Raw genomic sequence first — 144,179 nt, forward strand, 5'->3', positions numbered from 1 at the left:
CCATGGAAAGAGAAGAAGGGAAGTCATTGATATTTTAAGGTTGTTTAAATGAATATCCTAAATTGTAAAACAGAAAATTTAATTTAAAAATTATATATATATGAATTAAGACCCACTGAATCCAACCTGTGTAGGTGTTTACTCTCACGATCCAAAACAGATGAGGACCTGAGCAATGAAGAGGGACCCTGTATGGGTTCCAGCGGAGACTGGGGTCCTGGGAAGTCAACAGCCCCTAAAAGACGGCCTGAGTTTGCTCCCGGACTCATGAAACCCCATATGCAGAGGAGGAAATATCCAGCATCTCAGTGCTGCCGGCTCTCAGAACTTCAGCATCAGAGGGGCCATCAGCAAGTCTGGTTTGAAAACGTTGTTATACCCTTCCACTTAACATGGCTTGAACTGTTCTGACTGAGAGGACAAGTTCGCCTGCAAAGACTGAGCACTGACATAGCTCAGTCAGTCGAGCACAAGACTCTTAATTTCAGGGCCGTGGGTTTGAGCCCCATGTTGGGTAGAAGACTCCAGCATTTCAGGGAATTGGACTAAATTACGCTTGTGGTCCCTTCCACTTCTACAAGCTTATGAAATGGAAGAAGGCAGCCTGTTCTTTTGTTTAAATCCCTGATGATGGGAAGATGCAAAAGACTCTGGAATGCCATGGAATATCACCAGGCCAATGAGCTTGTCCTTCTCCAAAACTTGCAGGCGCTTCTCCTGGAATTTTGGCATCCCAGACAATTGCCTAGATCCCCTCTTGATCAAGCCAGCTTTATCAGGAACTATCGTGGGAGCTAAGCCAAACTGACAACGAGAGCTGGAAAGGTAAGACCTGGCTTGTTTGCGTATGAAGTTTTTCTGGCTGCCTTTCTATACTTTTACTTTGGATGCATGAATTTTTAAAGACCGCTTGCTTGAATGGAGATTATACGATGAGGATCACGGCATTAGACTTGGTTGTTTGTTCTGTAACAGTTGCACCATTAACAGCCACAGTTATGGATCCTGCTTGACAGTAACGTTGTCACAGTTCCAAAAAACTACTCAAGAGCTCAGACTTCCCCATGTGGTTTTAGGATTCCTTCCTTTAAGGAGAAGACTCCTATGCAATATTGCAAATTTTCTGAAACTACTCTCATTTGTTGGGTTGTTGTTTTTTGAACTGCAAATTGAATATGAACTGAGCTAGCTTGTTATGTAAAGTAGAGTTGCCATATTTCAAAATGTAAAAACCAGGACACCCCGGAATAGTAGAGCTTTTTTTAAAGGATAATTTTTCGGTTTACTTGCCGAAGATCAAGGACAAACCGCCACCTTCCAGAAATCCCCCCTGGATGTCACTTCTGGAAATATCTGAGATATGGTGACCATGAAATAGAACTAGCTCCTTCTTAAAACAAACTTTCCAAACTCTTGTCATCTGCTGCACCTCCCTTCATGATGAGCAGGACTTCTATGCTTTGACAGGAAGACAGAGAATAGAGTGTAGTTTTTGTGGGGATGATTAGGGAGGCAGGAGAGGATATTTTATTTAATGATATCCTTCCTAACTTGCGCTATCAAGTTCCATATCCCAGCAGAGGTCCAAGCATCCCCCTTTTTGAATTACACAGCGGTAAGCTTGTTGCTGGGACGCAGGTGGCGCTGTGGGTTAAAGCCTCAGCGCCTAGGACTTGCCGATCGAAAGGTCGGCGGTTCGAATCCCTGTGGCGGGGTGCGCTCCCGCTGTTCGGTCCCAGCGCCTGCCAACCTAGCAGTTCGAAAGCACCCCCGGGTGCAAGTAGATAAATAGGGACCGCTTACCAGCGGGAAGGTAAACGGCGTTTCCGTGTGCGGTTCTGGCTCGCCAGAGCAGCGATGTCACGCTGGCCACGTGACCGGAAGTGTCTCCGGACAGCGCTGGCCCCCGGCCTCTTAAGTGAGATGGGCGCACAACCCCAGAGTCTGTCAAGACTGGCCCGTACGGGCAGGGGTACCTTTACCTTTACCTTTAAGCTTGTTGCTGGCTTGTCTGAGCCTCACTACTTAAGATTCCTGGTAAAATCCTTTCTAATCCCTCTTAAAAAGAATAGACAGGAGAAACTTAATATAAAAGTAGTTTACTCACAGATTCATTCAGGTTCACAGATAGATCCCTGAAGGCAGGCTTAGGTTACATAACTATATATCTACATGAACTGTCCCATAAGCGAATTAGTCCCAAGTGACTGCAACTGAGCAGTCACTTCTCCTAACACACAGGAACACAAAATGGAGAAGAAGAAGAACAGAACAACATGGAGGAACGTCTGCTCCTCTGCACAGAATAGGCCACACCCTCTTCAAGTCACATGCAGTGGAAGTCTGTCCCAGCTCAGGAGGAAACAGGAAGTTTTCTGCTGAGTAGTACAAAACATCCCCTAACATGTCCACTGTAGAAATGTTGTAAAGGTAAAGGGACCCCTGACCATTAGGTCCAGTCGTGGTCGACTCTGGGGTTGCGGTGCTCATCTGGCTTTACTGGCTGAGGGAGCCGGTGTACAGCTTCTGGGTCATGTGGCCAGCATGACTAAGCCGCTTCTGGCAAACCAGAGCAGCGCACAGAAACGCTGTTTACCTCCCCGCTGGAGTAGTACCTATTTATCTACTTGCACTTTGATGTGCTTTCAAACTTCTAGGTGGGCAGGAGCTGGGACCGAACAACGGGAGCTCACCCCGTTGCAGGGATTTGAACCGCTGACCTTCTGATCAGCAAGTCCATGGCTCTGTGGTTTAACCCACAGTGCCACCTGCGTCCCACAGAAATATTGTACTTCACTGCTATAAATTTCACACCCCACAGTTCTCCCCCGAAGGATGCAAGAAACAGCTGTCCTAAGCTCCGAGAGACCAGGGACCATGAGACTGTGACAATACACAGACACACGTCTCGTATGCCAAGAAAGATCATAAGAGATGATGATGAGAACTTGAGGAATGCCTTCTCCCATATATTCCTGGGTCTTTATTGAAAGCCCTTCTTCAAGCTGTCCTTCCTAATGTGGCAAATGCAGAGAAATGTCAGGCTGTAGTCATCAGCTATGACGCCTCACACTAATGAACACTTGAAGGATGTTCACGTTACATTCAACAAGTGTACAATCTGTGTACCTGTGCGCACACTAGTTGACCTATGTGAATCGGCAAGCATACACTCCTCCAGTGTAATGTATGAATAAGCCTTTGATGAAGGATGTAGGCAGTCTGAATGGGACCTATGTGAATGATGTGTAGATTTCAAATCAGACATAGATCCTTCTAAGATTTGTTGATAAACTGAGATGTCGTAGGACATCCTTATTATAAAAACGTCTTGATGCTATTTTTTTTTAAAAAAACACCTTGATCATGTTCATGAATTTACTTATTAATATTTCTATTTATGTCTCTCTCTTTTTGAAGCTGCTCTGGGAACTTAGGAAACCTCTGGCACAGCTACAGCACCATGGACAGGTCACTGGGAATGACCCACGAGCTCTGGGGTCTACTAGTGAGGAATATCCAGTGCGGGGGGGGGGAGAATTTCAAAGTGAAATAAAACTGTGCCCCAAATTCTTATGATTCTACTCTACCAATGTCAATGTCAATGGCAGGCATCAGAGGATGCAACCCCCACGGAAGGTTGCCAGGAATGGATCTTACCAAGTTCTTACCAAGGCTTTTTATTCAATATCCACAGAGAGAGGCTTAGAAAGGCAGCCTCTTGGAGTAATGGTGTTGCTGCGAGTGAAACTCCACCCCTTCCGTCTCTCCCACTTCCTCATGAGTCAGCACTATAGGTGCTGGAAAGGGGCTTTTGCCTTTTGCTCTACTACTTTCAATACCCGCTGGGTTCTGGGAGAGAGGTATCTGGAATGCTTTCTAAAGACCCTGAGTCCGTAGCTGTCTCTTCCCTGGTGCTTCTTCCTCCTCCTCCTCCTCCTCCTCCTCTCCCATAATTTCCCAGCTTCCCCCCTCATTTTCCTCTGAGCTGTGACCTCCTTCAAACCCCTGTTGTAATTCTGAACTGTCTCCTTCTGCTCTGGAAGGGTCAGGCCTGGGGAGGTGGTCTCCACGATTCCTCCTCTGCCCAGTCCCTGACAGTCATATAGTAATGTCAATTGGAGTAATGCCAGATATACTCGGCACATTCCAAATAGCCAGAGTGGGTCCATGGTTAGAATGCTTGTCTATGACCTGGGAGACCAGGTTAGGAGCCCCCACTCAGCCATGAATCCATGAAAGTCGTGACCTTGGGCCAACCATGGCCTCACAGACTAACCTACCCCACAGGGTTGTTGTGAGGATAAAATGGGGAGGAGGAAAAGTACATAGGCCACCTGGAGCTCCTTGGAGGAAATGCAAGATAACAATACAGTGGTACCTCAGGTTACAAACGCTTCAGGTTACAGGCGCTTTAGGTTGCAGACTCCGCTGACCCAGAAATGGTACCTCAGGTGAAGAACTTTGCTTCAGGATGAAAACAGAAATCACGCGCCAGTGGCGTGGTGGCAGCAGGAGGCCCCATTAGCTAAAGTGGTGCTTCAGGTTAAAAACAGTTTCAGGTTAAGAATGGACCTCCAGAACGAATTAAGTTTTCAACCCAAGGTACCACTGTGGGACACAGGTAGCGTTGTGGGTTAAACCACAGAGCCTAGGACTTGCCGATCAGAAGGTCGGCAGTTTGAATCCCCACGATGGGGTAAGCTCCTGTTGCTCGGTCCCTGCTCCTGCCAACCTAGCAGTCCGAAAGCACGTCAAAGTAGATAAATAGGTACCGCTCTGGTGGGAAGGTAAACGGCGTTTTCATGTGCTGCTCTGGTTCGCCAGAAGCGGCTTAATCATGCTGGCCATATGACCTGGAAGCTGTACGCCGGCTCCCTTGGCCAATAAAGTGAGATGAGCATCACAACCCCAGAGTCGGCCACGACTGGACCTAATGGTCAGCGGTCCCTTTACCTTTACTTACCACTGTATAACAAACAAGCAAATAAATATTGGATATGCATTTGACATCCAACACTGTTTGATTTCCTTATTTGATGTTTGGCAGTTAATAATGAGCACCGGCCGCCATTGGTAGAAAGGATTACACAGTTAAAAGTCCTCTAATGCCTTTTCTTCTGGACGGCCGGATGACTCTACTCTCCAAAGCTCTCCAAGATTATCCTTAGTCTTCAAAACCTGCCACCTCTTTGATGGAATAGCCATGATGATATAAGTACTATCTGGATGCTAAACGAATGCATTGCTTCAAGTGCCAAGGCAGTGTCGATCCAAAAAAAGAAAAAGGGGGAGGGAGCCCCACTCTATAAAAACATAGCAGTCTGAGCCAAGATCAATGACTTTTATGGCTTTTGGCTGTGGGAAATCGCACAAAGCACCCATTTTGCAGGAGATAATGAGGTTAAGACTGGGAGAAGAGGAAATAAGTGGAATATGTGCAATTAAATATAAGAGGTTGAGAAGAAGAAACAGGGGTGATCATAAGCCTTTGAAATGGACAGCATTATCCTAAGGATATTTTTTCACCAGTCCCATTGAATTAATTGTGACCTGTTTCTCAGGATGTTAGTTGTGATTATAGTCTTAGTCGGGTGTTTGCAGGATTGTCAGAAAGAGGGGGTGGGTTGGAAGAGAACAGAGCCCTTTCAAAAATTATCAAGGGTTGGGCTGGCACTGGATTCTACGCCCTCCTCAAAAATAAAAAATAAAAAAGATTTGGAGGAAAAACTAAATCACCTTTAGTACTGTAAAGGTAAAGGGACCCCTGACCATTAGGTCCAGTTGTGGCTGACTCTGGGGTTGCGGCGCTCATCTAGCTTTATTGGCCGAGGGAGCCAGTGTACAGCTTCCGGGTCATGTGGCCAGCAGGACTAAGCCGCTTCTGGCGAACCAGAGCAGTGCATGGAAATGCTGTTTACCTTCCCTCCGGAGTGGTACCTATTTATCTACTTGCACTTTGACGTGCTTTCGAACTGCTAGGTTGGCAGGAGCAGGGACCGAGCAATGGGAGCTCACCCTGTTGTGAGGATTTGAACCGCTGACCTTCTGATTGGCAAGTCCTAGGCTCTGTGGTTTAGCCCACAGCATCACCCGCATCCCTTTAGTGCTGTAGTCAAGGTTAATTTTAAAAACAAGGAAGAGAGAGGTGAATCCCATTTTCTTTTTTATTCAGACACTGACTTACTTTTTGTGCCTTAGGTAAAGACTGATGAATCTGTCAATTTCAGTTTCTCTGTTTCTCTCTCTTTCTCTTTCGTTCTTAAGTTCAGTTCATACCTCCACATCAGTGTGTTTTAAAAAAGACCTGGAAATTCATCAACAATTTCGTGCAAATTTCACCCAATATATACATTTTTGCAAATAAATTGCTCCCTAATACAATAGATTTCTGCATGTTATTTTCAGTAATACATGCATCTTTCTGCACTATTCCCACTACTAAATGCATTTTTTTGTACACATTACTTGGTTAGAGAACTGCATTGCAAACCAAAGTGTGAATTTCAAAGGATGGCTAATTGTCAATTCACGTCTTGTTTTGAAAAGTGTGAATTCGCTAAGTTCACCTTTAAATATGTCCTGAAACCTTTAAATGTGTACTGGAAGAGAGCTTTGCTAGGGAAAGAGGAACTGAGCTGAGAGCAGAGGTGTGTAGAGAACTTATTCTTTCTCTTCATCTGTTCCCCACTCAGAAAAACAAGTGCGGTCTATTGTTCTTCTCTCTCACACACACACCAACACATACGCACACACACCTAAATTACATCATCCTTAGCTAGGGGTTGAGGGATGGGTGAGAAGGAATAGTGCCTTTCCAGATATTCAACCAGGAATCTCCCTAACAAATAGAAGGTACTTGTCAAAATTTCCAAGGCTATTAATTGAGTGTCCAGGGATACCACTGACTGTGTTAACCATCTCCTGTCCTGTCCAAGCTCCCACTCTTATAATACAGTAGTACATTGGGTTACAGATGCTTCAGGTTACATACGCTTCAGGTTACAGACTCCGCTAACCCAAAAATAGTACCTCGGGTTAAGAACTTTGCTACAGGATGAGAACAGAAATTGTGCTCCGGCAGTGCAGCAGCAGCAGGAGGCCCCATTAGCTAAAGTGGTGCTTCAGGTTAAGAACAGTTTCAGGTTAAGAACGGACCTCTGGAACGAATTAAGTTCTTAACCCGAGTTACCACTGTACTATGTTTTCCATTACTGCATCACCACAACCCATTTTTGTACCTTTGGGGATGGTACTACAGGCATAGGTAAAGGTAAAGGGACCCCTGACCATTAGGTCCAGTCATGGCCGACTCTGGGGTTGCGGTGCTCATCTCGCTTTATTGGCTGAGGTACAGCTTCCGGGTCATGTGGCCAGCATGACTAAGCCGCTTCTGGCGAACCAGAGCAGCACACGGAAACGCCGTTTACCTTCCCGCCAGAGCGGTACCTATTTATCTACTTGCACTTTGACGTGCTTTTGAACTACTAGGTTGGCAGGAGCAGGGACTGAGCAATGGGAGCTCACCCCGTCACAAGGATTCAAATCGTCGACCTTCTGATCAGCAAGTCCTAGGCTCTGCAGTTTAACCCACAGCGCCACCCACATCCCTGCTACAGGCATAGCAGCGCTCTAACAGGAATGGAGGCTGATCCCTTAGGGCTGATTCCTTTTCAGAAGGGGCCAGTCCACTGTCCCTCAGACCTTGTGGGGGGCTGGACGATATTTTGAAGGAGAGGAAATGAACGAATTCCTATGCCCCACAAATAATCCAGAGATGCATTTTAAATAAAAGCACACATTCTACTCATGTAAAAACACCCTGATTCCTGGATTGTGCCCAGGCCAGATTGAGAAGGCGATGGGACGCATCCGGCCCCTGGGCCTTAGTTTGCCTTCCCATGGCTTAGGGAGAATGGGGAAAGGTTGCAACATTTGGGACTTTTTAGTTTAGAGAAAAGCCAAGCAAGAGGTGACATGATAGATGTTTATAAAATCATGCTCTACTAAAGAGCTATGGCCCTTCCTCAAAAGCTCCTGCACATTTTTCACAACATGAAACGCCATAGGCAAAGCTTTTCCTGATGGGGAAATATCAAGGAAGGGCCACTCTCACCATGCAGCTGTATGTTCCTGTGAGTTCAGAGGAGGCAGGTGAATGGGAAAATCCAAAAAGAGGTTGGGGCTCTTGCACTTTTAATAGTTGTGATTTCAGGAGGTGTGACCCCTTTCTACCCATTTATTAAGGGGGCAGGAGCCCCACCCTTTTCTGCACCTGACCTTTATCCTGGGAGTAATAACAACATATTTTGGGTCCATTTTCCTCTGCTTGTCATTTGAGAACACCTATCCAAACGGCACTGGATGCCTTCAAAAGCATATCCGAAATGAAGTCCTCATATAGACATTAAATGTTAATTTCTATATCAATTACCTAGCGTTTAGACTATAGCTTGGGCCGAAACCTTCATTTCTTCTGTTAAGGTTCTTGCTTGTGTTTGCACCATCTGGCGTACTTCCAATTCCGGAAGATCATAAAAACGATTTTTGTTAATCTCATTCCAAGAATAAAAGGAACACATTTTTTCCCCTTGCCATTCAGTGAACCCTGCTTCTGACATTTCTAGCAATAGGAGACTTTATGCAGATTGTGATCTTTCCCACAATGCATTTCTATGCAAAAGCTAACCATGCTTCAGAAAATCCAATACATTTAAATTGAAACATTCCAGATTTTCTGTGGATGAAAGCTGATTTGATTTCTGCAGCCATCAAACACCTGGGAAAGGGGATGCATCAATTAAAATAGCAATGCTGTGCATCTAGTGTGTGTGCGACTATACACAGAGAAAATGTCCCAAATTTTAAAGTTAAGCTGTATGACTTTGATACCAGCAGGGCAAATGGAAGAGTTCAGCCCACCAGACTGAGGGGGAGGTTCAAGCCTTTGGAGTCTCTTACCTTTTGAATCTTAGGAACTTGGCAAACTACCTTCTACTGATTCCTGACCAAAGGGAGCTAACTTGGCTGCTCTGTTTGGGAAGGGACATAGCTCAGAGGCAAAGGTTAAATCCCTGTGATTCCCCAGGTGAGAATGTGAGACATTAACTGCCTAAAACCCTGGAAAGCCATTGCCAGCCAGTGTAGACAATACTGTAGATTCCCAGAATAGTTTTACAATCAAATTTTTCTTTGAGCTTTGGGAATAGGGGGTCTCTTAACAACTCTCAGCACCCTTCGCAACCCACAGCTTCCAGGATTCTTGGCTGCTTAAAGTAGTGTCAAAGTATTCTTTATATGCTGTGAATGTGGCCTCCGTCTGAATATATTATTTGTGAATCTGGACTGAGATTATAAAAGCAAACCAACCTGAAGCAAAATTTCAAAAGCCATCAGCACAGCAAGTGTTTTTTCAGAGAACGATTGTTCCTTCTGAAGTGTGTTCTGTGGGCAAAACTTCACTTTCCTGCGGTTTGATGTGCTCTGCTGAGAACAAAAAAATAAAAATCGATATTTTTATCAGAAAGGATTATTGTAGAAGTTAGGCCATCACAACTTGTCATTGCTTTTGAGATATCTGTCACTCACCATCGTATTTTCTAACCTCATGTGGCGCTCCACCAACTTTTGTCAACACCTTGAATGTTGGTTGTCATGGCCCCAACTCCAAGCAAGAGATCCAAACCAGAGTAGATCCAGTTTAGATCCAGATGCATGTGCCACATGTGCCAAGCCCCTTTGAGAGCGGGAGCTTCATTTCTTAGATTTCATGACATCCCAAGTACTGTCAGTTCAGTGTTCATTCCAGATGCAGGGAGAAGAGGGGAGAGAGAGACAATCTTCCCTTCCTCCAACAGAGCATCAGCCATAACCACCTTCTTCTTTGGCAATCACTCGTAGCCAAGTAAGATTGTCTTCCATAAACACAGTTTTAACAGTGGGTCCGTAAGTGACTGTGGAGGCCAATTCTGGATCCACACATCCTTCCACATTGGGGACATAGGTTTCTGGCTGGGAGTTGATCATGGTGAGAGTTTTCCAAGTGCGCCTTCCTCTTAGCACCTTTCTCCCTTTCGTCCAGAGTTTGAGCATCTTCAAAACCCATGACACCTTTGGTAAAAGCTGTTCTCCAGCTGGAGCACTCGCAGGCCAGTGTTTCCCAATTGTCGGTGTTTAGACTACATCTTTTTAGATTTACCTTTAGAGAGTCTTTAAACCTCTTTTGTTGACCACCGGCATCACGCTTTCCATTTTTAAGTTCGGAATAGAGTAGTTGCTTTGGAAGACGATAATCAGGCATCCGCACAACATGACCATTCCAACGAAGTTGATGTTGAAGAATTATCGCTTTGACACTGGCGATCTTTGCTTCTTCCAGTACACTGGCATTTGTTTGCCTGTCTTCCCATCAGCCATAACCACCACCATGAAACCACTAGCTAGGAGATGCCTTTATTTATCACCCAAGCAGTAAAACAGCACAACAGTAAACACACCAAATAAGCAAAAGACCCGTTGCTGATTATAATAACAGTTTGCAAACAGGGCAGAAAGCAATTGTTTAACTCAGCTAATGTTGTGGATTAACTTGAACAAATTCCACTACCGTCACCCAGCCTCCCAGAGGAGAAAGCGGCAAGCAGCAGGAAGGAACAGGCGAACCTCCTTTGCATTTGGAAGGTCCCAGTTTCAGTCCTCAGCATCTCCAGGTATTTATGGGAAAGACCCCAAAGAACTGCTACTAGTCATTGTAGACAACAATGTGTAAGATGGACCACTGGTGTAACTTGGTCAGTGGTGCAGCATGGATTGTCAGCTCCCAGGGCCACATGGAGGGGTGGTTGGGTGGGAGAGAAATAGACAGAGTACACATGCACATTCAACTGCCTCCATGTCACCCAGAAGATCACAGCTGCATAGATAAGAAGAATTGTCCCTGGATCAAATATATGTTGGAAATGCAAGGGGAAAGAAGGCACCTTTTATCATATCTGGTGGACATATAAGGCAGTAAAAGGATTTTGGGAAATGATATATTATGAACTGAAAAAAATGTTTAAGATAACTTTTTCTAAAAGACCAGAAGCCTTTCTTTTAAGAATTTTAGGTGCCAAAATCCCAATGGAGCAGAAAAGACTATTTATGTATGTGACCACAGCTGCACAGATGCTATTGGCCCAAAGATGGAAAGAAGACAAAGTCCCTACTGGAGAAGAATGGCAGATGAAGTTAATGGATTATGCTGAAATGGCAAAAATGACCGGAAAAATCAGAAATCAGGAAGACCAAAATTTAAATAAAGAATGGGGGAGAAATATAATTTATTTTAAAAACCATTGTAAACAGTTAAAATCGTTAGTAGGATTGGAATAATACTTGTAGTTTAGTGGTGAACTTTGGAAATAATGGAGATGTAAAAGATTTGGATTATTATAAAAGGTGCAGGAGGGAATGATTAATAACAGGACCCACAAAGGGCAGGAGGGTCTTTGGAATCTTGTTTTTATGTCAGATATATGACTGTAAAACTTTATTCTGAAAAATCAAATGAATAAACTTAAAATAAAATAAGAGTTGTTCCATTGTCTGGAAAGGTCAATTCCTGGTTCTCATGGAGATGATGGAAGCATGCAGCTGTATTGAGGCAGCACTGGGTGTTAAAATTTTCCACCTCTAACAATTTTGCGCCTGGGGCAACCACACCTGTGGGCCTCACCCCCCGCTATGCCACTGCTTAGCATGCAGTTTCCTGTGTGTGCTGTCTCAGATTCAAGACCTAAACACAATTAACACACTAGTCCTCAGTAAGAAGATTTCAGTGGATTTGGAGATCAGGAGGTTTAACATGCTCTGTGTTAGAAATGCAACCAATCTGTGCTTGCTATATAACACCATGTCAAGGATTATTATGGTTACATAGATCAATGGGACTAAAGCATCTGTTGTGACTACAGTAGAGAATCATTTGGGTGTAACCAAAATGAGTAATATTTTTATTTAAAAAGAAATAATTTCTTCTTCTTTGCCATAGTCACCTTCCTCCTGGTCTTTGAACAAAACAGGATGGCACAATGCCAGGAAACAAACTGTTTAATGCCACTGTTTGCAACCATGAACTTATTTTACTTTAAAGAAATCCCACTGGTCAAAATGGCACTTCTCCAAAATGACTATGTAAAAGCTATGCTGGCTCCGATACCGCATTTGAAGTCTGGTTTTTCTGAATTTCCAAACTCTGTGATGTTCTGGACACATTCAGATAAGCTTGTGTTTAGATACTGAGCCAAACAACAAAAAAGATTGAAAGCTGGGCGGGGGGGGGGATTTGTGTATGTAGAAACTGTTACTGTTTGTAACAGAAATTAGTTCATAAATTTGATGATGTACATTGTTGTTTTGTTATTGTTGTTGTTTATGGAATTTATATACCTCCCTATACCTGGGGTCTCAGGGCAGTTCACAGAATCAAGACATAAAACCACAAAACACCCAACAAAAATAAAACAACAACCCAATAGCCCCCCATCCCCCAAAAAAACTCATTTTAAAAGGGCATAGGATGTAAATCGGATCAACCAAAGGCATGGTTGAAAAGGAATGTTTTTGCTTGGCACCTAAAGGTGTATAATTAAGGCACCAGGTGAACTTCCCTGGGGAGAGCATTCCACAGATGGGGGTGGGTCATGGCTGAGGAGGCCCATTCTCAAATGCCACCCTCTGGACCTCTCAAGAAGGAGGCACACGAAGAAGGGCCTCAGAAGATGATCTCAAGGTCTGGGTAGGTTCATATGGGAAGAGGCAGTCCTTGAGGTATAGGAAGACATAGATAAGGTAAAGGTAAAGGTACCCCTGCCCGTACGGGCCAGTCTTGCCAGACTCTGGGGTTGTGCGCCCATCTCACTCAAGAGGCCAGGGGCCAGCGCTGTCCGAAGACACTTCCGGGTCACGTGGCCAGCGTGACATCGCTGCTCTGGCGAGCCAGAGCTGCACACGGAAACGCCGTTTACCTTCCTGCTAGAAAGCGGTCCCTATTTATCTACTTGCACCCGAGGATGCTTTCGAACTGCTAGGTTGGCAGGCGCTGGGACCGAACAACGGGAGCGCACCCCGCCGCGGGGATTCGAACCGCCGACCTTTCGATCGGCAAGTCCTAGGCGCTGAGGCTTTAACCCACAGCGCCACCCGCGTCCCCAAGACATAGATACCCAGTGCCTATTTTGTGCTTGGATCAATATTCTACTGGTTTGTGTTAGGATGTGAATTTGCACTGATCTATCTCTCTGATAAGGGGCATGGGTGCCGCTGTGGGTTAAACCACAGAGCCTAGTGCTTGCTGATCAGAAGGTCGGCGGTTCGAATCCCCGCGACGGGGTGAGCTCCTGTTGCTCAGTCCCTGCTTCTGCCAACCTAGCAGTTTGAAAGCACATCAAAGTGCAAGTAGATAAATAGGTACTGCTGTGGCGGGAAGGTAAATGGTGGTTCCGTGCACTGTTCTGGCCACATGACCCAAAAGCTGTACACCGGCTCCCTTGGCCAGTAAAGCGAGATGAGCACCGCAACCCCAGAGTCGTCTGTGACTGGATCTAACGGCCAGGGGTCGCTTTACCTTTTTATCTCTCCGATACTGTAGAGCAGAGAATTTCAGCCTGTGTGCCACCTCACCTTTGGGTGCCGTAATGACTTGTCAGGGGTGCCATTGGCCCACCTTCTCTCTCTCCCCCTCTTCGGGTCAGCTGTCCTTCCAGGATATCTCCAAATCTGCACCCTCCCTCTCCATGACTCGGCCAGGGCCCTACTGCACATCCTCCTGCTGTTTGCTCCTGGGAAGGAGTTAATTCTGCAGAGCTGGTGAGAGGCGCCATTCCAAACCCAGCTTGTTGTGGTGAGTTTATTTGAAGCGGGAACTTACTGCCCTCATGCCTACTCCATGTGCCTCGTCCTCGTTCCTCCCTCCCTCCTGCTCAATTCTGGGAAGGAGCAGGGTGAATCACTCTAGGGGCATCCACAAAACACCCTCCCTATCCTGAGTAGGCACATACAGGACTGCACAAGGATATCCCCTGGTGAGCTCTCTAAAATGACTATCGATCAATTGATCGATTGATCGATCGATCTACAGTGGAACCTAGGTTTTCGAGCGTCTCAGAAGCTGGACATTTCGGAACCTGAACTCTGAAAACCTGGAAGTAATTGCTTCTGTTTTTGAACACACCTTGGAAGTTGAATGGCTTCCGCTGCATGTTTTTCCATTTTCTCAATGGAAATTGCCAACAGCCCTTTGAGCCTCGGTTGTTGAACGTTTCGGAAGTCGAACAGTCTTCTGTCTCTATCTATTTTAAAAAAGAAATGACTCACTCAGGAGATCCATTTCCAGACTGCTCTGGTTAACCTCAGAGAAGGGAGATAGTGAGATGCTAGAAGCAAGGATGGCTTTGAGACGGGGAAATATGTTTTCTATTATTGGCTATAGTGCTGGATGCTTTTCAAAAAGCCACTTAGGTCATAATCCAATAAATGTTTTCCTTTTTTCTTTTCTTAAATAGCAATGCAGCCTAAATGCTATTACACACAGATAATGCTCCCAACCTTCTGAAGCCTAAATCATATCAAATGCTGGAGGGATACAGTTCAAATCCACTTACGCTATCATTTATCAGAGTCATGGGCACCACAGGAATGGTGGTTGCTTGGTCCCCAAGTGCTCATCATTCAGAGTCCATCGCTGCCAGAAAAGCAGAAGATAAACAGGCTCACCTTTTCCAACATGGAAACGCAGTGCAAGGAAAAGGCATGGATCTTGAGTTTATTCCCAGAGGGGCAGGTGCGTCAGTCTCTTTCAGCAAAAACAGCAGACAGTCCTTAGTCAAAGAATTTATACACGTTCATGGTGTGTGTGTGTGTGTGTAGAATTGTAAACAGCGAGGTGAGAAGGAAATGAAATGCAGAAAAGTACAGATGGTGATAATTACATTATTAACAGTATGCATCCACACACAGAGAGAACTATGTTGATAACACCGACATCCTGACACTGGGAAGCCAATTACAGTCATACCTCGGGATGAATACGCTTCGGGTTAGGCAAATTCGTGTTGCGCTCCACGGCGACCCGGAAGTAACAGAGTGCATTACTTCCGGGTTTTGCCGTGCGCGCATGCGCAGACAGCCAAAATGATGTCACGCGCATGTGCAGAAGCGCCGAAACGTGACCCGCACACGGGCAGACGCACCGTCGCGTCTTGCGTTCCATTCAGGATGTGAACGGGGCTCTGGAATGGATCCTGTTCGCATCCCAAGGTACCACTGTAATGTATGATAAAACCCATTGTATCGATCCATTCCACAAGTGACAGCACTGGACCTCTTGAATTGCAATTCAGTGGTTTCATGCTGTGGTCTCTCTTTGAAGGCAAAGGTAAGGTAAAACGGGATGCGGTTGGTGCTGTGGTCTAAACCACCAAGCCTCTTGGGCTTGCCAATCGTAAGGTTGACAGTTCGAATCTGCGCGATGGGGTGGGCTCTTGTTGTTTTGTCCCAGCTCCTGCCAACCTAGCACTTCAAAACCACAACAGTTCAAGTAGATGAATAAGTACTGCTGTAGCAGGAAGGTAAATGGCGTTTCCATGTGCTCTGGCTTCTGTCATGGTGTTCTTTTGCGCCAGAAGCAGTTTAGTCACGCTGGCCACATGACCTGGAAAGCTGTCTGTGGACAAACGCAGGCTACCTCATCCAAGATATTAATGCAGCTGGGATTCCGCCAACAGGATCTTCACCCCTTGCAAAGCAGCCCTGCCAGCACTGAACATGCTCAGTGATCATGGATGATTGGGGATAACCCCCCCCCCCAAAAAAAAGTGGAAAGAGGATAGGATATTGGGGTCTGGCTGGAATAAAAGACCAGATCAGACTAAACACTCAATCTAGTTCAGTATCCTGGTCTCACAGTGGCCATCTGAATGCCCGTGAGAAGTCCTCAAGCAGGACATAAGCACAACACTCTCCCCACTTGTGGATGCAGGTGGCGCTGTGGTCTAAACCACTGAGCCTCTTGGGCTTGCCGATCAGAAGGTCAGGTGTTCGAATCCCCGTGACGGAGTGAGCTCCCGTTGCTCTGTCCAAGCTCCTGCCAACCTAGCAGTTCGAAATTATGCCAGTGCAAGTAGAGAAATAGATACTGCTGCGGCAGGAAGGTAAATGGTGTTTCTGTGCACTCTGGCTTCCATCACGGTGTCCCGTTGTGCCAGAAGCGGTTTAGTCATGTTGGCCACATGACCCGGAAAGCTGTCTGTGGACAAATGCCAGTTCCCTCGGCCTGAAAGCAGAGATGAGTGCCACACCCCATAGTCGAATTCAACTGGACTTGACTGTCCACGGTTCCTTTACCTTACCACTCTTTGATGTCCCAGCATGGACACCTCAAAGTCAGTTTAAGTTTCCCTCCCCACACTAACATATGCACATCAGACCTAATTTCCATTTGCATCCACACAAAAAATACATTGCCTGCTACTTTTTTGACATCACTCGTCTTGTTCTGCTCTCACACTTCACACACATCCCCCAAAGCCCCCCACACCATCCACCCACCTTCTCCAGCATTTCCCTTTCAGACACCAAACTGCTATCCCCAATCACTACTTCCAGTCTACCTAAAATATCCTGCAATAAATAACAGGACTGGAACTTTTCGACCCAGACTTGGACCCAGACAGTCCTTCATTCGATGGACTGTTTCTATATAAAGTAAGTGGGACCAATGACCGCCCTATCACTCTATCACAAATAAGCTTGTCAGAAAGCTTTGGATTTGGTGAACGTTTGAAAAGGATTGTGGATATACTGTTGACTATTCATATGCAAAGAATGAAATGCACAAATTAGGTCAATGAATCTGAAAAGCCTCGTTCATTACAGCTCAAAAAGAGGCCGTCAAATTAGCCTGGGCTCCCTACTTAGCCATCTGTCTGCCTCTCCACTAAACAGTCCTCTCTCCATATCTGCTCAGAAACTTAATTATACTTGCAAAGTTCTCTACTCCGAGTGATTTACCTCAAGTTTGTGCAACTTCTCATTCAACATCTGGGGAATCACCTGAGCTCTACACATAAAGACTCAGGAGTGTGGATGGTCAATGACTTTATCAATAGCAGTCTTAAGCCATGTGATAGTTTAGAAGCAAAAAGCATTCCACCCAGCAACAAAGAGAAATGTGGTGGTTTTTATATTAGCAAAGCCAGTAAACACACACACACACACACACACAAACAGTTGAAGTTAAATTAAGGAGTTTCATCCAGTGGTTAGAGGGAATGTACTCTCAGAAAACAAAGTCCCATATTCATGGCAGCACAGGAATGCAGGTTAAAGGTAAAGGGACCCCTGACCGTTAAGTCCAGTCTCGGATGACTCTGGGGTTGCAGCACTCATCTTGCTTTACTGGCCGAGGGAGCCGGCGTACAGCTTCCGGGTCATGTGGCCAGCATGACTAAGCCACTTCTGGTGAACCAGTGCAGTGCATGGAAACACCGTTTACCTTCCCGCCAGAGCGGTACCTGTTTATCTACTTGCACTTTGACGTGCTTTTGAACTGCTAGGTAGGCAGGAACAGGGACTGAACAATGGGAGCTCACCCCGTCACAGGGATTCAAACCACTGACCTTCTGATCGGCAAGCCATAGGCTCTGTGGTTTAGACCACAGCACCACCCGTGTCCCTAGGAATGCAGGAAGCAGCCTTAAATCAGACTATCAGCCATCTGGCTCAGAAGTGTTTCCACTGACTATCAGAAGCTCTCCAGGATTTCGGATAGGGGTCTTTCCCAGTCTACCTTGAACCCAGGACTTCATACATGGGAAACAGGTGCTCTGTCAGTGAGCCATAGACTATGCAGCTCAGCTCTGAATGTGTTTTCTTCTTTTTGTTTTGTTATGGTTTATAACTAAAGAAATAAATAGCTCTGGACCTTCCTCCTGGAGATAGATTCTATTGCTCTTCATGCAGTCCACATAATCCTCTTCTTCCAGTTCAGAATCTGTCTCTCGAGAAGCCGGAATTTGTGCTCTTCAAGTCACACAGCGTTTTTAATTTAAAATGCACCGATTCAAGATGGCGTACAAATAATAAAGGCCGAGCTATAAATCAAATCGTATCACTAAAGCTTTGTGTGAACCTTTGACTGGTGTCGCTGGGAAAGAGGTGAGGGAGGGAAATCAGTGGGATACGTTTGAAGAAACCCACTGCAGCCCCCACTTTTCATATCACCCACAAGGCCAGTAATTAAAGCAGAGCAGCCCATATGCACACACAGGCCTCTGCTATTCGTCAAACGAAAGCTGTGAGCCAACCAAGGCTTCGCAGACCTGGCGTGATAGATGAGCACGTTGTAATTGAATTAGTCGAGAGGCATTGACCTTTCTGATGTATCATGCCCCGAAAAATGAACAACAAACCCCAAGTAATGCTTTTATGAATGTGTTGGCTAAGGCAGTCATCAGTTGGCTGATGATAAATAAGGGGGCACACATTTTCGCAAAAAACAAAGTGTAGTACACAGGCAGCAATACGCTGAACTGAAAGTTTCGGGGCTTTCTCTGAATCTGAAATTCATCCACAGGAACTTTTGACAGGCGAAGGTTATCTAGGGCTGTGGCAATCAATTAAAGGATTTTTTTAGTTGATGAGGATGGCAATCATATCCTCTGTGGGAATGGTCAGGGATGCAGGAGAGGATATATTGTCTGATTATATCCTTATCCAACTTGTGTTAACAAGTTACACAATTTCAGCAGAGTAACATTCCCCTTATTTTAAACTTTGCAGCTTCTGTGTTTGCTCAGGCTCGCTAAAGCCTCTATAATAACTGTTCTGGTATTTTTCCCTTTTTCCCTCATAAAAGATAAGATATGACACAGTCTTCTACAAAAGTATAAAAAGAGTTTACTCACATTCTGTTCACAATCAGATCCCAGAAGGCAGACTTAGCTTAATGAAGTAACATACACTTGGAATCTATCTCATAAGAAGACAGTCCCTTTGTCCTCTCTTGGCTGGAAGCATCTTTGGCTTAGTAGATGTTGTTTCTTCGATGCATATGGTGAAAGAGAGAGACATGGCTGCCCTGCCCTGTGCTTTTGTCATTACCTGCACAGGTAACCACACCCACCTCTAGTCACATGCAGAGGAAGTCTGTCCCAGCCCAGAAGGAAACAGGAAGTTTACCTGCTGGCTGGACAAACATTCCTCCCCATGTGCAAACATGTTCACTCTAGGAATGTTGTACTTGACTGCTCTTGTGTTTCACATCCTACATCCTCATCCCCCAGGAGGGCGTCCTAGGGACCCTGTTCCATTGGGTCTCCCTCTCTGAGGTGGGAGAAAGAACTCTGATCTTGGAGAGAAAGATCTGATGTGGAGTTCCTCCTTCTTCACTGCTGTGGCAAGGTCTGTACTTCTGGCTTTGCTGGTGTGAGAGCTTAGTTGGGCATGTTAGGAGTGGGTTGGGAGTGTGTTTGTGGTGGAAGGGCCATGGTTCAGTGGTAGAGCACAAGTTTGGTGTGCAAAATGCCTGGGTTTAATCTCTAGCATCTCCATGTAGGGCTGGGAGAGAACCCTGCAGAATCAGCGGTCATCCATTAAAAACATGTTCCATACCCTCCAAAATCTGGGGTGTCATCTTCCTGGATGCCATCTTCCCTTTTTTAATCATGAGAGTACGGCAGCCATTTTGGTTGCCATGATCTCGCGCTATTTCATGCATGCTTTGGGCATGGCGCTCAAAAACATGTGTCTGGGGGCACTGCGCAAGATCGCAACACTTTTTCAGGGGGGAATCGTGCCGTGAAATCGCTTGAGATCACAGCAACCAAAATGGCTGCTGTACTTTTGTGATAAAAAACAGTATGTCCTAGTTTTTGCAGCACACTTGTGGGGTATGCATGTTCTCAGGGTGGTGTACTGCACCAGGCAGTGGGGCAGGGAATAAATTATAAAATATAAAAAATATGACAGACACATTTCATGCATTCATTCTTAAATCTATAGCCTGCCCTTCCTCTCAAAAAACCCAGGGCAGAAAACAACAGAAATACATCTTTTAAAACAACTATTCCAACACACAGACAGACTGGGAAAGAATTCTGCTTTAATAGGCTTGCTGGAAGAAGGTCTTAAGTAGGCACCAAAATGACAACAGAGATGGCACCTGACTAATATTCAAAGAGAGGGAATTCAAAAAGGTAGTTACCACAACACCAGACCTTCTAAGTGTCCCTATTTTCCAGGGACAGTCCTGGATTTACAGAAGCCGTCCTGATTTCTGATTTGATTCTGGAATGTCCCACTTTTCCTTAGGACGTCCCTATTTCCATCGAAGAAATGTTGAAGGCTATGGAGTTACGTGACCTCCGAGCCATGGAAATAAGTAATTATTCAACCTTCAGAATACATCTGTAGAGGGAAGTTTTTAATGTTTAATGTTTTAGTGTGTTTTATTATATGTTAGAAGCTGCCCAGAGTGGCTGGAGCAACCCAGTCAGTTGGGTGGGGTATAAATGTTGTTGTTCTTATTGTTGTTGTTATGGAATGGGACATCCCTATTTTCATTGGAGAAATGTCAGAGGGCATGCAACACTAAAGGCCTGATTCCTACGTTATGGGTTTATAAGGGCTGAGATGATCTTTCAGGTATCCTGCTCCCAAGCTGCATACAGTAGTACCTTGGAACTCAAATGGAATCCATTCCGAAAGTCTGCTTGACTTCCAAAATGTTTGGAAACCCAAGCATGGCTTCCGATTGGCTGCAGGAAGCTCCTGCAGCCAATCGGAAGCTGCGGAAGCCCCGTCGGACATTCAGCTTCCAAAAATAGTTCGCAAACCGAGACAGTCACTTCTGGGTTTGCGGCATTTGGGAGCCAAAACGTTCCAAAACTAAGCTGTTCAAAAACCAATAATAATAATAATAATAATAATAATAATAATAATAATAATAATAATAATAATAATTTTTTATTTATACCCCGCCCATCTGGCTGAGTTTCCCCAGCCACTCTGTGTGGCTCCCAATCGAGTGTTAAAAACAATACAGCATTAAATATGAAAAACTTCCCTAAACAGGGCTGCCTTCAGATGTCTTTTAAAGATAGGATAGCTGCTTATTTCCTTCACATCTGAAGGGAGGGTGTTCCACAAGGTGGGAGCCACTACCGAGAAGGCCCTCTGTCTGGTTCCCTGTAACCTCACTTCTTGCAATGAGGGAACCGCCAGAAGGCCCTTGGCGCTGGATCTCAGTGTCTGGGCTGAATGATGGGAGACGCTCCTTCAGGTACGACTATACACAAAAAAGCAGGACCTTGAACATAAAATTGAAACTCATCGGGATAAAACCAGGAGGGTGGAAAACAGGAATACAGAGTATACCTCTGGGCTTATGAGTTTGGACTCAGATATCAATCCACCTTGCGAAAGAACTTCACACTTCCCAGCTAATGATAAGGAACACGGTCAGAAATCTAGGTTCATAATTTCTCCCCGGCTGAGTTGCCATATTAGCTGACAGTGTCTCGGTGGGGCTTCCGATGCTCTGCGAGCATCACTACATGTCAGAATGGATGTTAGATCAATAGGTGTTGCCTTCCCAAGCAACATACGGAACAGAATTAGATGGAAGATGTAATTAAAGGAGATGATAGCGCGCAGGCCACTGTTGATCCTCCATCACTGTCTCCTCTTTGATCTATTTGGGATGCAGCCACAGAGTAGCAGAGGGACAGTGGAGGAATTTGATTTGGTTTGACTTTTAGTGGGGAAATCACCTCACTCTCACTTTTTGAGCCAATTGGCAAACAAAAACACAATTATGCCCGAAAATTCATGCATCTCTGAATTTTGTGGTGTTCTCTGTAAGTCGACATGAGTTTTCCTGTCAGGGGGAAAAGGCTGGGTATTCATAATCATCATCATCATCAATCAAACAATGTGGTAAAAAGGTAAAGGTAAAGGTACCCCTGCCCGTACGGGCCAGTCTTGCCAGACTCTGGGGTTGTGCGCCCATCTCACTCAAGAGGCCAGGGGCCAGCGCTGTCCAAAGACACTTCCGGGTCACGTGGCCAGTGTGACATCGCTGCTCTGGTGAGCCAGAGCTGCACACGGAAATGCCGTTTACCTTCCCGCTAGAGCGGTCCCTATTTATCTACTTGCACCCGAGGGTGCTTTCGAACTGCTAGGTTGGCAGGCGCTGGGACCGAGCAACGGGAGCGCACCCCGCCGCGGGGATTCGAACCGCCGACCTTTTGATCGGCAAGCCCTAGGTGCTGAGGCTTTTACCCACAGCGCCACCCGCGTCCCTAAACAATGTGGTAAAATGCATGTATTAGGGGGGATGTGCATAAAGATGCATGTATTATGGTAACAAACAAATATGCATTGAATTAGGGACAGCTGCTTGCAGAAATATGCCTATTAGTCAGAACTGCATAAAACACACATATTCAGAGAAAGCTGCACTTAACATTGACATTTTATCATGATAGGGTTTTTTTTGTTGTTTTTTTTTAGAAAAGAAAATAGCAGATTGCTGCAGAAACATAGCTGAATTTCAGATCGGGGAAATGTGAAACTGAGAGAAACTGAAATTGACAGGTTCGTCCGTCTCATTGCTACTATGAGCCTGGAAAAGCGTAAATACAACATACTACGTGATTGCTTGTGCCTGTTCCCCTTAGGCTAGTGGCTGATCTTGCTCTGTGGGATCTATTAGCAGTTAGTGGATTAACCTTAGGCTTGCTGCCTTGGGAATCCAAGGCGTCTTGTTTTATAGCACCAGAAACCAGCTCTCAGTTGTTTAGCCCAAAATCAGGCACCCTCCCTCTAGTGATCATTTGACACCACTGAGATCAGGATGAGGGCAGGAAGAAGAAGCTCTTCCGTTGTGCTCACATCCAGCTCCATTACTGGCTCCATTTCCACTTGCTGGCCTTTGTAACTAAGAAGTCGCACGGGGACTTTGCTTTCTCCTTCTCTTCCCTCCTAATCCCATTTCCTTTCCTGCTGTGTCTCTTCAGATTGTAAGGGCACAGACAGGGGCTGTCTTGTTTCTGATCTTTGTAAGCTGCTCAGGGAGTTGTTTTTTGGGCCGAAGATTGGGAATAGGGGGGGGGAATGCTTTAATTAAATAAATAACATGTTTCTGAGGCAGCAATGCCTGCCTCAGAATTGAAGGCAGGCTACTGGATTGCTTGAAAGTTTGCCCCAACCAACGACGCCAGCTTGTGAGGGCAACTTGGGGGGGGCAACATTGCACATGTGACTTTGACACCCTGTTGTTGCACATGTGTCAGGCTTCGAGAAATTCTATCCCTCCCTCTGTGGCTGCAGGAAGCAGGGGAAAACAAGAAGAGTTCATACTAATTATCTATCTATACTGTATTATCTGTCTCTATCTATCTATCTATCTATCTATCTATCTATCTATCTATCTATCTATCTATCTATCTATCATCTATCTATCATCTATCATCTATCTATCTATCATCTATCTATCTATCATCTATCTATCTATCCATCATCTATCATCTATCTATATATATATCTATCTATCTATCTATCTATCTATCATCTATCTATCTATCTATCTATCTATCATCATCTATCTATCTATCATCTATCATCTATCTATCTATCCATCATCTATCTATCTATCTATCTATCTATCTATCTATCTATCTATCTATCTATCTATCTATCTATCATCTATCTATCTATCATCTATCTATCTATCCATCATCTATCTATCTATCATCTATCTATCTATCTATCTATCTATCTATCTATCTATCTATCCATCTATCTGTCTATCTATCATCTATCTATCTATCTATCTATCTATCATCTATATCTATATCTATCTATCTATCTATCTATCTATCATCTATCTATCTATCTGTCTATCTATCTATCTATCATCTATCTATATCTATCTATCATCTATATCTATATCTATCTATCTATCTATCTATCTATCATCTATCTATATCATCTATCTATCTATCTATCATCTATCTATCTATCTATCTATCTATCTATCTATCTATCTATCTATCATCTATCTATCTATCTATCATCTATCTATCTATCTATCTATCTATCTATCTATCTATCTATCTATCATCTATCTATCTATCTATCTATCTATCTATCATCTATCTATATCATCTATCTATCATCTATCAATCATCTATCTATCTATCTATCTTATCTATCTACACTGGTACCTCAGATTAAGTACTTAATTCTTTCCGGAGGTCCGTTCTTAACCTGAAACTGTTCTTAACCTGAAGCACCGCTTTAGCTAATGGGGCCTCCTGCTGCCGCGCCGCCAGAGCACAATTTCTGTTCTCATCCTGAAGCAAAGTTCTTAACCCGAGGTAATATTTCTGGGTTAGTGGAGTCTGTAACCTGAAGCGTATGTAACCTGAAGCATCTGTAACCCAAGGTGCCACTGTATCTACCTATCTATCATCTATCTATATCTATCTATCTATATCTATCTTTTTTTTTTTCATATATTTTTATTGAGTTTTAGCAACACAAAAAAGAAAAACTTATTTGTATCCCATTACATCTCATCTCTCTTCTCTGTTTAGACCTCCCTCAACTTTCCCGACAATCTTTCGCACCCTCTATCCTATCTACACATTTCTTAGCTTCAACATTACCATTAAACGTTACAATTCTTTCTATGTTTCTCTTTGCGTAATGTTCCTCACTCTTTCACAAAGCTTCTTTGAGACACACTAACGTTGTCTGTTCCTCACATACGATTTCCAAATAATCCGTAAATTTCCCCCAGTTTTCCAAAAATTTCTGATCTTTTTGATATCTTATTTTGCCTGTTAATTTGTCCAATTCTGCGTAATCCATAAGTTTAGCCCTCCAGTCTTCCAGAGTCGGGACCTCTTTTCCTTTCCAATTCTGGGCCACCAGCATCCTTGCCGCCGTAATAGCATATTGAAAAAATTTACAGTCTTTCCTTATTATATCCCTTCTTGTTATTCCTAATAGAAAAATTTCCGGTTTTTTAACAAAATTATATCCTAATATTTTCTTCAGTTCACTGTGTATAGTCCCCCAAAATTCCCTTATTTTGCTGCACTCCCACCACATGTGCATGAATGTACCCTCCTTCTCTCCACACCTCCAACATTTATTACTGATTTTATACATTCTAGCTAATCTTACTGGCGTCAGGTACCATCTATACACCATCTTCATTGAGTTCTCTTTTAGGGAGACACAGGCTGTAAATTTTATGTTTTCGTTCCATATTTTGTACCATTCATCTATTTCTATGTTTTGTCCCAAATCTCTGGCCCATTGAATCATCGTATCTTTCACCCCCTCATCCATCGTATACCATTCTAACAAGATTTTATACATTTTTGAAATCACCTTATGGTTGTTATTCACTATTTCTATTTGAAATTTGGATTCTCTTTCTCTATACCCTTTTTCTTTTTCATCCCTCTTAAACATTTCGTTTATTTGGAGGTAGTGTAGCCAATCATAAACCTGCCCTTTTATTTCCTCGTATGGTTTTATCCTCCATTTTCCCCCTTCCTTCCTCACCAATTCTCCATAAGTCGCCCAGTTGTCTCTCATATTAACTTTTTTAACTGCCAACACCTCTAATGGGGACAGCCAATGTGGGACTCCGACTTCCAGAATGTTTTTATATCTATCCCATACCTCCAGCAAGGCTCTCCGAAAGATATGGTTTTCAAATGATTTATAACCCTTTTTCTTCTCCTTCCATAAATGGGCGTGCCATCCAGCTCTATTATCGAATCCTTCCAAATCTAACAGCTTTGTGTTTTTCAGGTTGATCCATTCTTTCAGCCAACATAAGCATGCTGACTCATAATATATCTTTAAGTCGGGCAGGGCAAAACCCCCCCTTTCCTTTGCATCTATCAATAATTTATGTTTAATTCTTGGTTTTTTCCCCTGCCAAACATATCTTGCGATCAACCTCTGCCATTCTTTAAAAATCAACGTTCCTTTTAAGATCGGTAGCATTTGGAATAGGAACAACATTTTGGGCAATACTGACATCTTAATTAGAGAAATTCTGCCCCAAATGGATAATTTTAGTCTATTCCATATTATCAAGTCCTTCTTAATTTTATTCCATGTCGGTGTATAGTTATTCTGGTATAGGTCGATATTTTTTGGGGTCAGCCAAATTCCTAAGTATTTCACTTTTTTGACGATTTCAATTCCTGTTTGTTGCTGCAATTCTTCCGTCGCTGATTTCTCCATATTTTTAACCATGATTTTTGTTTTCTTCCTATTTATTATGAACCCCGCTACCTCTCCAAATTTCTCAATTTCATCCAATATTTCTGTAGCTGACTCCAGCGGATCTTCAGCCGTCAGCACCAAGTCATCTGCGAAGGCTCTTACTTTATGTTGGTCTTTTCCTACCGCCACCCCTTTTATTCTTTCTTTTTTCCTTATTGAGTCTAGTAACACCTCCAGAACCATGATGAATATCAATGGGGACAGTGGACAGCCTTGTCTAGTGCCTTTTGAGATTTTTATTTCTTCTGAAATCACACTATTTACTATCAATCTGGCTCTTTGCTCCGTGTATATCGCCTTTACTCCGTTGAAAAAATCGTTGCCCATATCCCTCTGTTCGATGTTTTTCAGCAGAAAGTCCCATGATACATTATCAAATGCTTTTTCAGCATCCACAAACATTAGCATTGCCTGCTTCTCATTCCTAGCAGACAGATATTCTATAATATTTACAATATTTCTCACATTGTCTCTCATCTGTCTGCCGGGAAGGAAGCCTGCCTGATCTTCATGTATAATTCCTTGTAAAACCTTTTTCAGCCTTTCTGCCAGTATCCCTGCGAAGATTTTATAATCCGTATTCAATAGGGAGATTGGCCTATAATTTCTGACTTGCGTCAGATCTGCATCGTCTTTTGGAATAAATGTTATGAGTGCTTCTCTCCACGTCTCCGGAATCTCTTTCTCCTTCAAAATCATATTCATCACTTCTTTCATTGGTTGTATCAGAGTTGTCTCTAATTCTTTATAGTACCTTGCTGTAAAGCCATCTGGTCCCGGGGCTTTTCCATTTTTCAGTTTTTTGATTGCCTCTTTTATCTCTTCCAATCTTATTGGGGTGTTCAGTCTCTCTTGTGCCTCTGTTGGAATCTTCTGTACTTCTTTCTCTTTTAAATATCTTTCTATTTTCCTTGTGTTGTTCTTTCCTTTCCTTCTATACAGTTGTTTGTAGAAATCCAAAAATCCTTTCCTAATCCCCTTAGGGTTGGTTATCTCCTCTCCATCCACCTCTATTTTGTTTATTGTATTTCGCTCTTTTCTTTCCTTAGTCTGCCATGCCAGCCACTTCCCTGCTTTATTTGCAAATTCAAAATTCTTTTGTCTTAATCTTTTAATATTCCATTCAACTTCTTTGTTTCTATCTATATCTATCATCTATCTATCTATCTATCTATCTATCTATCTAATCATCTATCTATCATCTATCTATCTATCTATCTATCAATCAATCAATCAATCTATCATCTATCTATCTATCTATCATCTATCATCTATCATCTATCATCTATCTCTATCTATCTATCTATCTATCTATCTATCTATCCATCATCTATCTATCATCTTTTTATTTGATTTTCAAAAACAGAAAAAGAAAAAGAAAGAAAATAAACGTACATCAAAAAACCATAGAATATGCACATATCAAGATTGCCCTGAATCTCCTGACTTCCGCCCACGGGTCCTTTTGATTCTATTTTCAACTGCATATCAATACTTCTTTCAATTTTCCATCTTCCTAAATTATCTATACATCCTGTTACATTACAAATGTGTTTACAATCCTGCGAATGTTTTAACCTGTTTACAATGATTTTGCAAACACATTATAACCATTTCCCATTATTTTTTAAATTTCTTGTCTTCTTGATTCCTGAGCTCCCAGTTAATTTTGCCATTCCAGGATAGTCCATCAGCTTGATTCTAATGAGTTTATTCAATCTCTACAGCAAGAGGCAAAGGGACGCAGTCAGTTTCCCATTAATGGTGTTGCTCCAACTGAGCTCCTTCCCCCTCCCTTCCTAGCAACAGCACTTCCCCTTACAGTGGCCGCAAGGGGCTAATCGCCACTGCATCCTTTGCTCTTGCATTCTCAACCAATGCCGAGTCCTGGGAGAAGGGGGGTCAGAAGTGCTCTCCAGTGATAACGTGTCAACTGACTGATCTGGCTCTGCCTCCCCGCCTCCCCCCTCCCAGCACCTCCCAACACTTCTGTTTGTGTGATGGCCTGGGAATCGGATTCAGAGGCTGAACCGGAGGAATCCCAGCCTGCACAGGAGTCCCCGCCTCCAGGGCCGGCTGAGCTGGGGCAGGGCCTTGATTCTGAAGCACCTACACCTGTGCCGGATCCTCAGGAGCAGGCACCAGGTGAATCCACTCTGGCTCCAGAGGTGGTTGAGGATTCAGTGCCTACAGGTGAGTCTTCCCCTGGGTCCAGTAACCCTTCAGCCTCTCCTGAACTGCAGAGGCTCAGGGCAGAGAGGCGAAGGGAACTGGTTTCTCCCAGGAGGAGTGCTCGCCTTAAGGCCAGGAGAGGCGGGTCTCCTGGGGGCCGGGACCGCCCCTGGCCTCAGAGAAGATAAAGGCCAGTCAGCCCAGTCCCAGGTTGCAGGAGCAACGTTGTTGAAGAGCTGTTTCGGCCAGCATCCAGTCCTGTTCCCCCAGAGTTCCTGTCCTTGCCCGGCTTCTCGCTGTGGACCCCGCTTCGCTGTCTGCCGACCCTCAACTCAGGTCCTGGACCTCACCCCACGGTAACCTCCCCCCTGGACCAGCACAGTTTGCCTGTGTCTGAGCTGTGACCTTCCTCAAACCACTACTGTAATTCAATACAGTCATATCTCGGTTGTCGAACGCCTTGGTACCTGGACGTTTTAGCTCCCAAAGACCACAAATCCAGAAGCCAAACATCCGATGTGGCTTCCACGGCTTCCAATGGAGTGCAGAACGCTCCTACAGCCAATCAGAAGCCATGCCTCAGTTTCTGAACCATTTCGGGAGTCAAACAGACTCCTGGAATGGATTAAGTTTGACAACCAAGGTACAACAGTACTGCCAGGAGTTCAGCCTACACTCGATTAGGACCCTGGCAAAGACACATGCCCGACTGGCATGTTCCCTCCCTCTTGGTCGATCATTCGGGAGCTTCAAAAGCTTTCTTCTACCCGAACATCACAGCGACCGATGTCAACCAACACCACACACTTAGGATCCGCAGAGTTTGCACATTTCACATGACAGACCTCAGCAACTCAGCATTTTGGCTAATCTACTTTATTTACATATAAACACACACAGAGCACTGCAACATGGCTCCCTCTCTCTCTAGCATCAGACAGCAAAGAGAATGAACTAAGGACAATAGTCCCACTTCACGGAACACAGTAACACAAACATCCTGTCTTTGCCACTTCCCACTCTGTGGAGTCAAAACATATACCGTCATGTGATAGACAAAAATCCCATGACTGCAATCATGGAGCAGGAATTCTAACAGGTACTGCCTTCCTCTTCTCTGGAAGCTTCAGGAGAAGGGTGGGGCAATCTCCACCATTCCTCCTAAATCTTGCCCCCTTCAGTTTAGTCCCTGACAACATGTAATGTCAGAATGTTGGGAGGAGCCACAGGCAGAGCCGAATGTGTTTGTCACATGGCTTCAATGGCTGGTGGCTCCTCCTCCACCTCCTCTTGGTGCCACCAATGGTGAGAGGTTGCTTTGATCCTCCTTCCCCTCTGCAGCAGCAGGGGGAGGAAGGGAAGTAGCCGGCAGTGGCGTAGCATGGGTTGTCAGCACCCGGGGCAAGGCAAGTAATTTGTGCCCCCTAACCCGTGGATTTGCACCCCCTAACCCGTGGATTTGCGCCCCCTAACCCTAACCCCTAACCCGAACCAGCTGGAAGTTCCCATTGATCTTCTTGAGCCACCGCTCTTGATCTCAAATCTGAAGAGGTCTTGCAACCTGTCAGTCAAGATCTTAAATAAATGTGTGGCCTCAGCAGCAGAGGTAGCTGAAATAATAGCAGTATGAATAGCCCTTAAGTCACCTGTATGAAGAAGGCGAGTCAGTGCTAGATCGAGTACTGGAGTCCACTTACTCTGTTGCCTGCAGTCAACACCTAAGTTTGCATTAGAGATCAATGGCGTTTGGGGGGAAGAATTGCTAAATACTGGGCCTACTAGTACCATTGTTAGAGGTAAATGTGAGGGCGATCTGGCTGCAACATCTGTCACCTCATTGATCGCCAGGGTTGAATCGGCTGATTTTGCTGGCTAGGCAGGTGTCCCCACTCTCCATGTATGTTTGTCCTGAAGCTGCACACTCAGTGGAAGAGGACACCCATCCCAGTCAGCAGGAGTGTACCATTCTTCGGTCAAGGATATACGATAGCTGCGCTCCCCTGCTAGAACCTCCAAACAAGCTCAAGGTCCACATTAACCCTCCTTTAACCTAAGAAGAGAGGGACGCGGGTGGCAATGTGGGTTAAACTACAGAGCCTAGGACTTGCCAATCGGAAGGTCGGCAGTTTGAATCCCCGTGACGGGGTGAGCTCCCGTTGCTCGGTCCCTGCTCCTGCCAACTTAGCAGTTTGAAAGCATGTCGAAGTGCAAGTAGATAAATAGGTAGCGCTCCGGCGGGAAGGTAAACGGCGTTTCCATGCGCTGCTCTGGTTCGCCAGAAGCGGCTTAGTCATGCTGGCCACATGACCCGGAAGCTGTACGCCGGCTCCCTCAGCCAATAAAGTGAGATGAGCGCCGCAACCCGAGAATCGGCCACGACTGGACCTAATGGTCAGGGGTCCCTTTACCTTTTAACCTAAGAAGAGCCCAGTGTGGTTAAGAGCAGTAGACTCGTAATCTGGTGAACCGGGTTCGCTTCCCCGCTCTTCCACATGCAGCTGCTGGGTGACTTTGGGCTATCACACTTCTTTGCAGCCCCACTCACCTCACAGAGTGTTTGTTGTGGAGGAGGAAGGAAAAGGAGAATGTAAGCCGCTTTGAGACTCCTTCGGGTAGTGATAAAGCGGGATATCAAATCCAAACTCTTCTTCTTCTTCTCTTCTTTATCAGTCCCAAGACCCATCTGGTCTACTTCTCCCAGTGGCCAACCAGATGCATATGGGGAAACCCTTAAGCAGCTCCCAAGTGTAGCAGGGTGGAAACCAATTAACTGGTGTGATTCATATATGCCCAGGCTGTTTGTGTAAAACCACAATATCTGGAGATGTGCTCGAGATCTTTTCCCTTCTCCCCCTGCAGCCAGGAAGGAGGGAGGGGTGCGCAAGAGAGACCCATTTGGAAAACTGCAGCCACTCATTCCTTTCCGAACTCTTGCCGGATGCTGCTCTTTAATTTTGCAGGGTATCAGCGTTCAAGAATCAATGGCATGGGGCCCATAAAGTGCATGGAATAGGGCTGTAAGCAAGAAATACAGTGGACAGGGATTTTAAGGCAGTTTCAGAAAAAGGCTACTCCGATACATAATTTAAAAGGGCACTCTGCAGTCGATCGGTTTGAGATGGCTTCTGCCGACCACCAAGCCTCTTAGAACTACTTAGCTCCATTACAGGGCTGGCTAATATGTCAAAAGACAATAAGTGGGTTTGAATTTCTTTATTCTGGGTTTCCGGGGATTTATTATTATTATATATATATAAGTTCAAGTTTCTTTGAGATGATGTTTAGCAACAGCACTAGACTACAGCCCAACCATGGCAGGGGGCGGTGATGGGGAAGAGGAGGGCATTTTATCCAGGACTGAGATCATAAAAAGAGCCTGCTGGTGGGGTCAATGGCCCATCAAATCCAGCGTTCTGCCACACACATGCCTATGGGAAGCATCCATCCAGTTGCAATTGCCAGCACCCGGCATTCAGAGGCATACTGTCATCAATAATGGAAGCAGAACACAGCCATTGTGGCTAGTATAGCATTGCCCCCTTGGTTCTGGCAAAATACAGGGCAGGGCGAGGCAATGGGGGGGGGCATGATTTTGTTTTCATCTGGTGCTGAAGTGACTTCAAAGCAATCTACTGCAGCACAACAGGATGACTTCTCTGGAATTTGTCACACAGGCTGGAAGCAAGAAGAATTACCGACGGAAGAAGAATGGTGGATGAAACTGATGGACTATGCGGAATTGGATAAATTAACAGGAAGGATTCGAAACCTGCGGGACCAGAGCTCCTTAGAAGACTGGAGTAAATATATGAACAATTTGAAAAGTAACTGTAATGAACAGATCACGCTAGTAGGGCTGCAAGAAATTTTGTAAGGAGGACTATTTGAAATATTGCAAGAAAGACTATGAGAAGAGTTATTAGTTAACGATAATTAAGAGTAATAGAGAAATTCAGAAATGCAGAATAAGTGATAAAGAACGAAAAATCATCAGAGGTGTTGACGGAAGTCTAAAACATTGTATAAGATAAGAAGTTATGTTATATGATTGTTGGAAATGATATGTTAAAATACCAGATAGATAGATAGATAGATAGATAGATAGATAGATAGATAGATAGATAGATAGATGATAGATAGATGATAGATAGATATAGATAGATAGATAGATGATAGATAGATAGATAGATAGATAGATAGATGATAGATAGATAGATGATGATAGATATAGATATAGATAGATGATAGATAGATAGATGATAGATAGATAGATAGATGATAGATAGATAGATAGATAGATAGATAGATAGATAGATAGATAGATGATAGATGATAGATAGATGATAGATAGATAGATAGATAGATAGATAGATAGATAGATAGATAGATAGATAGAGATAGATAGATAGATGATAGATAGATGATAGATAGATGATAGATGATGATGATAGATAGATAGATGATAGATAGATAGATAGATAGATAGATGATAGATAGATAGATATAGGTGTAGGTGTAGGTGTAGGTGTAGATGATGTAGATGTAGATGATATAGATAGATATAGATATAGATATAGATATAGATTTGTCATACACGCATGCACACATACAAAAGAATTTGTAAATTTGTCCGTGGGAATGGTCTGAAGGCAAGGACTGGGGAATGCATTCCTTGGCAGACCAGCTTCTCTCCGATGGAAAGCTGGAAGGGAAGAGTCGCCCTCCTTATCCACAGCGTGTTCAGAAACAGAGAGAGAGAGACAGAAGCTGAACAGCTTAGGGAGGAGTTGCTCAGTTATGATATAATGACAAGGGAACCGGAAGGGAGGGAGCAGCTAGTTGAGACATCATTTGAGAGTGTGGGGGACCCTCCCACCACCACGGACTCGGAGATCTGAACGTATCAGAGAGCAAAGGAGTCAGAGGGAGGGAGGAATTTCCCGTTGGTGCCCCAAATGCTGGAGAAGTCAGGGGAAGGATTTAGAGTAGCCAACTGCCTTGCGGAGAGCTGAGTATTTGTACTTGCAACATGATGCTGTAATAAAAAGACTATAAATCTATCAATTGCTCGTTAATTCTTATGTGTGAAGACACCAAAGGGAGAGGAGGACTCTCCACGCCTGACACTGTGCCTGGCTACCCAGACTTTGGCTACATGACTTTCACACACCCTTTCAAAGACATGCATTTGGAGAAGATCATTAATTTGGCGGGGGGGGGGGGAGAGACCAAGAATACAGGACAAAACTGTATTATTACAGGATGTAGCATTTTACATTGAAATACGGGACAACCCTGTATTATACAGGACAAATGGCAACCCTGGAGTACAGCCTTGTTGTTGTTGTTGTTTAGTCATTTAGTCGTGTCCGACTCTTCGTGACACCATGGACCAGAGCATGCCAGGCACTCCTGTCTTTCACTGCCTCCCGCAGTTTGGTCAAACTCAGGCTGGTAGCTTCGAGAACACTGTCCAACCATCTTGTCCTCTGTCGTCCCCTTCTCCTTGGGCCCTCCATCTTTCCCAACATCAGGGTCTTTTCCAGGGAGTCTTCTCTTCTCATGAGGTGGCCAAAGTATTGGAGCCTCAGCTTCAGGATCTGTCCTTCCAGTGAGCACTCAGGGCTGATTTCCTTCAGAATGGATAGGTTTAATCTTCTTGCAGTCCATGGGACTCTCAAGAGTCTCCTCCAGCACCATAATTCAAAAGCATCAATTCTTCGGCGATCAGCCTTCTTTATGGTCCAGCTCTCACTTCCATACATCACTACTGGGAAAACCATAGCTTTAACTATACGGACCTTTGTTGGCAAGGTGATTTCTCTGCTTTTTAAGATGCTATCTAGGAGTACAGCCTTATCTTCCATCAATTTGTCTAATACTTTTCAAAAGCCTTTGAAGTTGGTGACCATCACTACTTCTTTTGGAAGCAAACTGCATAATTTAACTACACACTGTGCGGAAAACCTCTTTCTTTCTTTCTTTCTTTCTTTCTTTCTTTCTTTCTTTCTTTCTTTCTTTCTTTCTTTCTTTCTTGTCCTGAATCTTTTGACTTGCAGCTTCACTGGACACCCCCAACTTCCAGGGTTATGAGAAAAGCCCAGCCACTTTCTTGCCCTTTCTCTAAGCTGAAACCGGCCCAAATGCCATAGCTGTTCCTAATGGGGGAGCTTTTCCATTTCACAGGATGGGAGAGAAGGCTGGGAACACCGACCTCTCATTTGACTTAGATATCATCACATAATCAAATCTCATAAAGTCACAAAGCCAAAACAGAGCAAGGACATTGCTTCTTGCCCTCACTCTGACATGTTGTGGTTTTTATTTATTTATTTTATTTATTTATTTATTTATTTATTAAAAAAGAATAATAAGAATATAAAAAGTATTCAGCAGTAGTGTAGAAGGTGATCATCATTCTGCCTTATAAGAGAATGTTATGAAAATGGTCTATCGTTGGTCTCTCACTCCCACCAAATTGGCAAAAATGTATAGGACAAGTAGTAAAACTTGTTGGAAATGCAAGGAACTTGCACGGCAACTTCTACCACATGTGGTGGTTATGTAATAAAATAAAAGAGTTTTGGGATTCGGTCTATAATGAGTTAAAAAAAGATGTTTAAGTATAGTTTTCCCAAAAAGCCGGAAGAATTTTTGCTAGGGTTGGTGGGAGGAGATATTAAGAAGATAGACCAAAGACTATATCTGTATGCAACAACAGCAGCTAGAGTTTTGATAGCCCAAAAGTGGAAGCTACAGGAGATTCCGACGGTAAGAGAATGGCAGATAAAGCTGGTTGAATATGCTGAAATGGCTAAATTGACACACAGAATTCGCAATCAGGAGGAGATGAAGTACCAAAAAGAATGGAGTAAATTTATGGTTTATATAAGTGAGAACTGTACAAATATGAAAACGTTGGCAGGATTGAAGTAAATCTTATGTCATGGGGTAATTTTTAATTAATGAAACTGTGAATTATAGATTGGAATAGGAAAACTTGTGGAAGGGAAGGACGGAAGTCAATGGCTCTATGGAGCATAAAGTAGGATATATGTAATAAGACCTGATGTTTTTGTTGGTTGGTGTTGGTGTTCTTAAATCTCAAGAAAAATCATTGGGGGGGGGGGGGAGAAGGTGATCATCACAACCACTGCCAACACAAAAAGTAGCAGGGATTGGGGAAGGAACTTCAAAAACGCCCACCTACCCATCTCTCTTTTGAACCGTATCCATTAAAAAATGTGCTTACAAAATGAAGCAGCTCATTGCTGACTTAGAGGTGAATTTATTTATTGTGTGGCAACGGCAGCTCCTGAGGAGCTAAAATGTGGCATCCGTCAAGTGGGGTCAGCCACAAATGTCGAATCTCTAGCCACCAAAAGGCCAAATGTGATAAATCAGTGGCTCAGTGACAGATGGTCTTTCGCTGACTTGGCAACTTTCCATTGGCCACGGCACCTCAATTAGTGTCAGTTTTCTTGCAAGGCAGTTGTTACAGACATATTGGTTGCCGACTAGGTTTCTGGAAGTGGTTGCTTTCCATGCTGTGAACCGGACAGAGAGGACACAGAGGCAAGCTGTGCAAAGTATATGGACTGACATCTTGATGAATCCTTTTGGATATGTTTTCCAACATGTCATGATGTTGGAAGAAAAGAATATGTAAAAAAAATAATGCTGATGGAAATGAAAATATGGGTTTCTTTTATCTTCAGGGCAGCTTTTCCAGGGTTCCAACAGAGCTTTTCCTATTCTTTATTTATCTGTTATCTTCTCTGCAAAATCTGATTTTAGACATTACAAGGTCATGGTCCAGAGAGGGATGGGAGAGAAACAGGGTTTGGTTTGGTTTCTAATGCAAACCTAGCTAATTTGCAGTCTCTGGAAAACTGCCCTACAAGAAAATTTAACCATCAAATTTAAACTAGCACACTTACAAGCAAAGGAGGGCGCCTTCATGACGATGCTTTTGTGATTGTGGCTGCCAATACGCCCACACCGCTTAGCCGTCCAATTCACCAGCCAGTGGCAGAGCAAGGGGGTGGGTGGGGGTGGTCCGCCCCAGGTGTCATCTCTGAGGGGGGGGTGACATTTGGCACGCCGCCCACCCACGACTCCCAAGCCTCCCCTTACTCCAGAGCTGCCAAGCTGTCAGGGGAAAGGGGGGAGCCGGCACCTCCCCAGCTGAGCAGCCCCAGTCCAGCTCCTACTCCCATGCAAGCAGGAGCAGGGGCGGGGTTGGTTTAGCACAGGCTCCCTCAGTCTCAGCCCTCCAGATGTTTTTGGCCTACAACTCCCATGATCCCTAGCTAGCAGGGCAGTGGTCAGGGATGCTGGGAATTGTAGTCTCAAAACATCTAGAGGGCCGAGTTTAGCACTTCCTTCTTTTAATAATTTCAATGTGTTTTAGGGGGTGACAAGAAGTTATCCTCACCGGATACCACCTGACTTTGCAACAACAGTGTCACCAGCAGCTCCTTCAACCCTTAACCATGTATTGCTGAGATTTATGCATTAAAGAGTTTGCCAGAAACAAAAACCCGAGTTCAGGTCCATCACCCAGCAGTGAGGACCAGGACACACCAGCCTGACCCAGCAAGGTCTTTTTATGCTCCTCTTAGCACTGACGAGAGAGGGGTCACCAAAGGTCATTGCGCATCATTGCGCAGAACCAGAGCATCCCTTCCATCAGTGATGGGATGGCAGAGAGGTGGATCAGCTCAGAAGATGTCCAGCATGAACACACCCCATGCCTTGCAGGGTCGAGAAGTCAACACAAAAGCAGCATTAGGAAACGAATGTTAAAACAATGACTTTTTTTTAAAAAATCAGCATTCATAAGAGAACGTCCGTCCCCCCCCCCACCCGCCCGCTGCCCCATTACCTGCCCAGCCAGAGTTCGAACTCCCGTGTTGTTCATAAACCAAGCTCAAAAACTCATTCATTTCTGCCTAGCCCTGGCACCGAGTCCTATAACTTTCCATAATTTGGTGTATTTTTCATCAGTACATCTGGTAGGGGAGGATTGATTTCTCCCAGGCAACCCTGTGCCAAAAAGCCTTTAGCTGAACAAGAATTCGTGCCCATAATCAGTCATCCGCTGATTGCCACTGCCAGCTGAAAGGCACACCTTTCCGGGCACACAGCACTCGTACAAGCTGGCAGCAAAAGCATATTTAACTATACCTGGTATACCTTAAGCGATAGAATTTGGAAGAAGCGCATATATGAAATGATTGATAAAAAACTCCAGAGGGCAGGATGAATCAGGAAGTGCAGCTTGCCTCTGGATGAGCGAACCCTTCTGTTGATTCATGAGTTTGCTCTGCCTTGAGTTTCAGTCTTTATGGGAATCTTGTCTAACTTGGATAATGTCTAAAATTAAGTCTGGAATTAGAGTATGCTCAGTTTGCCACAGTTTTCTTTTGCACCTTTTCTCTTCCCCCCTCTCAAAGGCTGTATGTTTAAAGCACACACCCCAAGAACCCTGGGAACTTTAGTTTGTTATGGGTGCTGTGATCTGTAGTTCTGTCAGGAATAGGCAGTTCCCAAGCTTGTGTATGTATTTTAAATGTGCTTTTAACAAATGGAATCTTTGAAGCCTATGTCGCTGATTGCACACCTGCTTGGAAAACAACAACACAACAACATTCCCCACACACAATCCTTATGCATCAAGATTGCATCAACATTCTTTCAGTGGTGTTTTCCTGCGCCTTCGTATGGCGCGTCAAAAAAAGGATTTTCACAGCACTTGTACCCTAATCCCCTTTCTCTGAGCAGTGAGAAATTCCAGAGGATGCCACACAATTTTGGTTTCCTTTGGAAAGTTGCTGGAAGCTTACCGGCATTTTATAACAACTGAATTTACTTACAAAGGTCATATCCACCCATACCTTTAAAGTGCATGGCGTCCCCAAAAGATTCTTGGGAACCATAGCTTAAGAGTGCTGGGAACTGCAGCTTTGTGAGGGGTAAACTACAGTTCCCAGAATTCTTTGGGGGAAACCATGACTGTTAAAGTGACATTGATGTGCTATAAATTTATGGTGTGGATGGGACCAAATATATAGGTGAAGTGGAGCTGGAGGCACAGCTTAAACCAGCCTTCTCCAAACTGGAATCTTCCAGAACTTCCATCTACCCCTCCCAGCTGTTTGGTTAGAGCCAATGGTAAAGGTAAAGGTAAAGGGACCCCTGACCGTTAGCTCCAGTCATGGCCAACTCTGGGGTTGTGGTGCTCATCTCGCTTTATTGGCCGAGGGAGCTGGCAGACAGTTTCTGGGTCATGTGGCCAGCATGACTAAGCCGCTTCTGGCAAACCAGAGCAGCACACGGAAACACCGTTTACCTTCCCTCCGGAGCAGTACCTATTTATCTACTTGCACTTTGACGTGCTTTCGAACTGCTAGGTTGGCAGGAGCAGGGACCGAGCAACGGGAGCTCACCCCGTCGCGGGGATTCGAACTGCTGACCTTCTGATCGGCATGTCCTAGGCTCTGTGGTTTAACCCACAGCGCCACCCGCGTCCCTAGAGCCAATGGTAGTCATAGCCCCAAACATCTGCTGATCACTAGCTGAACAAGCTCTACTATTAGGCAAAGTGAGGCAACTGCCTCAGGCAGCAGATGCTGGAGGGCAGCAGTGGTAGCCTCCTGGCTCTCCTTCCTGTTGGAGGACAGAAATGTACACGCTACATAGCCTGCCCTGGGCTCCCTAAAGCAGCCTGTCAAGGACCCCATCACCAGGGCTGAAGCACAATCCTACCGCCAGTCTGACTGGCTTCTGTACAAGGGATGGCAAAGGGGTGCCATCGTGTCCTCTGCCACAGGTAGCAAAATGCTTTGGGAAAGACTGCATTAAACGTCCGAACAAGCGGTTGATGTCTGCTGCTTTCGCGTCAGACTTCCCCAGCCTGATATTTCCTTCAGATGTTGCTCCCTTGGGAGGCAGCGATGGCCACCACCAGCCAAGATGGCTTTAAAAGAGGATTTGACAAATTCATGGAGGGCTGTTGGTGGATGCTAGCCATAACGATTATGCTGGGTCTCCGCCATTGGAAGCAATGCTACTGAATACCAGTTCCTGGAAACCAGGGGCGAGGAGGAAGTGCTCTTGTGCTCAGGTCCTGCTTCTAGGTTTCCCACAGTCATCTGGTTGGCCACTGTGAGAACAGGATGCTGAACTACGATAGATGGTCCACTGGCCTGACCTAGCAAACTCTTCTTATGTTCTGACACTGGACTACAACTCTCATCCTCCCTGACCATTGGCCATGCTGCCTGGGGCTGATGTGAGCTGTCGTCCAAAACTTCTGGAGAGCATCAAGTTGAGGAAAGCTGCTCCAGGGAGACAGACTTTACTCAATGGTGCTGCTTATAGAGCCCAACAACACAACACAACAACAAAACAACCACTGCAACCACTACTACGCTATAAGATCCCCTATCCTGTAACGTTACATATGAGCCTGTACTACTGATGAAACCTAGGATGGCGAAGCAAGGCTAATATCCCGGAAATCCTTGTCTTAGACTCTGTGAAAGGATTTTGTGGAACTGTGACAACCCTTCATGTGGATTGGACTCTATGAACAGACAGGTGGAATAGACACTTATACACATATGGACCTTATGCATGAACAGAATATAGAATGAACTGATCCACTGGGTCTTCTGCTTTTTTCGTTGAACTTTATGAGACTTCTGTTGAAATCTACAATTTGATACAATGAATAGTACACCTTATATATTCAAAAGTACAGCCAGTTACGTCTTGTGTGTTTATTGCTTACAGAGCCCAAGCACAACTCATTCTGTTTGTGTGCATCCCCCCAAAAAACCTGCTGTTTCTTTTCACACAGACACCTGGGTTACATCATCCTTAGCTGGGATGTGGGAAGAGTCATGCCCTGATTCCAAAATGGCTCTCAGGAGACTCTCCAACTATTTCCTTAGCCATCATGGGCCAGCAGTTGAGAGCAATCCACCATTCTCTCCAACCTTAAGATATTCACCAACCATGTCCCTGGATCCATTAACCTTCTGCTATCTGACCCCCACAAAACTACAATCTCACTGAGACTGCAGACCCTCTAAGTGTCCCTGTTTTCCTGAGACAGTTCCAGATTTACAGAAGCCATCCCAGTTTCTGATTTGATCCTGGAATGTCCTGCTTTTTCTTAGGATGGCCCTATTTTCATTGAAGAAATGTTGGAGGGTATGGAGTTACGTGACCCCCAAGCCTAGGAGATAAGTAACTATACAACCTTTAGAAGACATTTGAAGGTGGCCCCGTATAGGGAAGATTTAACTGTTTAATGTTTTATTATGTTTTTATATATGTTGGAAGCTGCCCAGAATCATTCAAGTAAGGTATGAGCCACTGCCTGACTTGAAAACGATCCTCCCTGTAGTTCCGCAAGACTTTCCTTTAGTCCACATATTATGGAAACTCTTTTATTTTAATTTTCCCCCAAAGTAAACTTTTTTTTCCAATATCTCTCTCTAAGGGTTCTATCCAATGCAAGTTCCACCAGACGCCATTAACTTTTGTGATGGCTTCTCTCAACTATTGGGTTGTTGCTGTTGTTTTCTGAAAGCTACACGAGGCCACGATTTGACTAAAATTGGGGTGGAAACAGAAGGTGGTGTTCGTGGCTTTCTAGCATTCGATCCCATCATATAAGCACTGGATAGTTTTAAAAGCTTTTTTAAAAACCTCATTTTTTAAAGCATATATTAACTTAAAGACAGTGTCCGGTGGTCTCCTATCCAGCACTAATTGATGTCCATCACATGTACCTTCTCAGCCTCACCACTGCCCTAGAATAAAAGCATCCCAAGCCTTCCTTTTGTATCATCCCTGATAGTAGGAATCAGCTGTAAAGCTGCACATTGTCATTTAAAATGCATCAAATAAGAGCACAGCATACAGGTTTTGGACGACCTCCAAGCAAGCCGTATCATACATCAAGTGCATTGGCAATTTAATTCTGCAGAGGAAGTGACAGGGAGTGACAGAGAGAGGATGGGGCAGCTGCAATACTGTAAGAAAGTAAAAAATGCCCTACCGGATCAGGCCAAAGGCCCACCAAGTCCAGCATTCTGTTCTCACAGTGGCCAATCAGATGCCTCTTCAGGGAAGTCTGCAAGCTGGACCTTGATCCTTTGTTTTTCTAGTGGCACATTCTCCCAGGCTATCACCTTATGAGGAAGTTAGCTTTTAACATCTGCTGATTCCAGGGGCTTGGCATTGTCTAGCACACAGCTTAGAACACAAGGGTCTGGCTTAATACACAAGAGTCTGGCATCCAGTTTTAACACTCGAAGCATTAATTAAATTCTAAAACCCAGGATTATTTCCCCACCACCAGCACCAATTGCAAATGGGGCAGAGCGGGACAGAGACTGAGAGAGAATATGCTTGCAACAAAATAAATATCTAAAAACCAGAAAATCCAAGGAAACCAAGATTTATTGACGAGTAAACACTGTGGTAGTGGGACGCAGGTGGCGCTGTGGGTAAAACCTCAGCGCCTAGGACTTGCCGATCGCATGGTCGGCGGTTCGAATCCCCGCGGCGGGGTGAGCTCTGGTCGTTCGGGCCCAGCTCCTGCCCACCTAGCAGTTCGAAAGCACCGTTAAGTGCAAGTAGATAAATAGGTACCGCTTTATAGTGGGAAGGTAAACGGCGTTTCCGTGTGCTGCTCTGGTGCTGGTTCGCCGGAGCAGCTTCGTCACGCTGGCCACGTGACCCGGAAGTGTCTGCGGACAGCGCTGGCTCCCGACCTCTAGAGTGAGATAAGCGCACAACCCTAGAGTCTGTCAAAACTGGCCCATATGGGCAGGGGTACCTTTACCTTTTAAACACTGTGGTGCAGTTAGGCAATTTTCATTACATCCTAGTTTAATGGGGAAGGGGGTCTGCTGAATGTTGGAAGATTCAGAACAGCCAAATGTACTTTTGCCTAGTTAAAATATGGAGCACTTCCACATGTGATAGTGACGGCTATCAACCTGGTTGGCTTTAAAAGAGGAATAGACAAATTCATGGAAGAGACAGCTATTGAGGGCCAGGACAGCTATAATCTGCCTCTGAGTCCATAGTTGCTGGAAATCACCAGAGGGCAGAGCGCTCTTGTGTTTTAATACTGCTTGTGGGTTTCCCACAGATATCTGGGTGGCCACTGTGAGAACAGGACGCTGGACTAGATGGGCCTGATCCAACGGCGCTCTTCTGATGTTCTTACGGATGGGGATGTGAATGTCTTTCCTCAGCCCTACCACCACGTTTTTAGGGGCAGCCCCCCTGGCCCCACAAAGTACCGCTTCCCGGAGTTGCACCATGGGAGTAAACGCGCTGAACATCGCCTTGTGCGCCCTGGGGAGTTTGCAGCGGTTCCAGAGCCTGGGCTTTTGCCTGCCCACCCCCCACCTACCGCGCCTATATCCTGTGGGGCTTCTTGGCCAATGATTTACGAGCCACTCTTGCAGGGGGAGCTTTGGAGACGGGAGAAAAGGCCCCGGAGAGAGAGAGAGAGAGGATGAATGAATGAATGAATGAACGAAGGAGCGTGCATGTGCGTGCTTTGCTGGCTTGCGCGCAAAGGAGATTGTGCAGAGCAGCCTCCCTCTTGCTCCTTCTTCCGGGCTCAAACGAGGGTCCTGACGTCTCCAGGCTGTTGGGGAGCGGCACACCCACAGACCCAGGAGGCGGGGGGTGCAGAGAAAGAAACATCCAGGAGGGAGCGACCCCCAGCAGCAGCAGAAACGTCCCGAGCCGCCCGCAGTGTGCGTTTTGCGTCGCTAGTTTGCAACGACGGGGGTTGACCATTGCAGTTGCGCCCCCTCTCCAATGCCGGAGGAGCGCTGGCCTTTTCTTGCTTTGCCTTTTTTTATTGGATTGCAAACCGACGCTTGGGGGGGGGGGACTCTGCTGGGGGGGTGTTGCTTCCCGTTCGCTCCGCTTTCCCTCCTCTCTTCCTTCTTCCTCCTCCTCCTCCTTGCAAGGTCCCGGCTGCAAGAACCGCGGCAGAAGAAGACCCTGACGTGAAGGGGACATTGAGGGGAGGGGAGGGGGGAGAAGCAGGCGCCGATCATCCCTCCCCAACTCCGCCACAAGACAACTTCGAGGTAAGAAAGAGAGAATCCGGGATCCTGCAAATCCAAATGCGTAAATAGCCCAAACCGCCACAGTTGGCTTGGACAAGGCTTGGTTTGCTTTCCTGAGGAGTGCTCCCTCCCTCCTTCCACCCACCCCACCCCAGACCGCATTTATAAAGTAGGGGAGAGAAATTTGGGAGAGGTTGGAAAAGGACAATGTCAAGGAAAAGCCGTGTGGGAAGGCCAGGGCCCCCAGTTGGCGAGGAGAGGGGGACAGAGGTATTCATGAAGGGATCCTTTGCCTCATATAGATGTTTATTTTGGAAAGAGGATTTTGGCAGGTATGGGGCTGGGAGAAAAGCTATACCTGCTGAAATTCCCCACTCTTAAAGGTACAGGAGTCCATTTCCTCCCTCCTGATTGAGCCACCCAAGCCTGAGTCTGGCTAGATCAAGTAGGGAGACTTTTCAACTGACACGGAATAGATTTGGAGTAGGAACACCGGGCTGGCTCTGCCGGCTCCTGCCAACCTCTTTCTCTTTTTATCCTGGCTTCCCCATGGAGCTGTGAAGTGGGGTCCTGCTGTTTCTTGGTGCTTCAGACTCCCAGGGAGGCAAAGAGAGGGAGGGGGATACAAAATTGTTGCAACAACTTCAGCTTTTGTTGGTGATACTTCTCTGACTGCCTGAGTTCCGTAGGATCCCAGCAGAGACTGGTGATAAGTTGATGGCAAGAGAAAAACAACAACCCAAAAACCCTGCCGCCACCGCCTTTCCGGATGGGCAATGGCAGTACCAGAAATCAAGGCGAAAATTTGGGGGCTGTAGAGGTCTGGGATGAGGGGGTAAACATTGCAAAAGAACCTGGCTGCAGGAATGAAAAGACTGTTGTGGATGGGATAGTCAATTCTGGCAAAGTCATCTTTGTTTTGCTTTGTGAAATGGAAACACGGGGAAATGGGCTTCAGGGAGGAGGGGGTGCAATGTTGTGGAATCTACGGTGGGATTGCATGCTTTTCCACTTGATCCATGCTGCAGATCATCAATATTAAAAACAACAACAACAACACAGAATTAAGGTGACCATGTTTTAATATCTGTGTGGGCAGGAGAGTCATTCTTGTGCTGAAACTGTGTCTATCAGTGGAAGGATTGTTCTCAGGGTGTGAGGGAGTCAGGAACCAAATCATAACATTCTGTGAGGTTTTATTATGGTGTTTTTTTACTATCATAATTTGCCCTGCTTCCTCCACCCTCCCCACACATGTAGATCACTTACCTAATACAAGGGGTTAGTTGCATAACACAGTAACAACAGGTATTAATTTAAAGTGTTCTGTAAGGCATTAAGCATTCTTTGAACTTGTGCAGAGAGAAAGCACTAGGGAGGACCGAATGCTGTGTGGATATACAATGCATCCTCTTTGGAATGTGTGTGTTCAGTCGTGTAAGAGGCGGTGTGTTTGACAACATGGCAATCGAGCCAGCACAACCTTCTTTTTTCCCCTGTGTATAAGCCAGGTTTATATAGAGTTTTTATCACCGTTCCTATATCAGAGGAGAGACATAAACCTCACAACTTCCTTGACATCCACCTATGTTTTTTTGTGATGGATGATCGATGGGAGAGATGAGGAAGCAGATCCACCGAGTGTTGTTCTGTGCAAAGCTTGCTTTTCTTCCCCTTTTCTCCTGCTGCGGAGAATGCAGACTTGCAGTAAATTGTTTGCTGATGAATAAGCCTCTAGCAAATTGCATTGCTTTTTGCTTCCAGGCTGCAGGGCATTGTCCTCACCTCACCAGCACCCCGAGCTCCCCATTGGCTTGAGGAGAGTGAATAAAAATCACATTAAGGAGGCGCCTTGCCAGCAAAGTATCTCATACCTGCCCCATGGGGTGGGGATTTGCAGAGAAGCTGAAAGCACAAGCTGGTGGCCCTGGCATTGTGTTCCATTGTGTGTCACACAAGGCTGGCTGGAAGCAAAACTCAACCCCCTGCCCTCCACCTCCTCGCTTTGTAAGAGAATGGGACAGGTTGGATTGGAGTGAGCCTGCATGGGGCTCTCTGCCTCCTAAGTGCTTTCCTCTCTTTTTCTCTCCCGATTCAGAAAGCAAATGGGCAGGGGCATTGTTTGGCAACATGTGAAGCCACGGAGTGGTCAGGTCTAAGAACTGGCTTGCAGCCTGGTCTTTTGTATGTTTACTCTAAGTATTAATGCTTATTTTAATGGGGCTTCTTCCTAAGCAAATATACCCAGGCTGTTTCGATCACGTTTGGGAGAACAGCCAAGAGTCTTGTGGGATCTTAAAGGCAGTGTTAGAAACTAGGATATATAAGCCAAGCACCAAATGGTACCTCAAACCTAGGTTACACTTGCCACAACAGAATGTCTAGGCACCATTTTTCCTCAATGAATTTTATTATTATTATCTTTCCTGTACTGCTTTATATTTTAAAGGGGGGATCTCAAAACATTTTACAACACATTAAAGCATCAACTAAAACAATCCAGGATAAAATAAATTCAGCCTTCGAGAGAAATATTTCAAAGTAACATTTTGCTTTCCCCATATTTATTTACCTGCTTAATTTATATAGCTTCCCCCTAGCAAAACCTGAGGTTTATTGCAGCATACGTTTTCTGTGTAGGGCTTGTTTTGTGAAATGCTTTGGCTGTTGTATCCTTATTCATGGATACAGTATATGTGTGTGTGTTTGTAAACAGTATGACCAAGAGGCTATGGCATAAAATGGACTCTCTAGGAACAGGAGCAACCCCACCCAACACAACTAAGCTGCACTCAGAGTAGACCAGTTGAAGTTAATGGACCTAACAGAGTCATGTTGATTAATGCCACTGGGTAAAACTTGGTTGAATGCCACCCACTCACTGTTTAAACTCCTGTTGTTTTGGCTATTTAATTTATTTATTCTTCCATTTATATCCTACCTTTCCTCCCAGGAAGCTCAAGTTGGCTTACATGGTTCTTTCCCTCCCACCCTTCATATTATCCTTGCAACAACCTTGTGAGGTAGGTTAGGCTGAGAGTGGGTGGTGATTGGCTCAAGGTCGTCCAATCAGCTTCATGGCTCGAGTGTGGGATTTGAACTCATCTCGTCCGACACTCTAACTGGTTCTGTGCTGTGTGTATTCCTAACTAACGCTCCGTGTATCTGGCAGAGTGGACTGTCGTCAACAAAGGCTTATGTTGCAGTAACATCTTTGGGCTGCAATCCTAAACACAGTGACTGGGGAGGAGGCCCCATTGAGCACAATGGGAGTTACTTCTGCTCAGGCATGCTTGAGATTGCACTCTCCATCTCTAGGGTGCTACAATACCAATTTTATTTTGGTTCCACAGACTAACAGAATCTGAATTTTGGAGATAAGGATTGATGGCAAATAAGGATGGCCCTACTATTGGTCGGAGTGGGGCAGCCACCTCAGGCAGCAGATGCTAGGAAGCAAGGAGAAGCAGTGAAATGTTGGAGATATTGCCGTTGTGGTTGGTCCTCTGCCCCTTAAAGCTAACCTGCTGCCTTCACTTGTCATGCAGGATGCTATCCCATCACTTGCACTGAAGTAAGATTCCGTTGCCAGGCCCCATCTCTGCTGTGAATTTAAAGCATTACAGTGGTACCTCAGGTTACATATGCTTCAGGTTACAGACGCTTCAGGTTACAGACTCCGCTAACCCAGAAATAGCACCTCAGGTTAAGAACTTTGCGTCAGGATGAGAACAGAAATTGTGCAGCGACGGCGCGACTGCAGCAGGAGGCCCCAGTAGCTAAAGTGGTGCTTCAAGTTAAGAACAGTTTCAGGTTAAGAACGGAGCTCCGGAATGAAGTAAGTTCTTAACCCGAGGTACCACTGTATTATAAAACTGTAAACAGTTATGGCTTCCCCCAAAGAATCCTGGGAAATATAGAGTGTTAAGCGAGCTGCAGGGAGCCCCCTATTCTTCTCACAACTCCTAAAGTTCCCTGGAAAGAAAGGTTGACCGTCCAACACTATTCAACCAGCATGGTGTAGTGGTTAATGCATCAGACTGGGACCTGGGAGACCAGGGTTCGAATCCCCGCTCAACCATGAAACTTACTGGGCGACCTTGAGCCAGTCACTCACTGTCTCTGAGCCTTGTTGTTGTTGTTTAGTCATTTAGTTGTGTCTGACTCTTTGTGACCCCTTGGACCAGAGCATGCCAGGCACTCCTGTCTTCCACTGCTTCCCGCAGTTTGGTCAAACTCATGTTGGTATCTTCGAGAACACTGTCCAACCATCTCGTCCTCTGTCGTCCCCTTCTCCTTGTGCCCTCCATCTTTCCCAACATCAGGGTCTTTTCCAGGGAGACTTCTCTTCTCATGAGGTGGCCAAAGTATTCGAGCCTCAGCTTCAGGATCTGTCCTTCCAGTGAGCACTCAGGGCTGATTTCCTATAGAATGGATAAGTTTGATCTTCTGCCCCTGAGCCTAGCTTACCTCAAATGTTTGTGGGGGAAGGGGGTTGAATGAGGAGGGGGGAAATCATTGATGCCACTTTGAGCTCCTTGGAGAAAAGGGTGGGGTATAAATTAGGTATATAAATAAAGTGTAGCTCTGTGAGCGAAATAGAGGCTCTCCTAACAACTGTCAACACCCTTAACAGACTCCAGTTCCCATGATTCTTTGGGGGAAGACACAGGTGTTTAAATCTGTATGATACTGCTTGAAATGTATAGTGCAGATTGTGCCTCGGCCTGGTTGGCTTCTGCATGTGGGATTGGAAGGGGGGCTTTTCTGAGGCAGCAAAATGTATTGGGCCGGCCCTCAGCATACCTCTCTGCACCTGCAAAACATGCTACATGAAAGTCAGTTCTTAGGATTTCTACAATTTGATTCCGTATTGCTGTGTTGTGAACTGCTTTGGGCGTCTCTGTGTGGCAAAAGTTCCCCTACAAGGTGCGATATTGATAATAGTGTGTGGCAAAAATGGGGCTAAATGATCTGAAACCCAAGTATGCTTTTCTTGGTTTTAAGACCAGCTGTCTCAAATGCCAGATTCTGAAGAGTTGCAGCAATTCTCAAACAATGATGGGTGAATATTGTGCAGTAGCAAAAAAACCCTGAAGATCAAAGTAAGAGTGAAATTTTTAATCAGAGATGCTTCTCTAGTATCACAGTATTAGCTCTGCGTGTTTGAAGGTGATTGCCTTATTTCTGTCCACACAGTGAAATGCTGGAATTTTGCATTGAAAAAGTAATGTATTTCATGCATATTGGCTAAGGTTTCCTTAATATTTCCTAGTTCTGCAGGGTGTTTTTGGTTTTTTAAAGATAATTTTGTGTTGCTTTTCTTTTTTGAAGACAAAATAATCACCTTGCCTCAGAGAAGGTGGTCTTGGGAAGGTAAAATGGAATGATTAATGCCACGGTCTGATCTCCCAACAGCTGAAATGCTGGGCTAAGGCTTTTTCCACCTTCACACAAGGAGTATGAAGTGTAGTCAACCTGCTTTCGTAGAGGTCATGAAAGGATTGATCGGTAGTGAGCCCGTAGCTCGTCCTAAAGACCAACCCCGGTAGACTCTGGCAAGTTGTCAGGTGGTGTTCTTGTGTGTGCGTTTTCACAGCAGTGCGATTTCTTTGTTCCAGTTGGGAAAATTGAATCTGAGGAAGACTGATCTCTCTTCAAAGACAAAGTATTTCCTTGATTGTTAATTGAACAGTCACAAGGCATTTTGTCTTGAAGGTGGCATGGAGCAGATAAGAGAATTTCCTTTGCTAAGTCCACCTCTTTTGACGTGTAATTCTGCAAGCTTTTGAGCTAACACAGGACTCTTTGGCAGGTAGACTAGGTAAAGGTAAAGGGACACCTGACCATTAGGTCCAGTCGTGACTGACTCTGAGGTTGTGGCGCTCATCTCGCTTTATTGGCTGAGGGAGCTGGCATACAGCTTCCAGGTCATGTGGCCATGTTTACCTTCCCGCCAGAGTGGTACCTACTTGCACTTGACTTGCTTTCAAACTGCTAGGTTGGCAGGAGCTGGGACCAAGCAACGGGAGCTCACCCCGTCACGGGGATTCGAACCGCTGACCTTCTGATCGGCAAGTCCTAGGCTCTGTGGTTTAACCCACAGCACCACCCGCGTCCCTATCAGGTAGACTAGGAAGGCATTTAAATGCCCAGCTGTTCAAAACCACCCAAGTTAATTGTAATGCGGGAAATGCAAAGGTAACATACATATTATCTTTGGAGATCAGATCAGCACTTGAGATGCTTTTTTCTATAGTCTATTGCTTGACTCACTTGCTTGAGATTTGGGAAAGGGCCATTGCTGAAGTGGTAGAACATCTGCTTTGGATGCAGAAAGTTCCAGGTTCAGTCCCTGGCAGGCCTGTGTAAGGAAGAGGACGGAGAAGCCCCAGAAGCCGGTAAATTTATTTGGCAGGGGAAGTGGGCAGCATTCATGCCTTGGCAGTAGCAGGGGCAGAGCTGGGTGCTCTGGCACCGGGAGTGGCACACATACCGTGCGCCCGGAGGCGGGGCGATCCACCCACAGGCTGATTGACGTGGCTGCGCGATCCTCCCGTCAGTGGCGTAGCATGGGTTGTCAGCACCCGGGGCAAGGCAAGTAATTTGCGCCCCCTAACCCGTGGATTTGCGCCCCCTAACCCTAACCCCCAGATGTTGCGCCCGGGGTGGCCGGCCCCCCCTGCACCCCCCCATGCTACGCCACTGCCTCCCGTACAGAGAGCCAGGGGAAGGTGGAGAGTCGTAGCTTTGCCGCTCGCCGGGCTTGGGGGAGTCGCAGGCGGGGGGGGGCCCACACCGAATGTCACCCCCCTTCAGGATGACACCCAGGGCGCACATACTTCTCAAGGTCAGGCCCCAGTCAAAGGATTCATACTACAGTGGTACCTTGGGTTACAGACACTTCAGGTTACAGACACTTCAGGTTACACAGACTCTGCTAACCCAGAAATAGTACCTCAGGTTAAGAACTTTGCTTCAGGATGAGAACAGAAATCGTGCTCCGGCGGTGCGGCAGCAGCGGGAGGCCCCATTAGCTAAAGTGGTGCTTCAGGTTAAGAACAGTTTCAGGTTAAGAACGGACCTCCAGAACGAATTAAGTTCTTAACCCGAGGTACCACTGTATAGAGCAGGGGTAGGCAACCTAAGGCCTGTGGGCCGGATGCGGCCCAATTGCCTTTTAAATCCGGCCTGTGGACGGTCTGGGGATCAGCGTGTTTTTACATGAGTAGAATGTGTCCTTTAAAAATAATAATAATAAATTTTATTAGTATTTTCCAAACAACAACAACACGAAAAATATCGAAAAATAACAATACACAACACACAAAAACCAACATTCGAAAAACTAAAAAAGCAACAACTAAAAAAACAAAACAAATCCGTATCTTACAAGTTAATAATATAAACACTATAAAAACAACAACAAAACTTTGGCTTCCACCAATCCCACAGCACCTCCTTTATCTCTCATTGTGTCTTCCTGTTTTCCTGATCATCTCTATCCTAACATCTAGATATAAATCCCTCTTTCTTATCCTTTCACTTCACAAGGTTATTCCAGACTCAGCTAGATTTCTGTCCTCGAACCTTGACTTTTGAGGTATTCATTTAGGCACTCCCATTCTTTTTTTGCTTCACTTTTTTTTTGTCTTATTATGTCTGTCAATTTGGCTAATTCTAAGCATTCCGAAAGCTTACATAACCACTTAGAATGTGTCCTTTTATTTAAAATGCATCTCTGGGTTATTTGTGGGGCATAGGAATCCGTTCATTTTTTCCTTCAAAATATAGTCCGGCCCCCCACAAGGTCTGAGGGATGGTGGACTGGCCAACGGCTGAAAAAGGTTGCTGACCCCTGCTATAGAGTATCCTGTAAGAATGACACCGCCATTCCTTTCCTTGGTGTGTTTGTTTTCCGGCTTACCTGCTTTGCTCTGAGTTCCGCCTTCCCTGAATTCTGCTTTCAGCTAGAATCCCCACAATTAATTTTGGAATTGGGCCATTTAGAGATCGACAAAGCAGAGGGAACGAATCGCTGAAAGAAATGGACGAAGGCGGGACACAGGCTGCATAAAAATGTGCAGACGCTAATTTATACGGATAGATGCAAATATGAAAAATAATCACTACAGTTTGAATAGAAATGCAAGAGACATGCCTGCTCAGTTTGCTGTTCAGGTATTAACTGTTGATGGGCAACTTCAAGGCCCTTCCTCTCTGCTCTTATGGTCCTTTAATCTGTCAACTAGACAGGACTTCAGATAGAAGACTTCTTCAAATACAGGACTGCCCTCTGTAGAGTAGGATGCATGGCCCTTCCTGAAAAAAGGCTGCAGGTATTGATGCCTTTCTTCTGCTCGTGTCATTTCCCCCTCACTCCCCATGGGCATTGATAAAACGCTGGGGAAAGTCATCCTAAGGTGATGTACGGTCAAGATTCCTTTGATGCAGTTTTACTGAGAGGTACGTACACTGCAAGCATGTTAGTAAAGCATATCTTGAAAAACATCCTGATGCAATCATTTTTTAAAAAAAGTTTTTATTTATACTTTCCAAGTTGGTGCATTTCATTAGTTTTACAATCAAATTAGCATTTCAAAGTGTGACTTCCTTCCCCCTCTTTCTGCGATTCCTTAAATTTATTTTTTAACATCTTCTGCAGATCCAAATTCAGTGCTTTTTTTCTGGGGGAATGCAGGGGTACGCATACCCCTAAACATTTTGTGAATCTAAGTTTGGCCTCACTGAGGGGCAGTATTTCAATCTGAGTAGGAAAATGAGAGTACTCCTAAACTTTTTTTTTAATAGAAAAAAGCACTGTCCAACTTCATTTAATTTGCTCATTTAATTATCTACTTTAAAATATATATTCTTATGAAACTGCAGGCTATTACAGTAATCCTGCTAATGTTGTTTATCTGTTTGCAATTTATCTGTAAATATTCAGTGAACCATTTCCATTCTTTTATAAAAAGTTTGTTATCTTGACTTCTTATTCTTTCAGTAAGTTTCGCCATTTCTGCATATTCCATAAGTTTTTGTATCCATTCTTCCTTTGCTGGGACTACTTCTTTCCACTTTTGGGCAAGTAGCATTCTTGCTGCTGTAGTAGCATATGTAAATAAATTTCTATACAATTTAGATAGTTCTGTCCCTATAATTCTCAGAATTTGGGGAATTGATGCAGTCATATTGCCAGATTGCTGACCGGGGTAAGGTATTCTGAGGACATAACACCAATCCTGGCATGGCTGTAATGACTACCAGTTATATTTTGGACTAATTCAAAGTGCTGGTTTTGACCTATAAAGCCTTCTGTAGCTCAGGGCCTCTGTGTTTCCTCACACATGAACCAATTTGGACTCGGTATTTAGGGTTGGGTGATCCAATATACCTATGTATCATGATGTCTGAAATAAGGATGGAGCTATGTAGAGGCATTGGCTGGCTTCGCGGTGTGTCCCCCATCATGATTATTGCCTGCTCTAGTGATTCCCTGCACCCAGTATGAGGTCAGCTGGAGCTGCAGGGAATGAGACACACATTGGCTGGCTTCAAGGTTCTCCCCACAGCCTGTTAACTAGTCATGGCTTCCCCCAAGGAATTATGGGAACTTCGTTAAGGGTGCTGAGATGTATTAGAGGGGCATCCTCTTTTCTTCTTCCAGAGATGGGGGATTGAATGTTATATCACTCTGGGAATTGTAGCTCTGTGAGGGGAGCAGAGGTCTCTGTATTGTGAACACTGACTGTCAACAATTCTCCAGGGTCCTCTCCCAGACCCACCTGGAAATGTTGGGGATTGAACCTGCACCAAAGCAGGTTCTCTTCCACTGAGCTATGTCCCTTCCCTACTACTAATCAGAGGCATTAACTCTATGATTGTGTGTAATTGTGGCTATTTACGCTTTTAAATTTGCTATATCGTTGTTTATTGGATGGTGTGAGCCACTCAGGGCACATACAAACACAAATAGGAATTAACAAAAGAATTCCCAGTGTTTGCTACAGTGTGACTGAGAAATACAATGGTACCTTGGTTCGCAAACTTACCGGTAATCCGTTCTGGAAGTCCGTTCCAAAAGCAAAGCATTCCAAAACTAAGGCGCGCTTTCCCGTAGAAAGTAATGCAGAATGGATTAATCCATTGCAGACTTTTGAAAACAACCCCTAAAAGAGCAATTTAACATGAATTTTATTATCTAATGAGACCATTGATCCATAAAAGGAAAGCAATAAACAGTGTACTGCAGTCAGACAATCACTCAATCAATCAGTAGCTGAACTGGGTTCCACACAGTCACAAAAACAAAAAGGAGCCACAAAAACTCAAAACAAATAGCAAAAGCAGTTTAATACTCAAAACGGAAACGTGGCACTCAAATTGGAAGTGTAACACTCAAAACAGAGCATGTTCAGCTTCCGGAAAAAAGTTCGCAAACCAGAACACACACTTCCGGGTTTGCAGTGTTTGGGTTCCAAGTTGTTTGTGAACCAAGGTGTTTGAGAACCAAGGTACCACTGTACTGAGATAGATGACATGGTATAGCTTCTCGTGTTCTTAGTGTACATCATTTTAAAAGAAAAAATCAACCCATAGAACACTTAATGACATGAATAAAAGAAAGTGTGATCATTATTCTTATTACCATATTTAAAAAGTTGCTGTTTTGTTTTAGAGATTTTAGGTGGCTTACGAAACACAGCTTACTTTGTTTCTCTTTCCTGTTGTGTGTTCTTTTAGAACTGGAATAACGTGACTGGGATAATCAGCAAAGCTTGATCTCCACCAGCCATGGAAACCAGTCAGGACTCTTCTCTGTTCCTTGTGAACATTTTGGAGGAGCTGGATACCAAACAAAACTCTGTCTCCTACCAGGATCTCTGCAAATCGCTATGTGCTAGGTTTGATCTGTCGCAGTTGGCCAAGCTGCGGAGTGTGCTTTTCTACACTGCCTGCCTAGACCCTAATTTCCCCGCCACCTTGTTCAAGGACAAAATGAGGTGCAGCGTGAACAACCAGCAGTCGAAGAAGATCATGGTTGCGGCAGACATTGTGACGATATTCAACCTCATACAGATGAACGGCGGGGTGGCCAAGGAGAAGCTTCCTGTTTCGCGGGGAAAGATGGGGAAGAAAGAGTCTCTGGAGTCCTGCCGATCGGACACAGAAGTGTGCAATATGGTGGACTGCATGCTCAACTGCGAGCTGAGGGATGGAGAATTTAACAGGGGGTATTCGAACAGAAGGTCGTCCAAATGCAGGAAAGGGGATTGCAAGAACTGCCCACAGTTTGTACCTGCTTCCGAGCCCAACTTTCTGCTTGGGGTCAATAAGGAGATGAAAGGGCGAGCAGCTTCCCTCGACCGGCTGCAGGCCTTGGCGTCCTACACCATTGCCAGCTCTCCCCCCTGCGAAATGCAGAGCACATATTTCCCCATGAACCTCGAAACCGAGTCTATATCTGACCAGGACTCCTTGCCCATCAGCGGGAGCATCAAGGAGGCGTTCATTTCGAACGACGAGCCCTTTGTGATGCAGTCGTGCGTGCAGAAGCGGAACATCTTCAAGGAGGACTTCCACAACCTCATAACCATTTCGCCCAGCTTAATGTCGCCCACTAGCAAAGCAGAGGATGAGCTTGTCGAACCTCCGGGCAGGAAAGAGACCTCCAAGCAGGCATTTTTCAACCACAGTTTTGAGATGCCCTACAGCAGTCAATACTTGAACCCAATTTATTCGCCTGTGCCTGATAAAAGGAGGGTCAAGCATGAAAGCTTAGACGATCTCCAGGCTTCTACTTACTTTGGCCCGACGACCGTTCTCGGACCGCAAGAAACCAAACGGTGGCTGGGGAAGCCGAGCAAACAAACTCCGTGGCCAGTCAAAAGCTGGAGTTTGAACACTGAAGAAGTACCTGATTTTGAAAGGTCCTTTTTCAACAGGAAACAGTCTGAAGAGAATCCACGGTACCAGGGTTCAAACAGCCAGCCTTCCAATTTTCCAGCCACGGAGAGGCGCCAGCCTTATCTTAACCCCAAGGATCAGCAGTCAATGATGCAGTCTGGCTACGCCATGAAACCGAACGGGCATAAATCCAAAGACATCCCCTCCATCTTGGAAGTGGAGAAGCACGAGCCAATGAAGAAGTTTAAAGACAAGAGTATTAACTGCACCTCCATCCAGCTTCTGAGCATTGACAAAACAAACAGTGTTGGGACACAGACAGACCAAGAGGGGCTGGAACACAAGAAGTGCAAAGAGATGGTCCACCCCAGTCAGAATAAGTATGGAGAGAGACATTCTCTTAAGCAGTCCGACGACGACTCTGAAATTGTCAGCGACGACATCAGCGATATCTTCCGGTTTCTGGATGACATGAGCATCTGTGGGTCTACCGGGGTGATGCAGTCGTCGTGTTACAACAGCACCGGCTCGCTTTCTCAGATACACAAATCGGACTGCGAAAGCTCCCCTGAACACCACTTAGCTAAAATCTCCAACGGCAATGCCGGCAACAAGCTGGAAAAAGTCTCGCGCCTGGAGATCAGCGGCACAGATGACGAGCTGAAAACCAGCGTCTGCAAACTGGTTCTAAGGATTGGGGAAATCGAAAAGAAACTGGAGTCTCTCTCCAGCGTCAGGGATGAAATTTCCCAAGTCCTGGGGAAGCTGAACAAGTTGGATCAAAAGATTCAGCAGCCAGAGAAAGTGAGCGTCCAACTGGATCTCAATTCCTTGACTAGTGAGGTTCAGTCTGAAGAAAGTACCTCGCCCAGGATCTTTTCGTGCCATAATTCTTCGCACGGAAGCAAACTGGAGAATAATCCGGACTGGTGTTGTTCGGATGCCAGTGGCAGCAATAGCGAAAGCCTCCGGGTCAAAGCCTTAAAAAAAAGCTTGTTCACCAGGAGGTCTTCGAGGTCACTGACAGAGGAAAACAGTGCCACAGAATCCAAGATAGCTAGTATATCTAACTCCCCTAGAGACTGGCGAGCTATCACATATACGAACCAAGCTGGCATAACAGAGGAAGATATGAAAGACAGGGGTGGAGGCGAGAACAAAGACTGGCACAGAAAATCCAAAGAGGTAATTTTTCAATTTCTGCTCAGTGAATTATATTTTTAACTTGACTGCATGAAAAGGATCTGGTGTAATTCGTGAAAGGCTCTGAGGATTACAACATCTGCCTACTACTACACTACTGTTAGAATTGTTTTAATGAATTTCCGTCTGTTTTCTTAACCCACTTGTTTTTTTCTTACCCACGGCAATCTCCAGAATACATAAGGAGCTGCAGTCAAAAAACAACACCGATCGTATAATTTGAGATTGTCCCAAAACAACACTAGCTGCCCCAAAATGTAGATTTTTTTTAATTTACATGGTATACTTAGAATCATAGAATTGGAAAGGGACCCCATGGAGCATCCAGTCCAATCCCCTGCAGTGCAGGAATATGCATCCGTATGGGGATCAAAATCGCCACCTTGGCCAACTGAGCTAACCTGAAAGCAAATAGACTTGTTTGGTTCATTTGACAGTTCAGTTTGCATGTTAATTCTTTACAGATAGGACTCACCTATTGGTGAGAAATGCCTTTAAGAAGTGTATACTCACATGTGTTCTCCCTCTGTTTAGATATCTCTGTATTCTGACATTATTATTATTATTATTATTATTGTTATTATTGTTATTATTGTTATTATTATTATTATCTGATGTTAGTCTGTAATTATAGGGTCACACTCATGGCCTTATGTTCAGGGTAAATTGGCTGTATTAAATCCCACCATTATAATGAGAAGTCAGATTTCCAGGGGGTAGTTAGAAAATGGTTCATCGGACTGATTTGAAACTGGGCAGTGTAGGAGAAGCATTTTTCAGGATGGTTCAAACCAAATTTGGGGTAGCAGGGGTAAGAAATGGCTTATTCTGAAGAAGTTTTTTAAAAACCTAGACAAAATACCAGCTTCTTGATGGGTACCTTATGTTTTTATTTCTTAGACTTTGCTCAGGTGATTTTTCCAGAAATATTTCTCCATTTGTACTGCATCTTTTCTGTTAGGTCAAAAGGAATGCCTAGAGAGTGTGCTTTTGTCGGATAGTAGTGTAATATGTTTGTAGATTGGGTTAAAAATAAATAAACCAAAAGGGCATTTTTGTGGCCAGTGTTGGTCAATGGGATTTCATACGGTTGTTCCTTGCACATGCTCAGTACGAACTTGTTGTGAGAGAAGGTTAGGTGGAGGAAAGTTGGGTGGAGTGAGAATGTCTGTCAGACAGGTCAGTTGGAACATGCCAACACAGATATGTGAAGGACAGAAAAGAACTGCGAGAGGGAAGTGAAAGTTTATTGTTATTTTTAATTATAGAGCCACAGCGGTTAGGGGTATGTGTGTTGACTGAATCGTGTTCCTCCATTTATGATGGGAAATTGGATGAATTCAGCATTTGGTGAGAGACTTTAGCTTGTTGACAGGTTCTGTGCATTGTTCTTTCATAGATTTTGCTGGAGTGGTTTTTCAGGGGAAAAAATTGTTTGTAGTGTGTGATTTGAGGAAACTAGGGATGGTTTAAAGATTAAGAGAGTATGTAACATGTGCTTGTCACATTGTGTAACATGTTTGTAGTTTGTGGGCATTTTAAAGAAGATCCTTCTTCTTGGTTGAGCGGTACAGAACTTTATGAGTATATTAAATAACTTATACAAATAACGTTCTTCTTGTTTTTAAACAGGCTTTAAAGTCTTTCTCGTTCACAAGGCTTTTATGGATGATAAAAGCCTTGCTTGCTCCTGTGTATACTATTATGCTTATGGGTTTTGTTTTAGTTATTTATCCTGTTTTGAACTGTAGAAGTTTTCTTTGTTTGTTTAGTTATGTCAGGTGCCTTGAGAATTTATTTTATTTCGAGAAATCCAAAGAAGATAGTTTCAATTTGGATATTATTTCAGAAGGTGCAAAATTGGTAAGGTAAAGGTAAAGGGACCCCTGACCATTAGGTCCAGTCGTGACTGACTCTGGGGTTGCGGCGCTCATCTCACTTTATTGGCCGAGGGAGCCGGCGTACAGTTTCCAGGTCATGTGGCCAGCTTGACTAAGCCGCTTCTGGCGAACCAGAGCAGCGCACGGAAACACCGTTTACATTCCTGCCGGAGCGGTACCTATTAGTCTACTTGCACTTTGACGTGCTTTCGCACTGCTAGGTGGGCAGGAGCTGGGACCGAGCAATGGGAGCTCACCCCATCATGGGGATTCGAACCTCCAACCTTCCGATCGGCAAGCCCTAGGCTCTGTGGTTTAACCCACAGCGCCACCCGTGTCCCCACAAAATTGGTAGATTCATATTAAAATGTGAACGGTATTTCTTACCCTGTTCCTAGTCACTTTCAGAGTCACTTCCCTCCTTCCGCACATAGGAGGCAGAGTTTTAGGGAAGAGATGGAGGGAATCAACCCTCCCTAGCCAGCCAACCGACTCACCTGTGTGGAGTTTCCTGAGTTTTTCTGCATGAAATTCCTGGGGGTGAATTCAGAAATGGGGAATAGTGCATGGGACACGGGTGGTGCTGTGGTCTTAACCACTGAGCCTCTTGGGCTTGCCGATCAGAAGGTCGGCGGTTCGAATCCCCGCGATGGAGTGAGCTCCCATTGCTCGGTCCCTGCTCCTGCCAACCTAGCAGTTCAAAAGCATGCCAGTGCAAGTAGACAAATAGGTACCGCTGTGGCGGGAAGGTAAACGGTGTTTCCATGCACTCTGGCTTCTGTCACGGTGTCCCATTGTGCCAGAAGCGGTATAGTCATGCTGGCCACATGACCCAGAAAGCTGCCTGTGGACAAATGTCGGCTCCCTCAGCCTGAAAAGCGAGATGAGCGCCGCAACCCCATAGTCGCCTATGACTGGACCTAACCATCCAGGGGTCCTTTTCCTTTTCACCTTTAGTGCATTAGTTTTCCTGATTATAACAGTAGTGCTACTGCCCCGTTCTCTAATGTTCCTTTCACACTGCAGTACCTGTTGTGTTATGGAACTGTAGCTTATTGACCCATAAACCAGCATGTTTGCATTGACTTTCATTCATACCACTAGACATGGTGTGACACAACCAACATCATTGGACAACGTTTCTACAGAAGCTACATGTGTGCTTCTGTTCCTCCATGATAATGGCAGGAAAGAACTATATGCTGGTGTACTGCCCCAAATTTTGCCACTTTACTCCCACAATTTTTCCGGGTTAAGGGCTGCAAATGGTGCCCCCTACCCTGCAATCAAATAACACAGAAATGAGCACTAATAATAATAATAATAATAATAATAATAATAATAATAATAATAATTTATTATTTGTACCCCGCCCATCTGGCTGGGTTTCCCCAGCCACTCTGGGCGGCTTCCAACAAAGATGAAAGATACACTAAAATGTCACATATTAAAAACTTCCCTGTCTTCTGAATGTCAGGTAGATGTTTATCGCTTTGACATCTGATGGGAGGGCGTTCCACAGGGTGGGTGCCACTACCGAGAAGGCCCTCTGCCTGGTTCCCTGTAACTTGGCCTCTCGCAGTGAGGGAACCGCCAGAAGGCCCTCGGAGCTGGACCTCAGTGTCCGGGCAGAACGATGGGGGAGGAGACGCTCCTTCAAATATACTGGACCGAGGCCATTTAGGGCTTTAAAGGTCAGCACCAACACTTTGAATTGTGCTCGGAAACGTACTGGGAGCCAATGTAGGTCTCTCAAGACCGGTGTTATATGGTCTCGGCGGCCACTCCCAGTCACCAGTCTAGCTGCCGCATTCTGGATTAGTTGTAGTTTCCGGGTCACCTTCAAAGGTAGCCCCACGTAGAGCGCATTGCAGTAGTCCAAGCGGGAGATAACCAGAGCATGTACCACTCTGGCGAGACAGTCTGCAGGCAGATAGGGTCTCAGCCTACGTACCAGATGGAGCTGGTAAACAGCTGCCCTGGATACAGATTTGACCTGCGCCTCCATGGACAGCTGTGAGTCCAAAATGACTCCACTAAACAGGTACTGCATTCCATTAGTTTTCCCATAAGTGGCTTCTGCGTTGTGTATAATGCAGAAATAAACAGCAAGGGAAACATTGGGGAAATGGAATAAACCAATAAGTTAAAGTATAGCTTTGTTGTACTTCTGTTAGATCAAGGTCCTGAATGATGGATGTGTATGTATATTTTGATGAACTGAATTGGCGAGGAAGTGTGTGTGTGTGTGTGTGTGTATGAAAATAGTAGTATTTGGCTTGTTTTTTAGTAGTAGTATTTAGGGCTGAGTGATATCTGGTTTTCAGCAGCAGCTAAACATCATGATTTTTATTATTATTATTTATACCCCACCCTCCCCAGCCAAGGCCTGGCTCAGGGTGGCTAACAGGCAATAATGAAAACAAGTTAAATGAATACAACTTAAAAACAAAATACAACATTAAAATAGTGAAACAGTAAAATATAAAAATGTTAAAATGCAGCCTCATCACAGGACGAGAAAGAAAAAAGAAAGTGATATAGATGATATAGTGATATAGCAGAATGTCTGAATGGTTTTTCCTGCATCGTGATTTTTGCGCAGCACAGAACACACACACATCGTGATTCACAATAAAAAATTATGAAGCCAATATCACAATATGGACTTCAAACCAGTCTTGAATGATATATTGATATATCACCCAGCTCGGGGTGTAATACATATAATCACAATTTTATGGATGATATATAATACGACTTGTGCTGTACCTATGATGTTCTATTATGTAATTGCCATTTGTGGCAGAATCTGAGACCAAGGTGAAGAGTTGGTGGAAGAAGATTGGAAAAAATTTAAAATTTGTTTACAGAAACATTGTAAGATCCAGGAACGTTAGAAGGATGTTGGAATGAAGTAATGTGGTTTTAGCAGAAACGATATAAAAGATTAGGTAAAAATTGATTTTTTAATTGGTGAAATGAGAATGTAAAATTATAGTACACTAAGATAAATTATTAGGATAAAAACCAAGCTGGAAAGGATTTGCTGAAATATTTAATTGAACTAGAATACAAAAAAGGGAGGTGTGAGGAGGTCAGGGAAACAAGTAAATGAAAGACAAGACATGGAAAGAAGGAAATGTTTTTAAATTGCTTTTATTTTTCTGTATTTTGTATTTTCTGCTCTCTTTTTTATTTTTTATTTTTTTCTTTTCTTTTCTCAAACTTTTTTTTTGAAACTTTAATAAATATTATTTAAAAATATTATTTAATTGCCATTTGTTGTTTGCAAGCCGCTTTCGGATTTGTTTGAATGGAAAGCGGCATAGAAACACATTGAATGAAATTAAAAATGAATCGAATAAACAGCCATGTGGGTGCAGCCAAGTCGACTGAGTTGTTGAGCACGAAAATCCTTTCTTTCTTTCTCTGAACTACTTGTGTGACTCCCTGTAGGCAGATAGGCAATATGAAAACCCACACGCCCCAAGGCACTCCAAGCAACCCAAAGATGGCTTCTTGATTGAGCAAGTCTTCAGCCCCCACCCTTACCCGGCGTCGCTCAAGTCGCACATGAAGACCAACCCCCTCTACACGAACATGCGGTTGATGGAACTGGCGGAAGTGAAGCGGGCTCAGCCGTCGTGGACCATTGAGGAATACACGAGGAACTCGGGCGAGAAAGGGAAATTGGCCGCTCTGGATCTACAAGTGAGTCACGTTGGTTTCCACCGTGGGTGGCCTGTGCCAAAGTGGAACCTACCCAAAAGAAGGGGAAACCCGAATGTTGAAGGGTATAGAGATTCATATTGTCAGTAAGTATGTCAGACCCTCTAAGTGTCCCTGTTTTCCAAGGACAGTCCTGGATTTACAGAAGCCGTCCTGGTTTCTGATGTGATCCCGGAATGTCCCCTTTTTTCTTAAGACGTCCCTATTTTCATCGGAGAAATGTTGGAGGGTGTGGAGTTATGTGACCCCCGAACCAAGGAGATAAGTAACTATGCAACATTTAGAAAACATCTGAAGGCAGCCCTGTAGAGGGAAGTTTTAAAATGTTCAATGTTTAATTGTGTTTTTTATATATATCGGTAGCCGCCCAGTCAGATGGATGGGGCATAAATATTATTATTATTATTATTATTATTATTATTATTATTATGGAATAGGACGTCCCTATTTTCAACAAAGAAATGTTGGAGGGTGTGGTAGGTTTGGATTGCAAACCTGTATCTGAGAGGTACAGGAGCTTTTTCTTCCTATGAGCTGCATTTCCTCGGGAGAAAGTGGTCAGGGTCTACATACCAGGAGTGGGCGGGGCCCATTCCCATATTAATTAATTAATTAATTAATCTCTACACCTCCCTATACCTGAAGGTCTCAGGGTGGTTCACATAAAGCAGGCATCCCCAAGATCAGCCCTCCAGATGTTTTGAGACTACAATTCCCAGCATCCCTGACCGCTGGTCCTGCTAGCTAGGGATCATGGGAGTTGTAGGCTAAAAACATCTGGAGGGCCGAGGTTGAGGAAGCCTGACATAAAGGATCACATACATATAATCCAAATACAAACGACAACCCAATGGACTGCCCTAAAAAGAGCCAGCATTTTAAAAAGTGTGTAGGATGTAAATCAGATCAGTCAAAGGCCAGGTTCAAGAGGAACGTTTTTGCCTGGCGCCTAAAGGTGTATAATTAAAGTGCCAGGCGAACTTCTTTGGAGAGAACATTCCACAGATGGGGAGCCACTGCAAAGAAGGCCCCGTTTTTGTGTTGCCACCCTCCTGACCTCTCGAGGAGGAGGAACATGAAGAAGGGCCTCAGAAGATGATCTCAGGGTCCGAGTAGGTTCATATGGAAAGAGGTGGTCCTTGAGGTATTGCAGTCCTGAGCCGTTTAAATCACATTCCCTACGTCTAGGGGCGGAGGGAATAATGCAGTGATATCAATTACAGGAAGCCACTGGAGGGGAGAGCACTGTTGTGCTTGGCTCCTACTTCAGGATTTCCTCCTGCAGGCATCGGGGGGGGGGGGGCTGTGAGAACAGGATGACCAGATGGGTCATTGGCCTGATCCAGCACGTTCATCTCACGTTCACACAAATTCACACACATGTAAGGTGTGTGCAGGTGTTCGCACGAACACCTGAATGATCTCAAGTGTGGATTGGGGCACATCCTGGCTGCATGCCCAATGTCCTTGTGTGCATTGCCTGCCCCCACTCAGTCCACAGTCTTCCGCATGCCCTGGTCCTTGATCATTCAGAGAGTTCTACTAGCATTCAAAGGAACACAAGAAGAAGCCACACAGAGAGGTTCCTTGGACAACACAGGCAAGATCAGGGGACAAGCACGGAGAATAAATGTACACAAGGACATTAAGGTGGGCCTTGTGTGTGCACCTAAACATGCCATACTTGTGTGTGAATTGGGTGTGTGCAATGATAGGGTGTCCCATCATTCAGCCTGGTCCCTGAGGTCCAACTCTGAGGGCCTTCTGGTGGTTCCATCACTGCAGGAAGTGAAGTTACAGAGAACCAGGCAGAGGGCCTTCTTGGTAGGGGTGCCCTCCCTGTGAGATGCCCTCCCATCAGATGTCAAGGAAATAAAGAACTACACAACTTTCAGAAGACATCTAAAGGCAGCCCTGTATAGGAAAGTTCTTTAATGTTTTATTATATTTTTATATGTGCTGGAAGCCATTCGGAGCAGCTGGGGTGGGTGGGGTATAAATAATGATGATGATGATGATGTTGATCCCTTCTAGTTTTGGTATTACTTTGGACCATTTGCACACTCAGGCGCACAGCAGACTAGATCTCTAAATCCACCCACACTAAGTTCACTCACAACCCATTCTCAACACATTCACACCAACTGCTTGGCTTCTATGCTACAGTGCTTAGAGGGGGCTTCCTTTCTCAGCACGCAGTATGGAAATATAGCAAGCTGCCCACAGAGATCAGGAGCAGTCTCTTACTCCATGACAGCCTCAGCAGCAGGAGAGCAATGGAACAAGTCCATGCTAGATAGGATTTTGCAGTCTAGCAGCAAACCGCAGTGCAACAAGTTCCCCATCTCTCACTTTGCCTATTCTAAATCCTCAGAGCACGTCATGCATATTATAACTAGGGTTGTAGCGTTCAGTCAATTATCTGTTTTAGAAACTGACCAACTGGAGAGGTGCAAATCAGGTAGCAGAGTTGCTGCTGCTGCTTAAAAATGTCGATTATTTTGTTTTTGTTTGTTAAAACTCATTTATTCAAAGGTTACAATGCAGCTTTGTTCCCTGCCGTAATATCACAGAAGGATCACTGCATTCCTCAATCCCTCGTCACTGTCATTTTGGCTCGCTGGATGCCCTCAGTAGGAACCCAACAACCAATCTGATTTCAATTAATATATTAATTGTTTTTAATAAGATACTCCCTTCTAGGTTTGAGAAGACCCAGGGCAAAACACCCAAATGGACTTTGCATATGGCGGTCAGTAGTCACACTCCAAATCAGCACCAGATGCCATTTTAATTTCCCACGATGCCTGGTGTTGAAATAGCTCTTGTCTGAGATGTTGTGTGGGAAGCTAAATTGACTGTTCCACACCACCTGGCCCAGGAGCCTCAGAGCTGGCAAATAATATTATGGTTGGTCCCTGGCAACTGACCGAGGATTACGAATGCAGGTGTCAGGTCTGGTCGGCCTACGTGGCTGGTAGGCTCCCTTCGGTTCTGTGGGTCGCTTGTTGTGCAGGCCTGCCCTCCCTCAGAATTTTACACATGAGTTGTATTTTAAATAGTAATTTCCCCACCACCACCAGATGCTTTTCGCAGTTTCTGTCACACACAGGTGGCAAGATTCAGGAATAAATCAGCCGTTCTGAGACCCAAGAGACTGGAGGGGTTAGAAGATTTCAGTCACAAGGTGTTGCTAGGACTTGACTTAAGGACATCTTGCAGTCTGTTTTTAGAGAGGCTGCCGAATTGAGAGCAGGAAGCGTTGCAACAGGGGAGCGTGAGGCAGCCACTTTATAATAGGCTTTGTTTCGTTGTTTGTTGCAAATTTGAGAGTGTGGCAACAGAGGAAGCCATCTTTGGGAAGCTGCCTGTCAGCCTGAATTTTTTAGGCAGATCCAATACACTCTCTTTTTATATTCAGTGGATTCTCAGGTTGCAAACGTGATCCGTGCAGGAGGCACGTTCGCAACCCGCAGTGTTCGCAACCCACAGTGCCGTGTCTGCGCATGTATGGGTTGCAATTCGGCGCTTCTGCGCATGCAAAAAGCGTGATGTAATGGTTATAGGGGTTGCTTGTGCGTAAGTTGCTGCCACTCCTGGCTAGGTTACCTGGTTGAACCCTTTCTGTCTGGACAGCCCTTCACTTCGTGGCTGTTTCAGTCGCTGGCAGAATCCGTCAGTGGGCGTTTCTTGAACTTCTTCCAGCAAAGAAGTTCTTTGACGCCAAGTCTCCTCCTACTCTCCCTGCGCGGAAGTCTTCTGCGCAGGGAGGGAGTGGGCAGCAGAGCACCCGTGCTCTCTCCGCTGGTCTCCGGTGAAGAGTTCTGGAGCCTCCTCTCCGATTCCCCCATCTGCCCCCCTTCTCCACTGATGTTACGCTGATTTCCTTCCCCAGCTGGGACCCTCTCTGGCATCCCTCTGGAGCCTTCCCTCCGCCTCTGGCTCCGATGGCAGTTCCCTGACATGCGATTTAGTGCTTCTGTGCATGTGCGATTGCCGAAACCCGGAAGTAACCTGTTCCAGTACTTCTGGGTTCGGCGCAGTGCGCAACCTGGAAACATGCAACCTGAAGCGTTTGTAATCCAAGGTATGACTGTACAGTCATACTTCAGCTCCTGAATGCCTCCCTTTATGTACTTTTCGGCTCCCAAATGCCGAAAACCCAGAAGTAAGTGTTCCGGTTGTCAAACATTTCGGAAGCCGAATGGGCTTCCAGAACTGATTAGGTTTGGCAACCGAGATTTGTCTGTAGATGGCTTCAAAGAAGAATCGCTTCTTACCTGTATCCGCTTCGCCTTCACTAGCGACGATGTCTATGTTTTGCCTCCACTGTCAGAATACTGCTTACTGGGAATCAAGCAGGAAGAGTCTCCTCACAGAACTACAATTCCCAGAGTGGTTTAGCAATCAAGCCTTCTTCCAGGGAACTCTGGGAATTGTGGTTCTGTGAGCAGAATGGCGGTTTCCTAGCAAACTCTCAGGACCCTTAACAAACTACGCTTTCCCAGAATTTTTGGGGGGAAGTCATGACTGTTAAAGTGGTACAGCAGTGCTTTAAATGTATCATGTGGCCTAAGTTGTGCGTATCCTTATTTAGAGCTGAAATTTAGAGAAAGAGAATCTTAATGGCTTTATTTTTCTTTTTACTTTCCAGACTCAAGAATCTTTAAACCCCAACAATTTAGAGTACTGGATGGAGGACATCTATACCCCAGGCTATGACTCGTTACTAAAGCGCAAAGAAGCTGAATTCAGAAGAGCAAAAGTTTGCAAAATAGCTGCCCTGATTGCAGCCGCAGCCTGTACTGTTATCCTTGTCATTGTCGTTCCCATATGTACTATGAAATCGTGAATTTGACGATGGATGAATAAATCCATCCTGTAACATTTGCTCCAGATATTCCATTCAGTCTTTTAAATAATCACCTTATGGCAAAAACTGTAACCGTGAACTGGGAAGGATGCGCTGAGCGATCCCAGCGAGGGAGCATGTAAAGACATTTGGGGTTTGTTTGTTTCTGTTTCTGTTTTTTTTTTTTAAAAAAAAAGAAGAGTCTTTTTAAAATAGCAAAGCACCTGGCAGACTTAACGCTAACTAGGTTTAAATTTTTACACGTTATTACAAGTGGAATTCTTTTTCCCCCACCCTTTGAAGAGAAGATAAAATATTTTGCAAGACTGGCTGTGAATGAAGAAAGAGGTTCCTCTCCCTCCTCTGTACGGAGAGAGATTTTATACTAAAGTTATCTAGACTGACTGCTAACCATCCTGTACAAATATGCATCTCGTCAGACAGATAAGAGCAGTGATACTGCACTCCAAAGTATGAACAACATGAATGTATTTTTGTGCTGGTTCTGTTACGTATTCCTTGTTTGTCCAGTTTTGAAAGCAGATTGGTTGCCATGGGACGGGTGCGTTCCTACATTTGGAATCGATAAGGGCTCTTTGTAACAAGGTCTTCCCCTCAGACCCTCCTTTGTTATCACTGAGTACTTGGGTGAAGCATCATCCGCTGTAGACCAAAAAGATCCAAAAGGGTTTTTTATTGCTTGCATTAATAATCACATTTCCAAAAAAAAAGCGCCGGCATGTGCTTCCAGCCAAAAAAAGGTTGCATTGTTGTTGTTTTACCTCCACCAATGGCGTACAAATGTTGCTCTTTTGTTCCGTTCCTGTCACGGCGAAACCCAACAAATTCAGGAGGTGTCCATTGTTCTTCTGCGATGGTTGGAATGCTTCTAACCAGAATGGTTGTAACTTTAGAGAGGTTTGCACAGTTGCTGTTGGTTTCTTGGTGTGGAGAGGAAAGGATCCATGCACAGGCAACATAATTCCTGGTGACATGCATGTTGTCTGTGCAGTCCTATCACTTGTGCAATCGGCACACATGAGAAAGGCCATGTGCATGTGTCAGATGTTTGCGCATGGAGCTCCGACACATGAGGGCTAGTCTTGGACCCATCAGAATCCTCCATTGTGTGGAAAAGCTCTGTGCATGTGCATTGATGTGGCACATATGCCCAATGTACATATGGGTGGCGGGATCTAGCCGGTTCAGTGCATAGGCAGTGGGAGCTGGCTATTGGCTGGATCCCCTGTCACTCTTCTCTATTGAACTTGTGAGGAGGTTTGTCAGAATGTTACTTTCGCAACAAACATTTTGTGCCTTTTTAGAATGTAAACAAACAGGATGGGTCATTTGTGTTTTGTGGTGATTGGGTTGTCATTTTAATACTTTTCATTTCATAACAAAGCGCTGCATCGGGCGGGCAGTGCAAATCCTGCATTATGTTTTTCAGATCTAGAACTAATACAGTATTTTCAGTGCATGCTTAAACGTGCAAACCAAGAGTTGTCTCCAACTAGGTCCTGCTCAGAGTAGACCCACTGAAATTAATAGGCCTGCATTAGTCATGTTCATTAACTTCGGCGAATATACTCTTGAGTAGAAATAGCACTGGCTACAACTCGCAAGTGTTTTGGGAGAAGTATTGTAGAAAGATGCTGAGAGGTCTTATGAGATCCCCATTCGCCTCTACAATTCTCTGTGGAAAGGAATTGGTTGTTAAACCACCCTGTGGAGAACAGGGTTCTACTAACAACTCTCAGCATCCTTAATGAACTACAGCTCCCAGAATTCTTTGGGAGAAACCATGACGGTTTTAAAGTGGTATCACAGTACTTCAAATGTATGGTGTGAATGTGGCCTAACTTAGGTTCATTGTTTTTTGTGGTTCTACTGTGGATTCCTATTCCTCTCAGAAAGCTACGTTTCCCAGAGTTCCCTGGGAAAGAGCATGAGCTGTTAAACCATTCTGGGAATTGTAGATCTGGGAGAAGAACAGTGGTCTCCTAACTACTCTCAACAGTTCCCAGGATTCTTTGGGGTTGGGAAGCCATGATTGAAGTGCAGTGTAGTGAACAGTGCCGATGGGACCATTGTTTTTAGGGTTGGATATTGCTTTCAGCTGTCTGTAGTAAGTGTTCCTCATATTTTGAAATAGTGGGTCTATTTAGCCCCAACTACAGCTGCACCCATGCGCTGTAATGTTTTGACAGTGCTCAGATCAGCCTGGAAACAAAATGTCTCCTTTTGAAGCGATGACGACTGTCAACCAACCAGTGTCTGGATCCGAGTGTGCAAATTTCAGCGTATGACGTTTGCTCTGCTTGTTTCTTTTAGTGCTGGCCAGTGTCTTTTCATGCACTTCTTCAGGTGGTCTCCCTTTCCAGGATATGGAATGAGTAAAACCTAAAGGTTGCTTCAGACATTGTGACAAGAGGCTGTGCATTGGGGAAACCACAGAATCAGGGTATGGTGTTTGTAGGGATGGGCAAATCCTGTCAATTTCAATTTCTCTCGCTTTCTCATTTTTCCCATCCTAAATTCACTTCAGGGACACAGGTGGCACTGTGGGTTAAACCACAGAGCTTAGGACTTGCCGGTCAGAAGGTCGGTGGTTCAAATCCCCACGACGGGTGAGCTCCCGTCACTCGGTCCCTGCTCCTGCCAACCTAGCAGTTCGAAAGCACGTCAAAGTGCAAGTAGATAAATAGGTACCACTCCGGCGGGAAGGTAAACGGCGTTTCCGTGTGCTTCTCTGGTTCGCCAGAAGTGGCTTAGTCATGCTGGCCACATGACCCGGAAGCTGTCTGCGGACAAACGCCGGCTCCCTCGGCCAATAAAGCAAGATGAGCGCCGCAACCCCAGAGTCGGTCACGACTGAGCCTAATGGTCAGGGGTCCCTTTACCTTTAAATTCACTTCTCCACATTGCTGCATCTGTTTATTTGCAAAAAATCATCAATAGCTCCGTGTCCCCCCCTTAATGCACACATTTTTTATACAATTGTGTGTCATTTCCTCCTTTTTTGCAAGCAGTTCCCACTAACGCAATGCTTTTGTGCATATTACTTTCACTAAGATTGATCCGCCACTTCCCCCTGGTAGATGCATTTTGGCTTAGATCATTTGCTAGGAGAACTTCACTGCAAAATTCAGAGGAGTGGGAATTTTGAAGGATGGCTGCGTTTTTGGATTGCATATAGTTTCAGTAAGCACAGATGGTGTGTATTCACCTGCAAATGCAAGCCAAATCAGATTTCTCCCCCATCTTAGGTGCTTAGGCCTCTGAAGCTTCTTCAAGTTTAGGAGGGAATAGGAAGGCTCAGCAGAGGCTCCTGCAATTGGCAGGCAGTAAGAAATCCTGGATTGATTAAAACTGGGATAAGTACTAGGAGCCAAGTACTCCACACTTTCCTTACCAAAAGGTGTAAGGTACTGAATCTGGGTGCAGCCACACACAGTCCTGACCTGGCTCTGACGCATGGCTTAGGAAGGCCACCTATGCATTGCCAAAATTAAAATAGAGAACGCATCGCCATACGAAGCATTACCCTCACCTGGTAATTTATACGCAGAGATGCCAGTTTGGAGAGAATTGCTATAATTTAAGTAGAAATACCATGCATCTCAGCATAATGAGGGAGACTGTGATCAGGAGACCCATCTGCTTGCTCAGTCTGCTGTCCAGATGTTAACTCTTGGTGGGCAACTTCAAGCACCCTCCTTCCCTTTTTCATGGTTCTTCCATCTTGAAATGCAGACCTTGCCCCAGTAACCTTTGGTATAGAGGACTCCTTCAGCGAGAGCAGGGGTGGCCCACTCCCAAGAGACTGTGATCTACTCACAGAATTAAAAACTGGCAGTGGGGGGATACAGGTCAAAGTTGTTGACCTTTCTGGGAAAGGAAAGCCCTGTTTTGGGGGGATTCAGGTCAAAGTTGTTGAGGTTTCTTTAGGGAGGAGAAAAGCCCCCCTTTTTAGGAGTTCAGGTCAAAGTTGTTGAACTGGAGGAAGGTCCCTTTGGGGGGGTGACAAAGAGGAACAGCCACTCACCAACAGATTGCTGGGGAAACAAACAATCTCATTGAGGAAACTCCGTCTTCCATTCTTCAGATCGTGCAACAATGGAGGGCAGGGCGAGGGGGCAGGGGCGGAAAGGGACTCAGCAATCGACCACGATCTACCAAAACCTCCCGGGGATCTACTAGTAGATTGCGATCGACCTGTTGGACATTCCTGAGTTAGTGGATCGCCTTCTATAAAGTGGGACACATGGCCATCCTTCATGCACTGCCTCTTCTGCTGCTTGTACGTCATCTTGCCGAAAGGTCTGACACCTCTCTCTTAACTGGCAGCATGCAGAAGACGACCTGCTGGATAAGGAACAAAAAGAGCAGATCAACAAAATGCCAAACTGACTTCCCCCCCTCTGTGTTGAGAATCCATGAGGTTTTCGTTGTTTTTATTTGCCTCTTTTAGCATCTCACTTTGCAACACTTCTTAAGTGAACTGAATTCTTCACTTCGCAATAAGTTATGTGCAGCGCTCACTGTAGAAGGTTGTTGTCTCAAGCATGCTTTTTTGGGCGGGGGGAGTTGTCCTTGATTCCAGGATATCTCATGTCACGTGTTCTATTTCTATTTCATTTTGGCGTTTTGCTGTTTTGGAAAATTCATTGTAAATGTTAGCTGGGTGTCATGTGGAGGTTGTTCAAAAGTGCATCTTCATGGGCATGATGCCCAGGGCACCTGCCGTGTTGAAATGCTTGGGCATCAGCTCAGACTCGTGCAACACCTCTATGCCAGGACAGTGCCTCCCTAGGGGCTGTTGGTGTATTTAGGTTTGTAATGTAACATGCCGCATGGCACATTTCCAGCAAGTCCCACAGAGTGGCTGTGCCATTTAAATTGGCCCTTGCCAGAATGCCACAGAACAGAGGCAAACAGTGGCCTTGAATAGGGTCGATTGCCAGTGGAACAGACAGCCTCCTGACCTGATCACTGGTATACAAATTCTGGCCACTTACTTTCCTGTGGATTTCATACATGGCCAGAGATGTTACGTGGCAGTAGCTACCGCAGATGAAAAGACACCAGCAAAGACTAGGCCAATTGGCTTGGAGAGACCCTGGAAGTTTGCTCCCATTGAAATTAATTGCTTTATTCCAGCGTTAAGTAGTCGAAAACTGCAAATTCTGCCAAGGTATTTTTATTTTATTTTTTTTAGTTCTCCAAATAGTCAGCTGCTGGGTGCTTATATTAAGGACCCAGGTTTTAAGCACAAATGGGAAACATTGATATTCATGCAATATATACTTCAGAAGATGCTATTCTGTAATTTAAGTGAAAATGCTGCCAGGTTCCTGCAAATTTGCAAACCTTTGTATAGTGGGTGTGGATTGTTGCCTGTATCCCCTCTGCTGCTCAGATGATACATAAACAGGGTGTTCCATGGGGACGGCTGGTTTTGTGGAGGGTGCTGCTTGCACAATTTCTGACATACACGCACTAAAAAGGAGGCGGGGGAATGGGGCACTGTCATAGATCCCCTGGCTCACACATGTGTCGTGGGCAGGGAGTGTAGCGCAGCTCATCTTCCATGAGATGGCCTTGCAAGTTGTATGTGCCAGAGCATTGTAACCGACTCAGCAAGAAGTTTTGCCAAAAACACTGGCCACTTCCAGACCAATTCAGGTTCAGCGGTTGAAGTGAATTTGGTGCTCTTCCTCAACAAACCCATTTCCATTTAAAACACACACACAACTTTTTGCAGGAAGGTCCACAATGGCAAAATGTGTTCGGAAGTGTGGGGTAACTATTGTTTGCCTTATCCTCTCCACAAATAAATGGGAAAGAGTGATGAAGAAGCCACTGGCATCATATTATTATTATTATTATTATTATTATTATTATTATTATTATTATTATTATTAAAATTTGTACACCACTCTATACCCGCAGGTCTCAGGGTGGCTCACGGGATAAAACCACAATATAAAACCACAAAATACATGATCGAAATAAAAAAACAAGAACAACCCTATAACACCCCCATATAACCTCCCTGCTAAGGTTCTGCAAACGAATCGGGATGAAGGCTCAATCAACAGATTGTCTGGAAGTGACCAGTGGCTACAACCACAATTGCAATCATTGTGCACAATCACTGTAGCAAAAGACATAGGCCTCCCCTTGAATGTCGGTGCACCGCATCTTGGACCCAGCCCCGAACATAGGGGTTGATCAGGGAGGTTTTCTTGCCCCACGTTGCAGTTGGCTTGTGGCAAAAGGGGTTGCATGGACGGTGTTTTAAAAACCAGAATATTGCAGCGGCATTCATCCAGCTGCTTCATCTAGTCCATTGTAGAAGCCGTGTCCGTCAATGTCCCATCAGTGGCCAGCTTCCCATCTTGTCTCTATGCCCTATTAACAAGCTTCCAGGACATATATGCATCGACCTCAAGGGCATTTCTCTGGGTCTATCAAGCAATATTTTGATTCCCCCTCCCCAATTCCCTTAAAAAAAAAGGTTACTTCTTCTGATCCAGCTACACCTGTGGGCAATTAGCATAACAAATTATGGCCCCAGATGGGGATACCCCTCCCCTTTCAAATTCCTCCAATCACTTCAGAAGGGAATATATGAACATCATGATACAGGTGAGGGGGGTTGCACTCATGTTGACTAAATATGCAGGCATCTGCACACTGGTGCAGATTTCCTTTGCTGGATCAGGGTGGTGATATTTAAAGAGTTGTAGTGTGATTCAAGCTCACTGCGAGTGTTGAAATTCAGGGAAGGTGGATCCTTATTATTTTTTGTATAGTAGAAATAATCTGGCAGCAGTAGCTGGCAAACTATACTGTGTTCATTCTTGTGTAACAGTTATTTTAACAAAAATGCTATAAACTGTATTCTACATTATAGACTTTTATATGGAGATACTACTACTACTATTACTACTACTAATAATGCAGCTATAGGTACATTATAATCCTTAGTGTGACTGAGAAAAAAATGTACTAGATGGTATTACTTAAAATAATAATGATGACCGTTATTTCTTTTTGTATTTATGCCTTATAAATAAAATGGTTATATACACAACGAAAGGGTACTGTGAAAATTAATAAAGTCAACAGACTGTTTAGAACCGATCCTACTTCTCTTAGTGTGTTTTAAGGGTTGCACTTGACTCAGCTGGTCACAATAAATGTTCCATCGCAACTAATTCAAGAAATTAGAATTGTAAATACCTTTGGTCCCATGGCTTGCCATGGAATGTGGTTCACACCAAATTCTTGCTGGGTCAGTGCCACCATATGGAAATCATCCAGTTTACTTAAAAGAGTAAGGCAAGAAGGATGTCTCCATCCTTCCCAGGTTTTTAGGGTACATCTGTTTTAATTTAACTGGGGCATTTGGTAACTGTCAGATGTAATGATGCCTTTCTTTTACAAAGTTACTGTACAATGTGGCCTTTCAGTTCATTAAAATGTGACATCCAATAAACTTTTAAAAATGGTGCACATCCTTCGAAGTCCGCTTAATTAAACAGAAATATTCATTCATCCCTCGGTCATGTTTCCTCTTCCCAGGGACATCCAAGACAAAGCCTGATTGGCGAAGGGTTGGCTTAACAACACGTTCTGTTTCGCATCGGCAGGGTTTTTCATGGGACCTGCATCAGGGAAATGAGGAGATTGCTGTTGCTTATGGGGGAAATGGATTTTTAAAATTATAGGTTCTTGCCAAGGGATTTGCAGGTCTGCAGGAGGGATCACCTCTTGAATTCTCAGGGGATTATTTTATAGGTTGTTTTGCAATTTGAGTGATGCCAAGTCAGTCATGAGCCGGGGCTCTGATTCCCTATCCTGAGGAGAAGAGGCCATGCAAACAGAGGACATATTTGACCAACTTACATTGCAGAGTGCCTTATACAAGTCAGACGACTGGTCCTCCTAGCTCAGTGTTGTCTAAACTGACTGGCAGCAGCTCTCTAGGATTTCAGATGGGGAGTCTTGCCTAGCCCTTCCTGGAGACGCTGGGGACTGAACCAGGGACCTCTTGCATGTAAAACAGATGCTCCACCACTGAGCTACAGACTGTCTTCATAGAGTGTTTAGGACCATAGGAAGCTGCCTTACGCAGCTGCCATGGTCCACCTACAGTGACTGGCAGAAGCTCTCCAGGGCTTCAGACCAGGAGGCAAATTGGACCTTCAGAACTAGTCTTCAATGCCCCTGCTTCTTCAGGAGTTCTAACACCACATGGTGCCGGTGCTTGCATTGTTTACTGTGGACTTCAGAAGAAAGAGCAGAACCACAGCCTCCTCCTCGCCACTGGAGTCAATGGTACTAAAATAGGCTGGGTCCCTTGATAGGAGTAGAAGTTTCAGTCATCAGGAGCTGCAGTCCTACTTATAGCCAAGGCTTGGTTTGGTCGCTTGCTGGAGCCTTAATCAAACTGGCCTTTTTTTGTTGGCTAGGCCCACCTCGGAGCTGTCCAGGGTGCTACCTGCCTTGCTCTCTTGCCTTTTGGATCCTGAGGACGGCTTTGCTTGACCTCACTTACCGTATTTTTTGCTCTATAAGACGCACTTCCCCCTCCTAAAAAGTAAGGGGAAATGTGTGTGTGTCTTATGGAGCGAATGCAGGTGGGAGGCTCTGCTCAGCGCTCCCTTTAAAGAGCCGCGTGGAGCTCCCTCTTTAAAGGGAGCGCAGCTCTTGGGGGAGCCTTCATCCCGCTGCCTGGGAGAGGCTGCGCGCAGCTATCCCATAAGTCAGGACAGCTAGAGGGATCACTGCGCAGCGATCCCTCTTGCTGTCCTGGCTTCTGCCTTAGCCGCACGAAGCATCTTGAGGGCAGGTGGAGCATTGTCTCAGAGTTCCTGGGCTTTAGTATATCTGAAGAAGCGTCTCCACCCCCATCATTCTACCTGAACACTGAGGTCCAGCACCAAGAGCCTTCTGGCGGTTCCCTCACCGTGAGAAGCCAAGTTACAGAGAACCAGGCAGAGGGCCTTCTTGGTGGTGGCGCCCTCCCTGTGGAACGCCCTCCCACCAGATGTCAAAGAGAACAACAACTACCAGACTTTTAGAAGACATCTGAAGGCAGCTCTGTTTAGGGAAGCTTTTAATGTTTGGTGCATTACTGTATTTTAATATTGTGTTGGAAGCCGGCCAGAGTGGCTGGGGAAACCCAGCCAGATGGGCGGGGTATAAAATTATTATTATTATTATTATTGTTATTATTGGTTGGGGTCCGCAAGCTGCTTTGATCTCTTGGATGGGATAAGGCAGCTGGAAGACAGCCCTGATTCCCCCAGCAAGTTGTGAGCAGGTTGGGCCAAGGAGCGGAGGTTGCATTAGCATAGAGCAGGTGTAGGCAAACTTGGCCCTCCAGCTGTTTTGGGACTACAACTCCCATGATCCCTAGCAAACAGGACCAGTGGTCAGGGATGACGGGAACTGTAGTCCCAAAACATCTGGAGGGCCGAGTTTGCCTATGCCTGGCATAGAGCTTTTTTTCATTTTAAGTGCAGCCCAGTCTTTTCCCATCTGGGCTGTGAGAGTTAAGTGAGAGGGTGGCAGTGGCTGCTACTGGGTAGCAAGGCCCAGCAGGCAGCACTGCAGGGCTGTTGTGCATCAGCAGGGAAGGAATGTACTAGGAGAGGCTTAGCTTAGCATCCTCTGTTCTCTGCATGCTAACCTGTAGGCTGCAAACCTGGCTGGTGGCGCTGCCTGGCACAACAGGCACAGTCCCGGGTATGCCAGTCACTGACAGCTCTAGGTGTTGGATAAGCAGGAGAAATGAATCTACCCTGTAATATATCAAATGCACTGCAATAAGATATAATAGATTGGTTTCAGGCCAGCCAAGGATTATCATTAGCTGGCAAGGTGCTTTGCTTGAACAGTTTTGACTCTGATCCAGCTCTGCCTTGCTTCACTGGCTCTGGAATCTCATTCCGGAAGTCAAACGGACTTCCGGAATGGATTAAGTTTGGTGCTTTTGTTTTAGCTATTATTTTGCATTTTTGTTTTTGAGGGTTTTTGGGTTAATATGTTTTTGTGACTGTGTGGAACCCAGTTCAGCTACTGATTGATTGTGTGACTGCGGAAATGGATAAAAGCCCCCCCCCCTCCAAACAATGACTGTCATCAGTGCAGGTAAGAAAATAATAATTTTAATTTTTATCATCTACAATACTGTCTTCTTTATTTTATAGTACTATATATTGATTATTGCTTTCATTTTATGGCTCAATGGTCTCGTTAGATAGTAAAATTCATGTTTAGGGGTTGTTTTTAAATGTCTGGAATGGATTAATCCATTTTGCAATACTTTCTATGGGAAAGTGTGCCTTGGTTTTGGAACGGACTTCCGGAACGGATTAAGTTTGAGAACCAGGGTACCACTGCATTGCTTTCTCAGGTATCTCCAAGTAGGGCTGGAAGAGGAGACTGTCTGAACACCCCTGAGAGCTTCTGCCAATCCGTGTAATCCGTGCTGAGCTAGATGGACCAATGGTCTGTCTTGTTATAAGGCAGCTTCCCGTTTTTGCATGTTTCCATTCATCATTCCAGGCCTCCATTCCTTTATATATATATATATATATAATATTTATTAAATTTTTGTTTGACAATAAATGTATATAAGAAAACATACCAAATTCAGATATCCTCATTTCATAAACATCCTTGGACTTCCTCACGTCTCTTGTTCCTACTCTCTAGGCTCATAAGTTTTACCAGCAAATTATAAACTTAATTTAATTTATCTATTAGAATTTCCCAATATTCCAATCTCAAATTTAATCTTTTAAATTTCTCTTATCAAAGGTTAATTATAGAATACCATTTATCCACAATTTATCTTATTTTACAATTACATGAACTTTTACACACATAGATTATTAATTTGTTGGAGCCCTAATGTTGCAGATCTTACATTTTTCTTAACATTCATACAGTTTGCAATATTTTTGTAGATAGTCTTAAACTTCTTCCAGTTCTCCTCCTCCAATTCTTCTCCCTGGTTTCGGATTCTGCCGGTCATCTCATCCAGCTCCATATAGTCCATCAGTTGCATCTGCCATTCTTCCAGTGTGGGCAAATCTTGAGTTTTCCAGCCTTTAGCAATGAGTATCCTTGCTGCTGTTGTGGCATACATAAAAAAGGTTTGATCCTTCTTTTGCACACTCTGGCCGACAATGCCCAGGCCTCCATTCCCCATTCTGTGGGTGAGTGGATATCTGCAAATGCTGCAACATCCCTTCATCTATAATCAAAGTAAAGTGTGTGAACTTCTGGTACGGAGATGTTGCTGCTTTGCTTCTCATTCTCAGCCACCAGAAAAGACTACTCAGTCATGTTGAATAATTACACCTTGGAAAACACATGGGCGATTCTGGGTCGTGCTAGAGACTTGAGAAATGATTAAATGGCTGCTCCAAAATAAGTTGCTCTAATTAAACAAACAGTGTTGACTCAGAGTTAAATTTCAGAGTTTTTAGTTGTGGGCTGACCTTCAGGAGAACGGCAATGGCTCCATGGGGAAGTCGGCTTTGCACTGGGGACATTTGGCCAGATCTGGCCACAGCGTACATAAATAAGATCAATATGGAAATGTATCACCCAGGACTCTGGGTAGTTAGCCTCAATTCCAAGGGAGCAGCAGAAAAATGCAGAAGTCAGGTCCTTGAGAACTGCAGATTCCGTTAAAACAAAAAACCTAAGATGCTAGTCCTTATTACTGCACAGTAATAAAGAGCCAAATGGGACGCAGGTGGCGCTGTGGGTTAAACCACAGAGCCTAGGACTTGCTGATCAGAAGGTCTGCAGTTCGAATCCCCGTGATCAATATGGAAATCAATATTGGATCAATATGGATCAATTGGATCAATATGGACCAATATGGATCAATATGGAAATGTATCATCCAGGACTCTGGGTAGTTAGCCTCAATTCCAAGGGAGCAGCAGAAAAATGCAGAAGTCAGGTCCTTGAGAACTGCAGATTCCGTCAAAACAAAAAACCTAAGATGCTAGTCCTTATTACTGCACATAAATAAAGAGCCAAATGGGACGCAGGTGGCGCTGTGGGTTAAACCACAGAGCCTAGGACTTGCTGATCAGAAGGTCGGCAGTTCGAATCCCCGTGACATGGTGAGCTCCCGTTGCTCAGTCCCTGCTTCTGCCAACCTAGCAGTTCGAAAGCATGTCAAAGTGCAAGTAGATAAATAGCTACCGCTCTGGCGGGAAGGTAAACAGCATTTCCATGCACTGCTCTGGTTTGCCAGAAGTGGCTTAGTCATGCTGGCCACATGACCCAAAAGCTGTACGCCGGCTCCCTCGGCCAATAAAGCAAGATGAGCACTGCAACCCCAGAGTCGGTCATGACTGGACCTAATGGTCAGGGGTCCCTTTACATTAATAAGGAGCCAAACAGGTATACAGTTACCAGTGAATGATCCGGGGCGGGGGGTCCAATGATTTATCTAACAATCTGTTCTAAATTATGAAATAGTAAAACTTGCAGAAGGATTGATGGAAAACAAGAGATATCACTTGTATTTCTCAATTTGCAAAGTGCATTCAGGTTAGGAATGCAGGAATCTGTCTTACACAGAGTCAGACAATTCGTCCAACTAACTCGGTAGAGTCTGCACTGACTGTCAGCAGCTCTCCAGGCAGGCTCTCAGACCAGGATCTTTCTGAGTCTTACCTGGTTATGCTAAGGATTGAAGCTGGCCCTGAGATCTCCTGCAATACAACGCATAATTTCTCCACAGAAGCACCCTTTCCTTGAGGTGGAATTTGGATTATCTGCATAAATCAAAAAATGTTTATTTAAAGCAAACTACTTTAAAAACCGGATAAGAAAATACACTGTTTGATCTCATCAGACCTGCATCAACTCATTAGCTTAGGGTTGAGGGCTCAAAACTCAGTTTTAGAACTGCTACTGTAAGCTTCTGTTCCACATTTCTCCTTTCTTTAATTCTCTGATTTGGACTTGTGAATGCCGATTGGTTAAGGAGAGCTGTAGAGCAATCACCACAAAGGGATTTGCATAATCATGACACTCTTGTTTCTCAGCTCTCCTGATTGGCTATTGTCACTTCCTTGATTGGATGGGCTATTATAATCTTCCTCTTCCAACTGGTTCCATTATTAGAATCTCCCCGTTTCCCCCCTCCTTCTTAAAAAAGAACAGTTTTGCTAGCAGCAGCAGTAGCAACAACAAAAAGAAACCTTGTTTTCATTCCCCGAAGCTTAGACAGGAAGGTTAAAAACATACAGAAAGAGGGAAGGTGTTTAATACCAACAGAAAATCACCAGTTGTGGGGAACCTTTTTCAGCTTGAAGGTCGGATTTCCTCTTGGATGACGTACTGAGGGCCAAGCGCCAGCGGTATGCAAGGCCAGAGACACTGAGGGTTCTTTAAAAAAACAAACAAACAAGCAGTGTATAAATTTTATTAAACAAACAAATAAAATAAATAAAGGTGGGCATGGCCAGAGGCGAAAGTGAGTGGAGTCAAAGAGGGAGATTTTTATGCACCCGCCAAATACATTTCTCCACATGGGTACCGCAAACGTTTCTTTGCGTTCTAGTAAAAGCTAATTGCTTCCCCCAAAAAATCCTGGGATGTGTAGTTTGTTAAGGGTTCTCAGAGTTGTTAGGAAACCTGTAGCCCCTCCCTGAGCAACAGTTCCCTGAGTGGCTGAACATGAATTCTCCCTTCCTAGGGAACTCTGGGAATTGTAGCTCTCCACATCACTAACATCCTGCCAACCTAGCAGTTCGAAAGCATGTCAAAGTGCAAGTAGATAAATAGGTACCACACTGTCAGGAAGGTAAACGGCGTTTCCATGCGCTGCTCTGGTTCGCCAGAAGCAGCTTAGTCATGCTGGCCACATGACCCGGAAGCTGAACACCGGCTCCCTCGGCCAATAAAGCGAGATGAGCGCTGCAACCCCAGAGTCTGTCATGACTGGACTTAATGGTCAGGGGTCCCTTTACCTTTACACCTTTAACAGACTCCAGGGTTCTTCGTGGGAAGCCATTACTTTTTAAAGTGATATGATACTGCTTTAAATGTATAGTGAAGAAGGGGCTTGTGTGTGTGTGTGTGTGTTTTCTATTTTTTGAATCAGTGAAGCTGACAAAAGAACCACTGGTCAGTTCCTGAGACTCCTGTGCCTCTCTTGAAAAAAGCCCAGAATAATAAAATTGATGGTTATGGCTGACCATTCACTTGCTACCACAAAGCCCAAGGTGATGATCAGGGCAAGCCCTACCATTAGGCAAAGTGAGACAACTGCCTCAAGTGGTGGATGCTGGAGGGAAACACTGACAGCCTTCCCACCAGCCCTTCTCAATCCCCTGGCTTTCCTTCTGTGCTGGAGGACAGAACTGTGTGTACTGCATGAGCTGCCCTGCCCCATCTCAGCCTCAAGTGCAAGGAGAGACGCTATCTTGACACTGTTGTTCAAGGAAGATTCAACTGCTAGTCCACTTGGCCTTTGTTCGTGGGAGAGGGTTGCCATCTGGTCCTTTGACTCGGGCTGCAAAATGGCGTGTGCTTTGTCGATGAATATTCAGTGGCCTCCAGCAGAAGATTCGTTCATCCATTTCTTTTAAAGGAATGTTAGGGACTGCCCTTTGCAATGTATATACCCAAAGCCTTGTTTGTAAGCAGAGCGGTTAAACCAGAGTTTCCTGGTTCTGGTGCAATGGGAAACAATGGTTTAAACAAACCACCACAGAAGTATCCAAGCTGCCTAGGATTCAACAAGGAAGGGACAGAGCATACAAACACAAGGCTCCTGGTGTTTTACAACATGGTTGTCACATCTGAACTGGCCCCGCTGTGTTAATGCATGTAAGTAAGGTAAAGGGACCCCTGACCATTAGGTCCAGTCGTGACTGACTCTGGGGTTGCGGTGCTCATCTCGCTTTATTGGCTGGGTCATGTGGCCAGCATGACTAAGCCGCTTCTGGCAAACCAGAGCAGCGCACGGAAATGACGTTTACCTTTCCACCAGAGCGGTACCTATTTATCTACTTGCATTTTGACATGCTTTCAAACTGCTAGGTTGGCAGGAGCAGGGACTGAGCAACGGGAGCTCACCCCATTGCGGGGATTCGAACCACCAACCTTCTGATCGGCAAGTCCTAGGCTCTGTGGTTTAACCCACAGCGCCACCTGCGCCCCAAATGCATGTAAGTACACACCGATAAAGCATGGAGATAAAGAAAGCATGGAAGCATTACGAAATGTAGGAATTGAGTAGTAACAGAATAGTCATTAGAAGGTAAATATAGAATGAGAATGAGATGGCTGTTACTAGGGCAATAGTCCCCAGATAATAAAGGCTCTTTATATGAAACTATCCATCTGTGTGTGCTTTCTGTGCAAATACTATTTAAAGAGTTTCAGTTTGCTGGGGAATCTTTCCTCTTGGTTCAGCCAAAAAAACCCCACATGGCACTTTTGAAAAACTAAACTATTTTCCACCCTCCTTGTCTGTCATTTTTGCAAGGAAGCAAGAGAAGGCAGGTTGCTTTTCTGATATATTGGAACAACACATCAGTTTCTTCAATTTTGCGAGGTAATAGAAAACCTCAGCCCTGACTGTGTCCATTACCTGATAAAACTCATCAATCCAGTAGAGGATCAAAAATCCTCAAATGGCAGGGCTGCACCACAGAACCTGATGCTGTTTTGTGTTACTGAGATGGGAAGGGTGCGGGAACCTGAGGTGCAGCTGCTACAGGGGTGTGCCAAAATTATTCCCCCAAAATTCACAACTCAGTTTACATTTCAGACTGCGGGGCATCCATTTCACCTGCCTTTTGTAAAGCAAGATACTTCACCCTTCTCACTCTACACAGTATGCCAGTGTGCTGTAGTAATTAGATTGTCAGACCAGGACCTAGGAGACCTGGGTTCAAATCACCAATCAGCCATGAAGCTCACTGGGTGACCTTGGGCCACAGTCACTATTTCTCAGCCTACCCTACCTCAGTGGGTTGTTGTGAGGATTAAATAAGGAAAAGGAAAACCAGGTATGCCAGACCCCTCTAGTGTCCCAATTGAATGCAGAATTCAGCAGCCAGGTTGTTCACCAGAGCAAGATGGTTTGAGCATTTTACACCGATCCTGGTCTGACTGCACTGGCTACCAATTAGTTTCCAGGGCCCGTTCAAAGTGCTGGTTTTGACCTATAAAACCTTAAACGGCTCAGGACTGTACCCAGAGATCATCTTCTGAGGCCCTTCTTCGTGTGCCTCTTCCTCGATGTGAGGTCCAGAGGGAGGCAACACGAGAACAGGGCCTTCTCTGCAGTGGCTCCCCATCTGTGGAATGCTCTCCCCAGGAAAGTTCGCCTGGTGCCTTCATTAGACACCTTTAGGCACCGGGCAAAAACGTTCCTTTTTAACCAGGCCTTTGGTTCATTTGACTGACATTCTATGCCCTTTTAAAATTTGGGTTTTTTTGGAGGAGGGGTTATTGGGTTGCCGCTTTTATTTTTGTTATGTATTTTGTGGTTTTATATCTTGCTTTTATTCTGTGAACCGCCCTGAGACCCCTGGGTATAGGGCAGTATACTACTACTACTACTACTACTACTACTACTAATAATAATAATAATAATACTGACAACCCGTATTTACAGAACCCACCCAATTTGGGATGCTCCATTTTCCCAGAGGCCGCTCTAGGCCATGTGGCATCTCTGGACATGGCAGGGACTAGTGCAACCTTCCTGAGGCCGCTCTAGGCCTCTGAGCAGGAAGCTGAAACAGCAAAGGTGAGAGAGAAGAAAAATGGAGGGGCCGAGTGGATGAGCAACGAAGGGGTCAGAAGCAGGGAGGGGGCAAGCGATGGAGATGGGTGGGGGAGGGGTGCCCCATTTTTTCTTTCTCACAAAATGTTGGAAGGTATGGTATGCTGGGAAAAGAGTGGGATATCAATGCAATCCATCAATTGTGGCACCCACGCTGCACTTGTACAGTGGTACCTCAGGTTACATATGCTTCAGGTTACAGACTCCGCTAACCCAGAAATATTACCTCGGGTTAAGAACTTTGCTTCAGGATAAGAACAGAAATCGTGCAGTGGTGGCGCGGCAGCAGCTGGAGGCCCCATTAACTAAAGTGGTGCTTCAGGTTAAGAACAGTTTCAGATTAAGAACAGACCTCTGGAACGAATTAAATTCTTTTTTAAAAAAATATATTTATTAGGTTTTTACAAAAAATAAAAGTACATAACCATCACAGAAATGGAAAAAAAGGTAAAAAGAAATAAAGCATAATCAAAAGTAACACATAGAACAGATCAAAACACAAAAATATAAAATACAGTAAAGAAAAATTCCACCCAACCAAGTACAAAAACATAAAAACTCCAACTTTTTCGGTCATACTTAATTAACTTCTTTTCTTGACTTCCTCACGCCTCCCTTTTTTGTGTTCCTCTTTACCCAATCAGATACAGCAAATCCTTACCCTCTTTCAGATCTCATTTCTAATTATTAAGTTCATTCTATTATGTCACCAATCTTTTCTCCTCGTACTTAATCACCTTTATAATATTATTTACTTTCAACATAATATCACTTTAATCTTTCCTCCTTTTCTATTACATTTTGCATACTTTTTAAGCTATGTCACTAATGCCTTATTATTTCCAAATCCAACATTATTTTAACATTCATAAACTTTGCAGTGTTTCGGCAGATAGTCTTTAAACTTCTTCCAGTCCTCTTCCACTGATTCTTCTCCCAGGTCTCGGATTCTGCCAGTCATTTCTGCCAACTCCATATAGTCCATCACTTGCATCTGCCATTCTTCCAAGGTGGGCAAATCTTGTGTCTTCCAATACTTTGCGATGAGTATTCTTGCAGCTGTTGTCGCGTACATAAAAAACGTTCTATCTTTCTTTAACACCAATTGTCTGACTATGCCCAAGAGAAAGGCATCTGGTTTCTTAAGGAAGGTATATTTAAATACCTTTTTCAGTTCATTATATATCATTTCCCAGAAAGCCTTTATCTTCGGGCACGTCCACCAAAGGTGAAAGAAAGTGCCCTCGGTTTCTTTGCATTTCCAACATTTGTTATCAGGCAGGTGATAAATTTTAGCAAGCTTGACTGGGGTCATGTACCACCTATAAATCATTTTCATAATATTCTCTCTTAGGGCATTACATGCCGTGAATTTCATACTGGTGGTCCATAACTTTTCCCAGTCAGCAAACAAAATGTTATGACCTATGTCCTGTGCCCATTTAACCATGGCTGATTTAACTGTTTCATCTTGAGTGTGGAACGAATTAAATTCTTAACCCGAGGTACCACTGTATAGAGAAGCCTGTCTTCCATAGGCATCATGCACAAACTCTGAATGCCTAATTGCTCAAAACTGTGTAGGATGCAGAGGTGCCAGCTTGCAAGGGCAATTGGGGAGGTCAACATCATGCCCATGATGTCAGGACGTTGGGAGGAGCTGGGGGCGGAGTTGAACATGGCGGCCTTGTGGCTTCGATAACTGGCGGCTCCTCTTCCTTCTCTTAGTGTTGCCGCTGGCGGACGTCTGCTTCAACTCTCCTTCTCCTCCACAGCAGGAGAAGGAGCTGGCCACTTGGATGCATTCTTCTTTTATTGAAATTGAAATACTTTATTGTCACTTGTACAACTTGTATACAGTGAGATTACACGAACACCCCCCCCCCACTCAGCTCTCTTAGTCTTAATTCCCCTCGTTTACTGACGCACACACACCAAACCCGAAAGCCAGTTGCCCTGTTGTTATCTTTTCCTTCAGCAGCCTAACAGCCTACGGATAGAAGCTGTTCTTTACCCTGTTGGTGCGACTAATCATGCTTCTATACCTTCTGCCTGAGGGCAGGAGATCAAGAAAGTGCCGGCCAGGGTGTGAATCATCCCTGAGAATTTTCCTCACTCTCCTGAGGCAACGTTCTTCCGCTATTTCATCCAGCAGATTCACGGGACAGCCCATAATATCTTGTGCTGTATTCACCACCCTCTGTAGGCATTTCCTATCAGTTGATGTCAAACCAGCGTACCACGCTGTGATGCAGTATGAAAGGACACTTTCTATTGTGGACCAATAGAAGGAGATCATCAAATGTTGATTTCTTGGACTTGGGGGAGGGGCAGCCCCTACCCCCAAAATATAGGGGCCCCCCAAAAGGGCGTGGCCCCAAGGAGATGGCACCCCTGGTTGGGTGTGAAGTCAGACCAAGCATTCAGGGCTCACCAACTTGTTGTTGGTGCACATTTGGAATATGTATTTTAGGGGAAATTCACAAACCTCCACGATTTTTTTAAAAATAAAGATCATAAATCGATGGATGACCTTCTATCATATGTGGTAGAATTGTAAAATGATAAAGGAATTCTGGGAAATGACATATAATGAACTTTTTTTTTAAAAAAAAGTTTAAAATAATGGTGGTTTTTTTTGAAAAACCAGAAATTTTTTTGTTAGGAATTGTAACCGAAGGAATTGAAAAGACTGTTCACGTACGCTACTACTGCTGCAAGGATGCTGGTTGCCCAAGGTTGGAAAGATGAGAAGATACCTACAAAAGCGGATTGGCAGATGAAACTATTGGACTATGCAGAGAAGGCAAGATTGACCAGGAAAATTAGAAATCAGGAGGATCAAAGCTTCAATAGAGAACGGGGTAAATATAGGCTATATCTAAAAGAACACTGTAAACGTTTGAACTCTTTGGCATGCTTTAAATAACTCTTGCAATGTGACAAAGACTTTGGATATTATGGAAGACTGAAATTTGGGTGAATTTATGATATGCAGTTGACAGAGGTATTTAAAGAACCCACGGTGGGGAGCAGGGAAGTCCTAAGATTCGACAGAATCTTGTTTTAATTTTAATATTTGCAAGAATGTTAGTTGTGTGAACGAACTTGTAAAACCAAATAATCCTTGCATCCTTTCTGCCCAACTTTGTTTCTCTCATCCCATCAGGGAGTTTACTGGCTTTCCTAGATGCTGATCACAGCTCAGCTTCTGACAACAGAAATTCCTTTGGCTCGCAATTACTGTACTTACGATAGAAGAGATCCCTTCTGGCCTGACCCAGATTTTGGCTTCCATCTCACACTTGTAGGTATGTATTCCTATGCGGAATCAAGGCTCCTGGAAGGGGGCAGAAGATTGGTCTTTTTTCTAGCTTAGCCAGAGGCATCGGAAGGGGGGTGAAGTGGGGGCAGCCCGCCCCAGGTGACATCCTGAGGGGGGTTGACATTTGATGTGCCCCCCACCCACATGCTGTTGCCCCCACGTCTGGCTGAAGGAGCAGCAGGGGAGAGTACGAGCTGTGCGATGTGTTCATCCCCGAGCCCCTGGCAATGCTATTCCAAGAGTTTTCTCCTGGATTCCAAGTCCTACTACAGGGGAGGGACACCCCAGGCCTTGGGAGCCAATCCTGGCCTCCTGCCCCCAAAACATGGCTCCCCAGGGAAGGTGCCCCTCCTGCTGACAACTACCCCCCACCTTGCCCCGCAGCCCAGCCCCCTGCTTCCTCCATCGGACCCCACAAAACAGGGTGGTTGGGTTTCCAGACGCTGGCCCAGATGGACCTTGGGTCGGATCCAGTCATCTGGCTCTGTGCATCTTTTGACTAGCTGCTCCCCTAGCCCATTCCTGCCCTCCTCTGTCCCAAAAAGAAGGGCCACTTGCTCACCTGATGCCACCGGCTGCTCCGGACCTTGCAGTGGGGGGGGGGGCACTCTGTTGCTGTGGCCGATCAGGCATCTCTAAGCACCTGAACCTAGAAGAGACGAGCAGAGAGACCGACTCAGAAGCTGGCAGCCCCAATTCTTGGGGGGTGTTTGTGTTTGAGGAGGGGCGGCTGGCCCAATTCCTTCCATCTCTCTGCAGTTCAGTGACCTGAAAGAGACCTGAAAGAGGAAAGAGGCAGCCCTGAGGGCTGGCAGAAAGAGAAAGGAGGCCCCAAGTGCTATGGGTTCAAGAGCTCCAGCCCAAAGACAAGAGAAGCATTGCCAGCTGTTAAACGGCTGCTCTGCCTCGTCTTCTTAGGACAGACCTACCCTTCCAGGAGAAAGGGACGCGGGTGGCGCTGTGGGTTAAACCACAGAGCCTAGGGATTGCTGATCAGAAGGTCGGCGGTTCGAATTCCCGCGATGGGGTGAGCTCCCGTTGCTCGGTCCCTGCTCCTGCCAACCTAGCAGTTCAAAAGCACAGCAAAGTGCAAGTAGATAAATAGGTACCGCTTCGGCGGGAATGTAAACGGCGTTTCCGTGCGCTGCTCTGGTTCGCCAGAAGTGGCTTAGTCATGCTGGCCACATGACCCGGAAGCTGTACACCGGCTCCCTCAGCCAATAAAGGGAGATGAGCGCCGCAACCCCAGAGTTGGTCACGACTAGACCTAATGGTTTAGGGGTCCCTTTACCTTACCCTTCCAGGAAAAGGAGGGTGTTATGTATTGGGTTTAACACATTTTATGTTAAAAGGCACGTTCTAACCTATCGTATAAGCGTTGGTAGACAAACATTCTAATGGCAAGTAAGCACATGCACTTGCAACTGTCAATGGTCAGTTCATGTTCCGGCATTATTATTGTGTTGTCCAGTCAGTTCGGTTCTTGTTTTCCTATGAGTGAGCTGTTGTCACTGACAAATGTTGAATAAACGTAATTGAGGAACTTATACTGCCTTGGGCTTCTGACATTTCCCGAACATTTAACAGAGGGAGACCCCTAGGAGGGTCCTCCAAGCATCAAGGTGTCCCAGAAGAGGAGCAGAACATGAAGAAGGTGGTGGAGTCTTCCTTGAAGCCAGAGAGACCCCCAGGAAGGGGGAGGAGGCAGCTGGAGAGATGCAAAATGGAGCCAGGCAGCGGTGTAATGGTTGGGGCGCTGGATTAGGAGGACCTGGGAGAGCAGGGTTCGAATCCCTACTCAGCCATGAAACTCCCTGGTGGACCTTGGGCCAGCCTAGACTACTTTGCAGGGCTGCTGCGAAGATAACAGTTGGTGGCAGGGAGAATCATAAAGGCCACCGTGAGCTCCTGGGAGAAAAGTGAGCTAGGAATGTCCTAGTAAATGTAAATGATGAGAGGGGATAGAAAAGGGGAAGGCAGGGAAAGAGTGTGGAGGAGCTGAGCTCTCTGGAGAAGACTGGCCAGGTTGATTTCAAGAGAGCTAAGGCTGTGCAGGGGACCCCAAGACTCACACCCTGCCCCCAGGAGACCAGGAGAAAGCAAAGGAATGCTACTTACAGTCTGCACATTTTGTTCACGAAAAATTCCCACCCTTCTCTCTAAACTAGCTATCTAAAATGCCCACCCAAGCTTAACTCTGACCCCAAACCCAGCCCCAGCCCTAAGCCTAACCCTACACTTAACTACTCCTCTATGCACAAAATAAATATATACAAAATATATACAAAAATGTGCACAAATGTCCACAAAATGTAAAATAAAAAAATATGCAAATAGAGAAGAAAAAGTAAAATCAAAAAGTAAAATAAAAGTGTTAAAATAAAAAAGTAAAATAATAAAATAAAAATTAATAAAATCAAATAAAAGTAATACAGTGGTACCTCGGGTTACAGACGCTTCAGGTTACAGACTCTGCTAATCCAGAAATAGTACCTCGGGTTAAGAACTTTACTTCAGGATGAGAACAAAAATCGCACAGCGGCAGCGCAGCGGCAGCGGGAGGCCCCATTAGCTAAGTGGTACCTCAAATTAAAAACAGTTTCAGGTTAAGAATGGACCTCCTAAACGAATTAAGTTCTTAACCCGAGGTACCACTGTAAATCAAATCAAAATAACCATCAAAGAACACCTCTCCTTATCATCTCCACTACCTCTCTCTACTACTCAACTCGCCTCACTACTAACCCACAATGGCCTCCTGCAAGTCTCTGGCTTTTAAGGGAGAAGCAAGAGATGTCACACAGGAGGGCAGGTCCTTGTCACCGTGGTAACCCCCTCATCAGGACCTGGCCCCTCCTGAGAAGTGATGCTCCACGGTCAGAACTTGGAGGCATCTGGTGTTATGCTTGCAGCTGATTTAAAGCAATTTAAATCAATTTAAATCAACTGTTGTTGAGACATTTCATTCTGAATCTGCTAGACAGAGCCAGACACAGGATGATGACAGGTGGGTGTCCTGCCCGCCCCCTAACATAAATCCTGGCTACGCCCTTGCCTCCATGTGGGCATTCCAGGTCTGGTTTGTATGAAAAATGTAGTTCTTCGATCGTACAGAGGATAAATTTCTGGAGATATCAAATTGAGCAAGATTATTCTTACCTCCTCTGGGACAAGAGATGTCCCTATAGACCTACATTAGCTAAGCCCTTCTGGCACTATTGACTGATGTTCATAAGAGAGATATCCTGATTTGATTACATCATCTGCCGAAAAAGCATTCACTTTTACCCAACCATACAGAATAAAATCCCACAGAGTGGCACATTATCCATTACCTCACGGTTGTTGCAGAGAGTCTGCCAAGTTCATCTCCTAAATGACAAGCGGGGAAGAGTCTTTGCTCTTGGTGCTACAGAACCATAAAACAGGTTAACAGCGGAGAAAGATAGCTCTGGAAGTGATCCCGACGATCTTTTGTTCATCATAATGGAATAATTCATGACCAGCATTTCCAGTTGCTATGGCACTGGAATTTTAATATTATTGTTCTAAAAGATGTCAAATAGCCATGTGCAGAAGATGTCAAAAGAGTTGAAGCTGAGACTGTACTCATAGTTAATAGATAAACAGCAATAATCTGGAATACATAAAGTCAACATGCTTAAATTTAGCTAGACGTTTGGAAATTGATGGAGTAAATCAGTTCATAATAATCTATTTCAGCTAAGCTGGGGTCAGCAGACTTTTTCAGCAGGCGGCCAGTCCATTGTCCCTCGGACTTTGTGGGGGGCCAGACGATATTTTGGAAGGGAGGGGGAATGAACGAATTCCTATGCCTCACAAATAACCCAGAGATGCATTTTAAATAAAAGCACACATTCTACTCATGTAAAAACACGCTGATTCCTGAACCATCCATGGGCCGGATTTAGAAGGCAATTGGGTCTGATCCAGTCCCTGGGCCTTAGTTTGCCTACCCATATGCTAAAGGGTGCTCTGCCTGAAGTCACTGGGATTTAAGAAGCTTAACTGACATCCAACTGACTCATGAGAAGAACCACAATTTTTTTTAGCTGGAACTCACCAGAACTCAGTTCCGGCACCTCTCAGGTAGGCGCCACTGCCATTCTAAGAGAACAAGGTTCATGGTAAGTTCTTGGACAGGAATGGTTCTTGAAAGGGAAGGAAGGGCTGTAGCCTAGTGTAGCTCACTGATGGAACACCTGCTTTTCATGCAGAAGATGTCTGGTTCAATCCCTGGCATCTCCAGGTAGACTCTTCTCTGAAACCCCAGAAACCAGCTGCCAATCAGTACAGACAATGCTGAGCTAAATGGGCTTTCGGTCTGACTTCAGTGTAAGGAAGCTTTGTATGTTTCTTAAGAGCTGGATAGGCCTTATGTATAGGAGAGGGTCCTTCCACACCCATTCCAGATGTTGATGCACAGTGCTGGGTGTGGAAGCTGCTGTCACCTGGCATCCACATCTGTATCTGATGTATGGAGAAGAGCCTTCATGAGCAAACAGGGCTACGGTTTCGTAAGATGTACAACTGCTCTGATTGCTTTATCTTTTCTTTACTTTTTTATATATAATTTTAATTATATTTTCTGTTTTACACTTCTAAATACTCATTTAAACATCCTTACAATATCAATGACTTTGCTTCTTCTCTTTCCATGGTTCATTTTGCATACCATAAATCCCTGCATATTTTACATAAACCATTCAGAATTCCATTATTACATCCATCAAAATGTGTCTACGCTGTTGAATTTATCTTAATGCTGCCCACATTTTCAAGTGTACACAATTCCCCCCCCCCCCGTATATTTAATAAACATTTTCTAATCTTCTTTAAATGTATGTTCTTCTTGTTCTCTTATTTTATATGTTAAGTCTGCAAGCTGGGCATATTCCATCAGCTTAAGTTGCCACTCTTCTTTAGTTGGGACCTCAGTCGTTTTCTATTTTGGGGCTAACAAAACACGGGCTGCAGTAGTGGCATACAAAAATAACCTTTTTTGACACCTGGGAATTTCTGTATGAATTATCCCCAACAAAAGGAACTCTGGGTTTTTTGGGAAAGTACTTTTAAACATTTTTTTTTTCAATTCATTATGAATTATTTCCTAATACCCTTTTACCCAGATTGCTTTATCTTTTCAAATCTCTTTTATGAATGGGTGTTGTTTATTGGGGAGGGGTTGTTTTAAATTGTTCTTAAGCATTATATGTTAATTTGTATTTGTAGGCTTTATAAGGCTGGTACATATTCTGGTGTAACCTTTAAAAAGGTAAAGGTAAAGGACCCCAGTCAAGTCCAGTCAACGGCAACTATGGGGTTGTGGCACTCATCTCGCTTTTAGGCCGAAGGAGCCGGCATTTGTCCACAGACAGCTTTCCAGGTCATGTGACCAGCATGACTAAACCGCTTCTGGCATAATGGAACACCGTGACAGAAACCAGAGTGCACGGAAACACCATTTACCTTCCCGCCGCAGCAGTACCTATTTATCTACTTGCACCTTGATGTGCTTTTGAACTGCTAGGTTGGCAGGAGCTGGGACAGAACAACGGGAGCTCACCCCATCATGGGGATTCGAACCACTGACTTTCTGATTGGTAAGCCCAAGAAGCTCAGTGGTTTAGACCACAGTGCCACCCACTCCCCTTACACCTGCTTAACACACACTGGTCTGCTTAATGCTGACTTTCTGTGTATAGGAGGGTTCCCTAAACCTGCCACATCAGCAACAGATCTGCCTGTCTGCTGTTCTTTCTTCTCAGTGTGAGATGAAAAAATGTATTTTGTTTTTGTGATCTCTGACCCCCTAAATAAACCAAATCAGCCACCCTCAATTCTTCCCTATGGCTGAGGCAATCATTTCAGCTCACCTCTGCCAGACTTGCGCAGGTGTTCCATGAGGTTGGGAACTCTGCACACTCTGAATTTTCTGACCCCATGAAGCATCTGTGTATACATGCATCTGTGTGTCAAGATGACAGAGAGGTTCAATTCTGTTTGCATTTTAATGACAGGCTACCAGTCCTACTTCTTGAAGCAAATACACAGCACCGTTCTCCTCGAAATTCACTCTTGTCCAAAATTTTGCAATGCAGTTATCCAACCAAACAGTGTGTCTGAAAATGCTAGGCAGAAGTGCTCATAAAAATGTGCATATTGATGAAAATTAGGGGGAACGGCTTGCAAAAAAAAAGTGTTTTTATTTAAAATTGCCTGCAAAAATGTGTCCATTCCCACTAAAATGCACACTAAAACATTTTCACGAGGAACGTCTAAAGAAAATCGCAAGCCACTTCTGGTGAACCAGCACAGCGCATGGAAACACTGTTTACCTTCCCGCAGGAGTGGTACCTATTTATCTACTTGCACTTTTGACGTGCTTTCGAACTGCTAGGTTTGCAGGAGCAGTAACAGGAGCTCACCCCGTCGCAGGGATTCGAACCGCTGACCTTCTGATCGGCAAGTCCTAGGCTCTTTGGTTTAACCCACAGCGCCACCCATGGTCCTTAAGTGTAAATTGCATACACCCAATTTAGTAAAGGTAAAGGGACCCCTGACCATTAGGTCCAGTCGCAGATGACTCTGGGGTTGTGGCGCTCATCTCGTTTTATTGGCCGAGGGTGCTGGCGTTTGTCCGCAGACAGCTTCCAGGTCATGTGGCCAGCATGACTAAGCTGCTTCTGGCGAACCGGAGCAGCACATGGAAACGCCACACCCAATTTAAAGCACACCAAAACTGGGTTTCTTAGGTCCCAATTTTTTGACCTTCCGGGTTTTCATATAGGACAGGAAACAGGCCATGAATGGTAGATCTACCAGTCCTTCCATTTAGCATTAACAACACGCACCAAGAATTCTCAAAGCACAGCAGAAAATGCTGCAGTGACAAGGCAACCGTTTGCCTCTATTGTGTTGTGCAGTATGTTTCAGGGGGGAAGGAGAAGCACGGTGTTGACAACAGCAGAGAGGAGAGCTTAGATGATGAAAAGGAGCCAGGAAAAGATTACCCTACTGTTTCTGGACTCATTTAGGAGATTAATCCAGCAAACCTTGCCTTGCAGCCCTAATGCCATATTGCACACTCTTTTCCTTTGCAAGCACTGGTGCGGAATAGCACAAGCCGTTTAAACACAAAAATAGCAGAGGCTTATGTTGTTGTTGTTGTTGTTGCTCTTTCCACAGTCCAGGGAACTCCTCACTTCACGGCTTTCTGTCACGGGGCTGCTCTCCAGCTTGAACTTTTCTTGATTAAGGTGAACTTCATTTTATCCTCTTTCCCGCATTTTTACTTCCGTGTTTTCCTTCCTGATCATATGCCATCAGTGAATGTGAAAGAAACAACATGCCAGTGATCAGTGGGGCAGCTGAAATGGATTTATGAATGAATACATGCAGAACTGACAGTCTGATCCATCCATCCTACTGAATGGCCCCAAAGAGCTAGTAGAGCTGGAAAAACACAATGCACATATTTCAGACAAGCCTCCAGCCGCCCCAGGAAGAGTTGGAATCGCACAACACTCGCTTTATTAATCTGATTTACACGGCTGAGAAACCCCTTCTCAGCAAAACAGCAACTTGTTAGCTTTCCTGAGCGGCTATGACAAGTGATTTGCAGCGGCATACAATATCATTTAAAGATGTTTAAAACAAACTTATTGCCACTGGAGAGAGGTGAGCTTTTCGTTTGTTTGCCTGTTTTTACTTGCAGGCAAAGCAATCAGTGATAATATATTGGGGAGTATCAAAAATAGATAAAAATCTACCAGGAAAAAAGCAAAAGCCCATCCCTACAAGTAATCTACTGTCAGGGGCTGGACTGAGGAGGAATGATGGGAACTAACCCCGCCGAGAAGGGGGCCTGGTAAGCCCAGCCCCAAATAATAGATCACAAGATGTGTCACATGAATACCACTTGAATGGCAATGCCTAGTGTTATGTACTGAAGTTCTCACCCTAGGCCAGCAGGGGAATACTGTAGATAGTTTTCACTCAGGTCCGCATATGCAAACAAGGAATTGAAAATGACGTTCAGTGATTGGATAATTACAGAAAGTTGTTACTGTTGCTTTGTAGTTGAGCTCTATATAAGCAGGTTGGCAGAACCCTTCAGTTCAGTTCTGTTCTGGCCTGTGAATAAACAAGAGCTGTCTGAAGAATCCCTGTGTCGTCTGATATCTTCACCCACAACTTAACACCCAGTAATTTGGGGAGTCTCACCTCATGAGAAGAGAAGACTCCCTGGAGAAGACCCTGATGTTGGGAAAGATGGAGGGCACAAGGAGAAGGGGGCGACAGAGGACGAGATGGTTGGATAGTGATTTCGAGGCTACCAGCATGAGTTTGACCAAACTGTGGGAGGCAGTAGAGGACAGAGGTGCCTGGCGTTCTCTGGTCCATGGGGTCACGAAGAGTCGGACACGACTAAACGACTAAACAACAACAACAAATTTGGGGAGGGGGCTCAAATATTTTATTGGGGGGGACAAAGGAATCTCGCACCTCTCCTGACTCAGTGCCTATGTCCCTCACTATAATCTATGTTATAAATATCATTTACATTTCTATCCCTCCCTTCCATCAAAGGAGCCCAGAGCGGCAAACTTGTTAATACTTAAGCAATGCAATTAAAACGTCTTAAAAAGTTTAAAATAATGTTCTGAAAACAGTTAAAAAGATAAAGGACCCTTGACAGTTAAGTCCAGTCATGAACGACTCTAGGGTTGCGGCACTCATCTCGCTTTACTGGCCGAGGGAGCCGATGTTTGTCCGCAGACAGTTTTTCCAGGTCATGTGGCCAGCATGACTAAGCCACTTCTGGCGAACCAGAGCAGTGCACGGAAACACCATTTACCTTCCCACCAGAGTGGTACCTATTTACCTACTTGCACTGGTGTGCTTTCGAACTGCTAGGTTGGCAGGAGCAGGGACCGAGCAACGGGAGCTCACCCCGTCACGGGGATTTGAACTGCCAACCTTCTTATTGGCAAGCCCTAGGCTCAGTGGTTTAGACCACAGCGCCACCCGCGTCCCCACAGTGCCACCTGTGTCCCCTTAAAAAAGTTAAATACCTGTAGAAGCAATCACTTGTTTGCTGGGGACAGGACTTTCAGATGTCAAATGTCTGGGTAAGCAGGAATGTTGATAAATTTCTCCTATTGGTCATTCTCAATGGGGCTGATGAGAGTTGGAGTGCATTGGCTTCTTCCTGCAGGCAAATGGATATTTCCTCTACTAAAGCCCATGCATGTTGCATCTAAAGATGTTGGGCATGTGCAATGTTAAAGAGCACAACTCTGCCAGCCAGAGATCAGTTGCAGCCACCGCCGGAATGTGCTTTTGTCACCTCAGTTGTGACAGGCAGGGAAAGTCGCAACACCAGACGCTTTGTCGGGAGCTGTGACAAACACATCTAATTTCAGATTCCTCTACCGATCCTTCAAGTTGTTTTCATAAAGCTTTCACTCACAGTTGGCCACACTGCGCTAGCTTTGTTAGGCAACATCTCTGGGTAATATACTTTCCTGGCAGGGCTGCAAAATGTCAGCCGATGAAATTAATCTTGCTTTCTCCCTTTCGCTGCAATCAACAGCAACAGCAGAACAAATAATCCCATTTCCCATTGTGCCTCAGAAAGTGCAATGCTCTCTCTGCCTCTTGGCTCCTCTTTTTCAGGGTCACTCAGCTAACATTTTTCCTGCCCTCAGATGATCTTTGCACCATCCAGGGGAGCTTGCTTTGCTGAATGTCAACCTGGAAAACCCACAGAAGATATTAAACTCATACATTTATGTCGCAAAAATCACTCGGCCATTCCTACAGCCTCCAAACAGAAACTCCAGAAATTGTTCTTTCAGTCTTAATTGAATTTGGACAAATCAATCTATTTCCAGTCTACAGTCATTCATAAGTACATTTCATTCCATTCCTCCATTGATTTACATTTGGTTAAAAAAAAATTGCATGGAAATTTGCATTTAAATATGCATTTTTGAAATGTACCTCCTCTCATCTGCATAAAAATTTGCATTTAAATGCATATCTTTGGGTTCATTTTCCTCATTGTGATTTATTTCTTCAGCTGAGAACTGCAATAAAAAGATCCCAGAGGTGTAAAAGCTGGAAGATAAAGCTGCAATCCTAACTCCACTTGCTTGGAAGTAAGCCCTGTTGAATCCTGGTGTAGCCAGGGCCGGCCCTACTGTAAGGCAGAGTGAGGAGGCTGCCTCAGGCAGCTGATTTTAGATGTCACGAAAGGGCAGCAAATTATTGGTTATTAAATTTATTAGTATTGCATTTTTACTCCCATGGAAAGGCACTTGTGGGATTTCCTGCTTTGGGGGCCTGGATAGCTCAGTTGGTTAGCACATGGTGCTGATAATGCCAAGGCTGCAGGTTCGATCCCCGAATGGGATGACTGCATATTCCTGCATTGCAGTGGGTTGGACTAGATGATCCTCAGGGTCCCTTCCAACTCTGCAATTCTATGATTCTATGGAAAATAACTTGGCCAGCTTGGGGGACTGTGCATCTTGCCTTGCAGGTGGGGCACACGCTGCCTTAGGCAGTGAAGTCCCTTGAGTCCTGGGTGTCGTGGTTAAAGCAGGGATGGAGAAGCAGTGGTTCTCTAGATGTTGCTGTACTGGTAGATCGTGATCTACTGGTAGATCACTGGACGTCTGTGGTAGATCAGTGGTAGATCAGTGGCTCCCCCCAAAAGAAGCTCAACAGCTTTTGCTCCTCCATCAACTTTGACCTGAACCCCTAAAAACGGGCCATACTCCTTCCTAAAAACAGCTCAACAACTTTGACCTGAACCCCAAAAAATGGGCCTTACTCCTTCCTAAAAACAGCTCATCAACTTTGACCTGAACCCTAAAAAACGGGCCTTACTCCTTCCTAAAAACAGCTCATCAACTTTGACCTGAACCCCTAAAAATGGGCCTTACTCCTGCCTAAAAACAACTCTACAAATTTGACCTGAACCCCCAAAAATGGGCCTTACTCCTTCCTAAAAACAGCTCAGCAACTTTGACCTGAACCCCCCCTAAAAAAGGGGGTAGATCATTGCCAGTTTTTAACTCTGTGAGTAGATCGCAGTCTCTTGGGAGTTGGCCACCCCAGTAACTCCAACTGTGATCAGCCCCACTCAGCACAGTGTTGGATTTAAACTGTGCTATTGAAGCGTTTTGATCAATGTGTGTACATGCATCAGTGGTGCAGAGCAGGAGGAAAGGCAAGGAGCTAAACTGAGCCTGAGTGATGCTCTGTACTAACCGCAGAAGCATGACAGACCCAAAACAACACAAAATCCTCCAAAACATCAGTTCTATTTCAGAAGCAAGGCCAGGTAACTGAGAACTGCAAAACCGAAGGAGGAATTGATATGTGGGTGATTTTGGAGGCATCGCTACCTGCCAGGTGAATGGTCCTCTCTCACGGTGGGAAGACAGGTTGTCTTGGTTTCGTGCCTTGAATGGGCACAGGTGCCACCACCTGCCGTAACCACAGCTCTGCACCTGCCTTGGCATTCAGACGGTGACAGTTTGTTGGAGCAAGAGATGGACAACAGGCTGCTGATAGCATCTGGGAGGGCTGTGGCAGCCAGGGATAGGTTGGCAAGAGTGAGAGAGAACGAGAGCTTGAGCAAAGTTGTGCCAACAGCTCTATATCAGTGCCATGGCTCATTATGAGCAAAGCCTATAGCTCTGAGCACTTCAGAAACCAGGCAAGAGGTCTGCCCATCAGATGGAGCATCAACACACTGGAAATTTGGTGACTGGCAGGTGTGAGGTCCTTCTGGCAAACCTGGAGGCATGCTGTTCTCATTCATATATTTACATTTTCTGAAAATTACATTTTCTGTTTTACAATTTAGAATATTCATTGAAACAACCTTAAAATATCAACGACTTCTCTTCTTCTCTTTCCATGGTTCGTTTAAATCCCTGCATATTTTATATAAACTAAACCATTCAGTATTCCACTATTACTTCCATCGAGACTTATTCACACTGTTGAATTTATCTTAATGCTGCCAATGTTTTCAAGTGTACACAATTTCCCCCCATATACTTAATAAACATTTTCCATTCTTCTTTAAATATATGTTCTTCTTGTTCTCTTATTCTATAAGATAGATCTGCAAGCTGCGCATATTCCATCAGTTTAAGTTGCCATTCTTCTTTGGTTGAGACCTTGCTCCTTTTCCATTGTTGGGCTAATGAAACACGAGCCGCTGTGGTGGCATACATAAAGAACCATTTTTGACACCTGGGAATTTCCATCTATATTATCCCAAACAAACAGGACTCCGTTTTTGTTGTTGTTGTTGTTTTTGGAAAGGTGCTTTTAAACCTTTTTTCCAGTTCATTATAAATTATTTCCGAATACTCTTTTTACCTTTTACAGGTCCACCACATATGAAAGAACATACCCTTGACCTCATTGCGTCTCTAGCACTTATCTGATTCAGGCTTATACATCTTAGCAAGTCTACTCGGTGTTAAATAGCATCTGTAAATCATTTTTGAGTAGTTCTCCTTCAAGGAATAACATGCTGTAAACTTCAGATGGCTCTTCCAGAGTTTTCCCCAGAAATTAAAATCTATATTGCTGTTCCCCTTTACACTGAAGATTCAGCTGCTGTGAGATCATTCCTTCCTCAGGCCCACCAAAGTCTTGACTCTTCCTGAAGATCTGGCTATGTCCAAATATGATTTAAAAGCAGAAATGCCATGGTGACAGGTGCCCATTGGGGCTGGTGGGACAGAAGCAGAGAGATCGACAGTAGGGGAAGCCAGAGCCAATGACAGGCAGAGCGATCTCATACTAGTTTTGCTCCCATTCTCCTCCCTACTGAATTATATAATGTAAACACAAAGGTTGAATTCACATCAAAGCACTGTGGTACCACTCTGAACAGTCATGGGTTCCCCCAAAGAATTGTGGAAGCCGTTTTTCGTTAAAGTTACTGAGAGTTGCTAGGGGCCTCCTATTCTGAGACTGGTTTAAACAATCAGCCCCTTCATGTTGTTGTTATTGTTGTTTAGTCATTTAGTCGTGTCCGACTCTTCATGGCCCTGTGTACCAGAGCACGCCAGGCACTCCAGTCTTCCACTGTCTCCCACAGTTTGGTCAAACTCATCCTGGTAGCTTCGAGAACACTGTCCAACCATCTCGTCCTCTGTCGTCCCCTTCTCCTTGTGCCCTCCATCTTTCCCAACATCAGGGTCTTTTCCAGGGAGTCTTCTCTTCTCATGAGGTGGCCAAAGTATTGGAGCCTCAGCTTCATGATCTGTCCTTCCAGTGAGCACTCAGGGCTGATTTCCTTCAGAATGGATCGGTTTGATCTTCTTGCAGTCCATGGGACTCTCAAGAATCTCCTCCAGCACCATAATTCAAAACCTTTGTTGGCAAAGTGATGTCTCTGCTTTTTAAGATGCTGTCTAGCCCCTTCATAGGGAATTGTAGTTCTGTGAGGGGAATTACAACTCTCGGCACCCTTAACAGACAACAGCTCCCAGAATTCTTTGGGGGAAGCCATGATTTTTTCAAGTGGTTTCATAGCACTACTGTGAACGTGGCCTAAGGAGGAGGAAGCTTGCAGACAGAGCTACTCATTGGATTCATAAACAGGAAGGCAGGTACATGGGGGGTAGCTGAAGGATAGCTGGGGTTGGTGGTGCCGTGCCCCATTTGCCCTAGTAGACCAAATTCCAATAGTATAGAGTTTCACTTTTTTTCAGTTGTTTCATCTCCTCCTATGGCAGAGAAGGAAACTTCTCTCTCCCCTACGATTGGCCAATAGCAGCATAGGGAAAACCATGTCAGAGGAATCAGTCTTGTACCTGGTTACACCATTGACCTGTCTAGCTCTGTGTGGCAGGGGTCAGCAAACCTTTTCCGCAGGGGGCCGGTCCATTGTCCTTCATACCTTGTGGGGGGCCGGGCTATACTTTGGAAAGAAAAATGAACAAATTCCTGTGCCCCACAAATAACCTAGAGATGCATTTTAAATAAAAGCACACATTCTACTCATGTAAAAACACCAGGCAGGCCCCACAAATAACCCAGAGATGCATTTTAAATAAAAGGACACATTCTACTCATGTAAAAACACGCTGATTCCCGGACCGTCTGCGGGCCAGATTTAGAAGGCGATTGGGCCGGATCCAGCCCCCGGGCCTTAGTTTGCCTACCCATGCTGTATGGTCTACGGCAGCAGCAGGGGAACTAAAACGAGAACGTTAACTCCCATGGCCAAATGGTTGTTAGATGATGGGAGTTGTAGTCCAACAACACCGGGAGGTTCCACAGGTTCCCTTTATTCTTGACACACATTTCACATTCTTTGTTGGGAGCCATCAGGACTCTTCTTATGTCCGTAATGAGTATATACAGCTGCCGGCCATCAGTTTTGTTTTCTTCCTTTCATCCACCCAAGGAAATAACTGTCCTCAAGTCTACCCTAATTTCCATCTTTTTCTTGATAGGTTGTTCCATGGTACTGTTTCCATATGGCCCACTGTTTGCAAGCAGCATTGTACTGAAAGCATTTCAGCATTTGCAAGATGAAAGTGAATATGTAGGTCACTGTGACAAGCTTCAGAGGGTACCTGGGTTTTGGCAAAGGTAGGGCCTTTGACCAGCCAGCAAACTGTCACTCAAGTGCTGCTTCTAAAATACTCTCCTTGCATTGAGCTAATCTCCATTCAGGACAGGGATAATGGAGATACACACACACACACACACACACACACACACACACACACACAACCTCAAAAAGGAAACTGTAAAGTTGGAAAGCGTTCAGGAAAGGACAACCAAAATGATCAAGGGGAAGAAGCCAATCCCCGATGTGGAAAAGTTACAACATTTGGAGTGTTTTAGTTTGGAGAAAGGGCAAGTAAGAGGGGACATGATAGAAGTTTATAAAATTAGGCATGGCTGAGAGAAAGTGGACAGAGAAAAGGTTTCCTCCTTCTCTCATAACACTAGGGACTCGGCTACATTAGATTTTTTAAAAAGTGTTTTACATGAGTTATAACACTGTGAAACCAGATGGCACTGTAGAGTTCGATCCTTCGGCAACATGATTCCTATTAGGAGCTTTCCAACGCATTTTCCTGATATTTTAATTTTTTTTAATGTGTCTAGATCCAGCCGAGAACTCAGGCATGGCGGCTTGCCCCCGCACTTGAGTGGGCTGGCGCCATGTGATATTTTAAGGTTGTTTCAATGATTATTCTAAAATGTGAAACAGAAAAATTAATAAAATGATAGGGGGGCAGAAATAGATTACTGCAATGAACTCTACATAGGGCTATCCTTGAATATGGTCTGGAAGCTGCAGCTAGTACAGAACTCTGTCGCTTGGTTATTGTATTGCAGGGGGAGAACCAAGAAAGGAGAAGGAGGAGGAGGAGGAGGAGGAGGAGGAGGAGGAGGAGGAGGAGGAGGAGAAGAAGAAGAAGAAGAAGAAGAAGAAGAAGAAGAAGAAGAAGAAGAAGAAGAAGAAGAAGAAGAAGAAGAAGAAGAAGAAGAAGGGAAGGAAGGAAGGAAGGAAGGAAGGAAGGAAGGAAGGAAGGAAGGAAGGAAGGAAGGAAGGAAGGAAGGAAGGAAGGAAGGAAGGAAGGAAGGAAGGAAGGAAGGAAGGAAGGAAGGAACTAAGAATTTAATAGTGTAAGACAGACAATGGCGGAATAAAATCACTTGAGAGAGAGGCTGTATAAAACAGACTACACACATTGACCATAAAACAAGCTCCTGAGACTAGAACTGTTCTATGGGGATGGGATCACTGCCTCTGCTAAGAATATGCAAACAACACTTAAGATGCTCCAACTCAAAAATGCAAACAGCAGCAAGTTGAAATCAAGAAGAATAAATGAGAAATGACTGTGATTTGGAAGAAAGGGTGTGGATGGGGTAGAAGAGTGTGGAGGGAGCAAAATACAAACAGCAGCAATATTAAATCAAAAGGAATAAATGAAAAAGATCTGGAAGGGTTTGGAAGGAAAGGGACTGGTTTCAATTTGAAAGGGAAGCAAATGAAAAGTCTTCAATGGCTCCACCACAGTTCCATATATATATAATGCCCCTCAGAGGCAGAACTTGGAGAAAAGCGAGAAGCATGTAAAATCAAAGCTACCGGTATTTATTTCCTTCAGCATTTTCCCTCACCAAAAGCACTGGGATTGGAGAGCCCTGGAAAAACAATTCCCTCTATTTCCATTGCTTCAGTTTGGGGCATACAGACCCTTGGATAAAATAAAATATTTTCATCATGACAATAAAATACAAATATTAGGGAAAATTGCTTTGCTAGACAAAATTGCATACAAGGATGTGAAATTTGCACTAGAATATTGATGGGTTTTCAGGAGGATTTTTTTTGGGGGGGGGAGGAAAGGCTCAGCAACAGACACTGGGCTCAGAAGTCACGATTCAGGAGCTCAGGAGTTCAGAAATCGACGAAAGCAACGAGGATGTTCCAACAAGTTTCCCTGCTCCTCCTGCCAAGCTTTTAAGGCATGGCGTGTTCACTCACAAGACACTCTCGCCTTGTGGGAATGTCAAACTTGCAAAGATGTGCTGTGTAAGGGTGGGTGAAGGTGGCATCTGGTTCTAAATGACCAAGCTGCACCCTCCTGTTCTGGCTCCTCTATTGCTGATGCCCTCCTGCTTCCCCACTCAGTTGATTGCACCTTCTCCAACCTCCCCTGTGGTTCTCCACTCCGCAGCAAGTTCAGGGGATGGAAGAGTCAGCATCCCTATTCCCCCTTCCCATAGCAGTGGATATCAGAACACACAAGGGAGACACAGCCCTTCCTCCAACCCATGTACCCACCATTCAGTGGCCTCCTCTGTTTCTTCCTCCTTCTAAACCGGTGCTTGCCAATCCAACCCCAACCTTGATGCCTTTGCAGGGTTTATGACAGTCGGATGCTCTCTGGTGTGCTGCAGGATGCAACCCTGCAATGAGAACCAAAGTCCAATACAACTGGACTTCTGTACATGTGTGGGTTTAGGGTGCTATCTAGTCCTTTGCCACAGGCAACAATGTGTCCTGCCCAACTTTCAGGGCAGACCCTCACAAAGGTGGGTGTGAGAAACTTCAGTGACATCCCTGCTGAAAAGGGTGAAACAGATGGAGAAGCCCCGTTCCAAGTTCTGCCCTTCTAACTAACAGCTATTGCCTATGACTGGCAATGGAAGCAAATCTCGGATCAGAAATCTTGTTCCCTCTCCATTTCTGAGACAGGAAATTTGCGGGTGATAAAGGTCTCGAGGATGCAGAAGGTCATAAAGGATATTGGAATAAAGGACAGAAAGTGCACTCAGCATGCAGCAATGCAGGGAGATAGGAGAGATCCAGATAACTGGAGACTGCCTGTTGAACATCCAAGTCCTAAATAGACCACCTTCGTGTCCTTTAAATGGAGAACAGTGAATCAATAAGGAATGTGAGTGAGTGAGCTATGATTTTGGAGAGATGCTCACCTGTACTTGGCTGTACCGCAGAACTGGGGGCCAAATATGGCCTTCCATACTTCTCTTTCTGGTCTTTGGGACACTCCCCAGGTCACTCCCAACCTCAAGGGGAGCCCCATGTAAACAGCATTGCAGCAATTTGGTTTTGAAGTTAGCAATGCCTCGACTGCTGTAGTCATGTTCTCCCTGTTCAGGCAGCATTTGGGGAGTTATTTGGTATGGGCAATTCCACTTACGTGAGAGTAAGCCCTGGTGAATTCAACAGGACTTACTTCTGAGTAGACACAGTTAGGGTTTGTGGTGTTCATCTTTTTTTAAGCTGGCTATACAGTTCATGGCCAACATAGAGAGAGAGAGAGAGAGAGAGAGAGAGAGAGAGAGAGAGAGAGAGAGAGAGAGAGAGAGAGAGATGAGTCTGCTGGATCTCTGTGGGCCAGGCCCATAGCTCATTTAGTCCAGCATTCTGTTCTCACAGTGGCCAACCAGATGCCTATGGAAAACCAACAAGCACTTTGCCCACCTGCGACAACCAGCAAAAAGATCTTTAGATCAGAGTTTACAGGACTGACAAATTCCTGCTGTCAGATTGGCTTGAAAAAAGATGTCAACAGCATCAGACTCAGCCGTGCCACAAAGTTATGCGCCATGTCACTGAGTGTAACACTGGACTCCCATGTGAGCTAGGTAGCAAAGCCTTTCATATTGATTGGCTATCAGGCAACTTGCTCTATTTGCACATTTCCCCCCTGCAAGTGTTTTAGCTGAGATAGGATGGGGACCAAAGGCTGACAGTTTGGCAGGCCTGCAATTAATGCCTTGCCGTTTCCAGGACACGCTCTGCTGAAAACAATAAACGACCCCGGCAGGAAGACAGAATGGGGGTAGCAGGAAGGAGGGAGAATGGGACTGTCACAGTCCAGTCAAAGTCCTGGCGGAAGGCATCAGGACCAGGGGCAAGACGGAGGGGTGGGAGCAGGAACGAGAGTCTGGAAACCAGGAGTCAGGAAGCCAAGGGTCCGAGGATCAGGAAACTAGGAGTCAAGAAGCCAGACGCAGCAGGGCAGGAAGCATGTTGCTATGGCATAGGTAAAGGTAAAGGGACCCCCTGACCATTAGGTCCAGTCATGACCAACTCTGGGATTGCAGCGCTCATCTCGCTTTATTGGCTGAGGGAGCCAGAGTACAGCTTCCAGGTCATGTGGCCAGCATGACTAAACCGCTTCTGGCGAACCAGAGCAGCGCATGGAAACGCCGTTTACCTTCCCGCCAGAGTGGTACCTATTTATCTACTTGCATTTTTGAGGTGCTTTCGAACTGCTAGGTTGGCAGGAGCAGGGACCCAGCAATGGGAGCTCACCCCCCCATATCTTTTTGAGGGAGTGTCAGTGCTCACATTTCACTTACATTAAGAAAAAATCTGCGTTTCTCCATTGGTTTTCTCTGTAGAACTCTCACTTCCATCCCTGGGGACATTTAAAAATAGCTTTTCTGAGTGAATCACAAAATGACCTATCCAAACAATGAGATGTTTCTCTCTAACCTTTTTATACCTATGCATATCTCCCTCTGGCCCCCTTTCCCAAGTGACTCCATCTAATTTCCCCTCTCTACTTTTCAATCCCCGCTGTCTTTTCTTTGGCTATCATTCTGTGCACTGATGGTGCTCAGTCTGCATTGGTACTGGGGTGGGTGTAAAATCCAAGTCTGGGGCAAGTACTCTTTGCTGAGAGAGCACCAGCAGAGATTTAAAGTCCAAAATATGCAGCAAAGTGTGGAAATATAGGCTGTTAGACCTTTAAAATATGCCCTTTCGAATGAGTTCCAAAATTACCCTCTTCTCCCAACATAGGAAAAGGCCACATGTTTGGTAAGTTAAGAATTAGATTACTTACAAACTCTTCAAAGGTCTGGTTCATGTGCTTTTACATACCTCAGTCAGAAAAGTTGCACAAGCAGTAAAACTTAGTGGTAAAAATTCCTAGCTTATTGGCATAGGAACTCAAAAGAGGCTGGTGAGAGCCATACGGTTGAGCTGGAGCAGCCAGCTCAAACCTCTCCACACAATGAGCTTCTCAGGTAGATTTGTGGGAGGAAAACATGCTTGTTTACCTATTTCCAATGATGGTAAGGGAAGTGGCATAGCTAAGCCTGGCAGGACAGCTTACTCTATGGTATTAACCCTTTCATGCATTAATTGGACTGAAGCATGTTGGTTATATGGGACTGGTTATCCCACAATTAGACTGTTTGGATGTCCCCCAACCCAGTCCCATAAGAGTTTTTTCTAAAGTTTTTTCTGTATTTCTGAAAACTTTGCAATACCCATTCCCCAAGTCTTTTTCCTTTTGTGAATGGATGGTGCAATTCTGGCTACATAAGCACAGGCACTCAGAGAGTGTACACTGGGCACCATTTCCACGAGCTTGTTGGTTTATGCAAGATCTTTCATTTCATACTATAGGAAATTTATTTCATACTTCATGTTTATGCGAGCCGTGCCTTTCCATTTTCCTCTTCAAATATATTCAGCTTTTCCCTCTTATTATCTTGGATCATTAGCTTGCATCCCGTTATGTAATGTGATCGCTGGAGCCTGTTAGAATATGTCACAATGCAAGATTGTGTCTCAAGCAGAGCATTTAAGGGAAAAATTATTTTCTCTCTGCTGTGGCATTATTACAGTGAGGAATTCAAAGACTGAGCTGTTTCCCTTGTTGCATCTGCAGGAAGGAACGATGGTTTTTGTTAGCTTTACCACTAACTGGTATCTCTCTCTCTCTCTCTCTCTCTCTCTCTCTCTCTCTCACACACACACACACACACACACATTGCAACAAGGTTATTCAATGTGTAGCTAGGTAAGGCAAGTTATGAAGGGTGCTAGACTCTTTCTTTTAGATTGCCTTTGCAATACAGTGGTACCTCGGGTTAAGTACTTAATTGGTTCCGGAGGTCCATTCTTAACCTGAAACTGTTCTTAACCTGAAGCACCACTTTAGCTAATGGGGCCTCCTGCTGCTGCCGTGCCGCCGGAGCACGATTTCTGTTCTCATCCTGAAGCAAAGTTCTTAACCCAAGGTACTATTTCTGGGTTAGTGGAGTCTGTAATCTGAAGCGTATGTAACCTGAGGTACCACTGTACTCAGGGGAGACTAGTCCAGTTAAGGTAAATGGGGCACTGCCCTACCAACCTTAGTCAGCTCTCAGTCAACCCATTCACCTGCCTGGCTTTGTAACTGCAACCAATTCAGGGAGTAGGTTTGCCCATCATTGTTTTTTACTTCTGAGTCTTGGCCTTGGCCTTGTGTATTCAACAGGGAGGACCATGGAGGCAAAACCAGAATGGAAGTCATTCCCACAGGAGGCAGTGATAGCCACCAAATTGGGTGGCATTAAAAGAGGATTGGGCAAATTGATGGAGAAGAAGGCAATCAATGACTGCTGGTCATGATGCCTATGCTCGTTTACAAAGCCATTGTACTACCAACCTTGTGAAATGTGGACCACTGATAAATGCCATCTCCAACTCCTTGAAAGATTCCATCAACGGTGTCTCTGAAAAATTCTACACATCACTTGGGAAGACAGGCAAACTAATGCCCGTGTACTGGAAGAAGCAAAGATCACCAGTGTCAAAGTGATGATTCTTCAACACCAACTTCGTTGGACTGGTCATGTTGTGCAGATGCCTGATTATCATCTTCTAAAGCAACTACTCTATTTTGAACTTAAAAATGGAAAGTGTAATGCCGGTGGTCAACAAAAGAGGTTTAAATATTCGCTCAAAGCAAATCTAAAAAAAGTAGTATAAACACCGGCAATTGGGAAACACTGACCTGCGGGCGCTCCAATTGGAGACCAGCCTTTTCCAAAGGAGTCACGGACTTTGAAGAAACTCAAACTCAGGACGAAAGGGAGAAACGTGCTTAGAGGGAGGCATGCTTGGCAAGCCCTCACCATGATCAAGTCCTGCCCAGAAAGCTATGTCCCCACTGTGGAAGGATGCGTGGATCCAGAATTGGCCTCCACAGTCACTTAGGGACTCACTGTTAAAACAGTGTTCATGGAAGGCAATCTTACTGGGCTACAAGAGATCACCAAAAAAGAAGAAGAAGAGGAAGAAGAAGCTCTGCCTCCACTGTCAGAGGCACTATGCCTCTGAATACCATTTGTTTGGAATAGCAGGTGGGCCCAGTGCTCTTGCACTCATTTTCCTCTCACAGGCTTCCCACAGGCATTTGGTTGGCCACAAAATGCAATTGTCAAAATTTGGCAGCATTCAGCACCTGACATGCAATAGCAGTTAGTATTTTATACTGTTTGGTTGAAGTTATGCCTCTTTGTAATTTCATACATTTTATACAAACTCCATGGGTCCATTTAGCCTAACCAATAAAAGCAGCCAAATTTCAAACCTTGGTCTTTTCACATCTCAGAAATCCAGGTTTCAAATTCCAAGCAAACTTTAGTGCCATCTGAATTTTGCAAAATATCACTTCCGTTCTAGCTCTTAGGAAACTGCAACTGAACAAACCATTGTTGACAGAATTGAATCAAGAATCCTACATCATATGAATCAAATACTGACCCTTTAACAATGCTCTTGGGTTATATCAGTGCTTTTTTCCCCTGGGGGATACTCAAGTGTATGCAGTACTGTCAGGGAACTGCCATCGGAGACAGAGGCGGAGGGAAGGCTCCAGAGGGATGCCGGAGAGGGTCCCAGCTGGGGAAGGAAATCAGCATAACACCAGTGGAGAAGGGGGACAGATGGGGGAATCGGAGAGGAGGCTCCAGGACTCTTCACCGGAGACCAGCGGGGAGAGCACGGGTGCTCCCCTGCCCACACCCTCCCTGCACAGAAGACTTCCGCGCAGGGAGAGTAGGAGGAGACTTGGCGTCAAAGAACTTCTTTGCTGGAAGAAGTTCAAGAAACGCCCACTGACGGATTCTGCCAGTGACTGAAACAGCCACAAAGTGAAGGGCTGTCCAGACAGAAAGGGTTCAACCAGGTAACCTAGCCAGGAGTGGCGGCAACTTACACACGAGCAACCCCTATAACAATTACAAGTACCAACACCTTTCCACCCCAAATGTTAAAAGTGTGTAACAACTTCATTGTGAATAGTGGCACTTCCCCCCTCCTTTTTAAAAAAGTGCACTGGTTATATTAATGATGTGCATATGAAATGCTTTGGTTAATTCAAAATATCTTTGCAGCTGCCTGATTTGTGGTAGCACAAAAATGAAAATCTATCAAAACACCTATGGAATTTTATGGAAGATTGGTGGCCAGTAATTTGGAAACTGAACCTGTTAATTAGGCAAAGCCAAATCACTGCAGAACTTCAGTAGTGGCTGGTACAGTCAAAACCTCGGTTCCCAAACGCCTCCATTTTGGAACGTTTCGACTCCTGAATGCCGAAAACCCGGAAGTAACTGCTCCGGTTTTCAAACGACTTTTGGAAGCCGAGCATGCTACGCTGCTTCCATTTTGAGTTTCCTTATTGTATTGAGGAATATTGTATTGAGCTTCGCTTTCAGTTTTTGGTTGTCGAACATTTCAGAAGTCGAAAGGTCTTCTGGAACGGATTACGTTCAACAACCGAGGTTTGAGTGTATACTGGATTGAAACCACCCTTCTAACTCCAGCTTATCTCAACTGGGCTGGGTAGAGCAGGGATGTAGCTACTTCAGGGCTGTGTGAACAGGGGTGTCTTACCCATAGAGGCTAGTGGCGCAGGGTGCCAGGGCACCAAGTTCTGGAGGGCGCCAGGGAAGAGGCGGGGCTGGACGCAGCGCCTCCCAGCATCAGCTTGCCATTCTCACCTGCCTCCGCCATGCCATGACAAAGCAGCACAGCACCCAGAGCCTCCACCTGTTGTGGCCACCGCGGCACAAAGCGGCCAGCTGATCCAGGAGCTGCCGCGTCCAGCCTCCGCCTCTGCCCCACCGGAGGAGCTGCCCTCCAGCCGCTGCCTGCCTCCTCCAGCCCCACAAAGCTGGGCGCGTCGCTGGCTTCACTGTCCTCCCTAAAAAAGGTTGGCAACTCTGGGAAACTCTGGGGGGCTGTCGGAGGTTTCTTTGCACCACAGTGCCAGATATGCTTAAGATGGCCCTGTGTGTGAATGCATTTGTGGAAGCACTGAATTGGTTCCACCAGTGCATCCACACAGCCCAAGCTTGCTGCCACCTTTCCCCTTCCCGATCCAAGTATGCTACAGCAATGCTGCTGTTGGAAGACTGACTCCATCTGACTGCAATGGCCCCATTGAAAAATTATATGCTTGAACTCTATGCCTCTGAAGAAATTGCTTGTTGTTTGCTTGTTCCTTTGCTTGCTTGCTTGCTTGCCTGCTTGCTTTTATGCTAAATGAACCAAAATTAAAGTGAGCAAACAGGGAGGGTAATTGCAATTATTTCCTTCTTTTTTTAGGAAGGGAGAGGATGCTCTGCTTTGTGTTTTGATTATGACAAATCAACAAAACCATAATAAGAAGAGAAGATTTCGCCTATAAAGTCTTAGATCCTAGCAGTTAGTAAGTAAATACTTTGGGGGTGAGGCTGTCAAGGTTCATAATTACCTAGCTCATCATAATATGAGCTGCTTCATCTCATAATATTCAGTTGCATTATATGGAGATGGGCAAATCTGTTAATTTAAGTTTCTCTCTGTCTGTCATTTTTCTTCCATTCTTAAGTTGTACCCTCCACATTTCCACATCAGTTTGCAATTAAAAAAAGTTCTCGTGGAAATCTGTCAGCGTTTTTGTGCAAAATTTCCACCACTGCATACATGTTCATATGCAATTTTGCAAATATGTACATTGTTGCAAATCCACTAATATAATGCACCCTTGTATATTATTTTCACAAATGTGTGCATTTAAATATACACTTTATGTTAGCAGATGCATTTTTGTACACAATAGATGGCTCAAGAGCTACACTGCAAAATTCAGATAAATGTCCATTTTGAAAGATAGCTATGTTTTGGTCCGCCTGTTGTTATGGAAATTGCAAATTAGGTGAATTTGCCTTTAGATGTGAAGTGAATAAATGTCCCTCATCCCATGTCTCTGGCCAGTGACCTTCTTCTCCCCCCCCCCCAGTGAGAAAATGAATATAAAAGATTGCATCTAAGAGGCCAGGTAATTATAAAAGCTGTACTGTGGATCAAAGGAAGCCCACAGAGCACAGCATAAACACACACACACACCATTCCCCTGGTGCTCTGGCAATCTGCTGATCATCCATAATGTGTGAGCAACAGACGAGAGGGCCAAGGTGAAATTCACAAGGCCTAGCCAAGTGTGAGCACATGAGGAGGTGCCTGAATAATCCGTCACCTGATTTCGCCCTCTGCCTTGCTACAAGCACGCAGGCTTCTTGAGCAAGAGGAGACAAAAACAAACAAAGATCCAGAGTTGCAGGCACAGCCCATCCTTAATTGCCCATCCTTTGGCGCTCATCCTTTAGCAACGCTTCGGGAACACAGTTCCTGCAAACCACAGCAGGGGAGAGGTCTTGTGCACTCAGGTCCTGCTTGCAGGTTTCTGACAGGTTGCCCACTGTGAGAACTGCATGGTGGACTAGATGGGCTGTTGGCCTTGTCCAGTAGGCTCTCATCATGCTCTTATGTTCATCATTGCTTTTCCACTGCCTGTGCTGCTAGAGGCAGGGCGTCTCTGAACGCCAGGTTCTGCGAATCACAAGAGGGAAAAGTTCTCTTGTGCTCGGGTCCTGCTACAGAGGCAGATACAGGGGAGTGTGAGCGATTCACCCTCATTGCAGAGCCTGCAAGACAGTCTGTTCCATCAGACCTTTGGCCAAGGCACAGTCTGACCCCTTCCTTTGGTAATCCTCACAGAACTCTAGCCCAATGGTTGCCATTAATTAGATTTTGAACTGGTTTTAGAATGCATTTCAATCAACTGATTGTGATTTTATGTAAATTGTGTTGCTGTTATTGTTGTTAGCCGCTCTGAGGTTGGCTTCAGCTGGGGAGGGCGGGATATAAATAAATTATTATTATTATTATTATTATTATTATTATTATTGGAACAGGTGCTGCCAACTAGGGAGCTGGGGGTCACGGGAACCCCAACATTTACAAGGAGGGGACCAAGCCCCCTCAAAATTCCACAGCAGCTATGCACGGTCAGCGTGCTCACATCACTCATGACATGTGCATGACATGGCATGCCCCACACGGCTTGCACGCATGGTGTGGCCCCAGCCCTCCCAGTCACAGAGGCAAGCTTGTGCACTTGCTCACTGGGCACCAAGTCGAGAGGATGCTGTAGGGGGTGCTGGAGAAAGAACGAAAAATGGAAGGTGAGAAAGGAGGGGGTGCTGGATGTTGGTGTGTTGTTAACATATGAGAGAGTTCTGGGGGTGAAATAGTTAAACAGGTTGCCCAGTCAGGACCCAGGAGGGTGGAGTCAGTGGGACTATAAAACCAGCTCTGGGAGGGGCAAAGGGGAGAGTTTGTTGAGGAGTTTGTTGGGAGTTGGGTGGTTGGTTGGAGTGGGAGTGAATTGGGCTAGAGTTGGGGGTAGGATGAGTTAGTGTAGCGAAACAGGCTGAGTCAGGAACAGTTTGGGCAGACAAGTAAATATCTGAGAGGTGGTTTAGTGAGTGAGAGCAGGTAGCGGAAGTTATAGGTCTGGATAGGCACCCCATGAATGTAATTGACTGATACAGTGGTACCTCGGGTTACATATGCTTCAGGTTACAGACTCTGTTAACCCAGAAAGAGTACCTCGGGTTAAGAGCTTTGCTTCAGGATGAGAACAGGAATTGCGCAGCAGCAGCGCGGCAGCAGTGGGAGGCCCCATTAGCTAAAATGGTGCTTCAGGTTAAGAACAGTTTCAGGTTAAGAACGGACCTCCGGAGCAAATTAAGTACTTAACCTGAGGTACCACTGTACTGTTTATGAAACCACACACATGTTAAACTGCAATAAATAAACAACAGTTTATGTTCCAATTTAACCCTGACTGGACTCAGTATTGTCCCAGGTAGGGCCTGGGTGGTGGCAGCGAGAATTCAAGTGGTGGCACAGGGATCAATAGATGGTGAAACTTCCGGGGACCCTGTGTGATCGCCACAGTTGGCATTGCACAAGGCGCCACTGGAATTTTTAAGCCCCAAGTCCACCACTGCCTCCTTGCAGGCTTCCTGTGGGCATGTGGTTGGCCACTGTGAGTACAGGATGTTGGACTAAATGGGCCCTTGGCCTGATACATCAGGGCTATATAATATAATAATAATTTATTATTTATACCCCACCCATCTGGCTGAGTTTCCCCAGCTACTCTGGGCGGCTCCCAATCAAATGTTAAAAACAGTACAGCATTAAATATTAAAAACTTCCCTGAACAGGGCTGCCTTCAGATGTCTTTTAAAGATAGAGTAGCTGCTTATTTCCTTCACATCTGAAGGGAGGGTGTTCCACAGGGTGGGTGCCACCACCGATAAGGCCCTCTGTCTGGTTCTCTGTAACCTCACTTCTCGCAATGAGGGAACCACCAGAAGGCCCTCAGAGCTGGACCTCAGCGTCTGGGCTGAACGATGGGGGTGGAGATGCTCCTTCAGGTATACAGGACCGAGGCTGTTTAGGGCTTTAAAGGTCAGCACCAACACTTTGAATTGTGCTCGGAAATGTACAGGGAGCCAATGCAGATCTCTCAGGACCGGTGTTATGTGGTCCCGGCGACCGCTCCCAGTCACCAGTCTAGCTGCCGCATTCTGGATTAATTGCAGTTTCCAGGTCACCTTCAAAGGTAGCCCCACATAGAGCGCATTGCAGTAGTCCAAGCGGGAGATAACTAGAGCATGCACCACTCTGGCGAGACAGTCCGCGGGCAGGTAGAGTCTTAGCTTGCATACCAGGTGGAGCTGGTAGACAGCTGCCCTGGACACAGAATTAACCTGTGCCTCCATGGATAGCTGTGAGTCCAAAATGACTCCCAGGCTGCGCACCTGGGCTCTTCCTTTGTTCTCATATGCTTATGTTCTCTGCCTGCCCCACCTCTTCTTCTTGGCATCATTGATTCAGAAAAGGCACATTGGCCAGGCCTGCCTGGGTACTACCATTTGAGACTGCGTGTGGGCAGAATGGGTGTGTGTGTGCATGTCTGAACATTTCCCGTCGTGTGTGATGAGGGAGGCTTCCTTGCATGAAAAGGCAGCATGTGGTTGGGAAATTAGCAATCCCATATTTGGAAACTCTGCTCTGCCACTAAGCTCTAGAGAGGGTTGTAAGCTCAGTGGTACAACAACTGTTTGGCGAGCAGAAGGCCCCAGATTCAATTCATGGGACAGCCACTTCCGAGCTGGAGAGGAGGTGGGGTTGCGGGCTTCACACCCTCCCCCACGTGCACGGGGGCTGGCTCACAGCCCCCGCGAGATTGAGGGAATCCTCGGCCGCGTCATCTTCCTTGCCAGCCTATCGGCTGGCTCGGGAGACGTGGCCTGCGCTATTTAGGGCCGGCGCAACCAAGGATTTTCCTCTTTCATCACTCCAGTTGATCCGGTTTCCCATCCCTCCCACCCTTTAGGTCAGGCTCTCTGACCTTGCTGTGGACCTTGGTTGGTCACCGTCGAGGGGCCTGGGGGGAATTTTTTCCACTTGGCAAATTGGCTCTAGCCATTTGGTTTTTCGCCTACCTCATAGCAAATCGTCACAACTTCCTGGGATTGGCGGTTAGGCATTGGTAGAGGTATTGTTATGTAGATGAAGGGGGGAGGAAGTGCCATCACCTCCCCCGGATTTTGAAGGGTAGTCCGGTAAAGGATTCCGGGGGGTGTGGCCCTGTCCGAAGCCTATGGAGGTTAGGGCCTAAGGCACGCCCCCAAGCGGTGACCCTGGGGGAGTTCCTAGTTGATGTGCATCAGCAGGACTCCCCCTACTGGCGGTTAACCCTTCCCAGTCTTCAAGCAATCAGGCTGAAGCCGGATAGTCGATAGGACCAATGCCTAAGCCAATACCGCTCATCACCTGTAACCAATAAAGTTGTGGCCATTTTTAGCCCATTAACCTAAAATGATGTGTCACGTGTCTTTATTTCCAATGGGAGGAAGCGGGAACTCACCACGCAAAAACTCCCTCTCTGAAACACTGCAGTGCTGCTGCCAGCCAGAGTAGACAGTCCTGAGCTTGAGGGACCAATGACCTGATGGTATAAGGCAGTTTATTTTCCTGCAAATTCATGTGAGTAAGCCCAGATGTAGAGCTATAAGCAGGGACCGTATTACCTCCCCATGCGCTAGTGAAAACAACGTTTTAATCGTGGGGCGAAAGGAACCAAATGTTTTCATTGCAGTCATCTCTGTATTATGAGAGCTCCTGGTGCTGCTGCTGTTGACGGCAAATGATGTTATTCTGCTTTCCATGTTCTGCCCATAAATGCCGTTTGAGAGCATCAGCAGCTTGCCGCTCAGAGCCATAACTGTCTGAGAGCACATGAGCCGAAATGCCCCCTCCAGAACAGCAGATGTTTGCTGACTTCGTCCTTCCAAAGCTTGCCTGCTCAGGCTGTGGAACCCAGCCATAGGAGAGCTGCCGTCGGAAAGTCAATTTCCATCTCCTATATTTGGGAGACAGGGCTGCAGCGTAAGCCCACCCTTCCCCATATGTGTCGAATGCAGACTTTCCACAAGCTAGCCCAAAGGACGCATGGGCTAATTTAAATGCAAGCAGTAGGAACACGGGTTTAGTGGTGCATCAAGGTGTCAGTCTTTCATTTGCAGCATCTGCGTCCTGGAAAGTATTTGGTTGTGTTTGGTGAGGCAATGTTAGGAGCTGCAAAGGACATTGGGTAAGGGCCCAAGGGCTTTGGAGTGACAGCCTAAGGAATGGAATAAAACGAAACTGGAGGTGTGCCTTCCCCTAGGGATAAATGCTGGCAAACTAAATGTGAGAAGTATACAGAACATCAGGTATACAAACATAGAAAACATTAGATACAGATTTGGATGTATTCACAACTTACACAATGGAGGCTGGCCCATATGGGTAAATGGGGACATGGCTCCACCTATCTCAGTTCTCCCTCAGCCCACTTTCCTTCTTGCAAACAGCCCAGGGGATGGCACTGCTTTTCAGCTTCCTCCTCCTCAGTCTCCCTTGTTCAACTCGACAAGGACAGTGACAAAACTAGAGTTAGGCTGTGTTGAAAAAAGTAAAGGGACCCCTGACCATTAGATCTAGTCGTGGCCAACTCTGGGGTTGTGGCGCTCATCTCGCTTTATTGGCCGAGGGAGCTGGCATACAGCTTCCAGGTCATGTGGCCAGCATGACTAAGCCACTTCTGGCGAACCAGAGCAGCACACGGAAATGCCGTTTACCTTCCCGCCGCAGCAGTACCTATTTATCTACTTGCACTTTGACATGCTTTCGAACTGCTAGGTTGGCAGGAGCAGGGAACGAGCAACGGGAGCTCACCCCGTCGCAGGGATTCAAACCGCTGACCTTCTGATCGGCAAGTCCTAGGCTCTGTGGTTTAACCCACAGCGCCACCTGCGTCCACATTCTATTTGAGCTTTCACATGCAGTAAAAGCCCTTCCCAGAAATATAGCGGAACGTCGGGGGAGTCTACTGCTCATTTCTGGGCAACGTGCAGCATGTACATTTTTGTACGGAGCACTCGAGAACTGCATTATCAAACTCGGATTTTGAGGGATTTTGAGGGCCGCAGTGTTTCACTTTCCATGCCATTTTGGAAAGTGTGGGTTCAGTTGATTTGCCTTCTAAATGCAAACTGGATTGAATTTCTCCTCCATGCCTAGCTACGGGTCAACCCCTGCTTGCCCCCACACCCGCCCTTGCTACTGAGATACAGAAGTGTTAACAGCAGCTCTTGACTTGCCTTCTCAGAATCCTGTCATGAAATATAGCCATTCAGACTTTCAGTGGTGGGGGGTGAGGGAAAGAGATGCTCCCTAAGGCATCTGTTGAGATGACAAGATATTAATTTGCCTCAGAAAGGCGATTTGTTATTCATCTCAGATCTGTGGTGTCTCCACAACATGCAAAAAAGTACCGAGAACTGTCAGGCAGACCACACTGGTGACAGCTTAGGGACAAGGGTACTGGTTCAGCAGCATCAGGGAAGAGGAAGCTTGTGAGTAAACAGCTGGACCTCAAGTATAGAGGTGGTATGGCCATACATTCATTCGTAGGCACTGAGTTTGGCAGGTGAGGAGGTCACAACCCCGCAATATTTCTGATGAAAGGGCCAGGGCCCACCAAAGATCTGTGTTGGCCGCACTTGCACACCTGTCAGGGAATGGGCAGCGGAGGAGGACACAGGAGAGGGTGGTGGTGTCAAGGGCTGGACACAGAAGGAGGAATGGTGGAGACCGCCTCCCCACCCTGACCCTTCCAGGGAGGAAGAAGAGGAAGACAGTATAGTTTTACAACAGTGGGTTGCAGGAGGTCACAGCTCAGAGGAAGATGAGGGGGGAAAGTTGGGAGATAATGGGAGAGGAGGAGCAGGCAAAGCCAGAACAGCAGCTGGCTAACACGTTGTATAACTTTAACCTGGAGGTAGGCTGTATGAATTGTGTATTGATTTGTAATGATTTGTTGGGTCTCTGGACCGTAATAAAGATTGATTGATTGATTGATTGATTGATTGATTGTATAACAATCTCTGGCAGGCAAGCAGCCTGATAAGCAGCAAGGACTCTCTGTCTGTTTATTTAAAAGAAAAACTCATCCAGAGCATGGCATTCCGCATGCTTTCATTAACAGTAGTTGCTCAGTCTGACTCATTGCCCCTCCCCCAACAGGAAGAACGCCAAAATTCCACCTTTCTTCTCCTTCCCTTCCGTTGTTCTCTAAGCTTCTACAGTCTCCTGAACAGCTGGCCTGTCTCTTCCCCAGAAGACACAGCCTCCAACTCTGGCTTATCTGCTGGTTGCCTGGCAACACTTTGGCCAACTTCCAACTCTTCCTCTCCTTGGGAGTTAACTGTGTCTTCCCTGGGAAGGAGGAGGGCCGGGCTGTCCTCTCTCAATTCTGATAGACAGCTCTCATCTGCAGAGTCGGCCCCTTACTTGTTCAGCTCAATTTCTGAGGCTGACACTTCCACTGCGTTCGGGGGGGGGGGCACATTCCTGACACCTTGTCATTAGAAAGCATACCAGACCCACCATCTCCCAGAACCCAGAGAGCCTTAAAGGAAGGAGAGCAAAGAACTCGAAGACAGAGGCCACTTAGCTGCGCCCATAGAGGAGATGATGATGATGATGATGATGAACAAGGAAGTGGAAGAGACAGGGGGATGGAGATTCACTTGGGACAATGCCATTATCCAAGAAGCTGGCTTCTAGAGCCTCTCTCTGTAATGTTTGAAATAAGAAATGACTGTAAGAAACTTTTCCTTGTCTTTATACTTTCCTGGGCAACCAACCAGGAACTGCTGACAGCATCCTGAAAACACCACAGGGTGTGCTCACATCATATGCTCAAGCCATGGGACATCCACATGACATGACATCACGTTCTACAGCATGTGCAAGTGATGTCAGCACACCGTGGGGCATGCACGCATGGCATGCTGATGTCGTGTGGCCCCGAGCCCCCTCAATCGCAGGGGCAAGGCGGCAGCCCTGCATTCATTTGTAGGAAATGTAGGAAATATGTAGCTGTTCTTCAGAACAGCTGAAGGAAAGATGAGAAGGAAAACTGTGGTTGATATTCATTTATGTATTAATCACCTTCCACCTGAAGGATCTCAAGGCGAACTTGGATCAATACAACAAAACATAGCAAATGAAATCATGTTAGTTTGAAGACATGAAACAGACAATCCTTCAAAGCCCTTTTGAAGGCCATGACTGATGGGGTCAACAATACATCCCCAAGGAGGGAAATACACCACAAAGAATGCTTAGTTCCCATTAACCAAGTGTGGCCTGCAGTCTAAGTCAGGGGCAAATCCACAAAGGTGCAAGCAGCCCTTCAAATAAGCAGATTGCTCTAGTTGTCTAAAGGTAAAGGTAAAGGGACCCCTAACCATTAGGTCCCGTCGTGGCTGCCTCTGGGGTTGTGGCGCTCATCTCGCTTTATTGGCCGAGGGAGCCGGCTTACAGCTCCCGGGTCATGTGGTTAGCATGACTAAGCCGCTTCTGGCAAACCAGAGTGGCACATGGAAACAGCTTTTACCTTCCCACCGGAGCGGTACCTATTTATCTACTTGCACTTTGACGTGCTTTCTTACTGCTAGGTTGGCAGGACCAGGGACCGAGCAATGGGAGCTCACCCCGTTGCAGGGATTCGAACCACCGACCTTCTGATCGGCAAGTCCTAGACTCTGTGGTTTAACCCACAGCACCACCCATGTCTACCTGGATATTTAAAACAATCTCATTCTACCCTGGGCAGAAGCCATTTTGTTATGGATCAAGAGACTCCAGGACATTTTGTCACCTGAGGTGAAGGGAAAGTGCTTCATTCTACGGTCTTACCTTGCTTCTGGAATGCCTTGCAACTTAAACATTTAGGCTCCCAAACACTGAAAACCCAGAAGTGAGTGTTCTGGTTTGCAAACTTTTTTGGAAGCCAAATGTCTGATGTGACTTCTGCAGCTTCCGATTGAGTGCAGGAAGCTCCTATAGCCAATCGGAAGCGGCACCTTGGTTTTTGAACGTTTTTGGAAGTCAAATGAACTTCTGGAATGGATTTCATCCAAGAACCAAGGTACGACTACATTTCTGTGTACAGAATCTGACAGAACTGGCAGTTGAATTTTATTTTCAACAGTGCTTTTTTTCTAAAAAAAAATGTTTAGGGGTTGTCAGGGAACTGCCATCGGAGCCAGAGGCGGAGGCAAGGCTCCAGAGCGATGCTGGAGAGGGGCCCATCAGGGAGAGAAGCAGCCCATCTGCTGGGGAAGGAAATCAGTGTAACACCAGGGGTGAAGGGGAGCAGATGGGGGAATCGGAGAGAAGGCTCCAGGACTCTTCACCAGAGACCAGCGGAGAGAGCACGGATGCTCTGCTGCCCACACCCTCCCTGCGCAGAAGACTTCCGCGCAGGGAGAGTAGGAGGAGACTTGGCGTCAAAGAACTTCTTTGCTGGAAGAAGTTCAAGAAACGCCCACTGACGGATTCTGCCAGCGACTGAAACAGCCATGAAGTGAAGGGCTGTCCAGACAGAAAGGGTTCAACCAGGTAACCTAGCCAGGAGTGGCAGCAACTTACGCACGAGCAACCCCTAGAACCATTACAGGGGTACTCTCATTTTCCTACTCATATTGAAATACTGCCCCTCAATGAGGCCAAACTTAGATTCACAAAATGTTTAGGGGTATGCGTACCCCCAGAAAAAAAGCACTGACTTCAAACAATGGTGGTGGAACAACAATCCTGGGGGCAGGAGGCTAGCTTAGAGGTTCGGAAAAGGGCAACCAAAGTAATCAAGGGAATAAATTATTTCTCACATGCATACTAATATTGATTCTATTCCTCTATCCAAGTCAACGACACAGGTTTTCTGGGAAACCTTTATTGGATGGGCTGAAATTATTGACATCTGAGAATATGGACAATGTACTTGATTCTTTTCATATGCATGCTAGCATCCTGCTTTTCATGGCTGCTTCCAGTAAGATAGGAGAAATTGAGGGCATTAAAAAAAACCATAATCCACATCTCATTGAGAGCGGATACAGTTCCATCTGCTCCTGAAGGACATAATGGCAATGTCTTTTGGGGGAGGGGATGGCTTCCTTGTTCACTTAGATCTTGGTAATTATATGTCAGTGCCCAATTTTCCATGTTTTGGCTAAAGTAGTTGACCAGGCATTGGCTATGGAAGAAGAGTTTGGATTTGGATTTGATATCCCGCTTTATCACTACCCAAAGGAGTCTCAAAGCGGCTCACATTCTCCTTTCCCTTCCTCCCCCACAACAAACACTCTGTGAGGTGAGTGGGGCTGAGAGAGAGACTTCAGAGAAGTGTGACTAGCCCAAGGTCACCCAGCAGCTGCATGTGGAAGAGTGGAGCTGCGAACCCGGTTCCCCAGATTACAAGTCTACCGCTCTTAACCACTATACCACACTGGCTCTTATGGAGGTCATTAGCAGCCAAAATTCCAACTTTCACAGGAAGCATTTGAGATCTGTGCTTCTCTAAGAGCCACGGCTCATTTCAGATGTAGCTCCCTTTAGAACCTTTTGATAGCGCACTGTGAGAGGTCAGGCAGGTCCGCTACTCAAAGTTAGTGGAGAAAAGGGGGTTAGTCTACATCCCATTCCATCCTGGTATCGTTCAGGTGCCCTTGCGTGAATGTTAAGCTTCAATTTCCTGCATGATTGGAAAGCAAAGCTCAGCTTCGTTTATCTAAATTAGTGCTGAAACAATAAGAATGAGAGAGAAAGAGGAGACAAAGATTTGGAATTCAATTAATTTGCCACCTTTTGAAAACATCAGTTTTGAACGATAATTCCAAAGGCATGAAGTTCAGAACACACCTTGCCCAAGGTAGATTTTGCAAATTCATGTCGGGCACATCCAGTGGCAAAACAACCTTCGTGTTACCTTCCAAATGAAATATACACATTTTTTGCATGCAACTTCACAATTTCTGGAATGCCTTCCCTAGTGAAGTGCAGCTGCCCCTCTTGTTATTAACATTCAGGGAGAATTTAAAATTGTATTTTTTTGTTAGTTTGTTTACTGGCTTACTTTCCTCCCGCTCACAAAAATTAAAACAAACATTCCTGTCTACCCATACGTTTCAAATGTGTGTTTTTAATTGTATTGCTTTAACATTTTTGTATCTGCCATCCTGAGAACCTAATAACAATAACAATTTATTATTTATATCCCACCCATCTGGCTGTGTTTCCCCAGCCACTCTGGGCGGCTTCCAACAAAATATTATAAATACAATAAAACATCAAACATTAAAAAACTTTGAGAGGAAGAGCAGGATAGGGGTAGAATTCAATACCAGTCCTACTCAGAGTAGACCCATTGAAGTTAATTGACACCACTAACAGGTTCAATAGGGCTTAGTTGAATACAACCATATACATATAAATCATACTAATATACATATTTTTGAAAAGCAACCTTCCCTACTTTAATATAACGCATTTTCATATGCCGTATACATATTTATGCACACTGAACTTGGAGAAGCGTGTTGCAAAATTCCGAGACGCACAGATTTCAACGGATGGCTCTGTTTCAGTCCACATATGATTTCATTTCAGGAGCTGAGAATTAGGAAGGTTTGCCTTTTGCTGCCAACTGAATCAAATCCCTGCCCCTCCCCTGGCATGAACAGCCCCTCCGCTGTGCCCTTGCCAGTGTGGCAGGAAATGAAAGTGACTAGCTCTCATCAAGAGAGGGAGATATCCACAGTCCACATCTCACACAAGGCTCTTTATCTCCAACCTCTGCTATTTGCGCAAGAGACGAAGACAACAACCGCAGTGGCGTGTGGCACACGGAAGGCTGATTGGCATCTGCTGGCAGGAGGATAAGAGCTAATTCTGTGCTTTCCCATTGCTTTTGGCTTTTGATGCAGCACCAGTTCTCCCCCTCCCGGAAAAGGGAGGAGTGCATCACGTTAGATATAATTATGAGACAATAGCAGTTTATTAGTTCCAGGATCTAATTTGAAAACCTGCCCTGCCTAAAAATCCATCCATATATATATATATATATATATATATATATATATATATATATGCAGGTTTTGGTGTCCTCGGGTGTCTTCCCGTGTAAAAGTTGGGGTGTCTAGGCGACGTTTCGACGAGGTCTCACTCGTCATCTTCAGGCTGGTGCTTTCGGCTTCTTGTTACTGGAACAGAGCAGGATCTCAGTGTTTGAGTTCCTATAAATACTGTTGAGGGGGTGTGGTGTATAGCCTCCAATGTTCTGGGCAGAGAGGAAGTTCCCAGGCTAGTGTGCCTTTTCTTCTTTTGTTCCTTAATTACTTGAGGGATATCTTGAGTGATTTCTTGAGTGCCTCTGGATCTGGTGTCAGTTTTTGCCAGACCTCTGGAAATTAGCCCTCCCCACAAAAACTGACACCAGATCCAGAGGCACACAGAACGCCATCACCAATCAACCACACCAGACCCAAACCCAGACCCTCTCCACAGATAAATTACAGACACCATCCAGTAGCCAAACCATGGTGGCACCTCCGGATGCTGCACCCCCCTGCAATCCCTACACAGATCTGGCTGACACAGGCCACAAAACCACAGCTCGCCCCTATACACGAAGCCAAGCCAGAGCACAACTAAGTGCAGTACAGCCATCTTCTCAGAAAAACTCTTCACAAAGTTCAAGAGGTCAAGACACAAAGACTTTAGCAACTAATCCACACCTAATGACCCACCTAAGTGGTACTCAGGATATCACTCAAGAAATCACACAAGATATCCCTCAAGTAATTAAGGAACAAAAGAAGAAAAGGCACACTAGCCTGGGAACTTCCTCTCTGCCCAGAACATTGGAGGCTATACACCACACCCCCTCAACAGTATTTATAGGAACTCAAACACTGAGATCCTGCTCTGTTCCAGTAACAAGAAGCCGAAAGCACCAGCCTGAAGATGACGAGTGAGACCTCGTCGAAACGTCGCCTAGACACCCCAACTTTTACACGGGAAGACACCCGAGGACACCAAAACCTGCATTCCTGTACCCGTGAAAATCTACGAAAGCATATATATATATATATATATATATTCATTTAGGAAGCATGTGAGCTCTTCAAAGCAAGCAATAAAAATAAACCTGCAGAATGGATCGTTTCAACTTGGGCTAAGGCCAAAGGGGTCGCTTTGCCAAATTGACAGCTCTCCCCTCGTCGTTTTGATGCGTCCTGTGTCTGCTCTTGTTGGGCACATAGTTCTCCGTTTAGATTCGTCAACACTATCATATATTTCTGTGTAGGCTGTGTGTATTTCTGCAGGCATTGGTGGCACTGTGGTCTAAACCACTGAGCCTCTTGGGCCTGTCGATCAGAAGGTCGGCAGTTTGAATCCCCACGACGGAGTGAGCTCCCGTTGCTCAGTCCCAGCTCCTGCCAACCTAGCAGTTCGAAGGCACACCAGTGCAAGTAGATAAATAGGTACTGCTGTGGCAGGACGGTAAACGGTGTTTCTGTGTGCTCTGGTTTCTGTCACGGTGCTCCTTTGTGCCAGAAGTGGTTTGGTCATGCTGGCCACATGACCCGGAAAGCTGTCTGTGGACAAATGCTGGCTACCTTGGCCTGAAAGTGAGATGAGCGCCGCAACCCTATATTTCTGCAGGGGAAAGGGTGAGTCCCACACGCTTGGTATATCCTGCACCCAAAAAGGTTGAACTACATGGTCCGTAAAAGCCTGGGGCACTGCCTTCATCAGAAAACCCTAGTTGAGGGGCAAGGATGGCAGGGGTGATTTTATAGGTCTCTATACTGGGGCATTGGATTTTGGAAAGATTGGTTAGAGTGTGGAACTAGCACCTGGGAGCCCAGAGTTCAAATCCTCCCTCAGCCACGGAGTTAAGTGAGTGAACTTGAGCCAGTAGCTGCCTAACCTGCCTTATAAGGTTGGGCTGAGGATAGAACAGAGGCAGTGGTGTGTGGACAGTGTACTAGGGGGATTAGGATAGTCCCCTAAATGTTCCCCTGGTACCTCCTTCCCAAAGCCCGGGAAGCTTCTGGCCAGTTTAGGGAGCGAAGCGTGATGCTCACACATGCAACTGTGTGACATCACATGCGCAGCATCCCCTCTCCCCCCCCCCCCACAATCGCACTAGCAAGCTGGCACCTCTGGACCTAACTGTTCCCCTATGAAAGATTTCACCGCATGCCACTGGACAGAGAGGTGGAGAATGATGGACACCACCTTGAACTCTTAGGAGAAATAGTAGGGTCAAAATGGAAAATAAAATGTGGGGGGGGGGGTCACCATGAATGGGGAAAGTGGCAACTGCTAAAATGGCATTGAAGGTGGTAAAGAGAGCACTAAGTGCAGCTATTGCAAAATTCAGCAGCCAGGTTGCTCACCAAAGCAAGACGGTTTGAGCTGATCCTGGTCCAATTGCACTGGCTACCAATTCGTTTCCAGGTCCAATTCAAAGTGCTAGTTTTGACCTATAAAATCTTAAATGACTCAGGACCGCAATACCTCAAGGACCGCCTCTTCCCATATGACCCTACCCGGACCCTGAGATCATCTTCTGAGACCCTCCTTTGTGTACCTCCTCCTCCATGTGAGGTCCAGAGGGTGGCAACACGAGAACAGGTCTCCTCTGCCATGGCTCCCCATCTTCGGAATGCTTTTCCCTGGGAAGTTCGCCTGGCACCTACATTATACATCTTTAGGCGCCAGGCGAAAACGTTCCTTTTCCAACCAGGTCTTGGGTTGATCTGATTTACATCCTATGCCCTTTTAAAATTGTTAAGTTGTGGGTGAACATATCAGACGACACAGCAATTCTTCAGACAGCTCTTGTTTATTCACAGGCCAGAACAGAACTGAACTGAAGGGTTCAGCCAACCTGCTTATATAGAGCTCAACTACAAAGCAACAGTAACAACTTTCTGTAACTATCCAATCCCTGAACGTCACTTTCAATTCCTTATTTGCATATGCGGACCTGAGTGAAAACTATCTACAGTATCCCCCTGCTGGCCCAGGGTGAGAACTTCAGTACATAACAAAAATGTTTGTTTGTTTTGTGGGGTGCTATTAGGTGGTTGTTGTTGTTTTTATTATGTATTTTGTTGTTTTAGATCTTGATTTTATTCTGTGAGCCGCCATGAGACCCCCAGGTATATGGCGGTATATAAATTCAATAAATAAATGAAAAAAATAAGTGGTGGCGGTGGCACTGTTATGGCAGCAAAGCTGTAGCTTCCTTCAGTGATGGAAGTGTTGGGGAGCCGATGGAGGCACTATTTCAAGGCTCCCCTGAAGTCTAGTGCAGACCCTTCCATCTATGAAGAAGAGCACATCACCCGTCTAGGCCATTGGTCACCTTCTTGAAGTGCTCTTATCATCAAAATGTGTCCCCTAATTTGAGATATAAACACTGGTCCCCAGGACTTAGGTCCTGGACCACTTTGAAATAATAAAGTCTGGGCAAAGTTGATGGGAGCAGCAATATTTTATTGAAAATAAACACTTGCAAGTGGGTGACTTGAAAAGGCAGGCACACACTTTCTTATCAAAAACATGAATATATAAACCCTTTCCCCAAATGCAAGTCCCTCCTTTGCCACCCACTAGGAAGGGGCTTTCAAAGTTCACACCTATCGCGTCCGCCTATTGCAATGTAAAATCCAACCCCCACTCCCTCTTTCACCCCCCAAAGCCCCTTATTTGGTAAATTTTTCCCATTCCCCAAAGCCTCTGTTCCCTTACATACTGTTTTAGCAATAAGGCTAGGTTCCTTTATGTCACCAAAGTGTGTAACACCTGTTTCAGCTACCTGTTTTGCAAAAGGCCCCTAACCACGGTTGCTAAAGATACTCTCTATCTTCAGAAATGTGCAAGAACTTATCTTTCTCAAAAAGTCCGCAGCCTCATGATTTCTAAAGAAACAACACCCTATAGAACATTTGACCACAGCTGGTTTGAAATATGCTAGCAACAGCCACCCACACCCTGGCTGCAATATTCCTATAGCCCTATGAAAAGGCAACATATACATTTCTCACACCTAACATTCAATCAATGCTCAACCAGAGAGCCAGTGTGGTTTGGTGTTTCAAGTCCTGGACTAGGCCCTAGGAGACCAGGGTTCAAATTCCCACTTGGCTGTGAAGTTCACAGGGTGAGTTTGGACCCATCACTGCCTCTCAGCCTAATCTACCTCACATCATTGTTGTGAGGAAGGGGATAACCATGTAAACAACCTTGAGCAAATCGGAGAAAGGTAGGATTTAAATGTAACAGATAAATAAATAAACCAAAATCCACTGCCCCCTTAGATCTAGCCTGGAAGAGAACAAGTCTCCAGTTCTCTTCTGTGTGGTAGCCCTTTGGGTCTTTGCCATCATGTCTCCCCTACGGCTTCCCTTCTCCGGTAATTTGTCCGGCAGAAAACTGTAGGTGTTGTTAAGCCAACCTTCAAAAAGCCCTTCTTTAATACTGTAAACAGCAGATTATACAACTGTTTAACCCCAGGCTGTTGCCTGGGTTCTTTAAGAACTGATCTATAATACACAAAGCACCGAGGAAGCATGTCAATGTTTTCTGCATAAATGATGTGTCAAAAAGGCTTCGGAGACTGAATCAAGAAGTCTGGAACTAATGAAGGTCCCTCAAGAAAACAGGGATGTTTGCAAAATTCCTTAGCTAAGGCACTTTGACTGCTTCCCCCGCCCTTAATCATCAAGAGATAACTCAAATAGCAGCAGGTACACAATATCTCTAGTAAAAGGGCATCAGCAACACGCTGAACTTCAAAAGAGTTCAACGCTATTAAAATATGTTTATGTGTGCTTTGATAAGGAAAGTAGGGCAATACCCTAAGAGCATAACTGGGAGATGTACAATCCGTCTGAAAGCGTGTCTCCTTTTTTATTTATTTCGTTAGCACTACTTAATAAAAGACTACAGTGTTGTTTACCTTTTGTTTGTTTGCCCCTAAGCAACTTTCAGAAGTGCTGCCGGCTAGAATCAGAATCAATTTCTGCACAAGAATGAACACAAGGACATAAGGAAAACCCTGCTGGATCAGATCTAAGATGCATCCAGTCTACTTTTTATGTTCCCAGCATTGGTGATGAAGCCATAGCTCAGTGGTAGAGCATCTGCTTTGAATGCACAAGGTTGCAGGTTCAATCCCCGGTGTCTCCAAATGAGGATGGGAGAGAACCCTGTTTGAAATCCTGGGAGATCGCTGGCAGTAGTATCGCAGCAAATTTGGAAGTGCCGAGTTCCTTCATAACCACATCCTCTCACACCCCCTTCTAAGATTTACAATCTTATGATTACACAATAATTATCGGTAGGGATGCATCACAAGGATCAATGCAGCTCTCCATGTGCTGTGCTTCAACTAGACCTATTATTTTCTGTGCCTGTACATGGGCAAATGATTTGGAGAGCTCCGATATCTTATTTCCAAGTGGCTCAAGTTGTGCTTTCCTTGCAGTTCCATTGTACATAGCAGAACGTGCACCCTGTTCTCTTGAAACTGAAGTACCTTGTGTTCTCAGTGTTCATGAATGCTTAGCTTTAGAGTGTACCAAACAGCTCCTCCTCAGTGTTCTTCCCTCACACCTACTCCAGAGTGAGCCTAGGAGCTAATCCTCCATAGCTGACTCACCTGCTTTCACTGTTCTTATTCTTATTATTAATAGCACCCTATACCTGCAGGTCTCAGGGCAGTCATAAGACTCTTATTGGCTCCAATCAGCACAAAGGGTGGGAAGACATATTTGGGGCTAAGAAGTTCCCCATGGTTGCTGATCGGATAGCTCTAGGGTGCTGGAGACAGGGACCTTGCTGAAACCCGGCTGCAGAAATAGAAAAGGGTCTTTGACCTCCGCAACCCTGGGCCACTACAGCTCTGGTTGCTGCTAAGTATAGACAGTATTAAGCTACATAAACCAATGGTCTAAGGCAACTTCCGTTTTCTTTTGGCATTTTGATGCTCTAACCAAATGCCTATGGAAAGCCCAGACATCTAAATTTATTCCAGGGTGCAGGCAGGACAATAATTTGGTCAGCCTGGCCATTTTGGGTGGCTTGTAATATGCAGGATTTTTTCCCCCAGATTTTAATTCAGTTGGAATAGCTTTGACCCCTATTTCAATCTGATCCCTGTGCCTTGCCTATTTATTCCCAGATTGTAGAAGCAATAATGTGTAGGATAAAGCCACTTCCGCCTAAGGAGGAGGCGGGGCTGCGAGCTTCACAGCCCCTCCATGTGTGCAGCGGGCGGAGGCTAGCCCCACGTGATTGGGGGGATTCATTTTTTTTTAAAAAAAAAAATATTTATTAAGGTTTTCCAAATTAAAACAAATTAAATCCAATTTATAAACTTTTTCCAATAACCAGGACTTCCCCTCCCCACCCCCTCTTGCATTCCAAATCTTCCAAATAAACAATTAAATTCAACAAATTCTTATCCCCAAATTACGCTCATCATCAATAACCCAAATTTTTTTCCAAGTTCCCATCCCCTAAGATCGATCTACTCCCTTCCACAAGGTCCCCCTTTTCAGATATAATGCAGATAAATATAAAATAAAGATAGAAAAAAATAATTTTACAACTTTTGGATTCCAAATTTCCCTCCCCCCTTTCCCTGTTGCGTTCCCCATATCCCTCCATTTCTAGTATCTTTCTGGAGTTCCCACATTTCACTAAGCCCATACCCCTCTGATTCTTTGCCAGTCATTTTTAATTTCGAGTGTCCGATCATAGAAGGAGCCTATCTCCAAAAGGGGCCCATTTCTTCTATCCAGATTTTTGTATCCAGGAGTGAAAACTCCAATTTTATTTCCATAAGCTTATCAAATCTGGATATCCCAAATGTTCCCACTTCCAGTTCGTTCTTGTTTCTTTGTTTATTTCCCTGTTCTCCCGCAGGAATGTTCTTTTTCCAAAAGCTTCTAGTTTCTCTGCAGAGGCTTGTTATTCAGGAACCAAACGTTGCGTCATGTCCCTTTCATTTTCCAACAGATAAATCCATTGTTTCTTATGGTGTGTAGACCTCTGTAGACAAAATAATGTTCCATTTCTGCAGTTTCCCAGGAGATTAAAAACTCTGTTCAACTATTCAAGTTTCCTGTCGAAAACACATGCAATATCCCTCAGCTCCTCTAGATGGACCACAGCAGCTGAGTTCCCTTCCAGATCACATCCACCAGTCCAAATAGCTTGTTGATCCTTATTTGAAACAATTTATGTCCAATTTATAACAAATGTAACCGGCAAAGTCCTCATAACAAAGACTCCAATTTGTTCTTCCGTTTTGACAGCTCTTTGACAGCTGTCAAAACCTCCGTTGCTCTTCTCCAGGCATTTTCACGAATCGCTCCAGGGATTCCGGGGGGGGGGGTTACTTTTTAATACAAATTCCACCTTTCTCCTCCAGCTCAATCTTATATTTTCCCCTCACGAAGTTGCAGATTCATCAAGATAAGGTTACTCTCGATCTTAGTTGTCAAGTCCTTTGTTTTGGCTCTTCTACAATTAAGGGGGGGCTGACTTCCTTTTTCCACCTCGCCCGTTCGCTCCAAATTTTAAAAATTTATCCCTCTTTTTAGTCCATACTCCAATTACTCACGGGTTCTTCTTTTGGGTCCGGATTCTCAATAGAAGAAGCTAGCGCTCTCCACTGAATGGCATGTGGCTTCGCTCGGCAGGGGGAGCGGAGGACTCAAAGCACCACCCCTCCTCCTGGCGCCCGTTCTTTAGCCTTTAAAAAGGCTCTTTCGCGGGCCGGGGAGGGGCGCAAAGGTGCCAGCCGAGTCACCATGTCCATGGGCCCCGTGCCCATGGTTTTTGAGGGTCCCCGCGTCGCCGGCGCGGTAGGACCCAACCCCTGCCGAGCCGGCTCCCTCCGGAGCACGGAGGGAGCCCGCCATTCGGCGATGGCACCAACCCGGAAGTCCGTGATTGGGGGGATTCCTGACCGCATCATCCCTTGGCCGGCCAATCCACTGGCTCAGGGGGCATGGCCTGCTCTATTTAAGGCAGGACGCAGCCAGGGATCTCCCTCTTTGCCGCCCGCCAGCTGTTCCTGCCTTTCCCCACCCTCCCGCCCTATAAGGTTTTTGTTCCTTGACCTTGCTGTGGACCTTGGTTGGTCACCGTCGAGGGGCCTGGGGGGAATTTTTCCACTTGGCAAATTGGCACCAGCCACTTGGTTTTCACCTACCTCATAGCAAATCCTCACAACTTTCTGGGTATTGGTGGTTAGGCAATGGTATTGTTCTGTAGATGGAAGGCCCTCTGCCTGGTTCCCTGTAACTTGGCTTCTCGCAGTGAGGGAACCACCAGAAGGCCCTCGGTGCTGGATCTCAGTGTCCAGGCTGAACGATGGGGGTGGAGGAACTCCTTCAAGTATGTGATGAATAGTAGGGATGGATGACTCTGTCCATTTCAGTTTCCTTACTTTTATCGTTTTGCCAGTCTTCAGTTCAGTTCTTCACATTTCCACATCAGTTTCTGATTGTTTTAAAGTCCTCATGAAAAATTAATCAACATCACAGTGCAAAAATACATGTTTGTATGCAGTTTTGCTTAATATACACATTTTTGCAAAGCAATCCCCCCAAATATAATGCATGTTTACGTGAGCTTAACTATCAAATGCATTTTTATGCACGCTTTAGTATATACACTTTTGTACTCATTACTCACCCCCAGAACTGCATTATAAGACTCAGGGAAGTGCTCATTCCAAAGACTGGCTGCATTTCGATTTATGCATTGTTTCAAAAAGTCCCAGTAAGGTAAAGGTAAAGGTAAAGGGACCCCTGACCATTAGGTCCAGTTGTGACTGACTCTAGGGTTGCACGCTCATCTCGCTCTATAGGCTGAGGGAGCCGGCATTTGTCAGCAGACAGCTTCCGGGTCATGTGGCCAGCATGACTAAGCCACTTCTGGCAAACCAGAGCAGCACACGGAAACACCGCTTACCTTCCCGCCAGAGTGGTACCTATTTATCTACTTGCAATTTTTTTTGTCGTGCTTTTGAACTGCTAGGTTGGCAGGAGCAGGGACTGAGCAACGGGAGCTCACCCCCTTGCGGGGATTCGAACCACCAACCTTCTGATCAGCAAGTCCTAGGCTCTGTGGTTTAACCCACAGTGCCACGCGCATCCCTTCCCAATAAGGTAGGCTCATCTTTAAATGCAAACTGAATCAAACTTCTCCTGCATCCCTAGCTGATGCTAAGCCTGGAAACAAATATTGCCAAATCCAGCCTCTCAACCTGGCATGGGCCTGTTACACTTTCCCTGCTGTATCTGTATTGTGCTTCCAGTTCCACCCCAGCTTACACTTCATTATGTTTCTTTACATAATGTCGCCGGCAATAATAGTAACAGCTAAGCTCTTTCTTATTTGGATGTGATGAACAGCTCATTCTCTTGAGAGGGAGAAGATGAATGAAGCACAAATATATGGGGAAGGGGGAAATACATCATTGTTACCAGTTAGTGAGCCATGCTGTTGGAAATAAATATGTTCGATGTGCATAAAAATTGGGGGGAGAGGGCAGGGGAAGACGACAACTGTAGGCAGAAGTTCAACGCACAAGTAAATGATCGCTTAGGTCTGGGCCAAATGATTCGGGGGGAAAGTATAATTTCAAAAAGATATTAATGTTGTTTTATGCCCTGCATAATTGACTGCCACGAGGCACACAGGGAGTGTGAGCTGGGTTTTGCATGCAGAAATTACGATTTGGAATATCAAGTACAGTCAGCTAATCAGCATGATTGAGCTGCTAAGGCTTTCATCATAAAGTTGGATCCGTGATTAAGACGACAAAGAAAACCAAGGAAGTAACTGAAAGCACAAAAACAAGTGTGCAAGCAGAAAGCCAGCAAGGGTATATGACTATCTCTGTGTGGAACAGAAGTCATGGGTCTGTCTGAGGTGCCATGAGCTCCTGGCTCTCCAGGAGCAAATACGTTCCCTTAAGGCCAATGTGGCAGACCTGGGAAAATGAAGAAAGACAGAGAAGTTGGTGGATAAGGCCTTCGGTGACTTTATAACTGTGCCCCCTCACAGCTACAATTCCCAGAATGGTCTAAAAATCAATCCATCTTCCCAGGGAACTCTGGGAAATGTAGCTCTGTGAGGTCTCCTGACAGCTCTCAACACCCTCAGCAGACTACAGCTCCCATAATTCTTCCGGGGAAACCATGGCAGTTTAAAGTGGTATCACAGTGCTTTATCTGTATGGTGTGAATGTGGCCTCTGACTATTTCATTTAGATGTAATTTATATTTGTGACTGGGGATGTTAGCAGTGGCCACCATGCTATGTTCCTCTCTTGCTGGAAAAAATTTTCTGGTCTACTCCAGAGTTGCTGGCAGAGCATTTTTAAAGGCTTTCTGCGGTCAGTTCTGATGTCACTTTCTGCCAAGCATTAGCATTTATGCAAATGGAGGAGCTGAAGATTATCTCCTGCCTAGTGGGAGGCCTTGACTGGGCAATATTATCTGACTGCAGGAAGGAAGCTCCTAAGGAGTTCTTGAAAGCAAATGAACAGTGGCATGTCGTTAACGGTCCTAATTAATGCTATTTTATGCAAATATCGAATGTGTTGTGAGCGTAATAAACACTCCTGGTTTTATTAATAAAAATACTTTTGAAAAAGCTATTGGTCTAGGCCAGGCTTCCTCAACCTCAGCCCTCCAGATGTTTTTGGCCTGCAACTCCCATGATCCCTAGCTAGCAGGACCAGTGGGAATTGTAGTCTCAAAACATCTGGAGGGCCGAGGTTGAGGAAGCCTGGTCTAGGCCAATGTGGCCTCAAGGCTACCCCAATGTGCTGTAATAGTTAAAGTTTTGGCCTAGGGCCTGGCAAACCAAGGTTCAAATCCCCATTCAGTCATGCAACTCACTGGGTCACCAGTCACTCACTCTCAGCCTAACCTACCTCACAGGGTTGTTGTGAGAATAACATGGGGGAAGAGAAGAACTGTGGACACCAACTCAAGTTCTTCAGAGAAAATATGGGGTATAAATGTATTAGGTAAAGGTAAAGGGCCCCTGGACAATTAAGTCCAGTCAAAGGTAACAATGGGGTTGCGGCGCTCATCTCGCTTTCAGGCGGAGGGAGCCGGCGTTTGTCCACAGACAGCTTTCTGGGTCATGGCCAGCATGGTAAAACCACTTCTGGTGCAACGGAACACCATGACAGAAACCAGAGCGCATGGAGACGCTGTTTGTTAGCCCCAAAATGGAAAACAAGTGAGGTCCCAACTAAAGCAGAATGGCAACGTAAACTGATGGAATATGTGCAGCTTGCAGATTTAACATATAGAATAAGAGAACAAGAAGAACAATGCATTTAAAGAAGATTGGAAAATGTTTATTGAATATACGGGGGGAATTGTGTACACTTAAAAACATTGGCATTAAGATAAATTCAACAGTGTGAACAAGTTTTGATGGATGTAATAATGGAATACTGAATGGTTTAGTTTATGTAATATATGCAGAAATTTATGATATGAAAAATGAACCATGGAAGGAGAAGAAGGGAGGTCATTTTAAGGTTGTTTAAATGAATATTTAAAATGGCAAAACAGAAAATTTAATAAGAATGAGAGAGAGAGAGAGAGGGAGAGAGAGAGAGAGAGAGAGAGAGAGAGAGAGAGAGAGAGAGAGAGAGAGAGAGAGAGAGAGAGAGAGAGAGAGAGAGACACTGGTTGTAAGAAAAGTGTTGGCCTTGGATAAACATCTGGATTTCCTTTTGGAGGTGGCACACAGAGAAGGGCCTCAGATGATAATAGGTGTCTTGCTGGTCACTGTGAAAGCAGGGTGTTGGATTAGATGGGCCATTGGTGTGATCCAGAAGGGCTCATTTTGTGTTCTTAATATGTGTTAATAAAAACAGAAAGTTGAGGTTCAGGGGAATGCCTCCTTGAACAGGTATGTCTCCAAGATCCGGTGGAATGCCAGTACTGATGGGGCCTCTTCTATTTCAAGATGACTAGGCAGGTTCACATGGGGGCATATAAGTGTTCCAAGCTGTATAAAGCTTTAAAGGTTGAAAATTAGCACTCAAATTCCCAACAGGATCATGGTGGGAGGGTTGAAGTCCTTCTCCCCACACCGCATGGTCCCAATCAATCACACACACAAACACACACTTGCCTAACAGAGGTGACAATGTGAATAATGACTTGCTTACTTTGGCTCTAAGTAGAAGCCTTGAACTAGCCTGTCAAGAAATGAATGAGGAAGAAATTTGATTCATTTCACATGTTCCTCAACCTCTGACTTCCTCTGGGCTAATATGTCACAAACAAACTTGAAAGCATCATTATCACCTCATTCACCTGCCAGAGAGCAAGATAACGTCATTGCTTCTTGTTCTGGAAAAAAAAAGTCCCCAAGCTATGCTGTTTTGCAGTTCCATTTCAATACTCCACAGGCATTCTTCTCTGCAGTTCAGAACTTAAACAAAACTCCAGTTGCATAAATTTGCTTCTGAATAGCATCTGGCAAAGTTACTAAATCCCAGACTCCCCCTCTCTCCCTACCCCACTGCCCCTGAAGGATGCAAAATTCAGGCTGACACAATCTATTTCCTGGGGAAAATCAGTTATCAGTAAAAGCAGATGTGGGAGGTAACAAAACACAGGTTAAATATTGATGACTGACAAAGTTTCGTGGCGCAACAGAACAGCCTTTCGTTACTCAGGCAGCATATCAATTAGGCTCTTTTCGAAACGACTCTACAGAAACGTGAAGATTTCTTGCCTTTTGAATCAATTTAAAGAGAGTCAACCAGCTGTTAAGGCTATTATATTCTATTGCCTCCTTTAAAGAGTGCACAGCAAATCAAGGAACTGTTACACAGCTCTCCAGGCAAAGCTGTTTTTTGTCTTTTTTTCTCCCCAACCTCCTAAGCTGTGACTTACGTAATTAGGAAAGAAGAGGATGTTTTGTGATGCACATTCCAATTATTATTATTTTCTTACAACGCTTAAATGTCTTCCAGACAACACAGGCCCCTGCAGAGTTCGCAAGAACAAAAGCATTCTACTAGCGAAAGAGAAGAAAAGCAAATTCTGAACTTGATGTATGCTAAGTTTCTTCAATTGCATGCCCTACAAGCTGGCTTGGATGGGGCGGACTGCTGCTCTGAGCCATCAAGACCTGATCATCTCCCAACTGACCTGCTGAGAGCCTGAAGGGCCCTGCTCTGCTTCTGTCCACCTGGCTTGGGGCGGGGCCTGACAGGCTCCACAGAGAACAGACTGTTTTGTTCTTTAAATTGCTTTTATTTTTTTATCTATGTCATTTTAAATTGTAATTGATATTCATGCTGCGTTCTTAGGTTTAGATTTTATGATTTGTGCGAAAATTGTTTTCCATTGGGTTGTGTGCTTTTTGATGTGTTTTATTTATTGTTTATGACTTTTGTTATGTTGGTAATTACGTAAATCTTGTCATGTTGTAAGCCGCCTTGAGCTCTGTTTTAACTGTGGACAGGTGAATAAATGAATGAATTTATTAATACGGTCACAGACCAGCACACACAATATCACAGATCATAAAAAAATATCAGAAATACAAGGGACAATATGAATATAAAAAGGCTTTAAATATAAAAATTTAAATTAATTGTTAGCAATTAATTAATTAATTAACATTAATTAATTAAATGTAATTAACATTTAGGGGTTTGAACATTATGGGATACCACTTGCTTCCTGCGATTGATTGCAGACGCACAGAATTTAGCTACATTTAATGTAGTCTTGGGATTCTTGTCCTCTAGCAGTAGTTTTAAACTATGGTATTCCGATTCTTTCCTGGACTTTTGCAAAACAGGTGTGATAAAAGTCAAATGTATATCCTCATAAAGACGACAACGTAATAGTACATGTGAAGCAGTTTCAAGGACAGACCCGTGCTGTGTATGGTTTACCCTCAAATCTGCCCTGAAGTAAGGCAGAAGGAAGAACGTTAAATCTGGCGAGGGTAAAAGACCGTCTGTATTTGGGTATCTGAAGACCTGACAGATAGCTGGAGAGAAACCTCTTCCATGGTCCCTTATAGACAGGTGGCATACAAATAAAATGATGGTGGTGGTGATGAACTCAGTGAACATAATACAAGAATATAAGAAGAGCCTGCTGGATGAAGCCAAGGACCCATCTAGTCCAACATCCTGTGTTCTTACAGTCACCAACCACTGTGGGTAATTCACCAGCAGGATTCAAGCACAAGTGCACTCTCCCCTTCTATGGTTTTGAGCAACTAGTAAACCTAGATAGCATCTTAAAAAGCAGAGACATCACCTTGCCAACAAAGGTCCGTATAGTTAAAGCTATGGTTTTCCCAGTAGTGATGTATGGAAGTGAGAGCTGGTCCATAAAGAAGGCTGATCACTGAAGAATTGATGCTTTTGAATTATGGTGCTGGAGGAGACTCTTGAGAGTCTGGCATGTTCTGGTCCATGGGCTCACGAAGAGTTGGACACGACTAAACAACTAAACAACAACAACAGTATTTAGAAGACATCCTGGAGAGTGAAGTCAAATGGGCCTTAGAAAGCACTGCTAATAAGGCCAGTGGAAGTGATGATATTCCAGCTGAACTATTTAAAATTTTAAAAGGTGATGCTGTTAAGGTGCTACACTCAATATGCCAGCAAGTTTGGAAAACTCAGCAGTGGCCAGAGGATTGGAGAAGATCAGTCTACATCCCAATCCCAAAGAAGGGCAGTGCCAAAGAATGCTCCAACTACCGCACAATTTCACTCATTTCACACGCTAGCAAGGTTATGCTTAAAATTCTACAAGCCAGACTTAAGCAGTATGTGGACCGAGAAGTTCCAGAAGTGCAAGCTGGATTTCGAAGGGGCAGAGGAACCAGAGACCAAATTGCAAACATGCGCTGGATTATGGAGAAAGCTAGAGAGTTCCAGAAAGACATCTACTTCTGCTTCATTGACTATGCAAAAGCCTTTGACTGTGTTGACCACAGCATACTATGGCAAGTTCTTAAAGAAATGGGAGTGCCTGATCACCTCATCTGTCTCCTGAGAAATCTCTATGTGGGACCAGAAGCTACAGTTAGAACTGGATATGGAACAACTGGTTGGTTCAAGATTGGGAAAGGAGTACAACAAGGCTGTATATTGTCTCCCTGTTTATTTAACTTATATGAATAATTCATCATGTGAAAGGCTGGGCTGGATGAATCCCAAGCCGGAATTAAGATTGCCGGAAGAAATATCAACAACCTCAGATTTGCAGATGACAGTACCTTGATAGCAGAAAGTGAGGAGGAATTAAAGAATCTTTTAATGAGGGTGAAAGAGGAGAGCACAAAATATGGTCTGAAGCACAACATAAAAAAACACACACCAAAAAACCGAAGATCATGGCCACTGGTCCCATCACCTCCGGGCAATTAGAAGGGGAAGAAATGGAGGCAGTGAGAGATTTTACTTTCTTGGGCTCCATGATCACTGCAGATGGTGACAGCAGTCACGAAATTAAAAGACGCCTGCTCCTTGGGAGAAAGGCGATGGCAAACCTAGACAGCATCTTAAAAAGCAGAGACATCACCTTGCCAACAAAGGTCCATATAGTTAAAACTATGGTTTTCCCAGTAGTGATGTATGGAAGTGAGAGCTGGACCATAAAGAAGGCTGATTGACGAATAATTGATGCTTTTGAATTATGCTGCTGGAGGAGACTCTTGAGAGTCCCGTGGACTGTAAGAAGATCAAACCTATCCATTCTTCAGGAAATCAGCCCTGAGTGCTCACTGAAAGGACAGATCCTGAAGCTGAGGCTCCAATACTGTGGCCACCTCATGAGAAGAGAAGACTCCCTGGAAAAGACCCTGATGTTGGGGAAGATGGAGGCACAAGGAGAAGGGGACGACAGAGGACGAGATGGTTGGACAGTGTTGTCGAAGCTACCAGCATGAACTTGACCAAACTGCGGGAGACAGTGGAAGACAGGAGGGCCTGGCGTGCTCTGGTCCATGGGGTCATGAAGAGTCGGACACGACTAAACAAACAAACAAAATAACATTTCAGCATGATCCTTTCTGCGGCCAGTGGGTGCAGAGAGGCTCCACTGCTGCCTTGAAGGATAGCCATTGTGGCAAGTAGTATCAATAGTCCCCTCCTCTATGAAATGCTAGCTGACAGATATATGAAGCTGGCCTTTTACCAAGGGAGATTTACTGGAGTGCATTCAGACATGGGGAATTTGGCATTTCCCAGATTGTAATGCTAGCACCTGTGCCCCATTTCCCCAAAGCTCCTTTCAAACTATAGGACCTGCTATGTTACGGAACTGTGGCTTTCTGACCAATACACCATTTTGCCTTGGTCAATTTTGTTCCCGACACCGGGTGTGTTGTTACACAACAGACATCACTGCACAACATCGGCACTCTCCCAACTTTTCCGCACCTGCGTGCTTCTGCTCCCCAATTATTCCCCCATATAAATGGCAGGAAAGAACTGTATGCCAATATACCACCCTCCAATTTTGTCAGTGTTGGCATCTTGGCAGTGGCGTAGCGTGGGTTGTCAGCACCCAGGGCAAGGCAAGTAATTTGCACCCCCTAACCCATGGATTTGCACCCCCTAACCCCCAGATGTTGTGCCCGGTGCGGCTGCCCCCCCCCTGCACCCCCCACGCTACACCACTGCATCTTGGCACATGCCGAAAGCAAAACCTTTCAACAGTGGCTGCTGCCTGCTGATTAAAACTGATAGGGCAGAAGACAGGGAGGCTAACAGTAGGTGTCGCCAGAGCCAATGACAAACAGAGGCAACGCATTCTAATTTTGCCTTCATCCTCCTTCCTAGAGCTTCCTATGGATCTCTGCAACGGGCAACACTGAGACTGAAGGAGGAGGAAGCTGACAACCAGTTCCACTTCCTGAACTGGTTGTAGGTAAGATGGCAGGCAAGTAAGGGCAGGCTGGTGGGGGTGGGGCAGTGTCTCCTTGTCTCAACAGGCCAACCTCCACTGAGTTCAGACTGAAGTGTGAAACGTGTATCTCTGATTTCAATTCAGAAAGTAAGTGTCTGAGAAATCCGACATGAATTATCGGCCACCTGTATTGCATTTGATACGTTGCTTGCACTCCCCCCTTTTTTAAAAGGAAAAGGTAATGACTCAATAATAGCAACAAGGTACAACGTTGCAAAGCTTTTTCTCCCCAGCGAGGGGTGACTTTACATGCTAAATTCCGACTGCCACAGAAGCTTGTTTCTGTTATCACCTGCTTAAAGGAGAAGGAGATACATGCTCCATTATCTCATAATGCAGAAAAGAGACAAAAAGAAAAGCCAATGGCATTTCTTAACTTATTCTCTTGTTTCTTCCTCTTTTGTAAAATGGATGCAGTTCATTAATTGGATCCTGCTTGGGTATTTCTGGAACTGTGACTAGCACTATTAAACTCCGCAATTGGCAGGAAGCATTCTGTGCATTTAATAGTTGCCTATCTTTTTTCCGCTCAGAATAATAATATGCTCTTAAATCAGTTTGAATTATTTAAAAAGAAGCTGGTTCTTTGGGAAGGGACAAAGGAGACATTTGCATGTTAGATTTATCTAAAAATAACAGCTCACAAGCAATCGGCTACTTAGACAGTAATGGATCACCCTCACTGCTGCTTTCGATTGCTGGGGAGGCAATCATAGATGCCAGCCGTTCAGAACCAAATGATTATGATACAGCAGGGAATCTTTTTCAGCCTGGGGGCCACAATGTCTCCTGAGCAACATTTTCCAGGGTCCACATTCCAGTGGTGGGCAAAAGTGGGCACAGAAATGGATGGGACCCTTACCTTTCTACGTTAGGCAACATTCTAGCCATGCAAAACCCAGAAGCTTCTACATCCTTCCCCACACATGCAGCTCTCTGTCTCCCACACAGGCAATGAATAGGCATCAAGATATCAAGGAAATAAACAACTATCTGACTTTTAGAAGACATCTGAAGGCAGCCCTGCATAGGCAAGTTTTCAATGTTTGATGTTTTATTGTGTTTTAATATTTTGTTGGGAGCTGCCAAGAGTGGCTGGGGCAACCCAGTCAGACAGGTGGCATATACATAATAAATGTTGTTTTTTGTTTTTGTTTTTAATAAATTTTTATTGCAAATTTTATTTACAACATAACACAAACTCCCCACCCCCCAACACAGAAATCCACAGTGTCCTGGGAGTCAATGTAGGTCTTTCAGGACTGGTGTTATGTGATCTTGACGGCTACTCCCAGTCACCAGTCTAGCTGTTGCATTCTGGATTAGTTGTAGTTTCTGGATCACCTTCAAAGGTTGCCCCATGTAGAATGCATTGCAGTAGTCCAAGTGGGAGATAACCAGAGCATGCACCACTCTGGTGAGACAAAGGCTAGAGATCCACTTTCAGTCCCCAGGCCTGATGTTCCGTGTTCCTGGCCTGTGATCATCCTGGACAGCCAGGGCTTTTAAGACGGCTTCTTTATAGTCCTTCCTATCTAGGAATGAAAGCCAACAAGCAGGGTTGTCTGGTGCCCATCGGGACTCATAAGGCAGAAGGCAAGGAGCCGAAATAGGAAGCATAGCCAAAGCCAGTGACAGATGGAGCCACCTCATTCTACTTTTGCCCACTTCCTCCTCCCTGATGAGTTCTGCAAAGGCACCACTGAGACTTAAGGAGGGGGAAGCTAACAGCCAGGACCACCCCCTGACCTGGATTGGTTGAAAGTAGGAAGGTAGGCAAGTGGAGGGCTGGCTGCAGGCAGGCTGAGGTTGGTGCAGCAGGTCCCCACTATCCTTAACAGACCAGCTTCCACTGTCAACAAGGCCTTCCTGAGCTCTGGGGTGCTGCTGTATCCTTGCTTGTTCTTCAGTTCTGGTTTTTGGCTTGCTCCTCCAGCCTGTCTCCTGGCTTGTCCTTCAGCCTGACTTGTTCTTCAGCCCTGATTCCTGACGTCCTGTTACTCCTGCTTCCTGGCTTTCCTCCGCCTGCTCTCTGCAGCCCATCTCACTACAAGTTAAAAGGCCTGCACAATAACAATTCAAGGAGGATCCCCAAGGAGGAAATTTGGGGGAGATATCACTTCTCTTTTGAAAACGGAACAGTTCAGATGGCATGTTCAGAGACGCAACTTGAAAGGCAACAAGATGGTGATGCTACGTCTTTTATCCGTTTCTGGAAACTGCAAACGCCTTGGGCTAATGAGCTGTCCACAGATTGTTTCTGCCACCCGCTGTGCCTTAATGTGATTAGCCTAGGGAAGGAGGCAGCAGCCAGGGTGGCCTTGCAGTCATCGGCTGCCAGGATTCCCTTGAAGTCATAACTGGTCCAGACTTCACATACACATATTTCTGTGGCTACTTTCAAGAGGAGTTTCTGAACGTGTGGTGTTCTGCAAGCATCACCTGCTCCTGACAGGCGTGTGTTTGCGTTCCTGAACTTACCTGTAATATCAACCCAGAGTCTTGTGATACCTTAAAGACTATCGCATTTATTATGGCATAAGCTTCATGGACTCAGGTCCACTTTGTCAAGAGCATGAAGTGACCGGTACATACAGGAAAAAATGGTTAAGATGGGAGCTGAATGGCAAAAGTAATGCCAAAATTACAGCCAGGGATATTCCATAGCTATCCTGGTATTGGCACACTATTTAACACATGAGTTTGGGCTGCATATATGTACTATCGCTGTGCCATTTTACAAGTTACAAACAAAGCTTTCTTAAGCACTTTTGAAAGTCCCCCGGGTTGTAGGAAAACGTATCGTTTTCTGTAAAGAGAGACTGATATTGCTGTTGAATCTGGCTCACGTTGGCATACTTGATTTTCATACACAATTATTATTATTAATATTATTAATATTTATACCCCACCCATCTGGCTGGGTTTCCCCAGCCACTCTGAGCGGCTTACAGCATATATCAAACATTAAAAACTTCCTGATATAGTCAAACCTTGGTTGTCGAACGTAATCCATTCCAGAAGACCGTTTGGCTTCTGAAACGTTCGACAACTGAGGCGTGGCTTCTGATTGGTTGCAAGAGCTTCTTGCACTCAAGCGGAAGCCAAGTAGGATGTTTGAGTTCTGAAAAACGTTCAAAAACTAAAGCATTTACTTCTGAGTTTTCGGCATTTGGGAGCCAAAACATACAGTAATGGAGGCATTCAGGAATCAAGGGCTGCCTTCGGATGTCTTCTGAAAGTTATGTAGTTCTTTCTCTCTCTATATATAATCAGCACAAATTTGCACAGCTTCGGACTCTAATAAGAAGTGGAGGCTTCTGTGGAAGAGGAGGCCCAGCAGACATTTGGGCAGGTGGGGCATTCAAGATTCTGGAGAGGGTAACTCTGTCCCCTTTCTGGAGTTCACAGTAAATTCCATCCAACTGTCAGAAGACCAGGAGGACTCTCCTTCACCACCTGCGTGGTTGAACATATCCTCCGTAACCTCTGGGAAAGGCTCCCTCTCTTCCTCAGCGAGCTCCAAGGCAGGGTTGGAGCAGAAGGATAGACAGGTCAGTCAATTTCAATTCTGTGTTTCAAATGCATTCTTGTATAAGTCTGTTCAGAT

General features: G+C 45.2%; 1 protein-coding gene and 2 long non-coding RNA genes across 10 annotated transcripts; 2 read left to right on the forward strand and 1 right to left on the reverse strand.

The window, feature by feature from the left end:
* The first annotated feature begins 43,494 nt into the window (after nucleotides 1–43,494).
* On the forward strand, nucleotides 43,495–70,145 carry MINAR1 (membrane integral NOTCH2 associated receptor 1). The gene is made up of 4 exons (XM_081888496.1): nucleotides 43,495–43,664; nucleotides 54,390–56,738; nucleotides 62,096–62,350; nucleotides 67,023–70,145. The coding sequence occupies exons 2-4, from the start codon at nucleotides 54,441–54,443 to the stop codon at nucleotides 67,218–67,220; spliced, it is 2,751 nt and encodes a 916-aa protein (XP_081744622.1). The 5' UTR covers nucleotides 43,495–43,664; nucleotides 54,390–54,440; the 3' UTR covers nucleotides 67,221–70,145.
* A 655-nt stretch (nucleotides 70,146–70,800) lies between these two features.
* LOC309356945 lies at nucleotides 70,801–88,305 on the reverse strand. 8 transcript variants are annotated; one of them, XR_014162941.1, is made up of 4 exons: nucleotides 87,963–88,305; nucleotides 87,329–87,415; nucleotides 79,944–80,044; nucleotides 70,801–74,896 (listed from the first exon to the last, which is right to left on the reverse strand). It is a non-coding gene; the product is annotated as an uncharacterized lncRNA (long non-coding RNA). The 8 variants fall into 8 exon arrangements; XR_014162942.1 differs by lacking the exon at nucleotides 87,329–87,415 and adding an exon at nucleotides 80,558–80,651 and having other exon boundaries at nucleotides 87,963–88,000; XR_014162943.1 differs by having other exon boundaries at nucleotides 87,329–87,704; nucleotides 87,773–87,994.
* On the forward strand, nucleotides 77,248–78,576 carry LOC309356957. The gene is made up of 2 exons (XR_014162961.1): nucleotides 77,248–77,804; nucleotides 78,439–78,576. It is a non-coding gene; the product is annotated as an uncharacterized lncRNA (long non-coding RNA).
* Nucleotides 88,306–144,179: the final 55,874 nt, after the last annotated feature.

This window comes from Podarcis melisellensis (assembly GCF_964234715.1).
Source record: "Podarcis melisellensis genome assembly, chromosome: 14".
Classification (NCBI taxonomy): domain Eukaryota; kingdom Metazoa; phylum Chordata; class Lepidosauria; order Squamata; family Lacertidae; genus Podarcis; species Podarcis melisellensis.

Excerpts from the sequence above, each read along its gene's own strand:
- MINAR1 (XM_081888496.1), top strand. The coding sequence starts at position 54,441 with ATGGAAACCAGTCAGGACTCTTCTCTGTTCCTTGTGAACATTTTGGAG. Across the intron at positions 56,739-62,095 it reads GGCACAGAAAATCCAAAGAG|GCAGATAGGCAATATGAAAA; the intron begins GTAATTTTTCAA and ends GACTCCCTGTAG. Across the intron at positions 62,351-67,022 it reads TGGCCGCTCTGGATCTACAA|ACTCAAGAATCTTTAAACCC; the intron begins GTGAGTCACGTT and ends TTTACTTTCCAG.